The 144,179-nt window shown below is 37.1% G+C and overlaps 2 protein-coding genes across 4 annotated transcripts; both read left to right on the forward strand.

Annotated features, from left to right (window-relative positions):
* The first annotated feature begins 4,375 nt into the window (after positions 1-4,375).
* Positions 4,376-102,355, forward strand: LOC131167895 (uncharacterized). 2 transcript variants are annotated; one of them, XM_058126955.1, is made up of 31 exons: positions 4,376-4,744; positions 4,850-4,972; positions 13,731-13,891; positions 23,415-23,459; positions 54,256-54,334; positions 54,430-54,503; positions 58,191-58,297; positions 58,905-59,087; positions 66,358-66,561; positions 66,690-66,903; positions 66,993-67,067; positions 67,183-67,526; positions 67,911-68,103; positions 68,225-68,477; positions 68,579-68,918; positions 69,225-69,405; positions 69,532-69,672; positions 69,833-70,094; positions 70,225-70,683; positions 71,025-71,485; positions 80,514-80,650; positions 80,737-80,918; positions 81,042-81,434; positions 81,734-81,856; positions 83,135-83,200; positions 83,281-85,100; positions 85,170-85,449; positions 88,856-89,089; positions 100,097-100,615; positions 100,752-100,884; positions 101,548-102,355. In XM_058126955.1, the coding sequence occupies exons 1-31, from the start codon at positions 4,676-4,678 to the stop codon at positions 101,802-101,804; spliced, it is 8,112 nt and encodes a 2,703-aa protein (XP_057982938.1). In that variant the 5' UTR covers positions 4,376-4,675; the 3' UTR covers positions 101,805-102,355. The 2 variants fall into 2 exon arrangements, with proteins under 2 accessions (XP_057982938.1, XP_057982940.1); XM_058126957.1 differs by having other exon boundaries at positions 4,395-4,744; positions 67,923-68,103.
* A 1,846-nt stretch (positions 102,356-104,201) lies between these two features.
* LOC131167896 (protein transport protein SEC13 homolog B) lies at positions 104,202-106,229 on the forward strand. 2 transcript variants are annotated; one of them, XM_058126959.1, is made up of 2 exons: positions 104,202-104,556; positions 104,985-106,229. In XM_058126959.1, the coding sequence occupies exon 2, from the start codon at positions 105,115-105,117 to the stop codon at positions 106,021-106,023; it is 909 nt and encodes a 302-aa protein (XP_057982942.1). In that variant the 5' UTR covers positions 104,202-104,556; positions 104,985-105,114; the 3' UTR covers positions 106,024-106,229. The 2 variants fall into 2 exon arrangements, with proteins under 2 accessions (XP_057982942.1, XP_057982941.1); XM_058126958.1 differs by having other exon boundaries at positions 104,341-104,556; positions 105,087-106,229.
* Positions 106,230-144,179: the final 37,950 nt, after the last annotated feature.

The raw sequence follows: 144,179 nt of genomic DNA on the forward strand, positions 1-144,179 counted from the left end.
ACTTTTATGGGAAAATGTCCAATTTACAGGCGGCATGCTGCTGAAATTTTGAAAAAATTTTCCAAAATAAAACCCTGTACATAGATAATTATAATAAAATTAAGATTGAAATCTTTTTGAAAGGATGAGTGAAAACTAAAAAATTTGAATTTCATCCTTACATACTCAACGGATTTAGATAAGCTAAGCACTGTCCCTATAGAAAGAACATAAATGACTTACATGCATCATTTCACTTTTTGAAATATTGAGGCTCTTCTAAAAAATCTTGAACATTATATCCAGTACTTAAAGCTTAATGATCTGATATGAATTGTTCTTGGTTTATGAACACTAAATCATACCTTAATATATACTTTCCAATGCATGTGTGAGCTATATGAATGGTTATACTGGTTGCATAATAGAGTAAATTAATCTTTATCCAGTATATTCATTTTAAGATAATTAAAGTGATTGCTTATACTACTAAGCATAGTGAAGTTAGTCGTTAACTAGTATAAGCAGTTTATTTCATCTAAGTTAAGATTCTAAACGATAGGGGGAGCACACAAAATTAAAAGTCCTTCATATCATGTTCACCTACACTTTTAGCTTAGATTTGTTTTGAGATCACTGTGACATGTGCTTAATTGTATTTTTATTGAATATTTTTAAATGAAAATATATTGCTTTGCCACAAGTTGTTTGTTTTAGCCATATGATTTGGCTTTTGATTGTTAATTTTTTTTGGATTCGTATGGCTGCATTCTTCTGGTCATGACTTGTTTTGTGCTTAAATTTTCACCAGAAAAATTCTACTTGCATGTGCTTTAAATTAAAGTTTCTTTTTTAGCAAGCACCCCCCAGCACTTTGTGAAAATATCATAAGGGGAATATATATTTATTTACATATATCTTATTATTTAGCAAAAAATTATTTTATATGTGACATATTTTTTTCTTGCTTATATGCCTAAATGCTATAACTTTAAAATGATTTTTATGCCCAAAATACTATATGATAAAAGGAGGAGATTTTTTCTATGCTTAAATGATAAAAAGGGGGGAAGGTTTTTCAAAAAAGGGAGTTCTCTTTTGCTAAGTTTGTTTTAAATGACCAGTTTTTTATACTTAGCCCTTTTTGCTGATGCCAAAAGGGGAAGAACTTTTATGAGCAAAATATTTGACCAAAAGGGGAAATTTTTTTAAGGACACGGGATAATTATCATAGCTGCATGCATGTTTGTATTTTTGCCTTATTGCTAAAACTGAATGCAAATATTTTGAGTTGTCTTCTTTCGTTAATATGTGTATGCTATATTGTTTAAATTTAATTTATGCATATCCTTAGGGGGAGCTTCTTCAGGCTCATCCCATTTTACTCTGATGTGTTTGTCATCATAAAAAAGTGAGAGATTGTTGACTTTTTGAGTCTGATCCCTAGTTTTGATAATGACAAACCGCAAGTTACTAATGTATGTGCTTAAGTACTTGTACATGTTAATCATTCAGAATACACACATGAAAGTAAAGTGGATGCCAAAAAAAACTTAAGGAGCATATACTCCTAGCATATTCCATGAGAAAATGAAGAGTAAAAGAAGAAGACATGTTTTGTTTCATTGTATCACATTTTGGTTTTATATTTTGATCTGTAATAATGTATGACATGCATGATATGGATGATAAGCCCAGGATGGCCGTAGACTAACCCTTGGAACCAACACTTTTCATAGAAACTCTTTTCTTAAATAACTAATTCGTTAGGGTAAAAAATTAGGGCTAAAACGAAGTTTACAAAAACTTCGGTCGATCGACGCTAGATTTTTTGGCTTAGTTCAAAAGCTTCGACTGTAGGGAACCGAACAAGGACCATAGCTGGCCTTAACGACAAAATTAGAATTTCACGTGCCTCGGTCGATCGACCATCATAAGGTCATTTGACCTCGGTCGATCAAACTAAGAAAGTTAACTAAAGTCAAAGCTTCGGTCGACCAAACCCTAAGCAGTACAGAAGCCTCGGTCGACTGAACTAACCAGAAGTCAACATGTTGACTTCACTCGGTCGACGAACCCTAAGAAGTTTCGGTTGACGAAAGTCAAAGTTTCCTAAGAAGTACAAAAGCCTCGGTCGACCGAACTGACCAGAGGTCAACATGTTGACTTCACTCAGTTGACGTTTTGAAATGAACGTGTCTTCCACGGTCGACCGAACTCACACGTGTCTGACCTCCAACAACTTGGTCGACTGAACTCATAGTTCAAAATGGCCATGGTAGATCGAACCTTTGAATTTGGTCAACCGAACATGCCATGGTCAGCCGAACCTTGAAGGGTTCAAAATCGCCCTGAGATAGTTGATTGAACCAACAGTTCAAAATTGTCACGGTCGACTGAACCTCTCGGATTGGTTAGATTTTTACCATGGTTAAACATGGTTATTTTTCATTAAACATGATTAAACATTTTTAAAAATACCCAACATGTCCCTAACAGTCATATTTTCACCAAACTCTATATATACCCCCTCATTACTTATTATTAGTAACAAGATTAGCCTAAAAATTCTCTCAAAGTTTATACTAAATTTTTTACTCTCTTTTATCATTCTTTTGATAAATCTTACAAGAGAGCATTGTTTTTGAGCATTCAATTGAACATTTATTTTTTACAAATCATTTAACTCTCTTTTCATTCTTCATTTGAAAAATCTATTTTTGAAGAATAAGTGTTATTTAGGACATTTTTATTCAAAGCATTAACTCTCAATTTTCATACCTTGAATATCATTCTTTTTGAGAGTAAGCTTCTTGAATCTCTCATATATTTTATTGATAAATATTATTGTGAGAAAATTTATATTTGTTACGTTGAAAGACTTGAGCACACATATTTTATGTTGGGAAAGTCTTCTTGCATTTGTGCTCACACTGATGTACATTATTTTGCAAAATCATTAGAAAACAAAAATCCTAACTTCCTTTGAACAAGTTTTTGAAAATCTTTTGGGAAGAGAATCACCATATTCACACTGAGCTTATTTTCACATCTTACATGAGTGTATTTTAAGTTGTAATTGTTGTACATATCTGCTTGTATTAGAAGCATTTCTTTGTACACAATATTTGATTATCTGTTGTATTCCCGACGTATGGTCAGAAGAAGAAGACTAGCCTTGTGAATAGTCCCAGACTAGTTCAGATCCAATTCAGTGTACCATCCTGGTAAGGTGTTGTATTAGGTGCCGCTTCACCCGTTAAGCGAGTCATAGTGGAATCCTCTTACTTGTGAGTTTGAGGCGGGGACGTAGACAGTATTGGTCGAACCCCGATAATATATCGTGTGCACACTTTTTAAGTTCCACATTTTACATTCCTGCACATGTATGATATATTTGATATATTGTGAATATTGCGTATGACTTAATTTCCACATATTATTTTTATTTGTGCAATTGGTATGTACTTAGAAATACCCTAAGTTGTGTATTACTGATATCTAATTTAACTTAAGAAAAAATTTTAAAATTCTAATTCAACCCCCCTATTGGGAATACATCAATTCAAACAAGCCATAAATGGAAAATAATTATAAAATCAAATCAAAAGTAGTATTTCTTTTTCTGAAAAATGTGACATTTTGAAAAATGGAAAGGAATTTCATGTTCATCCTTCATGTCTTGAATATGTGATGCAAGCACATATTCTCATTCATCCATATAGACTTAAGGGAGAGTATCCGTCGTGTGACTCGAGAGAGAACTCTCCCATCCCATCATAAGTCGAGATGAATTCACTTTTGTTAAACACAAAAATACCTAATTTTAGGATAAGCCCAAACAATACATCTAAAGTCAATTAATTTGCTAAAAATATAATACTAATTAACATAAGAGCAAATCAAGATAACAATCAAGAGAGATACTCATTCTCATTCCCAAATTCAATCAAGGACTTCTCTTTTTTTTTGACCGCTATCAATTTGTATTTATATTTTGAAATTTTCAAATATGATTTTTTTTTTCTAAAAAAGGAATATTTTATACTAACAAAAATGCTGATATTAAGTAGTAATAAAAATAATTTGAACAAATAAATAATACTAAAAAGCTTGCAGATAGTACTAATAATAATACTATATATCTTTGAAGTTAATATATATATATATATATATATATATATCATAACGAAGATACACACACAAATACACCTTTGAATTTTTCTTAAAAAATTATTTTATTTTATTTTATTTTTCCATGTACATATTTTTTGGTATTTTCAACCTTAGGATTGTACATTTTTGTACACGTATAAAGGGAATAAAACCAAAAAGAAATGCAAAAAAAAAGAAAAGAAAAAGAAAAATAAAACAAAACTCAGACCGGTCAGCCTTCGCTTAACAGGTCACTGTGGGAAGGTATGCCCTCCTACTGTTCATCTCCTTAAACCTCTGACGCTGGGGTTCCCTGCGAAACCGTAGCCGACGCCCTACAGCTGAGGCCCTTTTTGCCGCGAAAACCTACTGCCGTGAGCCCCTGAGCACACCGCCACCGTCGCCAACCTCTGGCGACACTCCTGCAGTCACTATCGGCAAAAAAAACGAACTTCCTCTTTGCACACGTCTCTCTTTCTCTCCCTCTCTCTCGGTATAGAGAAAAAAAGTTATACCTAGAAGACTTTGAGTGTGCTCTCCAATGGCGACGCTGTCACAGGCTCACGCTGTCAAATCTCTCAACAAATCCCCCGGCCGCAGGCGCTTTGTCGTAATTTTCGCTCGAAACAGCTACTCTTTCCCTCCGGTTTCCTGGTATAATTTATTTGTATTTGTTTTATGGATTTTTTTTGGGATTGCTTTGTTGTGTACGCAGTTCAAGACATTGTCTCAGAGACTAGAAGAAGTTGAGGTCGAAGTGTTTCGAAGCCTTGATCCTCTTAAGTGTGAGCCGTCAGAGGGATCTTCATTTTTTTGGGGTTGTCTTGTACAATGGCGGGTATGCTTTATTTTTATCTTTGACAGCTTTTTATTGCATACTATGCAGCCTTAACAATAATGGGCCTGTTTACTTTTTGTGTAATTATAATTGGTTCCTAACAAGCCAAGGAAACTTCAGGGTGGCGGTTGGAAACATGAAATGTGTATGCAATTGAAATTCAAGAATTTGGAATTCATTTATTAGAAATGTGTTTCTTGGCAAGGACAAAATAATTTTTGGATGTCTGTTGACATAAAATTGGAACCTTGATCTCTACGTCCACAAATTGTGGTGATTTCTTGGGAGACCCAATGGCCTTTCAGAGGCATTCTTGGATGCTCAAGTTAGCAATGAGATAGCATAAAGTTAAGGTAATCACAGTCCTTATTAGAAATATGTATCTTCGCATGGGCGAATATATATTTGGGTGTTTGTTGACATAAAAATGGAACCACGGTCTCTATGTCCACAAAAATTGTGGTGATTTCTCAATGGCCTTTCAGAGGTCTTCTTCGATGCTTAAGTTGGCATTGAGATAGCATAAAGGTAAGGTAATCATAGTCTTTTGTCCTAGAGTCCCCTCTTATAAGTGAGCATCTCTCACCTTAAATGCTCATATAGTTGAATTTATCCCAATTTTGGGGTTATAACATAGGGTTACAACCCTTTATAACCTTATAACTCCCCTTTTGGGCCACACACTCTATTAACTCCTGGAAAACTACTGATTTTCCATTGAATTACCCTTGTCTTTGGACCATGTTTGGGTGTATTTTTGCCCCCCATCTATTACCCTCCACTCTTGAACCTTGAAAGACACTTTTTAGGTTTTTCTTGTAGCTTAAATTGTGGAAGAAGTTTGTTGTTGTTGTTGTTTTTTTTTTTTCCACTCTTCCATAGTATATTTTTTTTTGTTCATTGAATGCTTGGACCAAGGTGGCTTCGGCCATTGTTTTGTATCAAATGCTTGGAAGTGTATTTCTGAAAGTTATCCCCTCCCGCGTTGACCTTATCAAGGGCATTTTCTAAGGTTATCACTTTGGACTAAGGTGGCCTTGTTTTTTTTGGGCATTTATTAGGTCGTCACTTCCTATCTTAGTCATGGTGGTGACTTGTTCATCAAGGCCTTTTGCCAAGGTTATTACTTTCTTTGGTCAAGGTAGCATTCTCTGTAACGAGTATTTCCTAGGGTTATCATCAGGAGGTGGCTTGCTCTTCAAGGCTATTTGCGAAGGTTAATTTTGGCCTTTGATACTTGTAGCATTTTGTCAAGTGGGCCTATTAGGCCTTTGTACTCAAACTTTCTCTAAAGTGGGCCTATTTGGTTTTTGGTACTTTGGCCACTCTACCAAGTGGACCTATTTGGCTTTTCTTCCATGTGGGCCTATTTGGCCTATTGGGCTTTGGCTAATTTGCAAATTTTCTTTAGGTTTCCTTTTTTGACCTTTGTATTTGGCTATTGTGCTAGGTTTCTTCATGTGTCCTATTTGGCTTTGAACCCTATCATTTTGGCCTATTTGGTGTTTTTGTCATCTTGCTAGCCTACTCGGCCTCTACTTTCCCCCTGGGGCTATTCTCTGAAAAATATTTTGTTCACCAAAGGAAGAACACTTTTTCCCATTGTGCATTTATTAGTAATTTTCCTTCTCTTTGTTTGTTCTATTCAACCTTTCTCTCCTCCTTGTTCTGTTTTGTCATACTGCCTCTTCTTCTTCTTTTTCTTCTTCTTCTAATTCTCTCCCTTAAGCCTCTCAGTTCTCTTCATCATATTGGTATCAAAGTAAGTCACATTCACCACATAGTCATTTAAAATTTAGAAATTTCAGGGGTCGAAGCGCCGTTCACCTACAATTATCTCCAGAAATTATAATCGTGCCACTAGTGCGAAAACCTAATTTCCGTATCATCTTACAACACCTCTCTCATCATCATAAATAGAACCCTCAAAAAACCTATCCCTACAATTTCACCTCCACCTGACAAGGGGTGTGGGCCCACTTGCCACTTAAAGGTGATCCGATCGTCCCTCTTTTGAAATCTTAGTTCTGCCAATATTTTCTTGACACGCTGCCACCATCACTGAAACCACCGCCCAATATTTTGCCACTAGCTGGAGAACCATTGGCGGAGACACCCTGCTGGCGGCACATGTGCCCCACGTGCCATCAACCCATGGGTGAGAAATTTCTAGAACCCTCTCTTGCGTCCATATTCATGAGAAATTGCCTCAAAAGCTGCGATAAATTGGGTTTTGGCTTGAGATTTTGATTTTGAAGCATGATTGAGGAAAATTCAAGTTTGGAGGATAATTTCAGCACCAACAGTGGATTCAGACTTCATTTGCATCTTCTCTATCTGCATCTTATTTAAGAAAATAAAATGAAACATTGTCAATCATTTTGGAATGTGGGCCAAATGCACATTTGCTTGAGCTGCCAAAAAATTTGGATATTAAATTGATTTCTTGTTTGGAGGACTTGTTACTTTATCAGAGACCATTGCAGCCTTCTATGGTGCTTGTGGTTGGAGGATCTTATAGCTATTATTCAATGGTGATGGATGATGCGATGCAAATCATGTCTCCTTTTGATTTGCCTACATGTTCAATTTTGTTCCCATTCATGAAGTTAAAGCTACTATGCCATTTTAGAACTCTTGGTTGAGTTTTCCTTAACAAAGGGAGTTTGCTGGAAGAATACCAGTGGAGAACTTTATGTGTTTATATTTTATTTAAGTTTTTATATTTTAGTTGGGAAAACTCCTTTTAGTTTAGAAGTTTAGTTAATTTAGGTTTATTTGTGTATTTTAAGTACTTTTAGGTTTTTTTTTTTGAAATTATGTGTTTAGTTAGGGTTATTTTGTAAATATATGTTAGTAGTGGGCACAAGTGGTGGACATGTAATTTGTTATTGTACAGTTATCATTTTGAAATCAGGTTGCTGCAGTTTCTCTCTCTCTCTCTCTCTCTCTCTCTCTCTCTCTCTCTCTCTCCCACAGGATTCCCGCATCTCTTCTTCTTACTTCTTCCTCTATCATCTCTGTTATGTTCTGCCTCTTTTTCTTCCTCTCCTTCCTGTTCTGTCCTACTGCCTCTTATATTCTTCTTCTTCTTCCTTCTTCTTCCTCCTCTCTGTTCTGCCCCTAAATCGGTCTCTTTCACCTGTTCAATTTCTGAATCCTTTGTTCTGTACTTCTTGTTCTTGTTCTTCTTCACTTCGCTTCTCTACTACTAATTCTCTCCCTTAATTCTCTCTCTATTTCTGAATCCTAATTCTTGTCCTACATCACACAGCCAAACAATAAATGAATAAAACAATTATTCTACTCAGGCAATCCACTTCTCATATGTAGTATTACTATTAGCTAGGTTCTAACGGATAATGAAAATGGCACGGGGGGCACAGAGCATTGGAGCGCTTCCGTATGATTCCCATAAAGCCCATTTTACCAACTTTCTATTTAAAGATTAATTACGTGGGCAATAATGGGAAGTTAGTGGATATAATTTGTTTTTGTTGGCCTTTGTACTTGAAGCTGAGCCAACATTCAATGTGGGCAACATGTAATTCCCAAATGTTAAAAGGGCTATTGCCATTATTATTTCTCTCTTGTGCGAAAACCTTTCCATCTTTGATTTAGCTATCACACTTTGTCATGGTGCTCTTAGATCTTGATGGTGGGGTTTGTTCAGTCTATATTGAAGGGAAATCTGTCGATCTGAGAGATCGGATAAAGTGGGGAAATGTTGTAACTTTGTTCGTTCTTGAGAAGAATTGGCAACGTAATTGGGGGGGGGGGGTTAGACTTTCATTAGTTGTTGCAACATGGTTCTTGCAGGGATCTTTGTCTCTTGTTGGAAGGTTAAGCAAGGGTTTTCAAAGCTTTCGGGCGGGTTTCATCAACTATTGGATGGTGATTCATGCGATGAGGGTAGGTAGGTTCTTGGAATTAGGGCATGGATGGAGAGGCAAAAGGTACTCTATCTTTGTTCTTGAAGGGTCCAAGGTGATAGGTTGCTTTGATTTGAGGAAGAATTTAGTGCTCTGTTGAGCTCTCTTCTTGATACTGATGGCGTAGATAGCAAAAAGATCATTGTGAATCATTCTTCGAGTTAGGTAGTTTTGTGAGTACAAGGTGTTCGTTCGACTTCTAAAGGTGTGTTAGAGGTGGTGTGTGTCAGTTATCGGGGGAAGATGTAAGAGTAAGTCCTTTGGCTTGCTTCTTTTGACTGATCAAAGTTTCTAAGGGCAAGGATTATGACAGGGGGATTGAATCTTGAAGTGGTGAGGATTTCTTGCATTGATGAAGGCTTAGATGGAATTAGGATTTTTGAGGATGATGTTTCTAACAAAGAGCAAAAGAAAAAAATATGGAATTTTGCCCACTCCAGCTCAAGAAATTTTTGAGAAAGACCTTCAAAATTCAAACTCAGGGTTTGTTGGATAACTTGGACCTCATTTGTTTGATCATGGAGGAAATGAAGTTGGGCTTGATGGTGGTTAATTTAAGGGGTGAAGAAGGGTTGAATGAAATTAGCTAATTTGAAGTGTTTGATGACTTATGATGGGAAGGGTTTAGAGAGGTGTTTTCTTGGCTGATTCTAGTCTTTGATTTTTTCAGTTTTATCCTTTTTATCTTTTCTCTTTGATTGTATATTTTCTCGCATAACATATTTTCTTTTTTATCAAACAAATTATTTATTTAAATTTCATAATTATTTCTAAAAGCATGCAAATAAATTTCATAATATTTATTGAAATCATTGTTACAAAGTTACAATAATTATTATTACCATCGTTGTTATTAGTCCACACAAGCACACAAGTAGGCCATGGTACACTTAGGATTTGAGCTAACACTTAGTTTGCTAACAAAAATTATGTGTGTGTGAAGCATTTTAGCAAACACATGGTGGGCCAAGGTACCTATCTCTTCCCTTTTATATTTTTCATATTTTCATAGATTTTTTGTAACAACCCATACCAATGCCACTTATAGCCGGCAGCACACAAGCATAATGTTGCTTGGTAGGCACTTGATTTTAAAAGGTGCAAATATATGCAAATTTAATGTTTCCATTAATAAATTTTCAACAAACTCTCGGAAAACTGTTACATGAGAGAGTGTAACTTTCCATAAGCGTGTGTTTTTAGTCTCTAGAGGTGTGATGATTAAGTTTAAATGAATAAAGGTATACCTTTCCTTGATGATCAGAAGTCTGGAGAGATGAGACAACTGAAATCATCAAAGTCCCTTATCAAAGATATATCCATCATATATGTTTGTGCATTACCAATATATCAGCATGGTCCATTTGACGTAATGAGCCTTGATCTTGGTCCCATTGTGGTCATAGCTGATTGCCAAACAATATGTCATGCACAAGAACTAACATCCATGCAATAATGATTATTGTGTATGGTAATCCATTGAAGGACACCATGGATGTGAGTTCTATCATTTATCTGACTCCTACTTCTCAATTATAGGGAATGTGTGATGCTGCCACTGCACACCATATGGCTCACACAATTACAAGTTGCTATTGCATTAGTTGTATTTTATACTTGTCTTGGTATCTCGTTGAGTGGGGCTTCAATTTTTTTTTTCTTTTCCCTTTTGGATCACCGAGCCTTAGGGCCAAGGTATTCCTTGGCTTTTGGGGGGGGGGGGGGGATCCGGGGGTGTCCATCACTTCCTCTCTCTCTCTCTCTCTTTTCCAGCTACAAGGATCATTTATAGTTCTCTAATAGATTATGTTAGAGCATGTCCTCGAGAATCCTTGAGTCTCCTTTTATTAGTGAGGATCTCTTACCTAAAATGCCCTATTGGTTTGGGTGTTATAACCTTTATGTGAGGTTTACACCCGCTTATTACCCTCCTTAATTCTATTTTGGGCTGCACAAATACTCTATTAATTCCTGGGCAACTAATTGTCTTCCCTTTGAATACCTTGACCTTGGACCATCCTTGGGTGTATATTTGGCCCTATGACTTTTAAAATTTTAAGAGCCTTTAAATTGACCCCAACCAGGATTGTATTTGGGGCTTCAAGTCCTCTTCAGGCTCAATTCTGTCGTTCTCTCTCTTGCATTTAATTTTGAAATTTAGAAAGGAAAAGAAGAAAAGATTTATTAATAGAGGGGGAATATGTGGAGAATAGGACATCTTCCTAGAAAAGCAGAAAGGAGGGTCAAATGCTTTCCAAGAAGAGAAAAATTACATCAAAGTCCAGCTCCAAATCTTCCAAATAAATTTTACCAAAACTTAAAAGATATAGTCTAAAAAGAAGCTAGAAACACAACGCTATCCCAAAGCAAAGGCAAAGGAGTGATTTTATCTTGTGAGATCCTCATCTTTCTCTTTAACCACAAAACTAAGATAAGCACACCTCCACAAGAACCTTCTCTTTTTGTGTCTGTGCTTTTTCTTTATAAGAAGTTCCACATTAGATGGCAGTATGGCACATCCACTCCTCACCAAGAATACCAAACAAATGACTCCACAGCTGCTCTGCAACCTCATGAGTAAGAGATGGGAATTGTTCTTTTGAGAAGATGCTCATAGAATACACACGTGGACTACAAACATTGTAGGGTGCATTTGTTTCGATGGTTAAGGTTTGCTGTATAGAACTGGACCGGACTGGGCTGGACTAGCTATGATTATTATTCTTCTCATGTTTGTATTGCAACACCCCATTGGATGGGCTTATTATCCAAAGACCAGAATATCTACCTCTTCACTTGGTTGGTGAAGTGGTTCCTATTTTCTAAGCCCACCTGCGAAAACACACATTTCTTTGCATATTGGGAAAGCCTGCAGCTGTTGGAGTTGGATCTTTTATTGTTAATGAAGTTGTTGTGGTGGCTATTGCCCTCTAGCCATACTGGATGAGATATGGCAGAGATTGAGGTCCAGCGGCTCCACAGTCTCACACTTCTTCTCCTTGCTCAAAAGCTTCCAGTTTTGAGCTATATTGCCCTTGTTTGATTGATTGAACCTTTTGGGTTTAGATTAAAATTGGATAAGGAATTTTGCATTGCTTCTTCTTGCAAACAGGTAAGAAAAGTTTCCTATTATGCACACTTGTGTTTTCTCACTGTTATGGTGATCTTCTCAATCTCTCTCTTCCCCCTCCTCTCCTAAATTCTAATTAACCTCGGAAACTGGTCTTCTTCCGAATCACATATTTGACTATACTTTGATCCCTCCTCATGAGTCCCTCCTGAACCCTTTGTGCAGCAAGAGCAATGTGATCCACACTGCACAGAGATCCATTTGTGCAGTGAGAATGATGTGATCTTTCTCTTCTGGTATGTTCACCGGCAGAGATCATGCTGCTGCTGTTGCTGAAGCTGCGTGGCTCCAGAATTGCCTCCTTTTGCTGAAAGCTTCTTCATTGACTGGGCACTTGGCACCAGCTTCCACGTCTCTGGTAACGATGAGCATTTTGCATTCTAGATGTCCTATTTGACCACATAAATGGCATCTTTGTCTTATTATTAATAAATTTTTTTTTTTTTTTTTTGGGGGGGGGGGGGGGGAGCTCTATACCACGCAGATGGGCTAAGCCCCCCCGTTCTTGGGAAGTCATATCCTATTATGCCTTAGCTGGGGCTGGCCGGTTTGGTTCTTTTTTTTCTTTTTATTACTTTTTTTGGGGGGGCGGGGGTGCACCAGCCCTATACCATGCAAATAGGCTAAGCCCCTTGTTCTTGGCAAGTGATATCTCATTGGTGTGGTGTGCCAAACATGGACTAAGGATCTATAGCCTAGCCTAACCACCAAATCAAATGCACTGGGTCTGGCCAGTTCAGTTTTTTTTTTTTTTTTTGAGGGGGAGGGGTGCAACCAGCCCTATACCATGCAAATAGGCTGAGCCACCCATTCTAAGCAAGTCATTCCATTTGTGTGGTTCACCAAACATGGACTAAGGATCTATAGCCTAGCCTAACCACCGAATCAAATGCACCCATAAGGAATCTTCATCTTGAACAAGCCACCATTATTAAATTCGTTTAGAGCTAAAGTCCACGTGAGGCTTTAGCTTTAGAAGGAACCTTTTCTAGCCAAATAATTCTTTCTGTGGGGAAAAACGTATGAGATGGAGAGGCTCTCAACAAGTTCATCATTAAAAATTTTTAGGGAAAAAGGCTTGAATTATTTGCTGACCAAATCATCATTCTTTGAAAAAGAGATGATGCAAGCAAGGACCTCCAAGAACATCTCCACTTCCCTATCATTGTGATCTCTAAACAAATGAAGATCTCAAAACAAAATTTCACTCCAAATAATAGAAATAAAAAATTGAGGCATCATGAAGGTATGTTACAAAGCTGAGGACAGAAAGAGGTAAAGGAGCATTCCCAATCCAATGTCCTCCCAAAAATGCACAGAGAGTATAGTCTATAGACGGTAAGGGGAAAAATAAATGGAAACATGATAGAGAAACTTCCAAGTACTTGTTTGTGTAGCACGGATAGTATATGTGCTAAAAGTTGTAACAACCATTTCTTAATAGGAGACGTTGCCTGTACATTAATGTGTTCGCCTATCCATATGTGCTTTTTGGCTTTTTTGTTTCTTTCTTCAGACTCTTTGGCTATTCCTTGCATTGGGAAGAACTTCTTTTGTTTAATTAAATTTTATAGCTTCTAAATGCATTTTTATTTCGTTGGCATTCGTTGTTTTATTTCCTCTTATTCTCAATGTGATTGTAGTTTGAAATTTCTAATGTTTACTTGTGTTTTCTTCTTGAACTTTCAAAATTCAGGAACTGAATACTGCAGAGGATTTCATTTCATTTTATGGCATTGTAGTGTCTAGAAAAATACAAACCCTACCCCTGGTGATGTTGCATAAAGAGTTAATAGTCTCAGAACTTCTCTCTAGATTAACAATGAAAGCAAGATTATCTCTTGAGCCCATTCTCAGGTACGTTTGCTTTTTGGTTGCTTCTAGTAGAGTCTAGTGTTTTATTTATTCAAGCAGTGAGAAATTGGATGAAATATTTCCTTTATTTTTATTTTCTGTTTTTCAAAAGTTTTGTTCTTTAAGCTTTTAGCTCTCTTTTGGTTTCAACTACTAAAACTACTCATATATCTTGCCTTTTGTTTTTGGGCTGGCTTTTCTGTCTTGTATTCATGCAAGTAGTTATACCAAGCAATGTGATAGAGCTCTTATATAAAATGGGATTTTTTATGAAAAATTTTGACATTTTTTTTATGATTGATTTTGGGAGTTTTGTTCTTGTATTGTCCATTTAATATTATCAATCTTGCTCAATTTTGGCTTTTGGTGAATAGTGGAACTAGTTCAAGCCTATATAAACTATATTTGGTACAAGTTTTATCCTAGGATGCATTTTATACTCATTGCAATTTGACCATTGACTTGTAAAACCTAGTAGTCATTTCAACTCCCTGATGTGGTTTCGTCAAACTGGCAATGATGTCATAAATTTTGGCATAGTTTTTGGGATGGAGAGGGATAAGGCCCCAGGCCCGGATGGTTTTAATTTGGATTTCTTTCAAGACTAATGGGATATTATGGAGGATGACTTGCTTAAAGGTTTTGTTGAATTCTATGGGAATGGGATTGAAACAAGAGCATTAATTCCACTTTTATTACTGTACTGCCTAAGAAATATAGATCCAATAAGGCTATTAGTCTTTCTTGTGTCTATAAGATCATAACCAAAGTTCTAGCTAATAGGTTGGGGTGCTTTGCTTAATAAGACTATTTCTACAGCCAAAAGTGCTTTTGTGGGAGGTAGACAAATAGTGGATTCTATTTTGGTGGCCAACGAGGGGGTGGATGATATTTGTAGGAGGAAGATGGGTTTCAATTTTAAATTGGATTTGCGAAGGCCTATGATAGAGTTAGTTGATGTTTTTTAGACAAAATTTTTGTGAGAAAGGATTTTGGTGAACATCGACACAGGTGATTAGGGGTTTGTTTGTCTAATTTGTGGTTCTTGGTAGAAGTGATTGGGGAACCTAAGTCATGGTTTACAGCTTCGAGAGGTGTTGTGAAAATTCGCAAGTGCACGAAATCGTAACAAGTAATACAATGATAAAGAAGGATGTCGAACCCACAAGGACTATTTACCTATTAACTATTGAAATTGTTCTAATTCTAAATTATTTGAAAATCAAGAAAAGTGGTGGATTTTGAATCTGGAAAAAAAAACCAAATAAAATTAAATCAACTAAATACTTAAAAAGAAGAAGATTTCGCCTAAGAAGAAAACACTAAGGCATCGACTCACCTAACCAAGCCTATCCCAAATCCTAATCATGCAATCAATCAATTAGCATCCTATTTGACAGCAAAATATTCTAACTTATCTAAGACCCTCTCGAGAAGAATTAGAATTACCCAAAATATGATAACCCGCGATATGTCTATGCGAATTTAAAAGCATTTGTGTACATTAAGATTAATAATATTTCACATAAAAGCCACGCAAATCATGTTGGCACATTCCTATCTTTCATTCAATTCATGGCATACATCATACAAAGCTAAACTGCATGCATCATCTCTCGAATTAACATGCACAACAAATCACGCAACTACTGGCCAGATAATTGAAAGCATTAGACTCAATGATGTATACTCAAAAGGAATGATAAAATTATGATCACATAGAAATAAGATTTGGAATTGTCATGGAAAGGTTACATCGTAGCCTTAGCAATAGCAATTAGCTCATAATAGAATCAAAACAAACCATAATAATTCTAGATTTCATAATGCAAATTGTACAAAGAGAAGATGAAAGAATTAAAAAGGAGACTGTATGTAGATCGAGAATCTCAATCATCAGCAGCTCCAATTTGGCCTCTCTCTTCTTCTTCTTTTTCCAAGTTTCGAATTCCTCTATAATGGTGAAGAAAATCCTTTTTTTTTTTCGAGCTTTGAATCCGCTCCTTTTATAAAGCTTTGGTCGTCCTCCCATCTTATCTCCCCAAAACAAGATCATCCAAATCCCCTCCTTTTCTGCTGCTGCCTTGATGTACGATTTTCTCTATCAAGATCTTCCCATCTTCAAAAATTTTTGACACAAAAGCTGTGGGATTTTTTCTTAGCTTTCCGTAGATACCCAAATCGTCCTTTTTGGAGTTCTCTAGCAAAAGTTATGCTCCAAATACTGAAGGGTGTTTCAGGAAATTCGAGAGAGGAATTTGAGTTTGGAAAGGACTCTTGATGAAGGGAGTTTGAATTTGAAAAGGAAAGTTTCCTTCTTAATTCCCATGACTCCTTTAATTTATTTATTCCTAAACAAAAAATAAACAAAATAAATCAAAACTCAAATAAATAAGAAAATAAAACACAAACTAGCATAAAAATAAGAGTGAAAGTATGACAAAACTTGTATAGAAATTAAACACATCATGAGGTATTAGACAAGGTGTTCCACTTTCCCCCTTTTTGTTTGCTATAGTAGCTGATGTGTTGAGTAGAATGGTGGATAGGGGGTTGGAAGTGGGGAGAGAGGGTGTGGTCGTCGCTCATCTTCAGTTTGTGGTTGATACTATTTTCTTTTTAGAGGACCATAACCCTTCTTTCAGCTATATTTTGGTATTCTCAAAGTCTTTGAGGGTGGATAGGGGCTTAAAAATATATGGGGAAATGTGGTTTAGCACATATCAATGGTGCTGTTGAATGAGTTAGGGAGCGGTCTTCTGTTGTGGGTGTGGCCTTTTGAAGTGGCATTTGTCTTATTTAGGGGTCCCTTTGGGGGCCAATCCTACGTTTTGGAATCAGTAATAGAGAGAGTGGCCAAGAAGCTTGATGGATGGAAGGGTACACTTTTTTTCTTGGGGTTAGAAGAACTGCCCTTATCCAAGCCTGTCTATCGAGTATCTTGTTATACTTGTCTATTTTAGGATTCTAGTGGGGATTGCTAACAATATTGAGAAAATTATGAGAGATTTCTTGTAGTCTGGAGTCAGAGGTTTTAAGGATCATTTAGTAAGGTGGGAAGAGGGTTGCAGGCTTAATTTGGAGGGAGGTCTGGGTCTTGGAAAATTGGTGTCTAAAACATCACACTTTTAGCTAAATGGTTGTGGTGTTTTCCCCTAGAAGATCATTCCATTTGGCATAGAGTGATTAGAAGTAAGTATGGGTTGGGTGAGAATGGGTGAGATATTAATGTTAGTTTGCTAAGTTCATCGGAGAGCCCATGGAGATCTATTTATCAGATTTATCCCTTCTCACATTAAATATGTGGTGGGGACAGGTTTTCCGGATCCGCTTTTGGAATGATCCATGGTTATGGAATGGTATTTTGGTCACATTTTTCCTTGCCTCTTTTGTTTGAGCTCAGGGCATAATAGTATGATTCCAGTATGATTCCCTTCTTTGTGGTTGATAGAGAGCTGTTGGAATTTTCAGTATGATTCCACATGTAGCCCTCTGGTTTCTTGGAATTTTCATTTCAGAAGATCTCTTAATGATAGAGAGCTGTTGGAATTTTCCTCATTGTTGTCAATATTGAACAGTCGTCATCGTTCTTCAGTGTACTGGGTCTTGGGCTTTGGATCATGCGGTGGTATATTCCTGTAAATCCTTTTTTCAGTTTTTGACCTGTTCCAATTTTTGTTTCCTCTATATTCATTTATTTGGAAGGCCAAAGTCCTCTGCCCCCCCCCCCCCCCCCCCCCCCCCCCCCCCCCAAAAAAAAGAAAAGAAAAAGGCTTTCATTTGGCTGCACTTCAGAATTGCGGCATTTTTTGCAGTGTTGTGGGGATTATGGTTGGAGTGTAATGCATGGACTTTTTGAGGGAAAATTGCATTTCAACTAGCTATGGAGAAGGATAATTACCTGGCCTCTTTATGGTGTGTTGGATTTGGTTGCTTTAAGGGAGTTAGTTCTTTGGAGGTTCAGTGAAAATGGTGGAATTGTTTTGCTCTGATTTTGGCTTTTCCACTTTTTTTGTTTTATTAGTGTATTTTTTTCTGAATTATTCCAGAATTTATAAGGGAGCAGTGTTTTTCTCCTTTGTGAAAATTCTTCTTTTATCAATGAATTTTTTTTTTTTGAAATGACAACTCCATGAAACTCCTACAATCTCCGCAATCATTAGGCAGCTAGCATCATTGCATCTAGGTCTCCATCCAATGTGTGTGTGTGTGTGTTTTTTTTTTGTAAAATAAAATAAAATAAAAGCATGGTCGGGATCTGCACTCCAAACCTTATCAGCGTCCAAGCAAATAGTGCCCTCTACTTCAATTTCACCAACAGCAACCTGCCTTGACTGGCATTTTATGAGAGGTGAGGAGAATGGATGTTTTGCCAAAATTAAGTTTGCTGTGCCAGCTAACAGCTTTGGCAGAGTGTCCAAGACTACCTCCAGTTCACTGGGAATCTTGGTGGTCATGAGACCAAGGTTGGGTTGGGTTGGGTTTTGATATGGGTGGGATAAGTTACAATAAAATTTTGGTTGGGGCTTATTTGGGTATAAGCTTGGGATTTGTTGCCTTGTTGGGCCCATGTTAGAAGGAATGAGGTTAAAAGAGTAAAAAAATGATTGGGTTCACCTTCAATGGAAGGGATAGGGTTTAGGGATTAGGGATTAGGGATTAGGGAGCTCTCACACCCAGTTTATGCAGAGGGAGAGATGGAAGAGCTGCAAATTTAAGATGTATCCACTGAGGGTGTGCTTGCGTCTACCATCTTCATCCACCTATTCCTAGGCTTGGATTGGTCTCTTTGCTCAGCTACTGTTGGAACGGTGTATCCATCTTGAATAACGCCCTGTATTTCAAAATAAAGAGATTCATGATATATTCTCATTCTAGTCTAGTCAGTGAAATTTTTACAGTTGAACAATGGTGCTCTTGTGGTGGATTGCCCTTTGATGTCTGGTGGTTGTGGTGGTTGCCATGGATTACTCTAAGATGGTTAAGTCAGTGAAAAGTGTCTTAGCTTTGATACCAATTGTTATCCTAAAAGGTAACCGAGGTGGAGGTGGTGAATTTGGTTATAATTCAAACAAATAAACAAACAATTGCACAAGTATAAATAAAAGGAGAGTAAGGGAGGAGATGCGAACTCTTTAAAGTAGTTCAGGTATCCAAAGTTTACATCCATCAAGGCATCAATCACCTTGAGGTTTCACCATCACCAAATTCTTTATAATTTGAAAGCAAGGCAACCAAAATATTTACAATTTAGAAGATACACGAGATGGAAATCCTCACTTAGGATGAGATAACAAGTTTCAGTGCAGGATGTTTAAATTCCCAAGCAAAATGACTAAGATATGGACAAGACTTCTGTAGAATCTCTCTCTTGTAAGGAAATGAGCAAATGGTGGGAATATGGAGAGATTGCGAGTAAGATAGCTTGTAAATTAGGAGTTAAAGAGTGTAAGTTTTGTTGTTTTAGGCTTTGGGAGCTTATGAATCATTTTTGTTGGTCAAAAGAGTACAATTTTGACATAGCTGTCAATTGCGTGACCAGTCAACCATGTTACCTGGAGTACAATGTGTTTTGGGTTGCGGTAAGGTACAGGAACAGTGCATGCTACTTAAGAGGTAAATGTGTCTTGTTTTTTTCTTTTTTTTGGGGGAGAGGGGGGAGAGGGGAGTCTTAGTCGAGATGCCATTTCAGATCGTGATACACATGAACTACTATTTATTTGGGTTGATCAGTACATTTTAATTATTTACTTAGGTTGGAATATAGAGTATAGAAAAATATAATTGCATAAATAAGCATCGTTATGAGAATAACTGTAGTACCCCACTTTATATTTTTTTCAAAAGATCACCTTATTGTTTTGATAGTCTGAGAAGTAGTTGAAGAGGATGATATACATCCAAAATTGAACCATTTTTTAAATATCAACACTGTAAAATATAAAAAAAAAATTATTAATAGTTTTCTTATCTATAATTAGAATCTAACTAACAATTACCTAAATATTTATTTATTTTGTTTCCACAAAAGTTAATTTTTTCTACAAAATTTCAAGGAGAGAAATACAACTACATGCCATTATTCTTAATTAAATTATATAGATTATAAAATGAAAAAACAATTAATTAGAGAGAGGGAGAGGATAATTCTCGGTCACTGAAAGTTCTCTCTCTCTCTCTATGCCTGCTTGAATCCATCCACCATTGCAGAAGCAGGAAGTCCTCCTGTCCTTTCTCTGTTGCAGGCTTCACAGCAACAGGAAGCCCTCTTTTCTCTCTCATCACAGGCTTCGAGGCAGCAGGATCAACTCTTTTCTCTTCCATTGCAGACTTCACAATCACAGCAGTAGAAACCCCTATTCTTTCTCCCTCCTTCCGGGCTTCACGGCCAAGTGAGCCCTCGTTTCTCTCTCCATGGCAGGCTTTGCAGCAGGAGTGAATATTTTCATATGAATTTGAAGTTCCTGAATATTTTCATATGATTTTTGAATTGAAAATGGTTAACAAATCTGAGTTTCCACTTTTACGGCTTGTTTGGGTCAGTGAAATAGCTATTCATTGGAATAAGATGGAATATAATTTAAATTTTGGGAATCAAGGGAATAGTTATTCCTCATATTTTCATTCAACATGTAATAAAAAAGGAATAGACATCTCCATGATGACATTTGGGAATAGTTATTCCTTGTCTATTCCTTATTGAGGACTCATAAAATGTTTCACATTGTTATTTGCTTTATAGTAACAACATAATTTTTTGTATAACTATTTGTACCTAACCTAATAAAACTAATTTATTACTGGGAATAGGCATTCTCCAAACCAACGTAACCTCAGGGAATTGGATCTTGACAACCACTGATCAAAGACACTATTGACCCATGAATTAGTACGGGCAGACTGGATTGCAGTTCGCGTGGTGCCCCTGGGGGGGGGGGGGGGTTAAGGCTTTGACCTAGTTAACGATAGGGTTGACCTTGAATTAGCTGTTAATGCTTGAAAGTGATAAATTTCTACGAAGAAGTGGGGACTGGTCAACTTTGCAGCAAGGGCGATTGACCGCTCCTTGCTTTTGCCTAAGGAAGTTGACTGCCCTTTTGAGGAGGTTGACTGCTCCGTAAGAATTGCACATGGCTGACTTTTTAAAGCCAAAACAGTCTCATTTGCTTCTTTTAAATTCTTGTTCCATATAATGATATGATTACGCAAAAAGTTTTAAACAATCACAAAGAAATATAAGAGCAAAAGTATTTAAGAAAACAATGTCCTCATCTTCAAGCTCATTCAACTCCGTCTGCTATATATCCCTGTGAAATCACATCTCAAACTCAACAGGCATTCGTCTGAATAGTTTTTTATTGTCAAAATTGGGTTATCGAAACCTTGGGAATGACATATGTGTGCATGCTTGTATATTTGTTGCATGTTAGAGATGTTTGTGTGTACATTTCTCTAATTTTATATGGTCTTAATTTGGAACCTTTTTTTTTTGTGGAAAAAGAAACTTTATTGAAAAGATAAATAAAAAGGATACGAAAAAGGAGAGGCAGCAATCAAACAAAACAAAAAAAAAGAAAAAAGCAAAAAGCATCAACTTAATAAAGCATTCCAGTACTTGACAACAATCTTGAAAACAGCAACCCTTAAAAGCTCAAAGAGAATCCAGGTATTGGATCCTGTCCCAAATAAACCTTCATTGATAATCTCTTCCAAGTAAAAGCTTTAGCATGTATTTCCAACCAAATACCCCACAACGCAGCTCCAGAGACTTTTTACTTCTCCCAAAACCTTGTCATATTTTCCTTCATTGCTGAGCAGCGAGGTATATGTGGATTGTGGAATAACTTGTTTTCTTATTTTGGTGAGGAATGGGTGGCCCCAGAAACTTTTTGATGGCAAAGCTTGGGGTTTTGGGAAGAATGTAAGAAGCAGGATCTTCTGGAACCATGCAGTGTATATAATTCAGTGGATGCTTTGGCTCAGAAGGAGTGCTAGAATTTTCAAAAATTTGAAGACTAATCTGAATTTGCCTTCTTTTTTGGAGGATTTATCATCCTCCTTCCACTGCAATTATTTCTTCTCAATTAATAGATTTGTTTTGTTGTTAAAAAAAATATTTCTCCCAAAACAAGCAAAAGAAATAGACAAAAAGGCTTTCATTGAATTTGGACTAACCATGATTGTCCAAACACCTCAGAGGGAATTCCACGAATTTCAAGCAAAAGAACAGAGAATAAACAAGTGAGACGCATCCTCTGAACTATTGCCACACATAACAAACATGATCAGAAACTTTAGAAGGTCTCTTATTCTGTAGCAAATTGTTGGAGTTGACTTTATTAAAGACCACTAGCCAAACAAAAGCCTTAATTTTAGAATAAAATTTAGCCTCCCAAACACCCTGATAGAGAGGGAAAATTAAATTTATCTTATTAAGATGAGAGAAGAAAGATTTACGAGAATATTCCCTGAATAATCCAGAGACCAATCTTTGGCATTACTTCTGGAAATAATGCAATACTCCAATAAAATGAGTAAAGAAGGCGACTCCTCTACCTTTCTGTCATTCAAATCCTTTCGAATGTAAAAATACCAAGGAAAAAATCCCTCTCGGAAATAAGAGAAGAGGAAATCACTTCATTGTGGGGAGAGAGACGATATAACCAAGCAAAAGAAGAAGATAAAGCAGACCCCCCAACCAAGGATCTTCCCAAAGCCTAATACAGTTACCTCTTCCCAATTGAAATTTAGTGGATGGAAGAAAAGAAGGATAAATCTGTGAAAGAAACCTCTCAAGGACTCTCACAAGAATTTCCAACACCCCAATTTGCATCTCCCCCATTTATATGTAAACTATAATTAACTTTTTATTAGTTATTACTATGTTTCAAAGAGAATTCACCTCCAAAGGAAACCTCCACTACCATTTAGCCAAAAGATAGGTGTTTTTAGACGCCACATTACCAAGACCCGGTTTTCTACTTTAGATTTACAGACCACCTACCACCTAACCAAATGATTTCTCCCCTCCCCAACAACTGACCAAGTAAATCCCACATAATCATGTCTAACTTATGAGCTACCCCTTATGGAATCCTAAAAAGAGATACGAAATGCAACAGGATCATGGAAAAGCTACTCTGAATAAGATTATTTCTACTACCTAAGGAAAACAAAGCTCCTTTCCACCAATCCAACTGCTTAGCAACCTTAGAACTCCGGATCCCAAAAGGCTTGTTATGTGAATGTGTGAGTTTCTTCAGTTTAGCGCGCTCTTAGATTTGTTGATTGAAAAAAATGTACCCACCCACCTCCAATAATTAAAAGCTTCACTTATGTGCTGTCCATTTAATAATTTGCTCCATGTGGTCATTTGGTGGTGAAAAATAAACTTCAGCCTTTGTGTTCTAGTTTATGCTCATTCTTTCTCATGCTTCTTAGTTTATTTGCTTTCAGTTTTCATTATGCGCCTTTTTGTTTTTACAGTTATAGTTCCTTAAGGCTAAAGTTGCAGCTTTTGTCACAGGTTGATTGCAGCTTTATCTAGGGATCTTTTGGAGGACTTTTTTCCGTGAGTCAATCTTTCATCTATTTTCATTCCGCTTCATATTTGCCGCTGTATGGTGCTTATTTTGTCAAAATTTGAAATTCACTTATTTATACTTCTTAACACAATTTTGCTCTGCAGTGAATATGTATGTGCTGCCCTCTAGCTATTGTTTTATATTTTTGTATACTTAGCCATGTATTTGGATGCCCCCCCATTGAGAGATTTTGTAGCAGATTCATAGTTAAGCAGCTGTTGGTATCACTGTTAAAAATTCTGAAAAAGGAAAACTAGAAAAGAAAACTAAAAACGAGAGAACTAGCAACCTGTTTCAATGTATGTACATTTTTGCCCATGGATTAAATTACAATTAATTATCATGCTTGTCTTCAACCACCACAAAATGTGCATCATCAATACATGGCGATTTAATGGTATTGCTATTAAACCTTGATAAAATAGCACAATAGTATGAAATATATTATAATAAAAATGGGAATGAATTAATAATTATTTTACACGAACATAATGTGTTTAAAAGTTTGAAAATGGAAAAATTACTTTTTGAATATTTTTTATTATTATTATTTTTAATAGAAATTTTAGAAAAACTATACAAGGATTTAATTTGCAAAATTTAATTCAATATATTAAAGTAACTTGACAAGTGGTTGCAACAACATGTGCAAAACTAGAAATCTATTTTTGACAAGGGGATGCTAGCCGTTGTGCATGCAGTTACAAAGTGGAGACCATATTTAATTGGCTGACATTTCCAAATCCGAATTGATTACAAAAGCTCGAAGTATTTTTTTAGAGCAACAAACCTCTTCCATGGAATAACCACATGAGTGGTTCACTAAGTTGTTGGGATATGACTATGAGATTATTTACAAGAAAGGGCTGAGAATGTGGTGGCAAATGCATTCAGGGCTTCCTAAGCAAGTTGAATTTGAGCTATTTCTGTACGTGCATGTACTACTCTTGGCCAAATCAAGAAGGAATGTTGGCAAAATCTGGAGACTAGAGATATCATCCAAAGGCTACAATAAGAACCAACTTTTGTCCCTCCTTACTTTTGGGACTCTTTAAACTTACTGTATTAAGGGGAGGATTTTATTAGGTGCCTAATTCAGCTCACAAGCAAATGGTACACAAGAATTACACGCATCAGATTTCTTAGAACCTACAAGCATATTTCTCAGGAGTTTTATTGGAAGGGAATGAAGGGTGAAATTAAAAATTTTGTGGTAGAATGTAATTTTTGTCAACAATAGAAGGGTGAAATAGTGGCAAGTCCAGGCCTTTAACTTCTTCTTCCTATACCAGAAGAAGTTTGGACTGCTATCTCCATGGATTTAATTGAGGGACTGCCATATTCTCATGATAAATCTACTATTTTTCTGTTGTTGTGGACCGTTTACAATCTATGCTCATTTTTGTGCTATAACTCACCCTTATATTGCTACTAGTGTTGCTGGTATTTTTGTTGGGAACATTGTCAAGCTGCATGGAATTTACTCAATTTATTGTTAGTGATAGAGTCTTTGATAACAACTTTGGAAGGAGCTTTTCTGTTTTTTAAGGAACACAATTGAATGTGAGCATTCATATCAGAATTTGATCCACATCTTTTCTTGCATTGTATTGTAATTTCGCATGGAATGTTTGGAACTAGTTATTCAGTTATTTTGGAGAAAGTTGGGTTTGTCTAGGGACAGTGGAGGAGTTTTTGACAATATATTTTGTTGGGTTTGTGGGGAAGAAGGAAGGAAAAGCACTATGGATTAGTGCTTTATTTGTAGTATTGTGGGGTTTATGGAAAGAACATAACTTGAGTTTATTTTTAGGGAAGAAATTAGCATTTTTGTTGGTGTGGGAGAGCATTCATTTTCTGGATTCTCTATGGTGCGTGGGTAATGCTTATTTCAAGGGAATATGTTTCTCAAATATTAAGTGGGATTGGCTTGCTCAGTTGACTTCTTAGGATGTGCTGATTTTTTGGGCTCTTTTTTTTTACATCTTTTTATTTTCTTTTTTTGTTTTCCTTTAGGTTTCCCCGACTTTGTTAATGAATTTCTTTTGCTATAAAAATATCATCCATAATCAGATGGGCAGACTAAAAAGTTGTTAATAGGTGCTTGGAGACTTTTCTTTGTTGCTTTGCTAGTGACAAACTGAAGGATTTGGTGCGATGGCTTCCATGGGCCAAATGGTGGTACAATACCACTTATTATTCCTGCACTAAGTCGACTCCATTTGAGGCTATTTATGGTCGAGCTCCTCACGTCTTTGCTAGATATGCAATTGGATCCTCCAGAATTGATCAAGTCGACAAGGAGTAACATGATCGAGACAAAGTGCTTTAGGTCCTTATGGACAATCTAGTTGCAAATCAAGCTTGTATCAAACAAGCTAATAATCATTGTAGTAAAATTAAATTCTCATTGGGAGATTGGGTTTTTCTCAGGCTTCAATCCTACAGATAGATATTTGTGATTGTTCTTTGATCTTTCTTTAATGAAGTTGTCTCCTAGGTTTTATGGGCCTTATAAGATCCTGGAATGTATAGGACATGTTGCTTATCATCTTGACTTACCAACAAGTTCCAAGGTACATCCAAATTTTCATGTCTCTTGCTTCAAGAAGAACTTAGGGGAGCAAGTTATTGTGTTGTGCCACTTGCTTCAGATTGCTCCTAGTGGTGAGGTTCAAGTGCAACCACAAGCAATTCTGATTGCCGAGTGATCAATCGTAGAAATTGAGACACCACAGAAGTTTTAGTTCACTGGTCTCACTTACCAACTAAAGATGCAACTTGAGAAACTTCTCAACTTGGAGTAGAGATTCCTAGAGTTTATTGTTGCTTAGCCTTAAGGATTTGAAGGAGGCAAGAATGCTAGAATACCCAAATCAATTGAGATTCTATTTAATGTTATGATTCCAAACCAATTGGGATTTCTAATTGATATACCCCAAATATATCACACACCCTAAAGAGAAGGCATGTGCCCAACATTAATTGGAGAAATCACCTACCAAGTCAATCGCTCGACCAGAGCCATTGACGCCGGCCATATATTGACCGGAGTGATCCATGTACGCGCTATAATGATCAGAGTGATCCACGCCAAGTGCTATAAATGACAGATCTACCAGGGTCAAACCTCGCTAGTATAAAAGGGGTACTATGGAGAGGTTAAGGTATCTCATTCTAAACTATACTTTACTGTTGCTTCATACCTCTCAAAGCCAATCCCTGACTTAGGCATCGGAGAGATCCCTCAAAGTACACCCCGGGTCCTCCAACCCAATCTTCTCTTCATCCTTTTTAGGTGATTGAGATCGGAAAGTTGTCGGATGTCATCGACATTTTTATTCAGCAACAGTTGGTGCCGCCTGTGGGAATGCTTCTGAGAGGGGCTCATCATACCTCCAATCTCGATTCTTGAACCATGGCAGCAACCACCAATTCCAGGTTCGATCTTGCTGCGGGTGACCAATCACCCCAATCCGTTCACTCCACGCCTGGAGACCATCGGGAGTGTCAAGGGAAGAATTCCTTATCTTACAAAGGAGAATGGAAGCCTCACAAATGAAGATGGAGGACATGTTCAACATGCTCTTGCAGCAAAAGAGTCATAGAGAACCTGCCCCCCGCCAGCGGTTGGCTGATCCTGATGCACAAGAGAAAGCGGAAGACCTGAAGAAGAGCAATGGAAAAACCAACCCCAAAAAGAAGGTGGAGGATGCGAATAGTGTAGGAGTCAATGAGCAACGGTCAAATGAGCTAGAGGAGAGAATAAAAAAGATAGATCAAATAGAAAAAATGATGAAAGAGGGCCGAACCAACCCCTCTTATGGAAAGAATTTGTTAAAGTCGTCAGATCCACCATTCACCAAAGAAGTGATAGAGGTCCCGCTGCCCTGCAAGTTCAAATGCCAACTTTTGAAAGGTATGAAAGCTCGACTGACCCAGTTGATCACTTGGCTACCTTCAAGGTATTGATGCAATTGCAGGGCACACCTGATGCCATAATGTGCCGTGCGTTTGTTGCTACCCTTAAAGGTAACGCCAGAGCGTGGTACTGAACCCTTGAGCCTGGATCGATAAGCCCTTTCTTTAAGATGGAGCAGCAGTTCATTGACCATTTCATTAGTAGTCGAAGGATCGCCAAGACCACAACCCATTTGATGAGTTTGGTTCTGGGAGAATGGGTGACGCTGAAGAAGTTTATACACCGCTTCGTCACAGCAACCGTAGAGATCTGCAACTTGGATCATAGGGTGGCGCTGGCAGCCCTAACCACGACCCTCCAACTCGGAGCCTTCCTGTACTCATTAAGGAAGAAGCCACCAACCGACATGGGAGAACTGATGGCTAGGGCCAAAAATACATCAGCTTGGAAGAGGTAATGGATACGAGGAGAGATCGGGCCGAATTGAAAAGAAAGGGGGCTAGAGATATTGACGAATCCTCTAGAGTCGGGAAAAGAGAGGAGAGCAGCAAACCACAAAGCAGCTCTAGGGGATCGGTACATACTAGTAAGTTTCAATCTTATACTCCCCTAAACGCGCCTCACACCAATGTGTTAATGCACATACGAGAAAAGGGATACATTTCATGGCTTGAGCCTATGCGAACACCCTCGTATAAGCGAAATATGTCAAAGTATTGTGAGTTCCACGGGGATCACGGGCACGATACCGAGGAGTGCATTCACCTCAAAAATGAAATAGAGGCCTTAATAAAAAGGGGGCACTTGTCAGGATTCTTGAAAAAAGGGGATCACCGAAGGGAAGTTCATGAACAGAAAAAGCCTTATGTAGAAGAGAAGGAAGAACAGGTTGTCGGAGAGATAACCGTGATCTTTGGCGGACCCCCCAACGGAGACAACGGGGGTGCTCGGAAGAGATATGCCAAACAGGTGCTCTTAATAGAGGAAAGGAAGCCGGACGATAAGAAACAAAAGTAAGAAGACACTATCACCTTCAACAAGGAAAATGAGGAGGGAATACAACCCCATGACAATGCCCTGGTGGTGTTGCTATTGGTGGCCAACTACAAGGTGAGATGGGTGCTGATAGACAATGGGAGCTCGGCCAATATAATATTCTGGTTGGTGCTCAAAGAGATGAAAATAGGTAAAGAACGCCTAAAAGCCATCTCCACCCCCTTGGTTGGATTCAGAGGAGACATAGTACATCCAATGGGTACGATAACGCTCCCAGTGATAATGGGGATATCCCCACAACAAATCATCTTGATGACGGACTTCCTAGTGGTTGATCGGCCATCAGTTTACAACATCATAATGGATCGCCCATCACTCAACGTAGCCCGAGCCGTGACATCCACTTAACACTTAAAGGTAAAATTCCCTACTCCGCACGGGACGGGAATGATTAAAGGAGATCAGACAGCAACCCGAAATTGTTATGTGATGACACTGAAAGGCAAGAATGAGGCACAGGAGGCCCTGACCGTTGAAGACATGGAGGTAAGGGGAGAATATCCGCAAATCAGCACGCTTGACGAAGAATTTATGGATATCCCCATAAACAGTGATCAGGAGAAGTGTGTCCAGATTGGAAGTCGCTTATCAGACACTTTGAAAACGAAGTTGAGGAAATTACTAAGTGAGTTTGTGGACGTCTTTGCTTGGTCAGCTGATGATATGTCGGGGATTGACCATGCGATCATGGAACACAGGTTGCGGGTAGACCTTAACCATAAGCCTGTTAGACAGAAGAAGAGAAGCTTCGTGTTGGAGCGGGTCAATGTAATAGATGAAGAGGTGACAAAACTAGTAAAGGCCGGGTTCATCAGGGAAGTCTACTATCCCGAATGGCTCAGTAATGTGGTCTTGGTAAAGAAGTCAAATGGAAAGTGGCGGACATGCATTGACTTCACGGATTTGAACAAGGCGTGCCCGAAAGATAGCTGACTCACTCGAAAAATGAGCAGCTCGAGAGCTATCCCAAGTATAGGAGTTCTGTCGTGTAATATTAAGTCCAAGGGTTAGATCGTTTCCTCAGGGAATGTGTTTTAATCTCAGATTTTATGTTTTTCCAATCGAAAACAAAAATGTACTGAACTTAGTTCAGATTTGGAATTTTCAAAGTTGTTTGAATTTTACTTTTGACAAATTAAATAACACGCGAATTAAAACTCTAAACTTAGCATGCACTGAAATTGAGAGCAAAAACGGAAACTCTAATCTACTCAAGGAAATACTAAACCACGCGTTAATCAAATATGGCAACCTAGAACATGGAATCAAAGATGCGCAATGGAAACTCAATTAAACACTCACGAGCGCAATAAAAACCGAACCTTTAACAAAACTACGAAATTTAGGCAAGCACCATAATTTAAATGCAAACACGAACTCAATGAGAATTTAAAATATGCAAACAATAATGGAACACTATAAAAACACAAACTTAAATAAAATAGACCCTAACTAAATCGAATTTTGACAAAAAGATTATATATTTTTTTCTTTTCGAGAAACCGAACCAAACTCTAAAAAAAATAACCAAACTAATATCAACTTTAATGTTACTAAAATAAGACAAGGATGAATGCAATTTAATTTAAACAATAACAACCAATAGAGGGAATTAAAAATTGATGCTTTAATTAAAATTCACAAAACAAAGTTTAACAATTATTCAATGCTAAAAAAAAAAATTGGAAATAAAAGAAAACTAAACAAATCAAAGGAAGGAAATAAGAGAGAGAGAGAGAGAGAGAGAGAGAGAGAGAGAAGCAGTGCAGGGTGGCCGTGATGCTCTGGTTCTGGTCTGTGCTGGAGTGGGCTTCGGCTGGAGTAGAGGAGGCCGTAGAGAGTTGCAAAAGGCCGCTGGATATGTTTTGCTGAAGATGGCCTCTCGGCTGGAAGAAGCTGGTGCTACAGTGGCTGGATCCTCTCGGGCGGCTGCTTGTGTTCGGTTGCAGAGAGGTGGAGCAGGAGAGCAGCAAGGTAGCAGAGACAGGGAGACTAAGAGAAAAACTGAGGGGGGAAGGAAGAGAGTTCGAGGGAGAGAAAAAAAGAAGAGAAAGTATAGGGAAGAAGGAAGGAGAGCAAAACAAAAGAGAGAGAGCAAGGAGAGAAACAAAAAAAGAAAGAAAGAAAACAAAAACAGAGCAAGAGAGGGTGCGGGGGCACACTGTGCACAGGGAGAAGAGGGGATTAAATAGGAGGAGCTTTGCTGCCCTAAACCCACGAGACCAACCCGACCCAGAATGGATTTGACCCGGCCCGTTTGAAAGGACTTGAATTATTATATTTTTTCATTTTTTTCGTTCTCTGTTCATCACAAATCTGACTCTTCTGGAACTCGTTTCTCACAAAACTCAAAACACGAAAGTTGTAGATAATCTTTTCCTCTTTCTCTAGAAATTTGAATTGTCTCGATCGGAGCTCGGACGGAAAAGTTATGCACGAAATACGAACAGGTGTCGGTTTTGGTTTCCGAGATTTTTCCTGCAACAAAAAATTATCAAAACTTCATAAATAGTGCAATAAAGTTCAAGAATGATGATTTTGACACTTTGTTAAAATATTAGACATAATTGGACATTTAATTAAAAATATACGTCGTAAAAGTCGGATTAAAGTGTCCAATTACGCAGTTTTGACGCGTAATCAATAGCTTTCTCCTTCCCCGTATCGACCAGCTGGTAGACTCGACATCTGGACACGAGATCCTCAGTTTCATGGATACGTATTTGGGATACAACCAAATCCCAATGCACCCAGAAGATGAGGAGAAAACGTCATTCATCACGGAAAGGGGACTCTACTGTTACAGGGTGATGCCCTTCTGGTTGAAAAATGCAGGGGCAACGTATGAGAGGCTGGTAAACAGGATGTTTAAAGATCTACTAGGAAAAACGATGGAGGCATACGTTGACGACATGCTTGTGAAAAGCTTGAAAGCAGAGGAGCATTGCAATGATTTAAAGGGGGGTGTTTGAGCTACTGCGTAGGTATGAAATGAACTTAAACCCTTCCAAATGTGTGTTTGGCATCTTTGCAGGAAAATTTCTAGGTTTCATGGTAACACATAGAGGAATAGAAGCTAACCCTGAGAAGATATGGGCACTGCTGGAAATGAAGGCTCCTCGAACCAAGAAGGAGATTCAAGTCTTAACTGGAAGAATTGCCTCGCTCAGTAGGTTCATCTCTTGCTCAAGAGATAGAAGCATACTGTTCTTCAAGGCGTTGCAAAAAAAGGGAGGATTCTCATGGGAGGCGATGGACGAGACGGAAGAGCTTGGGGAAGAAGAAGTTGGAGAAGGAAGTAAAGCTGATGACTAGAAAGTTTAGCTTATTATTTTATTACCTTTGATATTGTACTCTGGCTGTTGAAGTCTCTTAAACTCAATTGTAAAACTTTTTGAGTAATGGAATTTTAAGAGTAGTATTTCTTTAACATATCAGAATTCCACGTGTTTTTTATTTCCCTTCCCTCTAAGTCTTTTAAAGTGTATGTCCCTGGCTTGATTTTTGACGCGGTTTAGCATGGTCCCTCCCAATTGGGCTTTACCTTGCTTGAAGCGGGTTCTGCGGGGTTGTTTCGCACCTTCCTGAGGACCAAATCTCTTGGGTTAAATGTTCGTGCCTTAACCCGAGTATTGTAATACCTAGCCACTTTTTGTTGGTATGCCGTGATTCTCATTTGTGCTTGGTCCTGTTTTTCCTCCAAGAGATCTAATTTCGCTCTTAATTCTTAGTATTTGCTCTCCTCGTCAAAATGTTGCCTCCGCCAGCAGGGGATTTTGACTTCTGTAGGGATGACCGCCTCTGCTCCAAAGGCGAGCATGAAAGGGGTTTCACATGTAGCTGCTCGTCGGGTTGTGTGGTACGCCTAGATAATTGACGGGAGTTCTTCTACCCATTTGCTGTGTGAAGCCTTGAGCCGCATCCTTAGACCATGCGATATTGTTCGGTTCATGTTCTCCACTTGCCCCTTACTTTGCGAGTGCGCAACAAATGCGAATAGAAGTTTTATGCCCAAGTCACACAAAATTTTTTGAAGCGGTCATTATCGAACTGTCTCCCATGGTCTGTGACTATAGCCGTGGGGATACCGAACCTGTAGACCACCGAAGTCCATATGAACTTGGTGATGTTGCGCTCTGTTATGTGGGCCAGGGCTTACACTTCTACCCACTTAGTGAAATAATCAATAGTCACCAACAGAAATTTTCTTTGTCTTGTCGCTTGGGGCAATGGTCTGAGGATATCTAGTCCCCATTGGGTGAAGGGACAATGACTCGTCAGGGGGGAGAGAATACTGGCTGGCAGGTGTGGTATTCCAGCGCACCTCTGGCATTTGTCGCACCACTTAACTACTTCGATTGCATTTTTCCTCATTGTGGATCAATAGAAACCTTGCCGCAGGGCATTGTGGGCTAAGGCCCTGCTGGCCAAGTGGTTTCTACATATCCCTTCGTGAATCTCCTTTAGCACGTATTCGCCTTCTTCCTTTCTTAAGCACTGTAGATACGACAACGTCAAGGATCGCCTGTACAGCTATTAGTTGATAAGGGTGTACCTGGCTACCTTCTTTCTTAGCTTCATAGATTGCTTATTATCGTCTACTAAGGATCCGTCTCGGAGGTATTGTATGAAGGGGGTCCTCCATTCTTCTTCTTTAACTTGCCCCACTTCCAAATTAATTCCGATCTCCTCATATGAAGGCTTTCCAACTCTTTCCAAGTAAATGACGCTCTTTCGATCCGGCTTTGAGGCTGAAGCCAATCGTGAAAGCATGTCAGCTTTTGCGTTCCTGCTCATGGTACGTGCTCTATATCAAACTGAGCGAATGTTTTGATGTACTATTGTGCTCTTGTTAGGTATTTTTTCATCTTCTGATCCTTAGCCCCAAATTCCCCCTTGACTTGTTCAACCATTGATTGAGAGTCGCTCGAACCATGAACCGAGCTACCTCGAGTGACTCTGTTAGGCGCAGCCCTGCTAGCAGGGCTTCATATTTTGCATCATTGTTGGTTGTGGCGAACTCTAACCTAAATGCATACAAAGTTTTTGATCCGTCTGGCGCAGTAAGGATTAAGCCTGCTCCCCCTCCGATCCCATTCAACGACTCCGTCCACGTTTAGTGTCCAAGCCTTTGGCTCCTCTGTTCTTTCGTAGGACCGTTCTACCATAAAATCAACCAGTACTTGAGCTTTGATAGCAAGCTTCAGCTTGTAATCTATATCGCACTCCTTTTGCTCGACTGACCACCTCATCTTTCTCCCTGAGGTCTCTGGTCGTTGGAGGATCTGTCTCAGCGGTAAGTTGGTCAGGACCACTATCTTGTGCGCCTGAAAGTATGGTTTGAACTTCCGTGCTCACAGATAATGGTGAAGGCTGCCTTTTCCGCTGTTGTGTAATTGACCTCAGCCCCGCTTAACACTTTGCTGGTGTAGTAGATGTGCTTGTGTTGCCTTCCCACCTCTTTAGCCACGACCGAGCTAACCGCGTGTGGAGTTGAGGCCACATACAGGTAGAGGTCCTCTCCTGCTTCCGCCTTTGTTAACAGCGCCGGGGGGGGGGGGAGCCGAGGTATTGTTTGAGTTGTTCAAAGGCCTTACCTTATTCTTCTCCCCATTCGAATACTCTCTTTTTTCACAACGCCTTGAAGAAAGGTAGACTTCTATCTCCCGAGCAGGAGAGGAACCTACTGAGCGAGGCAATTATTCTGGTTAAGACTTGAATCTCCTTCTTGGTTTGAGGAGCCTTCATCTCCAACAGTGCCCGTATCTTGTCAGGGTTAGCTTCTATTCATCTGTGTGTTACTATGAAACCTAGAAACTTTCCTGCAAAAACACCAAACCCGCATTTGGAAGGGTTTAACTTCATTTGATACCTACGCAGTAGCTCGAACGTCCCCTTTAAATCTTTGCAATGCTCCTTTGCTTTCAAGCTTTTCACAAGCATGTCGTCAACGTATGCCCCCATCGTTTTCTTGAGTAGATCTTTAAACATCCTGTTTACCAGCCTCTCATACGTTGCCCCCATATTTTTCAGCTCGAAGGGCATCACCTTGTAACAGTAGAGTCCCCTTTCTGTGATGACTGACGTTTTCTCCTCGTCTCCTGGGTGCATTGGGATTTGGTTGTATTTCGAATACGCACCCATGAAACTGAGGAGCTCGTGTCCAGATGTCGAGTCTACCAGCTAGTCGATATGGGGAAGGGGAAAGCTATCTTTTGGGCACGCCTTGTTCAAATCTTTGAAGTCAATGCACGTCCGCCACTTTCCATTTGACTTCTTTACTAAGACCACATTACTGAGCCATTCGGGATAGTTGACTTCCTTGATGAACTTGACCTTTACTAGTTTTGTCACCTCTTCATCTATTACCTTAACCCGCCCTAGCGCGAAGTTCCTCTTCTTCTGTTTAATAGGCTTATGATTAGGGTCTGCCCGCAACCTGTGTTCCATGATCGCATGGTCAATCCCCTACATGTCATCAGCTGACTAGGCAAAGACGTCCACAAACTCACTTAGTAATTTCCTCAACTCCGTTTTCAAAGTGTTTGATAAGCGACTTCCGATCTGGACACACTTCTCGTGATCGCCGTTTATGGGGATATCCATAAGTTCTTCGTCAAGCGTGCCGATTTGTAGATATTCTCCCCTTACCTCCGGGTCTTTGATGGTCAGGCCTTCCTGTGCCTCATTCTTGCCTTTCATTGCCATCACATAACAATTTCGGGCTGCTGACTGATCTCCTTTAATCATTCTTGTCCAGTGCGGAGTAGGGAATTTTACCTTTAAATGTTTAGTGGATGTCACGGCTCGGGCTGCGTTGAGTGATGGGTGGCCCATTATAATGTTGTAAACTGATGGCCGATCAATCACCAGGGAGTCCGTCGTCATGTTGATTTGTTGTGGGGATGTCCCCATTGTCACTAGAAGTGTTATCGTACCCATTGGATGTATCACGTCTCCTCCAAATCCAACCAACGGGGTGGAGATGGCTTTTAGGCATTCTTTACCTATTTTCATCTCTTGGAGCACCGACCAAAATATTATGTTGGTCGAGCTCTTGTTGTCTATCAGCACCCGTATCACCTTCTTGTTGGCTATCAGTAGCGACACCACCAGGGCATCGTCATGGGGTTGTTGTGTTCCCTCTTCATTTTTCCTATTGAAGGTGATAGTGTCTTCTTGCTTTTGTTTCTTACCATCTGGCTTCCTTTCCTCTATGAAGAGCACCTATTTGGCATATCTCTTCCAGGAACCCCCGCTGATGGGTCCACTGAAGATCACGACTATCTCTCCAACGACATGTTTTTCCTTCTCTTCTACATCAAACTTTTTCTCTTCATGAACTTCCCTTGGGCGATCCCTTTTTTTCATGAATCCTGACAAGTGCCCCCTTTTTATCAAGGCCTCGATTTCATTTTTGAGATGAATGCACTCCTCGTATCGTGTCCGTGATCCCTGTGTAACTCACAATACTTTGACATATTTCGCTTATACGAGGGTGTTTGCATAAGCTCAGGCCATGAAACGTATCCCTTTTCTCGTATGTGCATTAACTCATTGGTGTGAGGCGCGTTTAGGGGAGTATAAGATTGAAACTTATTAGTATGTCTCGATCCCCTGGAGCTGCTTTGTGGTTTGTTGCTCTCCTATCTTTTCCTAGCTCTAGAGGATTCGCCGATATCTCTAGCCTCCTTTATTTTCAATTCGGCTTGGTCTCTCCTCGTATCCATAACCTCTTCCAAGTTGATGTATTTTTGTGCCTTGGCCATCAGCTCTCCCATGTCGACTGGTGGCTTTTTCCCTAATGAGTATAGGAAGGCTCCGGGTTGGAGGGCCGTGGTTAGGGCTGCCAGTGCCACTAGGGGTGAGCATAATTCGGTGAAAACCGAATTAACTGGCCGAAATTGGCCGGGTCGGTTCAGGTAAAAATCCCTGTTCGGTTGGTTTGGTTATAATTTTACAAAATTTCGGTTAATCGGTTTCGGTTCGGTTAAGGGTAAAAAAAATTTCGATTAACCGATTAACCGAATTACTAATTAATTAGATTTTAAATATAATTTATAAATATAAATTTTGCTTATGCAAGTGCATTAAGGAGTTTAATTAACCTATTTGGATTCTTTGTTCTATGGTAAAATATTATTTTCATTAATAAAATTAATAAATAAGGTATTTAATTAAGTTGGATTTGGTTTTAAAAAAAAATTATAATTGTATTATATTTCTAGCAATTAATTTTAAATTATTTCGGTTAAAATCAGTTAACCGAATTACCCGAATGGGCAATTCGGTTGGGGTCGGTTCAGTGTCCTTTGTCAATTTGGTCGGTTCGGTTAATGGTATTATTTAACCAAATTTTTCGGTTAATTCGGTTAATTACCCGAATTTAACCGAACCGACCGTTTGCTCACCCCTAAGTGCCACCTCGTGATCCAGGTTTGTGAATCTCTAGGGTTGCTGTGACGAAACAGTGTATGAACTTCTTCAGCGTCTCCTGTTCTCCTTGAACCAGACTCATCAAATGGGCTGTGGTCTTGGCGATCCTTCGACTACTAATGAAATGGCCAGTGAGCTGCTGCTCCTTCTCAGAGAAAGAGCTGATTGATCCAGGCTTAAGGGTTCTGTACCACGCTCTAGCGTTACCTTTAAGGGTAGCAATAAACGCACGACACATTATGGCATCTGGTGCGCCCTGCAATTGCATCAATACCTTGAAGGTATCCAAGTGATCAATTGGGTCAGTCAAGCCTTCATACCTTTGAAAAGTTGGTATTTTGAACTTGCTGGGCAGCGGGACCTCCATCACTTCTTTTATGAATGGTGGATTCGACGACTTTAACGAAGTCTCTCCATAAGAGGGGTTGGTTCTACCTTTTTTCATCATTTTTTCTATTTGATCTATCCTTTTTATTCTCTCCTCTAGCTCATTTGATCGTTGCTCGTTGACTCCTACGCTATTCGCATCCTCCACCTTCTTTGTGGGGTTGGTTTTTTCATTGCTCTCCTTCAGGTCTTCCGCTTTCTTTTGTGCGTCAGGATCAGCAAGCTGCTAGCGAGGGGCAGGTTCTCCATGACTCTTTTGCTGCAAGAGCATGTTGAACATGTCCTTCATCTTCTTTTGTGAGGCTTCCATTCTCCTTTAGAAGATAAGGAATTCTTCCCTTGTCACTCCCAACCGGTCTCCAGGCGTGGAGTGAACGGATTGGGGTGATTGGTCACCTGTAGTAGGGTCGGACTTGGAATTGGTGGTTGTTGCCGTGATTCAAGAATCGAGATCGGAGGTTTGATGAGCACCTTTCAGAAAGCATTCCCACAGACGGCGCCAACTATTGCTAAATAAAAATGTCGATGACCGACGAACTTTCCGATCTCAATCACCTGAAAAGGATGAAGAGAAGATTGACTTAGAGGACCTGGGTTGTACTCCGGGGGATCTCTCTGATGCCTAAGTCAGGGATTGACTTTGAGAGGTATGAAGCAACAGTAAAGTATGGTTTAGAATGAGATACCTTAGCCTCTCCGTAGTACTCCTTTTGTATTGGCGAGGTTTGACCCTGGTAGATCTGTCATTTATAGCACTTGGCATGGATCACTATGATCATTATAGCGTGGGCGTGGATTACTCCGATCAATATATGACCGACGTCAATGGCTCTGGTCAAGCAATTGACTTGGTAGGTGATTTCCCCCATTAATGCTGGTCACTTGCCTTCTCTTTAGGGTAGGTGATATATTTGGGGTATATCAAAATCTCTCGTTAAGAAACCACGCATCATTACTTTGGACCGGGTGATGATTGGGTCATCACCCGGATCAAACCGAACTAGGCTCCACAAAAGCCCAACATGAACAACTTTCGAACTTTAAGAACATGGTTCAAAACTTCGAAACTAAGGAGGGTGGGGCAACTGATATACCACAAATATATCACCTACCCTAAAGAGAAGGCATGTGGCCAACATTAATGGGGGAAATCACCTACCAAGTCAATCGCTCGACTAGAGCCATTGATGCTGGCCATATATTTACTGGAGTGATTCACGTACGTGCTAAAATGATCAGACTGATCCACGCCAAGCTCTATAAATGACAGATCTACCAGGGTCAAACCTCACTAGTATAAAAGAGGTACTACAGAGAGGCTAAGGTGTCTCATTCTACACCATACTTTACTGTTGCTTCATACCTGTCAAAGGCAATCCCTGACTTAGGCATCAGAGAGACCTCGGAGTACACCCTGGGTCCTCCAAGCCAATCTTCTCTTTATCCTTTTTAGGTGATCAAGATCGGAAAGTTCGTCGGAGGTCATCGACATTTTTATTCAGAAACACTAATTAATGTATTAGGGTTTCCGAATCAATTGGGATTTCTATTTAATGCTGTGATTCCTAAATCAGTTAAAATTTTTGTTTAATGTGTTATGATTCTCAAATCAATTAGGATTGAGTCCATTAAGGACTTTGATTAGGATTTTTGACTTTTCGCATTCCTAATAGGAGTAGGATTCATATATTTGTAACACGATGGGGCTTTTTTAGTTCAAGCAATAACACAATTTAGAGCTTTTGGTTAATTTGGAGGCATATCTGCTCAAAGAGATCAACCCTATTTTCCTTTTTTATTTTCCATCCTTTCAATTTCCTTACAATAAAACCCTAGGGTCTTACCACGTTTTCTTAGGAGTTTCAATGAGAAAGATAGAAGAGCTTACTTGTTTGTTGAGTGTTTGAATTCATTCATTTCCAATACCAGGGGGGATGGTAGGCTTTGGATAGGGCACTCTTCGAGTTCATTCTCTCATCAAAGTCTTTTTTTGTTCATCTAACCAAACCTGTTATTCCAAGTCCTTTTTCATCTAGATACAATAGCGTGGAAGGTTGTTGTTCCTTTTAAGATTCAAGCTTTCATACGGGCTTCAGCTCTCAACAGGGTTATTACAAATGGCTTGCTTCAGATTAGGAGGCCTTATAAGGCTCTCAGTCCTGGCATTTATTTGATGTGTGGCAAGGAAAATTGTCATTTATTCCTATATTATGAGGTAACAAGGGCACTGTGGAATAATTGGTTTTCCTATAGGGGAAAGGATTGGGTCGCTCTGAAGATTATTTATGATTTCATATTGGTATTGTTTTTGGGGCTTTAGAAGTATGAGAAAAAGGAAAAGGTTTTGGATTTATGTTGTTTTTGCTATATTTTTGACTCGGGGGCTTGAAAGGAACACCGAGATATTTAGAGATTAGAAGACTCCAATGCATTTGATTTGGGAGAAAGCTTCGTATTTTTGACTTCATTTTGAGCATTTTTTTTAGGGTTTTAAGGGTATGTTTCTGTCCAATGTCAAGGGGGATTTGAAGGCAGCAATGATGCAAATTCTTTGTTTCTTTTTTCCTTTTGTTTTTGCTGCAAAGGAAGATGGCTCGTTCTCTTTTTTATGTAATTTTTTTGTTATTTCTAGCAAAAATGAATTATTTGTTATCTAAATTTTTTTTCCAAACTAGTCATGCCCAATTAATAGACAATCACATTTCTATTTTGCTACTATACCTAAGAGTGCATCCTTCCCCTTGTCCACTATAAGCACCGACACAGAATAGATAGAAATATTTCTGTTTGATCTGAATGGATTGGGGTGGATCCTTTGTCATACCTTTGTGAGCAATCTATATGCCAGGAGATGGAGAAAAAGTGGGAGAAAGAGGCAGGGAGAACTTCAGAGTGAATCACAACATCTTTTGGTTGGTAACCCCCAACTTGGCCTTCTATGCCTAATTAAGTGGTTGAAAGTCAAATGATTGTTGATTTCTTTACAAAATGCATTTGTAGTTGGATGCAGAAGGTGAACCGCTTCACAACTTACACTATGAAAAGGAGAATTTTACTATTACATGTTTGGAAAAAAAATGAACTTACCCTGATTAGCAATGGTTCAGGAGGCCTTTCCTTGCTGGCCTTTTGAGTTGCAAGATAGGAACTTTCCCCATCAATTACCTTGGGCTCCCTTTTGGAGCCAAGTTCAAAGATAGCGGAGTGTGGGACCCTATTGTTAACAAGTTTGAAAAAAAGATTGTTAGGATGGAAGAGGAACTTATTGTCAAAAGGTGGAAGACTTACTCTTATTAGAAGTACCTTGACAAACCTTCCCGTCTATTTCATGTCCCTCCTTCCATTACAGGCTTCAGTTGCCAAGAGGCTTGAAGGAATTCAAAGAAGGTTCCTTTGGGGTTGCTTTTTTTTTTTTTTGGGGTGGGGGGCATGGTGAAACAACTCTTTGTTTGGGAGGTTTGGGGTTGAAGTCCCTTCTCACTTCCAATTAAGCCTTTCTTGGGAAATGGTTTTCGAGGTTCATGATAGAGAAAGACCACCTTTGGTGGGGAATCATTGCTTCTAAATATGGGCTTGAGCAGAGTGAATGGACCACCCCTGCTGGTAGAGGACCATATGGTGTAGGGATGTGGAAATTCATTAGGGAAGGATGTAGAGTTTTCTTTCTGTTTGTCAGATTTCAAGTGTGGAATCGCGACAACATTTACTTTTGGCATGACGTGTTGCACAAAAAAGAGGGTCTCAATGTCTTATTTCCAGCCATTTACGAGTTAGCCTGTGATAAAGAAGCTCTCATTGGTCATCACTTGCAAATTCCAGATCATGCGGTCTTTTAGAGACTGGAACATTCCCTTTTTTAGAAACGCAGCAGATTGAGAACTCCATCAGCTCACTGATTTTTACAGCAATCTGTAAAACGTCTGACACCGAAACATTTCCAATCATCCGTACGGGACTTTAGATAGGAATGAGTTCTTCAACATCAGATCCTTTTACAGGAAACTCTCTCCATTGGAATCAAACCGCAGTACCCCTCCATGTACTCACATTTGGAAAACAGCCGCCCCTACAAAGGTTGCTCTCTTGCTTGGGAGGCAACATGTGGAAAGATCTTAACCCTGGACAACTTGCAGAGAAGGGGGCTGACCGTTGCCAATAGTTGTTTTCTATGCATGGCTGATGCAGAATTAGTTGAGCACATCCTCCTTCATTGCCCTTGGAACAGGAACCTTTGGCATATGACTCTGACCTTGATTGGTCAACGGTGGGTTACTGCCAGCTCTGTGGGAAGGAAGCTCTGGGTTTGGAAAGGGATTTGGGCAACCAAGAAGAAGAGAGGCTTTGTCTATCAGCCCTCTTGTAATTTTATGGTGCGCTTGGAAAGAAATGAACAGGAGAGTGTTTAAAATTCAAACACACTTCTTCAGATTAGTAAAGATTAGTGGATAACTGCGGTTGCCAGCTGGTATAGGGGGCTTGTAGTGAATGAACACAATGTAATTCTGGATTTCTGTGACACCTTGCTGGGTGGTTGACTGTGTGTACTCTGGGTTGGCATCCCCTTGATGTCCTTTCAATGAATTTCTTCTACTGAGGACCAGAAAATTGCATGCTGTCAACATCATAAAAGAGGAACATATTACCTAGCCTTCATTATCCTCTTCTCTGTCTGATTCTACTTCTGGAGATTCTCGCATGACGGATTTAGATATTATGATTTATGATAGCTTATCAGAAAGGAACTTGGCTTCTCTTTGGGCTTATATTGCTGGCTGTGTAAGGGGTTCTGTTTTCTAGATACCACCAGAGATTGGATTGCGTTACTAAGATGTTGTTTTATCTTCTATTTACTTTTGTTAGTGGATTTCTTGTTTTCCCTTTTCCTTTTTCGTATCTTTTTATTCAGCTTTTTACTAAAGTTTCTCCTTCTATAGAAAAACCCGATCAGATAGGCACTCACTCTACTAGTCAGACATCTTCTAATGCTTATCCAATTGAAAACTTTGTTTCTGTTGTCCATCTCTCTGCTGTTTGATCAGTTGGTTAACCTCTGTTCTCTATTTTTGTTCCTTCTACTTATCTGGAAGCATGAGCTTATCCTGGTTGCAAACAGGCTATGGATTTAGAAATGTTTGTGCTGTAGAGCCATGGGGCATGTAAGTGACTACTCTTTCATCTGGTGAGGAGTTGGTGAGGTGCTGTTGGGCATTTACCATCAAATATCTGCTGGCAGTATTTATCAGATTCAGAGATAAGGGAGGGGTGACTTGGTTTGGGCATTTGAAATGAAGGCCTACTACAACATCTGTGAGGAGGAGTGAGTTAGTTATTGTTTCTGGTATGAAATGGGGTAGGAGCAGGCTTAAAATAACTTGAAATGAGATAGTGAGTAAGGATTTAATAGCCCTTAATCTAGTAGAGGAAAATGCTCTCGATCGGGTGAATTGGAAAAAAAAGAATTCATGTAGCCAAGCCTACCTAGTGGGACTTGAGGCTTCTTGTTTTTGTTGATTCATTGTTAAGGGTATAAACACATTTATGTTAAGGAATGCTTTCTCATATGCTGAATTGTTGGACGAAATTTTAATGGAGACACCTCAATATATTGTCTAAAGCAGACCCCTGTGCTTAGCTTGATGAGTTTCCTAAGGTAGTTGAATGTGAATGTAAGCAATCTTAATATGATCATATGGCATTGTCATAAATTCACAGTGGACATTCGTATTGTTGTGTTACTGATATATATGTTGATACTATCATCACGTATGATTACCAGGTATTGAAGCGAAGTTACATTTATATTTGCATTTTCAGATGAAAGATATGGGTTGCTTCAGATATTTATTTGTTGTTGAGGTAGTTGCTAGCAAAAAGGGGTTAGCTTGTCCCAGCATAAGTATAGATTTGTTTACTGAGATGGGGATGCTTGGAGCTAAATGAGCTGACACACCTATGGATTGTTTTTTAAAAGTTAAAAAGTATCAGCTGTCAATGGAAAATATTTTGGTGACAAGCATCAATATTGGGGATTGGTTGGCAGGCTTATTTATTAGAATAATACCCGGGCTCCTATATATATATTTTTTATGCTGGTGTGATAAGCCAATTTATGGAAAGAAAGCAGTATCTCAAGGAGGTTGATGTAGGACAAGAAGCAAGACCTAGGGAAGATCCTTGCTGGAGAATAATTAAGAAGAGTAGGATTAAGGAATTGTGGGTTTAAGTTAGTAGTTTATTATTTGTGTTTAGCATTAATTAGTATAGGATTATGTGTATGTAGGGGTTGTTTGTAATGTTTGTGTAAAGTAGGGGTATGTTTGTAACGTAATGTAGTTTTAGGGGTTCATGTGTAATTTATATAAAGAGGTCTTCTTATAAGTACTGTGAAAGCCATTTTGTAGGCTGTTGTTGATGAATTTGAATTGAATTGAAGTGAGTTTCTCCCCATGGTATCTCCTCGCTTCCCCTTCCTTCGTCTCTTCTAATTTCTCCATGGCTGCAGAATCTTGATGTTGCCTCTGCATCATTTGGTATCAGAGCCCAACCATGATCTCCATTCTTCCATTTCAGTCCGCCCATTCTCCCTCACTCTTCTCCTCCTCTGCCTCTTCTTCCTTCTGATCTTCTTTCTTCTCTGTTTCTGATCTCCTGTTCTGTCCATAATTCCCCGCTGCTCAGCAGCATTCTGCCCTTTTCTTCTTGTCTATTTCTCTTCTCCTTCTCTTCTTCTTTCCTTCTCCTCTGTTCTGTAAACTCTCCCTCCCTCTCTGCTGCTGCTGCTGCTTCTTCTTCTTCTTCTTCTCTGTTCTGTAACGTCTCCCTCCCTCTCTGCTGCTGCTTCTTCTTTCCTCTTTTCTTGTTCTCTGGTATTCTTTTTCTTCTTCTTCGTTCATTATCTCCAGTAATCTCACCTTCTCTGTTACTCTCTCATCTCTTAGTTTCTATTCTAAAATTTCAGTATTTAAAAAAAAAAAAACGAAAAGCATTTCTGCAGTTTCAAAAGTTTTCGGAAAATTCCAGCTGTGTCCCCATTTCTTCATACACCACCTTCCAGCCACCATCCTGCAACACCCACCCATGCCACCAAAAACAGAACCCCCTGAAACCCTTCCCCTCAAAATTTCATCTCCGTCTGACCACCAGAGGACCCCCACGTGCCGGCCAAACTTCTCCAGCCGCCAACCCCTTCAAAATCCACCATTGGAGTTCTTCTGACATACAGTCACTAGTCATCACTAGAGCACCATTTCCGGCGGCCCACGCTCCCCATGCGCCGGCAAATGCGAGTGAGAGTGTCTGCCTGCTTCTCCTGTTTCCAGTCTCATGAGAAATTGCCCAGCCACGGTATTTTGGATTTTCTCTGTGATATTTTGAGCTGCAAGAAGATATTTCGATTGTGGACATAATATTGCAAGCATATGCAATAATGTTTGGCACGGAACCGTAGAAATTGTTACTCCAGCACTAAAAACCAGGTTTTGTTGCTGTAATTTGTGAGTTTTCTTTGTGAATTTGTTTCATTTCAGCAAGACACAATCAATATCAAGGTGAATTGAAGATAATTTTTGAGAAATTGGGAGTAAGGCTTGTGGAAAATTGTGTTGGAGGATTGTTGGTGATATCTATGTTGCAGCATATATATCCATAAATTCAGCCACATGGTGACAGATTATAGGAAAAGGGAATGTCATTTATCATACCCTGGGCACAATTTCAGGCTTTTTAACGCCTTTCTCAAGTTTGGAGAAAAGGTTTGCAAAATCATCATTGATGGGAGATGTCCAATGAATGTGATTTCCATAAATGGAGTCATTCGTATGCAACTTTGTCCGGAACCCCTTTCAAAGCCATATGACATATCTTGGATTGATGACACTACCTTACATGTTTGTGAAAGATGTTTGGTTCCTATCCAAATGAGTGCCTATTTTGATAATGTTTGGTGTGCTATCCTATAAAGATTGGCTATGTACTCCTTCGTTCTCCTTGGTTAAATTATTTGGGTGCAACTCAAGGACATGGGAACACATATGCCTTCCACTACAATGGGATGAATATTATTTTGAAACCTACTCTGCCAACCAACCAGGACAAAGAATCTGAGGTTAGTGATCGTGTCAAAGTTACTCAAATTGAAGACACTACAAGCAAGGCAATGGAAGTGTTTAAAGCCATCCAAAATCTTTCTATTGTAGAGTTTGCCATCTCTGGTGAGTTCATTCATGCTAATTCTCAAGTCAACTCTATGGCGCTGCCAATGGAATGTGGTTTCTTGTCTCATTCAAGTACTGGCTTTCGAAGAGTCGAGGTTTTCTTTTCCCTTTTGATCTCCAACATTTCAAAAATTAGAGTTGATGTAGGACAAGAAGCAAGACCTTGGGAAGATCTTCACTTGACATTTGGTTAAAAAGTGAAAATGCTTTAAACTAAACTCACATAAACAAATATGTATCTAAATGAATATATGAAACAAATCAAGACAAGGATAAAATGTGAAAGTGTACTCACCAGTTGTTACAACACCAGGCAACAATGTGAAAGTGCTGGTGATTGCGTTGACAAGGCGTGAAGATTTCAAATCTGGTCTTAATTCCAGTGCCAAAAAAAAAAAAAACCTTGAGAGCATATATCGAAGCGTTAAGACAAAACAAAAACATTAACAGTGAAAAAATACATAATTTCTTCCAAAGAATATGTAATTGCTTCTATACATAAGACCTGGAATAAAGTATGAACTAAATAAATAAAGTTGTAATCTAACAGTTCACATTTGTTCTTCCAACAAATTAGGGAATAATAATATTTGTTGGGTACAACATTTCCGTATGAAGAATGCATTATTTTGATGAAAATGCGTTCTTATATTTTGTTTAGAATTAATATAAATTGCCCAAAAGACCAAGAAAAATAATGGCAAATCAGACATCTTGATTTTGTAACTTGGGGCACATCATCCAATTGCTAAAACAATTGTAGTCATTAAAAGATATAATAAGAAATGACAGAAGAATAACAAATAAACCTGCTATGATTCAAACTGTCTGAAACCCTTGTATTTTGTAGTGCACTTTAGGGTACCATGGAGGCTTGCCAAATAAAATGGTGAATGCCTGAATGGATAATGGGAACCTGTACTAAGCAAATTAAGCAATAGAGTGACCATCCTGTAGCCACTATCTCAAGCATGGATTACAAACTAAACTAGTTACGATTTCAGATTTTAGCTATGCTGCCCCTCAGGCACTGTTTCAGGACAGCTGAAGCAGCATGGTCACCCTCAACAAATCAGAGATGCTCCATTGCTGCACACAGATTGTAATCTGATAGCCAATGTCAGGTCCAGATGCTCAAGTTTTTCCTTGAGAAAAGGGCAGTAATACCATGACATGCCATCTACAAGCAGGGCACAGAGTTCCTAAACCCCAGTTGCAATCCGAACATTGTTCTTGAATTAGGTTTGCCACACCCTAGCACCCCACTAAACAAATGGTTCAATGTTTTTGGCTGCCAAAATTGACCACTAACTAACAAACAAAAAGAAACAAATCAGAGTCTATAAAACAAATGAAGACACAAAATTATTTCAATTTCATCTGATGCCAAAGCAAATGCATTGATGACTATATCCATACATTGAGTGTATATGTGGCAGTGTTAGTGAAAACATAGTTAAGACCAGACTAGTAAAATATAATTAAATCTATAAACATTTTAGATAGCTTAACCAAGACATGAAATGAATCATTTTTTGTAAGCATACCAGATTTCCGTTGGAGACTTGGAGCTGAATCGCAGGAGACTTGGAGCTGAACTGACGGAGAAGATGTACATCGATCACTAACTCACTGCCGGAGCAGATGGACCTTGAAGCTTCTTTGTTGACTTGTTGAAGCTGAACTAGAAAATGGTGAGCAGAGATTCAGAGAAGATGGAATCTTTGAAGACCTTCAATCAATGGCTATTGACGATGGACCCTCTGCTTGACTGCCTCTGTTCCCTCTCTTTCAGTGGCTCAATCCCTCACTGATTCAAGAAGATTAGAACTTAGAAGAAGATGCAGGTAGAGCCGCAGAGCTAGGAAGGTTGTGGCTGCGGGCTGCGACTAGGATATTGAAAAGAAAAGGGTTTGGAGTTTGGGATTTTGAGATTTTAGGGTTTGAGGTAGCAATGGGAATTTGAGAAATAAAATAATAAAATAAAATAATTTTGAAAGAAAATATATTTTTAATGATAAACTAGTAGATTGATATCAGTAAAAAGATTAAAGAATCCACCGAATTGTTATATATATATATAATACCTTAAGTTTTGGTGTGTGTGTGTTTTTTTTTAAGCTATTTTTTAATTTTAAATTTATCAATTAATATAATTTGAAATTGAGCCATAAATAAAATTATTAATATTTTGACATTGTAAATTAAATTAATAATTTAACTTTTGTAATAAATAATGAATTGGATTAAAATTTTCTATAATAGTTAATTAAATTGAATATTATTTTTTTATAATTCAATAAGATGATTAATATTTGAAACTAGCACGTAATGAAATTGTTAATATTTTGAAATTATAAATTTTTAGTTTAATTTTTGTAACAATTATTGATGATTAAATTAAAATTTTCAATATACACTAATCATGATTAAATTAAAATTCTTTATAAGAACTTAAATGAGTGGATGTCTACAATTTAAATTAGCTTCTTTTGTGAGAGTAACACTTTATTTATAATTATTATTTTGAAATCGTCTCACAAATAAAATTAATAGGTTGAAATCATCTCATAAATTTGTAATTTAATTTATCTACCATCTATCAAAATTGATTCAAATTTTTGTAATTGCTTATATAAGTAGATGTCTACAATTCTGATTAGTTTCTTTTTATTGAATTTTAGGGCAAAAAACACTTATCTCCCTTGAGGTTTGCCAAAAAGACAAGGACTTGCCCTGAGATTTGAAAAATGCCACATACCTCCCCCACATTTGAATCCTTGGACATTCACACCCCCTTATAATGATAGATGCCTAACATTGTCAAAAGATAATTTAATAGGACAAATTTGTCCTTCGAAAATCGAGGTTGCTCTTTTAACCTCTCTCTCTCTCTCTCTCTCTCTCTCTCTCAATCCTCCCCTACTGTTGATCATCCCTTCGAATATCCCCTCTCTTAATCGCCACTCATATGCTGCCGCCACTCACAACTTGTTCTTGGGAGTGGCTTGACCGGAAGTACTAGGTCGACTGCTAGTATTAGAGAGGATGTTGGTTGAGCTGAGCCATGATTTTGACTTGCATCTCTAGAGCTGCTATATAATCAGTGGATACTTATAGAATTCTGGAGAAAATGAGTATGCAACAATCGCAAACTAGCCGGCCGAGGACTCGAATGCGCCTCTGCGGTAACCTCCTCTTCTTCATCAATATCGTTCGTTTCCATGTCTTCCTTAACCACCCATCGCCGCTCACCGTTGCATTTGCCTTCTTGTGCTTGTTTCTGAATCTCATACTGAGTCGACTCACGAGAATCACCCGACTCCACTAGGTTTTGTACTTGGCAGTGAACAAGATGTTTGAAGAAGTTTAAGCACGTGATGGGTGCATAGAGAGGCTCTTTCATATGCAGAAAAGAATGATCCACAAATCTGAGCCTAAGGAAGCTTGATTCTAGAAATTAAAAGTTCACAATTTATAACAACTCTTAAACAATACAATAAGGGCGGACAATTTTTCTCAGCATTTTATCATTTGGTCCATACTTATTCCATACTTTAATTCACCACCCATCAAATGGCATTCTAAGATTTCTCACTAGCAGGAATGTGGAGTTGCAACTGCAAGAATAGGAAACTTTCGATGGACAATAAGATCAAAACTCTCCGTCATTTCCAAATCATCCCCTCTCGCACAATTGGGCAATGCCCAATCAAATGAGCGAACAAGATTTGCTAACACAAGCTTGTTGGTGGCCATGGCAAACAAAGCCCTAAGACGGGAGAGGGAGGAGCGACAACACAATAATTCGATTTCCGTGAGTGCCAACATAATGATCGTGGAACCATGAGCTGTGAGCAGCGGGGTAACGAGCAGCGGTCGGGAGACAGGAGGTTTCTAGGGATGATGAGGATTGAGGGGAGGATTGATAGTTTTAGGGGAAAAGGTAACCAATTGCATGCCATTGAACGAGAGCCACCCCCGAGAACGAGCGGCGGCGGCGTACGAGCGGTGATTAGGAGAGGTGAGGTTCGAGGGGATGATCAATGAGAGGGGAGGATTGAGAGAGAGATGTTGAACGAGCAGCCACAATTTTCGAAGGGCGAATTTTTCTTATTAATAATAATAATAATAGTAATAATTATTATTATTTATTTTTTTATTTTTTATTTTTTTTAATGGTGTTAAGCATCTTTCATTGGAAGGGAGTGAGCAACAAGAATCCAAATGTGAGGGGATGCCTGTGGCATTTTTCAAACCTCATGGGAGGTTCTTTATCTTTTTGGCAAACCTTAGGGGAGGTGAGTGTCTTTTGCCCTTAATTTTATTAATGGGAGTAACACTTTTTACCTATAATTATTATTTTGAAATCGCCTCACAAATAAAATTAATATGTTGAAATCATCTCATAAATTTGTAATTTGATTTATCTAGTTAAGAAGAAGAATATATTAAATCATATAAAATTAAATAAAAAAGTCAAGGTTAAAATGTGTAAAATTGAGCAAAAAACCATTAATTATCAAAAAATAGAATAAAAATTATTGGAAGCGGTTTGTATGAAGTAAAGATATATATATATATATATATATATATTTATGATACAAGTCAAGTATTTATTAGTAATTCGAAGATGAGATGAAGAGAGATCGAGAGAGTCAAATTTGTGAGTTTTGACTTTTGATTACTCTTAAGTCTTAAATTGGCATAAGAGAGATTGAAAATTTTGATTTGGATTTTGTCTAGTAGAGAGGGCAAGTCATAAGAAGGAAAGAGTGAGGAAGAAAAAAAATAAAGTAGACCAATAGCAATGAAAAAGAGTAGCCAATTATAAATTAGACTGATATTTTAGAAATTCAAAATTATGAGAATTTAGGATTTGTGGTTTGGGAAATTTTGAGGTAAGGGTCACTCATTTAATATATTTAGCGAGCCTACTATCGAGCTTGTTCTTGAGTGACTCAACGAGTCACTTCACGAGTTGCTAATCGAGCTAATTAAATGAGACAGATTGCGAGCTTGTAAATAAGCGAATTCATGAGCTCGTGAACGAGCTAGCTCGCGAGCCTTTTGAGCTAAGTATGCCTTAGCTTGAGCTCGGCTCATTTAATTGGTGAGCTCGAAATATGAGCTCAAGCTCGGCCTGTTTAGCTTAATGAATGAGTTTGAGTGAGCCTGTCTTGAGCTGAGTACGGAGTAGCTCATGAACAACTTGGCTTGTTTGCACTCTTGTTTGAGAGGAGTTGTGGAGTTGTTTTAGAGAATTCAATTAAGGAGTTAAGTAAAGGAGGTTTTAGAGAATTCAATTAAGGAGTTAAGTAAAGGAGTTTATACTAATATCCCTTGGAAGACTCTTGAGCATTCTTGAGCAACTTCTAAGGTCCATCCAAGGTCTTAAATTTCGATTTTGACTCAAATTTCGAAGTTCCAAAAGTACGGAAATTTCGATTTTGATGTCAATTTCGATTTCGATTTGAAAAAATAACAGAAATTAGTAGTAAAGCATGGAATTCTTTGTGAAACTTTAGAAATGGTTAACAAAACATATTAATATAAGTTTTGGGACTAATATATTGCAAATTAAATACATCTATGTTTTGTATGAGGTGGAAAAGTTGTAAAATAGTATGTGTATCAAACTTATTTGTAAGATAGTGTACATTAAACATATTTAGTTAATACAAATGAAATTCATAAATTATTTAAATATGATTTATTATACAAATAATGGTAATTTAGACATGAATGGTTAAATAAAATGTTACTGTAAGTTTTTTTTTTTTTTCATATAATTTCAAAAGCACTTGTAATAATTTTTTCTTTCGATAAAATAAATTAAGATAGAAATTTCACTTCACTCCTAAATTTCTCATTTGAATTCTGACGAAATTTCATCGTATAGTTAAAATTTCGACAAGTTTCGCTAAAATTTCGAGAATTCGATAAATTTCAAATGATTCGTTGAGATTTTGACGGAAATTATGCAAGACGGAAATTGACTGCCATTTCGATTTCAAGGGTGATGGAAATCGGAAATTTCAACGGAGATTTTGACAATTTTGTGGAAATTTAAGACCATAGGTCCAACCATCAATCAAGTGCTTCCAATGTCAAGGTTTTTGGCATTGAGCTGCACATGTCCTAATCAAGTCATTGGTGTTGCAGAGAAAGAAGATGATGATTGCATTCAAGTAGTTGAAGCTAAAATAGCAGTCCCAAGTAACTTAAATGATGATGGCAATGTGAAAATCTGTTTAGTGCTTTGACATATGCTTTCTTTTCTAAATGGTTGAAGAAAAAAGAAGATTGCAGGCAGAGCGACATCTTTCTAACCCAGGTTATTTGTCTAAAGAAGCTTTGTACTTTGGTTATTGATTCTAATAGTTGTACGTAGTTTTTGGAAGTTGTCAAGAAGTTGAATTGTGATCCATACAAAATTGCCAAGGTAAACAATACCAACCTGAAGGTCCATGATCGTTGCTTGCTTTATTCAAGATTGGTTCAACTGGGGAGACAATGCAATGTGATATTTCCTCTAAAAAAATTTCATATCCTTTAGGGCTGCCCATGTTTATTTAGTAGGAAGGTTAAGCATGGTAGATATGCGAAGGTTTAGCATGATGGATATGCAAATACTTATTCCCTCTCCATTGACAATAATTAAATATAAGTTGGTGCCATCTCGAGCCCTTGCACTCACCAAGTTGAAGCATACTTCTGGTTCATTTCTTATGAAGGGAGATGATTCTATTCATGGTGATGGATTCCTTGGTACTTTTCCCAGTTTGATGGAGTCTAGTTCTTTTTGGAAGGAGAAAATTGATGTAGGACTAGAAGTAGATACTTGGACGAATAATTTTGACCCGGTTTGGATGACTATGTCAATGAATAGGGTCTATGGATTATTGGGTCCTAAACCCCAACGTGCTTAGTTAATTAGTTGTTTATGTGTGTTTTGTTTTCTTGTAGTAGGATTATGTGTTTTGGGTGCTTATTTGTAATATTTGGTAGTTTAGGGTTGTGTTTGTAATTTCATGTAGTTTAGAGGTATATGTGTGACTTCTTGTGTTATTTTCCTTCTTACAGATAGTGTGTGAAGCCATGTAGGGTTTTATTATTAATGAATTTGAATTGAGAAGTGAGTGAATGTCCTCCCTCCCCCCCCCCCCCCCCCCCCCCCCCCGCGTATCTCCATTCTTCCCTTTCTTCTTCCTTCTGCCCTCTCGTCCCCTCTATCTCTTCCTGTCTCTCTCATTCTATTATGGCTGCAAATCCATAACGCTGCCCTGCATCAATAAGCTTATTTTGGTTTATTGGGAGAAAGTTGGGTTTGTCCGGATACTGTGGAGAGCTTCTTGGTAATTTCCTTTTCTGGTTTCAGTGGGAAAAAGGATATTGTAGCATTCTGGATATGTGCTTTTTTTGTAGTGCTGTGGGGTTTATGTTGGGATGTAGCTGCGCATTTTTCTTGAAAGTAGCAGAAAATTTTGTGTTTATGCAGAAAGATTTATTACTTGGTTTCATTACGTGTGTTGGTTCTGGGAGCTTTAAAGGAGTCAGCTTCTCAGATATCAATGAGACTGGCTTTCTTTGTTGGTTTGGTTGGTGTTTCTCCCTTATTATTTCTACTTTTTCTTTTTTCTATTTTGATTAGGAGGATTTCTTATTCTCCTCTTTTTTCCTTCTTTCTTCTTTTATGAAATCTTCTTCTTTTGCTGTCAAAAAGAAAGAAAAAAAATTATAGAGTATTACTCTTTTTGGAAATTTATTCTTGTGGAATTTTAATTTAAGGCTATTGGCTTAATTTTCACTTCTTTGCACTGGCTGTTTTTTTTTTTCAAAAAATCTTCAAAGAGAAATTATATAAAACGAGGCATCAAGGGATGCCACCCAAGTAGAAAGAAACAACGAGAAAGGCACCCCTTACTGAAAAGTATCAAGAAAATCAAGGGCTACAAAGGGATCCCTTTCAACTAGCGCAGAATGTCAGCTAGAGATCCAATGGTCTATGACAGCCTGAATAGGAGAGATAATTCCTTGAAAGGCTCTTCTGTTCCTTTACCTCCACACAGCCCAGAAAATAGCAAGGGGAATGAGGGAGAGAGATCCTCTCCTTATTAGATCTGATCCCTTTCCAAGACCACAGTTCACCTCCCACTGTAGCTGCAGCAACCCATTTTCTGATTTACAATGAATATGGCTGAATTCCACAATTTCTTGGTCCATGAACAATGCAGGAGTATGTGATGAATCAATTCCTCCTGCTCCAAACATAAAAATCATCTATTGACAATAGGAAAACCTTACTTCTGAAGATTGTCTACAGTAAGGATTTGTTTTCAAGAGTAGCTTCCATGTGGAGAAAAGGCAATCTTTGAAGGGGCTGCTGTTTTCCAAATTAGACCAACCTTTGTTGCTCTGATGATCACTTTGGTGATTTTCAACCTTTTTCTGGGTCCTTTTGCTCTTCTTGTACGTTTGTTCACTTTTCTTTTACCATTTAGTTTATATATGTTCCAAATACAATAGCCATACTTGGTTAGAGCTTATTGTTCTTGTTGTTGTTGTTGTTTCTGTATGCCCTGTAGGACTTTGACTTTTGGTTTGTTTAACTATAATTTTCTTTTACAAAATTGCTCATAAAATTGCTCCTTTTTCATTTTTCTTTTCACATAATATTATTTTCATGCAACTTATTTTTGCTTCTGAACTTGCTATGTAATTCTATGCATATTTAAGCTGTGCTCTCTGTGTGTGAATCTTCGGCAGCTTTTTACAGAAGGTTGCTGACTCTTTAGTCTGCCTCCTCAAGAGTGGTGCTGATAGGGAACCTGAAATTATTGAGCAGGTTAAGTTATTATAAATTTCTTATGCTTTCATATTTTATTTTTGTTCTGGCTAACAATTGATGTAAAATCTAAGAGTTCCTCTTTCCTTATGCAGATTTTTACATCTTGGTCATGTATTGTGATGTATTTGCAGAAATATTTGGTGCAAGACATAGCTTTTATACTTAAGTAAGTAAATGGAAATTTTAGCTGGTAATTTATTTGCGTTAAACATTGCTGAGTGTGTTTGTATGTGGTGGTTGGATTATCGATTAGCGAGGTACTATTCCTTCGAAAGAAAAGAATTTGTGATGCAGGCCAAATTTTAAAAATATTTGATCAAGTATTAAAGATAATACCCAACAAAATTCTTTTCCCTTCTAAGCTAGGTTTGTATATGTGAACCTTCAAAATATGCAAAATGACTGAGGTATGAGCTGCCTTAGATATTTCCTTATGAATTTATAGTTGGAAACAAAAATTTTACAAGGAAATAATTATATTGGATTAACAGAACAAATTATCAAAATTTTTATATACAATTTAATGTTCTGTACTCATTGAAGTAGCCTTGGTTATTTCAGATGATTTTATAGGAAGCCCTGATTTGTAGAATGCATATAACTGTATCTTAATAAAACAGCTTCCCCAGGCCACAAGGCTCTTTGCTTTGCAACGGCAGGGGGAGGATTGTTACAGCGTATGCAGCCTTACCCTGCTTTTATGCAGAGAGGCTGTTTCCTTGGACTTGAACAGACTTATTGTTCACCCAAAGCCCGCCCTTGTAATTAGAAATAATATTGCATTAATTTTTGGCAATGATTTATGGTAGTGCACTAAGTTTTGGTTACTTCTGCCATGGTATGTTTGGGGGGGGGGGGGGATGGATTTTTGAAAAATCATACAGATATATAATGAGCAGGCTTTTTGAGTAAACAAAACAATGTAGTTCAAGAGCAAGAGGAAAAATATACATTCAAGCGTACGGTGTACTTGAAGATGCTTAGTTTTCTTCTTGTATGAGAGAGCGTGTAAAAAATATGTGTGACTGCCGTGACAATGACAACATTAATAATGCAAAAGCCAAGCCTTGAGCCAGCCCACACTGGGTCTGGGCTACATGATAGTAGATGGTCCATCTCCTACCCCATACCCCTTCCCACCCCTCTAGGATTCGAACTTGGGGGCTCCAACGTAGAAGCCCTAAGCAAGATTTAACTGGATGTCCCCTAGGGGACTTCCTATAATTCAAACGCATCTGGCATAAAATTGCGAAACTAAATTATGTTTCAACTTCTATGATTGTATTTTTTTGGTTAGTCAATTTGCTTATGACGTAGTACCAATGGACAAGACTAGAGATTAGTCTGAGTTTGAACTATTGAGAGAAAATTTAGAATCTAAAGGCTGCCAGTTAAGCTGAGTGAAGGATTGTAAATTTGTAGTTATAGGAGAGGAAAAGTTATTAATTTCATTATATAGCTTCAATTACTTGCTAAAATGGGTGGATTGGAGCTTTCATTTGGATAAAGTTGTGTGGAAGGCTAAAGTTATTTTTAAGATTCTAGCTTTCATTTGGACTTCGGTTCTTAACAGGGTTAATATGAATGACTTGCTCCATGCTAGGAGACCTCATAAGGTTCTTAGGCCAGATGCATGCATGATGTGCCGTGAGGAGAATGAGGCTAAGTGTCATTTATTTCTGCACTGTGGGGTGGTGAGATTTTTCTGGAACAACATGTTCTCCTGTTTTGGCGAGGTTTTGGATGGCTTCTCCGACTATTCATGAGTTCTTACTGGTGAACTTTTGGGGCTACAGAGAGGACAGGAGAAGAAATTTCTGGATTTGAGCAGTTTTGCTACTTTGTGGACACTTAGTCTTGAAAGGAAAGCTAGAGTTTTTGAAGTCCAGAAGACGACTCCTAACTTGATGTGGGAGAAAGTTACTTTTCCTGCTTCCTTTTGAGATTCTATCTTTTGGGCTCGTTGAGGGTCTCTTGTTGTTTCCTATAGGGATTGGAAGGCAGCATTGATGCAACTCCTTGGATTTCTTTGTTTCTGGTTTCTGTTTTTATGTTGTTTTCGGGAGTATGCTTCATCCTCTTTTCTCTGTAATCTTTTCTGTTTTTTGGTTTAATAAATTTTTTGTTATCTGAAAAAACAATATGGGTGCATTGGAGTTTGGAGAGGATCTTACACTAGAATAAATGTAATTAATTGATTAGCGAGTTTATGTCTGTAATTGTATTGATAAGTGTACAGAGTCACAGACCAAGTGTAATTCCACGACATTAGTGAACACATTAAAGTACCGTAATGACTTATGATTTTTATCAATATTATCGACATTTGTGAAGTACCAGGATAACTTATGATTTTTTTTAATATAATATTAAACACGAGCAAAATATTTTTATTTAGTGTTATTTTCCAATTACCATAGGTGTACATCAAGGATCTGCTTTGAGTCCTTATCCTTTTGCTTTAGTGATGGACCAATTGACTAAGAGTATTCAAAAGGAGGTTCCATGGTGTATGTTGTTTGCAGATGATATTGTATTAATTGACGAAACTAGGGATGGAGTAGAGGTTGAGTTAGAATTATGAAGAGAAGCTTTGGAATCTAGAGGCTTTAAGATAAGTAGAAATAAAACAGAATATATGAAATGTAATTTTAGTAATGATAGGAGGAATATTTGAGACAAAGTTAAACTTGATGATGAAGAAATAAATAGCACTTGTAGATTTCGATACCTTGGATCTATTATGCAAGTTGAAGGAGAGATTGAAGATGATGTAATGCATAGAGTTAAAGCAGGTTGGGTAAAATGGAGAAGTTCTTCAAGTGTTCTATGTGATCGTAGAATACCCTTAAAATTGAAAGGGAAGTTTTATAGGACAGCTATAAGACCAGCTATGCTATATGGATCAGAATGTTGGGCGGCAAAAAAACATAATATCCAAAAAGTAAAAGTTGCCGAGATGAGGATGCTTAGATGGATGAGTAGTATAACATTGAAAGATAAATTAAAGAATGAACATATTCGTGGTAAGTTAGGTGTAGCTCCTATAGAAGATAAGATAAGGGAAGGACGACTCAGATGGTATGGACACTTGCAACGTAGGCCTTATAGTGCACCTGTGAGGAAGAGTGACTTAGTTACTGTGGGGGGCAGTAGAAGGGGTAGGGGTAGACCTAAAATAACTTGGGAGGAGATAGTGAGTAAGGATTTAATATCTTTGAATCTATCAAAAGAAATGGTCCATGATCGCATAAATTGGCGGAAAAGGATTCATATAGCCGACCCCACTTAGTGGGACTAAGGCTTGGTTTTGTTGTTGTTGTTGTTGTTGTTATTTTCCAATTGTAAAAAGCACCGTAAGAGGTTAAAAATTTTATTTTTAGCAATTTTAATTCATATAGTTGCATTAGAGTCAACATTATAAATGTAAAAATGTATCTCTTTTTATTTAATTAATGTTCTTAATGTTTTCCAAATTGAAGTTTAACTGGGATTGAGATTGCCATTTTTAGATTGCTTGCAGTTTTCATTGAAATATATGTTTGATTTTTCACACTTACAACCCACTTGATATTCCTAAAGAAAACTCTAATTATATTTTTTTCTGAATTTTGTTCCTGTCATTTGAGTTGATTGTTTTTTATATGTCATTCGATCCATCTGTTTTTCATGAAGAATTTATTATTTAGATAGAAGATTTATGATGGTTGAACCTTATATATCAAGACTTCTAAAATCAATAAAATGGTATTTAATATCTCTATATTTTGTTTCTAACGTGATTTATTTAGGTGTGCATTTGACTAGTGCATTTGTAAGTTTTGTAAATGTTAGTTTTCTTTCTTCTCTGAAGGGTTACTGTCAAATTAAGATTTTACCCCAAGGATTACATCCAAGGATTTATGGCTGAGTCAATGTCTTTTTTGTTGAGGAATGCACCTGTTGAGCAGCTTATAAAAGGTATGCTTCGCTGCTTTCATAAACTTTAATCATAAATCACAATTATCCCCTTGTTTATGTTGGATTTATATGCCATAAAGACATATTTAACTGATAAGTTAAGTTGGCTTTTTGAATAGACTGATGCGTGTTTGCTATATTGATACTTGATGGTTGCATAGTTTTAGTTTTGGTATCTTTGCTATTTTTTGCTGTTATAATTGTAGTTGTTTCTATAATTGCCGGTGGATGTATTTATAGAAGTTAGCAAATAATCTCTAATATGCTGGACGGATGTATCTGTTCAATGATAAACGATTTTCTTTTCAAAGATTTCTTGTACTTAACCTTTTTTTTTTTTTAATATATACGTCTAAAATTCTGTAGTTGTAGTTGTAGTCATAGTAGATGTAATAGTTGTTGTGGCATTCACTGACTTTGCAAATGTACTTCTACCTGATATTCTAGGCACTGTATATGCACTGTATTGGTGTCATGCACTCACTTTGCACATGATGTCAGCACTGTAAGTCCATTTTCCATGGCTTCATTGAGTAGTTGTCATGTGGCATCATTGAATTCAATTTCTGTAGAAGTGGCTGACAAACTGATTATTGGACTGCAATAGGTATTCGAAAGATCATGTTTGAAGTTGTAAGGAAACCATTGCTTAATCGTAGGTTTGGAGTCAGTGCTTTGCTACAGCATACCATGCAAGGAACATCATTGAGGTTTCATTCAAGAGCAGAGCAAGTGCTCCGTTTATTGATGGACACATCTACATTTGCCATTGGTGACAAATTATCTCAAGGTGAGCTTTTTTCTGTGAACTTGACCTTGCTTTAGCCATTCACCCATTTATCTCAGTTGTATGTTTACTGCAAATGCGTACTTTGACATTTGTATTTTACCTTTTTTTCTTGAGATTCATCAATGCAATTCTTCTGATTTCTTTATCATATTCATCAAGTCATCTTTGTCAGTTTTTCCTTAATGCTTGTAGTAATTGCAATCAGCCTCATAAGGCCCAACCTTAGGGTTTATTTATGCATATTCCACAACTGAAGTTATTGGAAAAGATTCAGCCCTTTTCACCTGGTTTTATTTATTTTTTTAAAATAGTGACATAAAAAATTTCAATAGACCTTAATCTAACATTCTGCTGTGTGAAAATGCTTTAAGACTGCTGAAAGTGTGACAAAAATTTATTTATTTGTTTTACATATTCCGATGATATCTGGGGAATTGTAGAAACCATACCTGTAGCTTTTTCAATGGCAAAAGCTTATATAACCTTGAAACCATCGAATAAATCTTCAGCAGTGAAAGCACTTTCCAACTCTAACCTCACTAAGATCCTGTAAACTCAGCAATCAATGATTGCACGTCACCACTTGTTTAACACATCAGCTACCAAAGCAAACAAACGAGGAGAAAGCAAATCACCTTGCCTAGACTCCTTGGACGTAGTAAATCAAGCTTTGGGATCCCCATTTCCATTAGCATTCCCAATCCATTCAGTCATAAGCCTTCTCAAAGCCCGTCTTATCACAATACCATCATTGGCCCTGCACCAAACATCTTCAGCCACTTCATTAGCAACTAGAACACCATCCAAAATAAATCTACCTCTAGCAAAAGCTTTCTGCAATATTTATTTTCCAAAATAAAGCGCTCTGCAATATGACGGCAGTTTCACTTGCTCTGGCAATATCCAAGTCAACGCCCAAGTTAAAATCTTTTAAAGACAATTAACCAAGCTAACCATCAATGATCTTTGATCCTAAGTGTGAGCCCTTTTGTTGTGACAAGTGCTGTAAAAGTGGAATTCACATTCTTCCCACTACCTCATTGCTATAGAATTGACGAGAAACCCTCATAATATCATCCTTAAGAACTTAGTGCCATAATAAACCATCTTGCCTAGTCGTGTCTTTATCCTTCAAAAAATTTCATCCTTAACTTTTTCTTATCAAAAGGCTGCTCTAATTGGTAAGATTTCTTGTTTGGAAGAGCACTAATTGACCGCTGTAATCATTGGTCTAAATAGATTATCATTGGTATATAATCTCCCAAAGAACTAAATTATCTTTTGGCTTTTATTGATCATTGATCACGTATCACTTCTCCATAATCTAACTCCAACTCCTTGATAAAAATTTTCCTCCTACCTGGGGCTACTATGTGAAATCATAGTCGCCCAATTGAGATTTGAATTGCGACTTAAAATCCCAATTTCATGAATCGGGAATTGAGAATTGAATCATAAGATTTGATACAAAATTTGGGAAATTGATTCCAAATGACATGTATATGTGCATGACGAACAAGGTGGTAAATCGACAAATATGGGTTGATACACTGAAAGCTTAAGAGTCAAAACTAAAGCGCTCCCGTTTGGGAGCACTTAAAGAAAAAGTGCGTATAGCACATATCACTTAAAATATGCACTTTTATTTTTTTTAAAAAAAAAAGTGGCATTTGACTTGCACTACAATAAACACTTGTTGCAATATGTACTTTTCCGGAACCACTGTTTTAAGAACTATTTAAGTGAATTTTGATAAGCAATTTAAGATAACTTTTTGGTCACTTATAAGTGATATTGTTCATAGGCAGAGTCAATTTTGTAAATATTAGAAATTTTGTGGCTAGTTTATAATTTAAAAAATATATTAAAAGATAATCATATAATATTTTATTATGTATTATAATATATATTAATTATTAATGAAAAATAATTCAATTCCAAAATGAAGAAGAAAAACATCTACTAGTTTAAACTAATATTAAAATTAAAAATAATAATTTAAATTAATAATATTATTTTAACACAAAATTAATATGATAATCATATGTTATAAATATAAATTAAGAACAAGATTGTTGTTAATCAAAAAATAATAATGTATTATTTTTTGTAAAAATGTTTGAATTTTTAATTAAAAATAACAGTTAACATAATTATTAACTAAATTATTAACTAAAACTAATCATATATTATTTTTATTATGCATTATAGCTTATTAATTATTAATAAAATATAATTAAATTCTGGAATGAATAAAAGAACCACATATAAATTTAAATTAACAATAAATAAACTAAAAAAATTAATTTAGTTATTAATGTTATTTTTAACATAAATTAATGTGATAATCATATGTTATAAATATACATTCATAACAAGATTATAGTTAATTAATCAATAATATTATATTATTTTAATTATATAAAACATTTTAATTTTAATTATAAAATTAATGTAATATTATCATATAAAATTTTAATTATATAAATATAAATATTTTATTTAAAAACACATATTAGTTATTACAATTCAATTTTGGATTGAACAAGAACTACTTATTGATTGAAATTAACATTCAATAAATTAATATTTTGAAAATTACTAATAATCTTATTTTTATCATAATTTCATTTGATAGTAATGTGTTAAAAAATACATTAATAATAGTGATAATTAAAAATAATAATATTTTATATTTTTTTAATAGTAAATATTTAAATTATAAATAATTAAAATAGTTATTAGTGAAATTGTTAATTGAAAAATATTAATAATTGTAATTTAATCTATGTTTAAAAATAATTGTATAGTACCCTAAACTAAAAGTAAGTATCCAAATACCACTTATTTTAAATACAACTAAACACCACTTAATACTTTCGACACTTTTCGAGTTTTAAAAAAAAAAATGAGGGGAGGAGGATTGGACTTTATGGTCAGCACTTTTTCTGAAAAGCACTTCTGCATAAGTAGTTCCAAACGATCCCACATCTAAGAGTTTAAGATTACACTGAAAAAATAAGATAGGGAAGAAAAATTATGAAAAAAATTAAATTTTATGTTTATAGGGAAAGTGTAACATGTTTTAACATTAAAAAATTATGTGTATGATTATTTTATAAAAAAAAAAAAATAAGGGGAGGAGGATTGAACTTTATGGTTTTTTAAGGAAACAAATCAACAAAAAATAGTAAAAATTTGAATTTCATGGTGATTAATAGAAAGCCATTTTTAATGCATGGGATTTCTCTAACAACTAAAACAAGAAAAAAAGGTAAATAAAAAACATAAACAAAACTCAAAAGAAAAATTTTAAATCTAGAGAAGGCAACTAGAAGCTCAACCACCCTGGTCAGCCAGCTTTATTGGCAAATGGCAGAAGGGTAGGCTGGTTTTCTTCTCCTGACTTGAGTTTTCTTCTCAATGGCAGCAGAAAACCAAGGTGGAAAATGAGAAGGTCAACAGATGCTTTTCTTGTCTACCAAACTTTTTTAAAACAACAAATGAAGCATCATTGTGCAAAAAGAAGTTTTGAAGCAGTCAGATCCGACTCGATCAAGGACAAACTGATTGTACTACTTGTACGATTTGATTCAATACTACAATTTATCAAGTGAATCTTATGATTCATCTGCGATTCACTCATTCTGCAATTCACTCATAATATTTGTCTCAATTTAGGCCTTAATCCATGCGAATCGTTCGAATGCAAAATTGTATGATTCTAAGAATTATGTGCAAAATAGATGCTTATTCATGGTTTTAAATTTCCATGAAATTTTCAAAATTTCTGCTTTCCATCACCCTCTGAATCGAAGTGGCAGTTGCTTTCTATTTTGGAAAATCTCTGTAGACATTTCAATGGATCATCTGAAATTTATTGAAATATTGAAACTTGAGCATAAATTTGTTGAAATTTTAATTTCTTAGAATTCACGTGTGAAATTTAAATATGCAGCGAAATTCCTCTCTTAGTTTTTCCTTTTTTTTTTTTTTCAATTGAAATGAAAATTATTACCAAATTATTACAATGGCTTTTTTGAAAATTATATAAAAAAACAATTCAACATTGATATTGGCAACAACATTGTATTTAACCACTTATGTGTAAATTATCTTTATTTGTAAAATAAATAATATTTAATTGATTTATGAATTTTTAGCATAATATGTTTAATATGAATGTTTTATTACAGCTACTGCACCTCATACATGACATACCTGTATTGATGTAATTAACTTATAATATATTAGTTCCAAAGCTTGCATTATTATGTCTATTAACTAGTTCCATAAAAGAATTCCACACTTAGCTAATAGTTTCCATATTTTTTAAAAATTGAAATCAAAATTGACATCAACATCGATTTCCATTGAAATTTCTGTACTTTTGAAGCTTCAAAAAATTTTAATTGAAATCGAAATTTAAAACCTTATGCATATTGCAATCACCTTCATTAGCCCATCTCACCCAAGATTTATCCTTTTGATTCATACTCTATTTTGTCAAAACTTCTTCCCCTAAAAATGCCTGTCTAGCCTTAATATCATCATTCAGTTTTCCACCTTCGATCCTATCAATTTTAGTGATCATTGGCAAAATTCCATTCTTATCTGTTGTATTGCAAAAAACGAATTAATTCACCATTCCTCAACACACCCTCTCAAAGGTTATGGCTATTCCATAAACACCCAACACGCCCACCCCTTCCCATGTTTTAACATTTAATACTGATTTTAGAATATTTTCCATATCTAATATCATCCTGTTTTTAGTTGGAGAATTACTGAACCAAGAGTCAGAAACAACCCTTCTAGTGGCCACAACTCATTCAGACTCAGTACCAGAAGTTCTCTTTTTCTCCAAAATCAAAAAACCCTTTTCGCTTCACAAATTTTCAAATCCTCAATTAGTATATTGGAATCAGCATCCGAAAATGACGAATAAACATTGTTTTCCTCTTCCTCATCTTCCTAAACATTTTGAACTTGTTTCTGCAAACAGCCTCCTTTGCTTGGGACAACATTGACCTCTGTTTTGCCTCATTGAAAACTTTGAAAGTCTCTGTAGAGTCATCATCTTCAAATCACCTTTCTGCTTTGCAACTCAGCTACCCCCCTCGAAGAAGAGGATCCAGCTGATACTAACCTGGATGAACCTACTGAGTCACTATTTTTTCAGGTTTTGATCTGACCTAGAAGGCCCAGGCTGGGGACCTTGAGGGCCCAATTTATTTTTTTCCACCTTGCAGATTGTTTTGTCTGTTGAGCCAGCCCCTTAGAAGATCTTTTAATCCTTCCCAGCTGTGTTTTTATTAATTCTGATTTTAAAAGCAGTAGCCTGATTGCTGCTTACTGCATGGCTTAAATTTGAATTGCTGCTATTGGGAAGAGAATCTTGCCTCAAACCAAAATTAATCTCACCTCTATTGGCCTTTCCCCTGTACATTATTATGCAAACGTCTATATCTGGCCATCCTGATTCATGAAGCAAGAAAAATCAGAGAGTTTATTCCCACTCTCATCTTGAAAGCATTCTGCCGTTCTCAAATAGGTACTTCATTCTTTGATATTCCACTACTTTCATTTTCCATTAGCTCATCTGCATGCATGGAATTCTTGGAGCTACTGCCTCTTCACCGTAAGACAAGTTCTGCAACTCCATTTTGGAATCAAAACAAATGAATCTAGCCTCAAAAGACAAAGACTCCACTGTCCTAAAGACCACCACCTAATCCTTCCACTCTATCTGGAATAAAGATTTATTTGGAAATGTTTTGAAAGAAAAGTTTAAAACATAAGATATACAATTCTCGTTGGCTTAGAAGCGTAACATAAGCAAATATTTTGAAGCTTTGTATATTGTTGCCCAGGAATATTCTCCCTCTTTGAAAAAAATTAGTCAACTGCTGAACCAGCCACTAGAGTTCTTTATTTATCTGGCCAATCACAAAGGTTTCGAATCATGAATCTCTGAAATACAAAGACTACTATCCATTGGAGTGGAAGAAAATGCTTTTCTGTCTATGTGTGTGATCCTTTTTCTGATAGCAGCATAACTGAACACCGGGGAATAAACAAAATCCTCAGAGTCGACTGATGCATCTATATTATTGAGTTGAGAGAAAGAGAAGATGGGACTAGTTTGTCTTTTCTTCCTAATTTGTCTTTTCTTCCTAGATGCTTTTCATAGCTATCCGATGATTCTGTAACTGCCGCTGCCAATAATTGATTGCTGTCTCAATATAATCATAAGTCGAGTTCGTGGATGACGAAATTCAGTCTGATGCTTCATTGAGAAGTGTCTTTTTTTGGAAAGTAGAATAATTTGTTGTGTACAAGATGGAAACTGGAAAATATGTTTGGATTGAATTCTTCTAAAAAATTCTCTAAGTAGCCTTACTGGATGATGACTCATGAAAACTTCTTTTCCATATGTTTTGAAATAGAGTGGTCTTCTTTGCTCCACTTTGGTTTTCAGTGGCTGGTTCTTTTGCAGCAGTTCCATTGAGGCATTCTTATATTCATTGCTTTTGGAGAGCTATGTTTTACTGATTTCCATTTTGTTGTCTTGGTCTTCTACCCCAACCCCTCCAGGTGGTGGAAATTTCTTGTTCTAGATTTTTTTTTTATTATTCTTTCTCCTCTTTTAATAATATTCTTCTGTTTCCACATATAAGAAAAATTTAATATAACAACCTGAGATGATTTGGACATGTTGGCTAGAATCTGTGGTCATGGGTCCTGATGGAATTGTCAAAATAGGTTTTGGAGTACTGGCTGCTTAAGGGGAAGGTGTAAATGAGATGAATTGTTGGTTAGAATGGATATATTATCTGATCTGCTGGAACCAATGTATGAGTTTCTTGTGCTGTCACATTCAGATGCTTTAGCATTTTGAGATGACCATTGAGAGATCCTAAAACAGATAATCTATGAATCGGGAAAATTTTGTTTTCCATAGTAATAAATTAGTAATCAGCAGTATACTTACCTGTCTTCTCTCCCTCCCTCCTCCTCCCCCCCACCCACCCACCCAGCACATGCCTGCGCACACAAATACACACAAAACAAATAATGTATATGTATGTGCTCATGTATTTGTTCTCTTACTTGATACTCAGTTGCACGAGTTCGCATGCCTGTGGCGTTCTGCATTTGTGCTATTGGTTTCCCTCTGTTGATAATTCCATGAGATCTCTTAAAGATACTTTTGTGGTCTTGAGATCTCTCTTTCTCTGGCTTTCACATACCTTTTTTTTTTTTACAGGTTCAGACATTGTTGGTGAAGTTGTAATTGCTACATTCCAAAGATTATGTGAACAGTTTGAGACTAAGGAGTTGGATTTGATGTGGGATTGCTTATGTGAGGAAATAACTGATTGTGTAAATAATGGCTGCTTGTTGCATGCAAGCCGCTTATTATCCCTGCTTATTTCAACTGTTCAGATAGATAAGGGGCGCAAGATTTCTGGTGAGATGTAAAATTGTTTCAATTTCTGTTTGTCTTTAATTGCAAGTCTTTTAATTGTTTTTACTTTTGTGCGTATTGACTTGCATAGTTCTTGCGCTGACAGCTTAAACTGTTATATTTTTGTGCAGATTACAAAAAAATATGTGGACTTGTGGAGTTGCTTGTGCAAACATATATCATTCCTTCTGGCCTTTTGGAGGCAGAGTATTCACATGAAATTGTTGATAAGGTTCTGCAGCTAATGCTCTGTATTCTTGATGGGCTTCACAGTTATAATGATACGTCTTCCATTTCTGCCGTTGCATTACAATGGGCTCCCATATTTAAGTTCAGGAACTCAAGGTATTACCTTCAATGAAATATTTTGGTGCTATTCTCTTTTCAGTTTATCAACCCTTTTGGTTATGACCAAGATGTTTTTTGAATTTCAGTTTGCTGACATTTATTAGAGAATTACTTCTGAAGGACCCTTGCATACCATATGCCTTCAGAGCCAATATTTTAAGGTAACGTCTAATGTTGCTTTTGTAATTGGAATTTTGTTGTCTTATTGTCTGTTTATATATTCATTAACTTTTTTTTTTCTTTTTTCTTTTTTTTTTTTTTAAATTTTGTTTTCAGTGTGTTAAATGATTTAATAGAAACTTCACAGGAAGAAGTTATATATCTGACACTAATGTTCTGTGAGAGGATGCAAATGCAAGGGTTTAATTTCATAGATGGGACATCTAATGAAGGGTTTTCAAGGATAGACAGTTTCTTGCGAGAGGCTCTGAGCCAATGGATTGCGATAATACATGACATTATACGAGGGGATCAATCATCTACTCATTTTCATGAGGCCAAGCTAGCTCTTCTGTGGGGAATTACAAGATGCTGTTCTTATACCCGAGATATCAAAGGAAACCGGCTGTTATTAATGGATTTGTTAGACCTACTTGATCAGCTTCTAATGCTTGATGCTGGTAAGGCATACTGTTGTTTCACTTTGTCAAAATTCTTTGTTGTAATTGCTTTTTGATTTTGGTGAATTTCATCATCTGTCTGTATGGTGTCTTTATTGGCAATATGATGTGGATATGATTTTCTTTTTTCTATGCATGCATTTGTGGGACCTACTGGTCTGTTACTGTATGCCTCCAGATCATCTACCTGAATTGATTCACATTTTCTGAGTTCTCTTGCTGGCTTTTTACTATTTTCTCAAGGTTATAATTGGAAAATATATTTTCATCCAATTTATTATTTATTTATTTCATACAAAACACTGGAATTGGATTGGTAAATTTCGCTTGCTAGCTTCTGTTTGCTTTTAGCATATGTTAACTGATTTTGTGAATTTAGTTCAGACAATATTGCAGGTCTTCCTAGATATGCTTGGCAAGGCCTAGTTGGTGCAGTGTTGAGTTCTTATCGCAAGTTGCTGATTTGTGAATATTCTGAACTAGAAGAAACTAGCAAATTTCTTCATCTTGCCAAAAGATACAAATCATCTTCACAAATACTGCTTGCTGTGGCTGATCTTTTGGATTCAATGCACAAGTAAGTTTGTATGTTGAAAATGGATGTACTTTATTCTTGTTTGTTCTGTACTAATCGTTGATGTTGTACTATGTTTGAGCTATTTCTATTGTTAACCTATTTATGACAACAAATATTGCAGGCCTACTTTCCAAGCAGACACCAGCAATAAAATAGTTCATCCAGAGCTTACTGCAGAGAAGGCAAGGGAGGCAATGGAAGTTTTTTCTGAGAATTTATGCAATTCTGACAAAGAGATTCGTGTTTCGACTCTTAGAATATTGCGTCATTATGAACTGCTGGATTGTGACTTTTTAATGGAGGCGCGGTCTTTTCAGAAAAAAATGGAAACTGGTGTTTCTGAAAATTGTCCTTTGGATACCAAATATAATAATGTACACATCTATTTTTATCTTATTCTGCACTTGTTGCTTCACAGTTGTTTATCATATTATAATCATTTGATTTTACACTGACCTTCCCTCTATTTTTTCAGGCTTTTGAGCTTCTTCATTTGATTGAGGGAACCCCTCTTTCCATTGCTACGAGCAGGAAAGTTACGTTATTCATCTCTAAAATACAGATGGATCTCACCGCTGCTAGGATATCTGAAGGTTATATACCTGCTATTTTGAACGGGATTGTGGGCATTTTTCATAACCGGTTTAGCTACTTGTGGAATCCAGCAGTAGAATGCCTTGCTGTTCTTATTAACAATCATGTTGGGGTTGTATGGGACATATTTGTTTGTGTTATTGAACAATACCAGTTTAAATTTCTAACATGTGAAGATGTACTTAACATCGTCGAGTCTGATTCTTCGGACAGATTAAGTGGTATGTGCCAACTTCTTTCTTGCCTTTGTTATGGTGTCTCTTTAAATTGAATGGAAACTCGACTTATTTGGATGCTCGTCTGAAATTTTTTGGTTCTGTATGGTTCATATTCTTGGGATGTTTAGCCAACTTATTGTCTGGTGTAACACTAAAATATTCTATATTACCAGCTGAAAGAAGAAAAGGAAAAAGAAAGTTTAAAAGGGTTTTACGTTATTCAGTCTAAGCGATTTTCAAATCTCATCTTCATATTTTTTAATTGATGGACAATATTAGGATTATAATGCAGTCTCTGCCTAATTTCAGGCCTTGTTGATTGTTTCAATCAGTTCACTAATCGTTCGCATGATAGCACTCCATGTGCAACAGTGTTATCTCTGTTGCTGCAGTCCTTGCAAAAGATCCCTAATGTTGTTGAGTCTCGGTCTCGGCAAATTATACCTTTGTTCTTGAAGTTTTTAGGTTACAATATTGATGATCTTGTCAGGTAATTATTCTTGTTCTTGTGCATTTGGTTGAATATTTTGTTTCTGCTTGTGTGAACTTTTTGTGTATGTAGGATCTCATGTTTTCTTATTCATTTTTGATTTATTGTTCTATTTTGAGTTTGTAGTGTGGGATCATTTAAATCACATGCTTGTAAAGGTAAAGAATGGACGAGTGTCCTTAAAGAATGGCTGAACTTGTTGAAACTGATGGGGAACCTGAAGTCTTCGTATTGCAGTCGATTTCTCAAAGAAGTTCTCGAAATTAGGTTGGTATACTTGTGTGTGTGGCATTGTAACAGTTCTTGTGCTGGTGTATGTATGTTGTTTGTTCTCATCAGAAGTTAAATCTTTGACTCACTGGATCCCTGGAGAAGTATTAAAAAATTCAATAGGAAGATTGAAAGATTTTTTTTTTTGTTTTATCAGGCTTCTTGATCAAAATGATGCTGAAACACAGATGAAAGTTCTTGATTGTCTATTAATTTGGAAAGATGATTTCTTGCTCCCTTATGCTCAACATCTGAAAAACCTGATCAATTCAAGGAGTTTGCGAGAAGAACTCACAACATGGAGTTTATCAAAAGAGTCTAATTTTATTGAACAACACCATAGAAATCATCTTGTACCTTTAATTATCCAACTTCTAATGCCAAAAGTCAGAACACCAAAGATGCTTGCATCTCGAAAGGTATTTTTGATTTTTGATTTTTGATTTCTTGTTTTAAATGAAACTTTATACAAAGGCTCTACTATTCTCCACATTATTCTTTCTTTGAGCACCAGATTTACTGTTTTGATGTTTGTACTTTTATTGCCAGCACACTAGTTCACATCATCGAAAGGCAGTCCTTGGTTTCATAGCTCAACTTGATGTGGACGAGCTTCCTCTTTTCCTTGCCATGTTAATAAAGTCTTTGCGAATTATTTCAGAGGCAACTGATATTTCTGCTAATAGGTTGTGGAGCTCACCTGATAACTTCAGTGGTGATTTTCAACTAGTCAGTTTCTTGAAGTATTTTACAAGGGATAATATAGTGGCCCTTTCTTGGAAGAAGAGGTTTGGATTTATGCATCTAATTGAAGATATTCTTGTGGTTTTTGATGAATCGCGTGTTAGACCATTTCTTGATCTATTAATGGGTTGTGTTGTCCGAGTACTGGAAAGCTGCACATCAAGTCTTAATAGTGCAAAATGCAATGGAAATTTTCCTATGTACAATGATGCTATGAACACCACAGTGGATGACGAGGATGTTGCATCTGAAATTCATGTTATGGTATATTTATGTTGTGTTGAATATTCTGTATCATGAATACAGCTAATATATTTGTTCTAGAAGTATTTTTTTCCAACTCATTCCAGGCATGTTCGGTTGGGTTTTGCAAATGGGTCGTGAATGTGCTTCATTCTAGTGCTTGAAAATAATACTTAAATGTTTCTTATATTTTTGTAGACAGGGATAATGTTAGTTGGGAATTTATTCCCTTTTTTTTTTTTTTTGGAAAATTAGGAGGCAATTTAATTCCTGTATTTTTTTGTGTATGTATGTGTATATTTTCTGTTGCACGAGTAGCAGGAATGAATTGGAAACTAACCAAAATATGGGTGTTTGTGCAGACTGGCACCTCTGTGAAGCAGTTCAAGGAGTTAAGGTCCTTGTGTCTGAAAATAACTTCTCATGTTCTCAATAAGTATGATGATCATTTTTTTGGCTGTGGATTCTGGGACCTATTCTTTATGTCAGTAAAGCCTCTGATTCACAGTTTTAAGCAGGAGGCTTCTAGCAGTGAGAAACCTAGCTCTTTGTTTTCTTGCTTTGTTGGTATGAGTAAAAGCCACAACCTTGTATCACTATTGTGTCGGGAAGAGAATCTTGTTTGTGACATTTTTTCGATTTTATCCATCACTACTGCATCAGAGGCCATTTTATCTTGCGTTCTTAAGTTCATTGAGAACCTATTGATTCTTGATACTGAGTTGGGTGATGAAGACAATTCAATCAAACAGATTTTGGTTCCCAACCTAGACTCACTCATCTGCAACCTGCATTGTCTTTTTCTGAAGAAGGCAACCAAAAGGTATGAGTGGTGCCTTTTCAATAATCTGTTTTTATCTTGCATTTCTCGCTTATGGGGATTTCTCTTCAAGTAAAACTTCAGTTAAAGGTACACCTTGTTTCTTCTCTGCTGATTGCAGGGATCTTCCCAAATGTTTCAAAATATAACATCGACTTTGTTTGAGGATTGTTTGTTAGTATTCCTTGCCATGCGTGGGCTCTGATATCAAACCTAACCAACAAAGAAGTTTATTAATTACAGGGCCATTTCTCAACCCAAAAAAAAGTTGACTATGTTTGTGTTAAACCACATGATCAATTATGAGCTACCAAAATTCATTTAGTCTTAATTTCTTGAACATTGCACACATGATTCAAACTTAGAAAAATTCAATTTCATTTTTATATAATTCAGACTAACATCCATCTACAAAGAACAGTGTTTAAAATGCTTTTATTTGTTTCCAAAAATTAAAAATGAGCAAATATGAAATGCAAATAAGTAATGTGTGAAAAGTTGTGGGCCTCATCCTTTTTAAATTATAATAAAATACATGCTTCTGTGTCTTTCCAAAAAACATCTTATGAACTCAAAATAATGAGTGATTCACAGAAGTTTGAGTCCTTTACATTCAAAGAATATTTTTTAAAACATAAAGTCGGTTATTGGTTGATCAACATTAATTAATTTATTTTGTAGTTAATATTATTAGAAATTAGGGTTGGTGTTTGGAGGCAAGAGAAGATCTATTCCTCTACTAGTACTTGTATGTATATATCAATATATAGATTACTTTCTTATTTGTCCTGTTTGTTATATATATATATATATAGATTACCTTCTTATGTGTCCTGTTTGTTGACTGAAAAACTGTGATAGAAATTGATTGTTTTAGCAAAACATTACTGTTTAAAAGCAAAATTTTCTCCCAATTTCATTTTAAAGGACAAATGGACAATTTTGGATGAACTTGCAATTTACAAGGACAATTATGGGGAAGAAACTTCTTAATTGAAGTAAATAATGATGCAAAAATGTATTGATTTTAACTGCAATATTCTCAACATCATCACTGTTGCCCCTAGAGTTGAGTCTAGAGGGGGGAGTGAATAGACTCTTTTGCGTATTTGTGATTTTCTCTACAAAATAAAATCTTGGCAAGATACAAATGATTATATCACAATATATATATATATATATATATATAAAAAATAATATACCATGCACGAAATGTAAATAAAAGAGTATAGAGAAGAGAAGTTTAAGAAATGATATTAACGTGGTTCGGCCCCTTGTCTATGGGTGTACACGGCTCGGTTCGGTTTGGTTATTGCCAAAACCGTCAATCGAATTGAACTCCTCGGTTTTTAAAACTACTGAACCGAAACCAAACCGTATACTGTCGGTTTATGAAAAAACTAAACCGTCAATTTTGCAGTTGAGTTCAGTTATTTTCAGTTTCTAACTGAGCCAAGGCTTTGAATGCAAAGCCCAGCACATGAGACATAATGTAAGGAGGAGCCAACTAGAATATATAAGGTGGGGAAACTTGTTTTCTTCCCCTAGCATTAAGCGGTTCCTGTACAAGAAGGCAGGAACTGGCAAATTATCTCAAATTCTTCTCTCTTGTCAGGCGGTTTCTGCACAAGAAGGTCGCCGGGAAGGGCTGCAGGCTGTTCGATCAAATCGGCAAACCAAGGAGTTCAAATTTGAATTGGTGGAGAGGCTTCACTTCAGGAGTAACACAGATCTAAAAGAACAGCTCTGCTGATTTTTAATTACCTGCGTTTCTCTTCCCTAATAGCAGAGCTCTCTCTCTCTCTCTCTCTCTCTCCCGTTGGGCATGCCTTCGCTGTTAATTAATAGATAATCTCAAGTCTGAAACACCTCGAGATCGGATGTTTTAAATATGGAATGGAGTTCTGTGAAGTTCAGAGTAAAGAGAGAGAAATATGGGTTCACGCTTCATCGTGGAGCGTAAGTAGCCATAGTCTATGGAATCTAATGAGGCTCGTCTGTGATGAAAGTTCCTTTAACCATTCAAGTGATTCGTTGGAGAAGACGTGAAGAAGAGGAAATTGCTGGTGGAGGTGGTTTCTCGCCGGCGATTGGCGATCCAACAGGCAACAACTTTAAATATCAGTATTATATAAAATTATAATTTATTAATTTGGTTTTCGGTTTTTTCGGTTTGGTTATGATCCAAAATCGAAACCGAAACCGAAACCACAAACCAAAAAAACGAACCAAATTGTGTTTCGGTCCGGTTTTCGGTTTTTCAGCAATTTTTGTACACCCCTACCCTTGCTTATGTCCATGCCTTGAGACACACTCAAGGATTCTAAGTCCACTATATGTGCTCCTTAAGGACGGAGAAGCCTTTACATCACCAAGGGAACAAATCCCTTCTCGTTCACAAAGAGCCTTAGCAAGGGAACAAATCCCTTATCGCTCAAAAAGAGCCTTCAAGCAAGGTTCACCAAGAACACTTTAAGCTATTTTCACCAAGAACCCTTTACAACTTGAACAAGATATGAAGGTGTTGTTGTAGTAGATGATGCTCCTTGAATGAGCTGATTACAACATAAAGAAATCCTCACACTAATCTCTCAAGTAATGAGTCACATACAAGTATAGAGAGCAAGACAGATAGTGAGCACTAAAATGATGAACTAAAATGTAAAGTGCTTGTAAATGATATTCACTAATTATGAAGTACTTGGATTGATACTAGAACAAGTTAGAAGCCTTGTATTTATAGGAAAAATTGAGTTCTAGCCATTTTATGGCCGTTGGGCATAAAAAATGATTTATTTTTTTGAAAACTAGCCATTTATAGCCGTTGGGTTTTGAATCTTGACACAAATTGTCGACGGATTCACAAAACCTTGGATGGTTTTCTCCAAACCATTGACGCTTTACTCAAATGGACGGTTTGCTTCAGGTCATTTTCCTAATTAGTTTTTGCTTGAACCTGTCGATGTACCTATGGAAAACCGTCGACAATTTTCCCTGTTTCTTTAAATCCTTGATTTTATTGTATTTTAGGTACATAAGAATGATCTTAACCCAATCGGGACCAAGTATATTAAAGTGTACAACACTTAGACTATTTAACCCTTGTCCCATAATAAATAAAATTTGAGTATAGGATATTATCATGGTTTTGTATTTGAAAAAATATTAAGTATGAAACTATGAAAAACTTATTTTTCATTTGAATGATTGATTGATATCCTATATACTCTATGGACTAGTATGCATATGCATATAACTCTTGCTCAATAAGCTTGCGTGAAACAGTAATACAAGAGTTACGACATATCTACCTCAAACACTCCCCATTACATATGAATTCACACTTGATCCGTTGGATGTGCTTGAGATCTTTCCATGTGAGTGTTCCACTTGATTTTTGCCCATGTGAGTGTCCACTTGATCTTTGCTTTTTATCTTGTATCTTCATGATTTCGCCACTTGTACCTATCATAGCTTGATTTGCAAAGTTTAGTGACTTAGAACCACTAATGGGTTGTGATCATCAAAATACGATAATTAGGCCACTAAGTCTAACAATCACTATTATCACTGTATTTGACAATCAATAGGTGGGTGCTTACTGATCAAATTGGCAAACTTACTGGGAAGTTTATGTTATTTTTGAAATGTTAGAAGCTCCTGTTTTTACAACGGAACTCATGGAAGTAACTGTAATTTACCTTGAAAGTTTTTTTATCTATTAGTTCTTGGATTTTTGATTAGTTTGTGTCTTTTGGGACTGATACGATGTATGCTTGTTGCTGACTGGAGCTCTCCAGTGAACCAGATATTGCAATATGATTGGCCATCAGTGGAAAACAATGTGTAAAATATAATAACATTTGCGCATATTTGGGTTTTGCATCTTGCTATAAATTTGCAAGAAAATTGAAGTGTTAGTGAAAATAATGGAATGAATTTTTTATTAAGGAAGCTACATGTTGTAAATAGAAATTAGAAGACTCTGATTGATATGTTAAATCAGATAGAATAAGAGAAGGTGTAAGTTTCACTATGCTAATGTTCTTGTGTGGATAAATTTATAATATTTTAAATCCATGATTGAAACTGCCTTTGGTATTGTCCTCTATCCTCTTTGCGTTTTGGTGATGGAAGTGCTATGCAAAATCTTGGCTATGGCAACAGGGAATGGGTTGCTTCTTGAAGGGAACTTAATTTCCCATCATTTATGGAGACAAGGCCATGATTTTTTGTGTCATATTTAAAAGAAATTGTGAATTCAAGATGTATCTTATTGTGTTTTTTGACAGCATTGGGTTTAAGGTGAATTTGGGGAAGAGTGAAATGCCATTGAGGAATTGAAAGGGAGCTTTTGGCTTGTGCCTTGGGTTGTAAGGTCGGAAGTCATCATAGAGATATTTCAAGGACAGTGGAGTACGGGATCCAGGGCAGGAAAGATTTGAAAATAAGCTTCTGGGATGGGTTTTTTTTTACTAAGAGCCAAGCCATTCATATGATGGTTCAGAGTTTCAAACCTACCTATCCTTTTTTTTGGAGGCTATTAGAGGCAATATAGTTTGTTGCAAATCGCATGACTCCCATGTGCACAATATCCCCTTCATAGGGCTCCCTCACCTGACCAAGTAATTTCTTTAATAAACAAGAAGTATATTAATAGAGAAAGAATGTACAAAACAGGAGAATATGTAATCCTCCAGAAAAACAAAAACTAAAACAAAAAAATAAAATACAAAACAGCAAACTAATCACGCCGAACTTCAAAACACATTCTTTTGAAGCAACCAGCAACCACAACCCATAAAGATGGTATTGAATCTTATCCCAAATCAGGACCAAGAAGTCTTCTTCTCCTTAAAAAATGTGAGTGTTTCTTTCCATCTAAATACCCCATGACATGGCATACAAGCAACATCTCCATAGGGCAGACCTGTCTTTGTTCCATCCGAAGCCCAAAAAAAGTGGCCGGCATATCCTCCACCTACTTAAGACAAACCTAACGCGTACCAATAAAACCAAAAAGCTTGTTCGAAATTCTTCAAGAGAAAAACAATGGGTAAACAAATGAGAGGCAGATTCAAAACTATGAAAACAAAGAACACATGCATCCGGAGGTAATCCCATAGAAGGCCTCCTACTTTTCTGTAATAGATTGTTTTGTAAACTCAATTGAGGACAACCATCCAATTTATTTTAGAGGGAACTTTAGCCTTCCAATTCTGTGACAGAATGAAACTATGAACATTCACCCGGATAAAATAATTCAAAGATTGAATTTCAAGAAAAAATTCCCGAAGAATCCAGCACCCACTTCCTCACATACTTCCGACACAAGCTCCTCCATCTCTCTATCATTCAGAGATCTACGGAAATTGCAAATCCCATGAGAAATTCTCCCCAGAAAAGAAGAAAAAACGGCTCCATTTTGTAGCCGAATTCCACACCCAAGGGTCTTCCCAGAAATGAATGAGCCACTGATTATCCACCTTGAATTTGGTATTGGTGATGGAATGTGGATAAGGCTGTAATATACATCTCCAATGACTCAAAAAACAGATCTAAAACCTTCATTAATATCCGACCCATTTTCCTGTAAGCCAAATTAATTTTTTATTAACTTTTTGCCAAAGTAGTTCTCCTCTAAAGCAAACCTCCCTAACCAATTACTCATCAAGGCAGTGATTTTAGACACCAAATTCCCAAGACCCTAACCCCTTTCCTTCTTTGACCTACATGCTGCCTCCAGCCTCCCAACTAACGAAATGATCTTTCTTCTTCCCATTCCCAGAAGAAAGAAAGTCTCTCGTGGACTTTCGTTGACCTGAATGCCACCTCCCAACTAACCAAATGATCTTTCTTCTTCCCATTTCTAAAAGAAAGAAAATCTCTCATGAACATTCTTTGACCTACACACCGCCTCCTAACTAACCAAATGATCCTTCTCCTCAATCCCAGACGAAAGAAAGTCTTTCATGATTTCTCAATAGTTCTTGCCACCCTAGAAACTTCAAAACTGCACAAAAAAAATAAAAATAAAAGGGTACACTAGAAAGACAAGACTAAATAAGAGTAATTTGATCACCTTAAGAAAACAGAGCAACCTTTCATCCATCTGCTTAGCCACTTTCTCAACCACATCCACAGGAACCTAAAAACCCCACAGATCTAGGATTACCACCCAAAGGAACCCCCAGATATGTCAAATGTGAATCAAGAATAGCACACCTTGCTGAAGAAGCCAACTCCAAAGATCTATCATTTCCCAATTTGTACCTTGTATGCAACTTTTTCCTAAATTAATTTTTAACCCCATACCAGAAGTTGTAAAATGTTAAGCACATTGGGAAAGACTCCCCTGGATTCCCTAAAAGGAAGATAGTGTCATTGGGAAAACTGATGGTGAGACACTATGACCGTCTCACTGCCCCCATTGGCTACCTCACAAACCCTGTCAATCTACTCAAGAAATGAACTACCGATGGAAAACAAGAAATGGGGACACTCCTTGTCTAACAGTTCTTTGATTCAGGCTCTCAGCGTTAGATAGACAACCCCTCTCTTGATGAAGTAATTACCCATGGTTATATATAGAATTAGTTATCTTTCCTCCATTGCCAGATCAAATTACTTTTGGTGTACAAGAATTTTTTTATTTGCAAATATCAGGGTGCACAATAGAAACTAAGTCTTGGTATAGTGCCTCGAGGTGCACTAGACAAGGGGAATTCTGCCTTATCTTGCTAGTATCCTTTTGTATTATTTCTCAATTTTTAGGATTCATGCAGGGATTGCTACTAAGCTCGAGAAAATTATGAGGGGCAGCAGGGAAGAGGGATCATTTAGTTGGCTGGGATCTTATGTGTCTAAATGGAAGGTGGTATGGGTCTTGGAAATTTGGTGTCTAAAAACATTACTCTCTTGGTAAATGGCTTTGGTGGTTCCCTTTAGTGGATTCATCCCTTTGGCATAGAGTCATTAAAAGTAAGCTTGGATTGCATGTGAATGTTGGGATATTATCTTGGGATCTAGATGTTCTTCGGAAAGTCTGTGAATGACTATTTCTCAAATTGATTGCTCTTCATTGCGCATGCTAAGTTTGTTCTAGGTGAGGGTTCTCTTATACGTTTTTGGGCAGATATATGCGTTGGGAATGTGGTTTTGTCCGTTTCTTTTCCTTGTATTTTTATTTTGAATTCAGGGAATAAAACTGCTATTACCCCCCTTTTTTTTGGGTGTTTCAGATAGTCTTATGCCTTATTAGGATTTTCATTTTTGTGGATTTATTATTGACAAGGAGCCAGATGAGCTTCCTTATTTGTTGCTGACATTGAATAACTGTTCTCTTCTTTGGAGCGGATAGTTTTTGTGATCTTTTGACCAGTTCTAATTTTTTTTTTTTTTTCCATTCATTAAAAAATTCGGGAAGGCCAAAGTTGCCCCAAAAGTTAAGGCTTTCTCTAGACATATGCCTTATGCTTTAAAAGTCCAGAAACAGCTTCTCATTTGTTTTAGCTCTGTGATTTTGCTTAGAAAGTGTGGACTAAGCTTTTACCTGTTCGGAGAAAGTTTGGTTTTCTTGGATATGGTGGAGAACTACTTGGATATTTCTTTTTCTAGTTTTGGTAAGGAAAAAGGATGCTATAGCATTATGGAGATTTTCTTTTTTTTGCACTGCTGTGGGGTTTGGGTTGGAATACAGCTTGCGTGTTTTTTTGGGTGAGGCTGAATATTTGTTAGGGGAAAAGATTTTTTACTTGGCCTTGTTCTGGTGTGAGCGACCTTCGATATCCAAACAGAATTGGATTTCTTAATTAGTTTGATTTGTTTTTTTCTACTTTCTGTTTTTTCTTTTCTGACTAGGATGATTTCTTATTCTCCTTTTTGTACGTTCTTCCTTCTTCACTGGAATCTTCCTTTGGTATTAAAAGGAAAAAAAGGTGAAATAATTGAGTGGTAAAATAGAATAACATGATTAAATGTGTCTAGGAGGGGGGACACATTTTCTATGCTGCTCCTGCTATTGGGAGAATGGTTGCTGAATACAGTCCAATGGCTCTGCGTGCAATTCCTGTGAAAGTGGGGAGGGAGGGAGACAACCATGGTGCTTGAAGAATTAAGTCACCAATTGAGAGCGAGAAGCTTGCTGCTGGCAATTTTTTGGAAGGAGTAAGAAAATCAGATATGCTTAGTTGAGGGTTTCTGACATGGATCTTTTAATGGCGATTGCCTGATCAAACCTCTGGTGGTTTGTTTACTTTGGGTGGGTGGGGGGGGGGGGGGGTGGGGTGCTTTAGTGTTTCCGTCTCTTCTCAAATTTGAAAAGAAGGAAAAGACCCCCAATTTTTAACTATTGTAGATTTGCGATGAGAAAAAATAGAGGACAGTTCTATGGTCCCTGACTCCATTATTGTAGCTGCAGGCCAGCAATTGAAAAGAAATTTAATGTTTTCTTCAGAACTTTTAGCTTTTCTTCCATAAAATCTGAGATTCGATATTGAATTTTTTGAAAACTTGACCCAAAATTCTTGAAATCCCAATATAATTGTCTGAACAAATGCAAAGTCAAATCTAATCTTTAATTTCCATCTGACACCCCCTCCAAAACTTGAAGATAAGGATGTATCATTGGTTTTCTAGTATTCAGTTTTTATTATTCTTATATAATAATTATTGTTATAAAATAATAACATATTTATTATTATTATTATTATTATTATTGATATTCTAACCATAATTATTTCTGTTGGTGTTGTTGCCCTTTGACATCTGTATCTGAATTTTACAGTACCTTTGATTGGATGATTTTAAGCTTCATCATATACTATGTGATTCTAGTTTGCAAAATTATTTTTGAAATCCCTATAGTGGGCTGAAGCAACTTTTCTTTTCTTGCTTCTTTTACTTGGTTTGCTGGTGCATTTGCATCTATTTTTGAGCAGGCAAAGAGAGTTTCTGCTTAGCAGAGACCTTCTTATGACTAATCAATATCTCTGCTAAGCCTTCTTATGACTAATCAATATTCTTTTACCAGGAAATTGTTTAAATGCCCAGGAGAATCAGAACTTCAAATATTTAAACTATTGTCAAAGTATTTAAAAGGGCCTGTTCTGGCGAGGAAATTTGTTGAGATATTGCTTCCACTCATCAGGATGAGAGCTCAAAATTCCGGTAAGAATAGTTTATTGGTTCTGATATTAACATGTATTATATTGCTATTTGTTTGATCTATGGATGTCCAATTGTTTTTCTTGCAGATGTTTTTGTAGAAATTTTGCAAGTTATTCGAGATATTGTACAATTAGTGGGAGGTGAAATCACTTCAAAAATTCTTAGTGAAGTTTCCCCTCTCCTTACATTTGCTGGGCTGGATGTGCGGATGTCTATTTGTGATCTCTTTGTTAGTCTTTCTCAAAAAGACCCTACTCTAGTCACAGTGGTACTGATAGACATCATTTTTAACCGTTCAATTTATTTTCTTGAAGATTTTTTTTGGAAGATTTCTTTAAAGATCTGAATAACTTATTGTTTCTATCCTTTTATTTCTTGTTTTGGGTAACAGGCAGAACTTCTCCGTGAACTGAATGCAACATCTGCTGTGGAAATGGGCGAGCTTAATTATGATAATATATTGAATGCTTATGACCAGATCAATATAGAGTTCTTTTATCGTGCTCAACAGGATCATGCTTTAATGATTTTGTCACACTGTATATATGATGTGTCATCTGAGGAATTAATTTTGAGGCAAAGTGCATTTAGGTCATTGCTCTCGTTTGTTGAATTCTCTGCCCAAATTCTCGCACACGAGTTAAGAAATCACTCGGAAATGCCTGAAGTGATGATATCATCTGCTGATGAAGGTTGGACTGGAGTCTGTATTTTGCGCATAATAAATAAATTTCTTCTGAAACATATGCGTGAAGCAATGAACAAAGAAACTTCTGTCCATAAGGTATTTTATTTCTTCTCACTATCTTGTAGGACATAAAATTTTCAAGATAAAATAAACTTCTTGCATATTTATAAAATTTGCGCGCGTGTGGATATGTATGTGTTTGTTTATCTGTTTACTGATAGATGATTTGAATGCGTTCAGTTCTTTTGATTTGGTGTGTCCAAAGAGTTCATGCTGATAAATGATTGTGGGAAGTTGTAATATCAGTACAGTTTTGATATTTTTAGTCTTAAACAAATTTCAACCATGATAATTTATTGTTGGCATGGTGTAAATGATGAATTGTTGTGATATAGGAATGGATCGACTTACTACGTGAAATAGTGTCAAAGCTTCCAGAGTCGAGCTTTAAGTCATTCAAAGATTTGTGCAATGATGACCCGGAAGTAGATTTTTTCAACAATATCGTTCACTTACAGGTCAGTTTCTTTTTGTTGCACTGGTAAAGGCTCCGTATATTGACATGGACATTCTTTCCTTATGGTGACCTTTACATGCAATATCATGGTATCTTGATATTTTAACCTTTAATATTTTTATGCTTCTTATAGTATCCCAAATGTTCCATTGCTGAATGTTCTTGTAGAAGAGCTGTATTTATCTTGCTTTTTTTTTTTTTTGGTTTAGATGTTTTCTTCAATGCGGAGAGAAGCAAGCTGACCACTAGGCATCCTGCTTCTTTATATTTGTAACTTAAATTGCTGATATCATGTTAGCAGAGTAACTGAAAAAAAAATAAATCTATCATAGTTTTACCTAGTGGCAGCAACTGTCACCTAATGCCATTAACCAACTGGTTTTTGGGTATCCATGGCAACCCTATGGACTGGTACTGCTGCCTAATATCCATTATGGGACTACTACAGCCATGGCAAAACTGTTATTGGATTTAAAAAAAAATTTTAATACATTTCTTCTAATTTCTCACAATTTTATTTCCATAAATTGTTCTGGATTAGCTATGTGAAGATAAGAAGATAATAGTGATAATGATAATTGCAATATCCAGAACCACAAGATTTGCATAAATTAGCAATTTGATATGAGCAATATATTGTTAAATAAAAATTGTATTTAATTTGTTAATATCAATAACTTGGTATTATTTTTTTCAACTTCAACCCCATTTTCTTCTCTAGTTTTTATCTTTTTCATTTTGTTAATAATTCACTTTTGATGATAAATGTTCTGATTATAGTGTTGTAATTTCTGAAGCTTTGGTTTTATAGCACAACTTGTTGGTTTAAGATATGTATGTTTTCTGTGTTGAATTTCTTTAACATATGTATGTTTTCTGTGTTGAATAGATTAGTAGTGTATATCATATTACAAGCTAATGTATTTTCGTTGTTAATTTTTTTTTATCTCATATACGATTAATAAAATATGGAAAATAATTTTTTCCCTTGTTGATAGCAATATAAAACTAATATAAATTTATTGCCCTACTATAAATGTTACCAAAATTGAATTATAAGATCCAAAATACATACAAATTAGCTAATGTACACAAGGTTGCAAATGTGCTTGTGCATACAAATTAGCTAATGTACACCTCTTACCTGCACAGTATGCTACTGGCCACTGCAATGTAAAATGATGATATCTGTCATCTGTGCCCTATAACATGAATAAAATGGAAGGAATATTCATGCAAGGAATTTTCTACCTCTCACATATTATATTTGTTCTTTCAGAAGCATAGGAGAGCAAGGGCATTGTTACGTTTCAAGGATCTTGTCAGTAAAGGCGGTTTGCCAGAGGTAACATTTTTCTCCTATTGGTATGATAGGTACCATTTCCAAAATTTCCTGATTTCTAAAGTACGGTTCTCATCTTTCAGGTCATTACAAATAAAGTGTTTGTCCCACTTTTTTTGAATGTGTTGTTTGATGTACAAGATGGTAAGGGAGAGCATGTTAGAAATGCATGCTTGGAGACTCTTGCTTCTATTTCTGGTCACATGGACTGGAATTCATACTATGCATTATTAGTTAGATGCTTCAGGGAGATGACCTCAAAACCAGATAAACAGAAGATGTTGCTGCGGCTTATTTGCTCTATTCTGGATCACTTCCATTTTTCAGCTAGTTTGGATCAAGAAGCTGGAGATGGTATGGAATATGTTTCAAGTCATGACACCACGGGAAGTGGCTTGTCAGCGGTCCTGCACAAGGGCAACAAGTCTGTTATGTTTACTGAGATACAGAAATGTCTACGTAAAACTGTGCTACCCAAGCTACAAAAGATACTGAATTCTGATTCTGAGAAGGTCAATGTTAATGTTAGTCTCGCTACATTGAAAGTACTGAAGTTGCTTCCAAGAGACATTATGGAATCACATACACCAAGTATTATTCGTCGTATTTCTAACTTCCTAAAAGGTCGTCTGGAAAGCACCCGTGATGAAGCTAGGTCTGCTTTGGCTGCTTGTTTGAAGGTGCTTGGGCTGGGGTACTTGCAGGATGTCATCTCCACATTGCGGACTACTTTGAAGCGAGGATATGAGCGGCATGTATTGGGATATACTTTAAATTTTATTTTGTCAAGTCACCTGAATCCCATTAGCGGGAATTTGGATTATTGTTTGGTAGATCTACTTTCTATTGTAGAGAATGATATATTTGGAGATGTTGCTGAGGAAAAAGAGGTTGAAAAGATTGCTTCAAAAATGAAAGAGACTAGGAAGAACAAGTCTTTTGAATCTCTCAAATTGATTGCCCAACACGTAACCTTTAAAAGTCATGCGTTCAAACTACTTTCTCCTGTTACCACTCATCTGCAGAAGCATTTGACAGCAAAAATGAAATCAAGATTGGAAACCATGTTAAGTCATATAGCCGCTGGCATTGAAGGCAATCCATCAGTTGATCAGACAGACTTATTTATCTTTATATATGACCTCGTTGAAGATGGGATGACTAAGGAAAATCATGTAGGTGAAAATTCTTCAATTTCGTGCACAGATAAGCAATTTAGGAGTGATGTGAGAAGGAAAGGAATTTATTCAGGCACTAACATTGGTGCTGAGGCACAATTTTCACACCTCATTACGGTTTTTGCACTTGGGTTGTTGCATAATCATTTAAAGAAAGGAAAAGTAGACAGTAAGAGTGAACAGCTATTATCAATGTTGGATCCTTTCATTAAACTTCTTGGCAACTGCTTGAATTCTAAGTTCGAAGATATCTTGTCTGCAACTCTTAGATGCCTCATTCAATTGATAAGGCTGCCTTTGCCAGCACTTGAATCTCAATCCGATAAGATAAAGGCAGCACTTCTGGATATTGCTCAAAGCTCGTTTAAAGCAAGCAGTCCTCTAATGCAGTCTTGTTTGAGGTTATTAACAGTTCTTTTGCGGAGCACCAAAGTTACTCTTTCAACAGATCAGTTACATCTGTTGATCCAGTGTCCACTGTTTGTTGATCTTGAAACTAATCCCTCTTTTGTTGCACTCTCACTTTTGAAGGCAATTGTCTACCGCAAGTTGGTTGTACATGAGATTTATGATCTTGTCACTCGAGTTTCAGAATTGATGGTAACAAGCCAATCAGAGCCAATCCGCAAGAAATGCAGTAAAATATTGTTGCAATTCTTACTTGATTATCACTTGTCTGGGAAGCGCTTGCAGCAGCATCTCGATCTCCTACTTGTGAATCTAAGGTAAGGAATCTATTTACATCTGAGTTTACATCCTTAATTGGTTCCAATACAATTCAATATTTCTTTCAGATATGAGCATTCGACTGGAAAGGAAGCTGTGCTTGAAATGCTTCATACCATCATAATTAAATTTCCAAAAAGCATTGTGGATGAGCAGTCCCAGACATTTTTTGTTCATTTGGTAATCTGCTTGGCCAATGATCATGATAATAAGATCCGTTCCATGACAGCTGCAGCCATGAAACATTTAATTGAGCGTATGAGCCTGCATTCACTTCAGCTAGTTCTTGATTATTGTCTCTCTTGGTATTTGGGCGAAAAGCAGCAACTTTGGAGTGCTGCAGCACAGGTAGAATCACCTTTTGGACATTTGTTGTAATTGCAGGAATTCTGCATAGCTATTCATGATACATTAAAGTAATGGTTTCTTAATTAATTGATACAAGAAGTTTCTCAATTAACTGATTAAACAAGGAACTAAATATTCACTACTTTTTGAATGTTTTCAAGATAACGAAAAAAATTATAAATGGAAGAATTGAAATTGTAGAAATGGGGCACTGCAATCATAACAATAAGGGCTAAGGAGATAATAAAATAGACTCTTTGAAAAATGATAATTTTTTCTTGCTGACAGTGGAAAATTGAAAATGTTTTTCTAGAGTTTGAATCCTACTCTTTTCTGCTTTATATTTGTTGTATAATTTGATGAAAAGAATTCTTTTCTTTTGCTTTGCTATAATTGGGTTGGTGAAGTCTATGGTCTTAGAACCACCTCAGAGTTTTATCTTGTTCAATCACTGATGAGCCAAAGATAGACCTGATGGATATGATGAGTAGATAAAGAGTTACCATAGTTTGTTCTTTGACAAGGATTATCAATAATATTTTGTCAGTAGGATTATTAATAATTGTTGCATTGTATGATTGTCCTGCTGAGATTAGATAAACTCATTATCACTCTTTAGCTAATGCAATAGATTTTAGTAGATCTGAAATTGTTGTGGGGAAGATTAAATGGGATTCTGGAGGAGATAAGATGTTACATTACTGTGGTGTATGGATTTTGTCAAAGGGGACTGGTTGGGATATCGGTAGGGATTTTGATATTTTCTAACAGCAAAACACATGCTTTAAAAAATGGAGAAGCACTTAGTGGCATTAAGTTTTTTGAGTTAATGACATTCAAATAGATTTGCTTTCTTTCCCTAGTTATAGTCATAGGAAATAAAAAAAATATAAATGATGGCAATCTGTGTAATGGCAATGATCCTGTGGTAACATGTGGTCACCATGGACATTCTGTAACTGTCATCAAATGCCTTTTTTTTTTTCCTTCCCTATTGGAGATCTAATGGGCTTGGGCTACACAAATGGAAGTAGGAAGTAGCCCATCTCCCATCCATACCCTTTTTGTGGAAATCAATTTTGGAAAAATAAATTCCATTGACTTGGTTTAGAAACATAGACCTTACAAGTCTCTATTACCTGATGTGTGTGGTCTTTTCTTTAAGAGTGGAGAGATTTGTTCTCACTTGTTCTTACATTGTTACTTCTTTTGGTCTTTTCGGAGCACATTTTTTGGTATTTTTGGAGAGAATTGGGTTCGGGAGGTGTTTTTCTGTTTGACGTTTAAGGGTTTTGGAAAGGGGAAGGTGAAGCTTTGTGCTAGCATTTGGGTATACCTATCTTTTGGTGTATTTGGTTGGAGAGAAATGACAGAATTTTTAACAATTTGGATACCCCTCTTAACTTGCTAGGGATAAGAGTTGTGTTTCTTGCGTCGCTGTGGGTTTTGGCGAATGCTGTTTTTTGGCATCTTCCTCAGGTAGATTTACAGCAGACTGGGTGGCTTTGCTCAAGTAGAGCTGAGCTGCAATCCTTTTATTCCAGATTTCTTATTTTGGTCAATTTCATTTGTTTAGGAAAGATATCTTATCATCCCTGTTTTTCTTGTACTATTTTCCTTTCTAATAACTTATTCGTATGCCAAAAAAAAAAAAAGCATGTAGATACGGTACAGATTCACATGTTTTGACCCAAAATCTTTCATAGTGATGTTTTAAAAGTGCTTCTGCTTTTTTTTTTCCTCTTCACTATGTATAAATTTAAATGAAAAAGCATAAATTTGATGAAGGGCTTCACATAACATGACATGCTCATAATCCACATTATCATCAGAAAATGCATAGAACGTTTACCAAGGAAGAAACAGTAAGGAGTAAAGAATAGAGATTGCTTGACATCAGATTAAGTACTTTAAGCCCAATTTTTAGCATGAAAAGGTGTAGATTTTTTAGTAAATACTGAGATTTCTGTTTCACTTAACTGAGAAATGAAGAAAAACTTTATGAAAATGTACTTCCTCTTCGTACGAGCATCAATTGTTTTATCCTTTGATCACTTCATTCTCAATATAGTTTTGAATTACAATTATGATATATTTTTCTGAAAGTGATTAGAATTTTGTTTAGAAATTTTATTTTTAAGTTTTAAAACCTTGATATATATATATATATAAGCAAGGTTTAAACACACTTTAAGCAATTAACAGCCAGCTTGGAGGCACAGTGATTGTAAACAGACTGTATAGTTGTAAATTGGAGCACTCCTGATACAACATTGTGTATCCAATATTGTTGCTAATGGCATCTTGCAATGTTGAATGCGTATTTTGAAAACCATGATTGCATCTTAATGTCATAATTTATAAAATTCACCTTTTGGGAAAATAATTAAATAAAGAAACGAAGTGCTCCAAAAGTGATAAAAAAGCTGCAAATTGAATACTAATACTTAATATCTAATTGTCTTATCCTACTATTGATTTCAAAACTTTATGGGTATCCTTGTTCCTTGATTGTTTGTGATAACTTATCAGGTTTATATATTTTGCTACGGTGTATGATCATATCCACTTTCCTAGTGACATTTGCTGCTTGTAATGTATATTGGGTTTTTGTTTCATTGTTAAATTTATGATTTTGTTCCTTGTCTGGCTGGTGTTATGCATGGATTGACGCACATACTTGTATGTGATTCTAATGTGTGCACGCATCATAGCACAGGTGGTACTATTTAATTTGAAACCACTTTAAAGACTCATGTCAACCCCATTCTTTCAAGGAGATAAACCAAATTTGAATCTCATTACCCTCCATGCCTTACATGTATAGATAACATGTATTGATACTTTTTTGTGTCATAATATGTTGTGCGCTTTTGTGTATACACATTGCTTATTGGCTCTATGCAGACTCCGATTTGTTAATTTGAGACTCCTAAAAAAATTCCCTATCTTTTCTTGCTATTTTATGACTCACCATTGAATAACTATCTTCTTTTTTACCTGTTATGCTTCCTCAGGATTCCATGATTAGACAATATAGGTATAATGCTTCTAACCATGAAGAAAAAAGAATATAGTATCAGATGCTTTTAATTTTTACGATAGTAGGGTTCCATAAGACATTTATCATGGAGCAATTGTTCATATTGGGACCTAGAAAATATTTATCTCGTGCACTGTTTATTTATATGGGTCATTTATACTTGCGCCTTATGGAAGTAATCTTCCTCCTCTCTGTGTATCATGCTGTGCTGGTATGCTCCCTCAAGTTTTCCAAATGTGTTAAATCTGTTATTGTTTGACATGTATTCTTCAAGGTTGTAGGCCATTGGTTCGAATTCCTTGATTTAAACTGTATTGGATGTGTTTTTTCATTGTGTAATGGCCTATGTGATAATTTGTGCAGGTTTTAGGATTACTGGTTGAAGTTATGGACAAGGAGTTTCGAAAACGTGTCAGTAGTGTACTGCCAGTGACCAGAACAATTTTACAGGCTGCTGTTACTGTTTTCAAGGATGGACAACTAGATCTTTCTAATGAAACCAAAGTTCCTCTTTGGAAAGAAGCATATTATTCGCTAGTTATGTTGGAGAAAATGCTAGATCAGTTTCATGAATTGTGCTTTGAAAGCGATCTTGAGGTATGCACCATTGCTTTCTATCATGAACTTGATGAATTTTCAATTCATCTTTTATCTGTGGCGTAGCAATAGTGTAATGATCTTGGCCCAATTTGGGTGAGTTATCATCTACTTTGGCCCATTTGGGTCTCGTGCTTTTGCCCCATAAAAGGCATTTTACAAGGTTGAAATCTCCTTCGTTCTTATATGGCCAACTACATGCTTGATGTGGAATAGTGACAGCCCCCCTTTTTTGAATGACTTCATTACACCTTATGTCAGACCCACCCGTATGGTAGTTATTCCCAAGGCAGTTCTAAATACCAAATGCATCGCCCTAACTTCAGCAAGATATTATCTACTTTGGACTTGGTTCTCATGGTTTTGCGCCATAAAAGACGCTTTATAGGGTTGAAATGTAGTACCTTCTTATATGACCAATGTCTCCTTAGTACACACCTGATGTAGGATTGTGTCACTTAGCAGTTATCTATCCCATTGGAACATTGACATTGATCTCCTAGGACTTGGATTAGGCTCTAGGTAGGTGGGTGGGGCTAGGGATACTCTTGTTTGTTATACTGTGATTTTTGTTTGGTGATTTACATTGAAAAACACCTGGAGTTTTTGTGGGTTATGTGTTTTTATGGATTTGTGCTGTTTCTTTAAGCCTATTTTCCCATTTCTTCACTTGACCAACTTTAACCATTTGCTATAATTATTGAAATCCTCCAGTAAAAAAAAAAAAAAAAAAACTTCAGGAGTTTGCATGTGTGTTTCATGTATTGGCTAGTATAATGAATGATTTTTATATGTTGTTTTGAGTAATCTTTGTGCAATATATTTGTGCAACATATTTTAACAAAATTAATGCATACTTTTGGGAACAAAATTGTCCTTCTCTTTCCCTTTTTGCATTTTTTTCAAGAAGGATTTGACCTAGGAAGCACCAATTGCCAACACAAGACATGGGACATGATATGATATTGACACTGCAATATGGAAACGTTGAGAAAAATGAGGAGACGACATGTGGAATTTTGATTTAAAATGAAATATATTCGTCATTTATGAAAAATTATTGATACACATTCTATATACTAATACTATTGTTAGATTATCACTTTACCTAAAAGCTTAAGCTATTAGGTTGTGTGCCAACAATGTATATCAAGCTTTAACACTACCCCGCACGCGCAGCCTGACAGCACTTGAAGATATACACACACGATAGATTACACCCATTAAAGGGAATACAATAATTTTAAACACCACATAATAAACACGGGCCATGAGATTAGAACCTAGGACCTCCTAGAAACCAACTCTGATGCCATGTTAGATTATCACTTTACCTAAAATTTTAAGCTATTAGGTTGTGGCCAACAATGTATATCGAGCTTTAACAATGTTAATGGTTATTTAGTCATAGGATTACTATTATGTGTTAAGAGTTATGTTAATAAGTGTGTGTTAGGCTATTATGGTCAGGTATTGTTCTTCACATATATTATAAATAGAGGGAATGACCTATCATTGAAGTTAGGTCCTCCATTTTATCCAATTATTCAACATGGTATCAGGGCAAGATTTGACCTAGACCCTATTGCATGGCCACTGCAAAATCAAACCCTAAACATCATAATACCATGAAACCTGCTGAGAAGGGTCATCAGCATCACCAAAGTCCAGTTGCAGGTTCAGCAATTGCTGGAAAAAGCTGTAGTCGACGGAATAATCCTGGACGCTGCTGCCCTTTTCAAAACCTCAAGAAATACCTCATATTTTGCAAAACTAACCACATAGCAAGCCACAGAGCCTGCTGATCTACCAGCCCTCAAAATTTCACAGCCAGAGGAGCCTCCACGTGCCGCCACACACCGGTGGAAAGCCGTCAGTGCTGACCCCACGCACCGGTGCCTGAGACACTTTTTAGTATCCATTTTGCCCCGATTTCCTCCCAAATGTCTTGAATCCTTCCTCACACCATGATACCAAGTTTGTCATCTTTTTTGTCCAAAGGTATCATCTTTTTTAGTTGCTCATGTGCAGCATTATGGGAATGATTGCTTGCTAGTGCCTGAAGCTGTTGGTCAATAATTATAGAGTTCATTGAGGCCTGAAATAGTGGTATTGCTGTGTTCTTGATTCGTTTTTGTCTTTCTTGTTAGTTGTGTGCCTGTGGTTTGCTCTGGTTGTCGAATGTTGTGTGTTGGGATGGCATCCATGAATTCCAGGAGGATGTGTTCATTGTGTCCTTCAGATTTTCTACTATATAGAGGCTGTTTGGTACTGTTAGAGCTGTATGTTGGTTTCTTGGGGCTGCGCCTAAGTCTCTTGAAGCAGTGGCAGCATTTATACATTGAATTTTTAGGGTTGTGGCAGTGTTATTTCCAGTTGTTGGTGACTCGTTCATGGTTGAATTAGGGGTTGACTCGTTTATGTTTGGTTCGGTTGGTCTGGAAGTTCACTTGTGATTGTTTCGGTTGGTCCAGAAGTTCACTTTTGGAATTCCAAGAGCATTTGTTTGCTGCTGTATCGAGGTTGTGTGTGTTGGGATGGCATCCTCAAATTCCAAAAGTGTGTTTCCATTGTCAAGCATTTGTTAAAGTGAACAATATACTATAACTATCTCAAAGGAAGATTGTTCAAGGTTTGTATAGTATCAAACATCCCAACAAGCATCTCATCACATTGCATCTTTTGCTTAGAAGGGTAATCCTATAGTTTTTATGTCATCTGGTATCTCCCCACTAGTCCTTGGATTATTGACTTTGCTGCTAATGACCATGTGACCAGCGTAACCAACTTCTTTTCTGCCCTCTAGTATTGTGAAAATCTACCTCAAATTACCCTTGCTAATGGGTCGACAACTATAGTTAAAATGATAGGAACATTAAATCTCATTCCCTCCATGTCTCTTTCTTCTGTTTTTCACATTCGTAAGTCCCCTTTCAATCTCATGTCAGTAAGCTTACAAAGGCATTAAATTGTTTTATAACCTTATTTCGTGATTATGTGATTATTCAAGATCTGAAGACAAGGAAGACAATTGGCACATGAAATGAGGCTTGTGGACTCTACTACTTTGAGTAGCTCTCTTATCCTAGTGCCTGCGCATCTGCTGCTGCACTGCTTCAAATCCATTGTCCCATTGGTCATCCATCCTTGGACGAATTAAAATAGCTAGTTCCTACCATGAGTTTTGTGTCTAGTCTTGAGTGCGAGTCTTGTTGGAAAAATATCGTTGTGTTCCCTTTGCTTCCTGAGTCAACAAATGGGCAGATAGTTCTTCATGCTTGTCCATTCTGATGTTTGGGGTCCAAGTCATGTCATATCAAAACTGGGGTTTCAATACTTTGTTACATTTTTCGATGACTAGTCTAGAATGACTTGATTGTATTTAATGAAAGATCGTTCTGAATTGTTTAATATCTTTTGCGCTTTTTGTTCTCAAATAAAGACTCATATTGATATGCCAGCCAAGACACTTCATAGTGATGATGCTAAGGAGTACTTTAGTACCCAATTCTGCACCTGTATGACTAATTCTAGTGTGATCCATCTGTCATTTTGTGCCCACACTTCACAACAAAATGGAGTTGCAAAACAGAAAAACAAACATATTCTTGAAATTAGTCGTACCCTATTGCATCAAATGAATGTCCCCAAAGTTTTTTGGAGTGATGTTGTGCTCACTGCTTGCTCTCTAATTAATAAAATGCTATCCTCTATCCTTGGTGGTAAAATCCCATATTCAATTATCTTCCCTAAAGCTTCTATGTTCTCCCTTTCTCGTATATTTGGTTATGTCTTTTGTCCATCAGTTAACTCTAGAAACAAATAAGTTGGATCCTCGCGCTATCAAATGTATTTTTCTAAGGTATTCCTATGCTCAAAAGGGATATCAGTGTTATAGTCCTCCCTTACATTGATTCTGTCTATACTGATGTCACTTTTTTTGAGTCTACACCATACTACTCTGATTCTTGTTCTGCTGACCTTAATGATTCCCTTCCTCTACCACGTCTTTCAAATTCTAAGCTAATATTTGTGCCCAATCCTCCAACATCTTCATCCAATTTGAGCCCTTCTCGTTGCTTGGATCATCCCAATTTGCATGTATACACATGGGGACACAAGGGAGGAGAGTCTCCTCAAGTTTCCACTTCTACGCCTCTAGTTCCCTCGTTAGATGATCCTATTTCCCAAGATGTTGATCCACCCATTTCTGTTCGAAAAGGTAAACATAGTTGTACCCAACATCCAATCTCTAATTTTATTTGTTATGATTTCTTGTCACCCTCATATTACTATTTTGTTAGTACTTTTGCTCTTCCAAAATCTATTTTTGAAGCCCTGTCCCATTCTAGATGGAGGAATGCAATGATAGAAGAGATGCATACTCTATAGGTTGATATTTGGTACTTGGTATGTCTTCCTCCTGATAAGTATGTGGTTGGTTCTTGTTGCCTGTACACTGTGAACGTTAATCCAAACGGTTCCCTGGCTCAATCGATGGCCTGCCTTGTTTCTAAGGGGATATATTTAGGTGTATGGCCTGGACTATTCGGACTGTAGCCAAACTCGCCTCATTACATTTGTTCATCTCCTTAGCGATGACCTATCACTGGCCTCTACATCAGTAAGATGTGAAGAATGCTTTCCTACATGATGATCTTTAGGAGGAGGTCTATATGGAGCAACCACCTAGGCTTGTTGCTCAGGGAGATTCATGCTTAGTGTGTCGGCTCAGGAAGTCACTATATGGTTAAAACAATCTTCGAGGGCATGTTTTGGTCGCTTTAGTGTTGTAGACTTGAGTTTGACCTTCAACAATGTTTAATAGATCATTCTATATTTTATTGTCATAATCTATCCCCAAGGATCCGAAAGGATTTTGCTTATATTGTATATGGACAGTATTGTGATTACTAGTGATGATAATCAAGGTATTCAAACCCAAAACATTTCTTGCAAACTAAGTTTTGGATGAAGGACTTGGGAGCATTGAAGTACTTCTTGGGTATAGAAGTATCGAGATCTTGTACACAAATTGTTTTTTCATAGAGGAAGTATGTTATGATTTTTTAGATGAGACAAGGCTGTTGGGATCCAAACCTTTTGATACACCCATGAATCCCAATAGTAAGTTAATGCTAGATATGGGTAATTTGTTGTCTAACGCAGGACCGTGTCAGAGACTTGTTGAAAAGTTGAATTATTTCACACACACTCAACTATATATATCCTTCACAATAAGTGTTGTGAGTTAGTTTCTCAATTCCCCAAGAACAAGTCATTGGGATGTAGTGGTTCACATTTTAAGGTATCTCAAAGGTGCACCAGGGAAAGGTCTCTTATATCAAGATGGGGTCCACACTCATATTCAGGGATGTACAAATGTAGATTGGGTTGGGTCACCTTTTGATGAAGATCCACAATTGGGTACTGTATCTTTGTTGGGGTTAATTTGGTATCTTGGAAAAGTAAGAAACAAACTGTGGTAGTCAGGTCAAGTGCTAAGTTAGAGTATAGGGCCATGACGCACATTACAAGTGAACTTGTTTGGTTGAAGAACATGTTGAAAGAACTAGGTTTGCCACATTCTCAGCCTACGGAGTTTATGTTTGATAATCGAGTTGCTATTCATATTGCCTACAACCCGGTCTTCCATGAGCGGACAAAGCACGTTGAAGTTGATTGCCACTTTATTCGGGAGAAACTTGTACCGAACCTCATTACAATCACTCATGTGAAATTTCAGTTTCAGCTCGCTGATTTGTTCACTAAAGCCTTGGGAGGTGCTCATGTGAAATTCATTTGCAACAAGCTAGGGGCATATGATATATATACTCCAGCTTAAGGGGGAGTATTAATGGTTATTTAGATATTTAGCATTATTATTATTATTATGTGTTAGAGTTATATTAATAAGTGTGAGTTAGTAAGGGTATTATGGTCATTGGAATTGTACTTGACGTATATTATAAATAGAAGAGATCTATCGTTGAAGTTAGGTCTTTCATTTTACCCAATTATTCAACAACTATCATCACTTAGTTTGGTACAGAAAAAAAAAAAAAAACAACTCAAGGACATTGTTGATGGTGCTCGACAAGGCTGGGACAGTGGTGCAGTGCTCCAATGTCCAATAACTCCAATGTCAAAAACCTATTGACTCTTAGTCTTTTGACTTCTCCTGATTTTGTTCGATTTTGTTAATATAATTAAAAGGACAACAAAAGTGTGGCATTTCGATGCAGGAAGTTTCTAGAGGTGTCATTGTTGTGTCAGGAAGTGCCAAGAAGTGTATCAATCATGTCCAAAATTAAAATAAATTGATTAATTTCCGACAGGTTTCAGGGAGTGTTGGGGATTTGACTCAATGATAATCATGTCCCATGTTTGGGCTGTTATCTATGAAGGACAGACTGATTATTCACAGGACCAAAATTCTCTTAACCAAAAGAACAATGTGACAAAAGAAAGGAAAAAAGGGCACCAGTGTCCTTTTGGTTACCATGATAGCTTATCCAGCATTATTTATTTATTTAACGTTTTTGTTTTGGTTTTTATTTATTGGGGTTTTTTTGCGGGCGCCGGGGGGGGGGGGGGGGGGGGGGTGATGCATGCCTTATGCCATCTAGTGGGCTAAAACCCTCCCTCTTCGCGAGGCCTATTCCATGTCTATGTTGCACCAAACATCACCAAAGGGTGCTTAGCCCAGCTTAGCCAAGCCAAGCCACGCCACCAAAACTCACAACCCCGTAGTGTATTATAATCTATTTTTGTAAATATATTATCTAATTAAAAAAATCAACATTGAATGAACATATTCATTCATGAATTGGACAAGGTTGGCCAAGTAAAGGCGAGAAGCTTCACAAAATTTTCTCAGGAATGACTTTTGTTCAGGAATTAACTTGCTGGAGAGCTGGAAAGTGAGATTACTTTTTTGTAAAGCTTCTGGACTTTTTTTTTTTTAATATTTTTTTATCAGAACATATATGCACTTCCAAGTCTTCAAGTAGTTTCTTATTTGATTCATCTCCTGCAATCTAATGAATTCTTTATTTTATATTATTTTTATAATATGCCTTGTGTTGGATTTAAGTATGAGTTTATTCTGATATACTTTTTATCTGATTCTTATCTAATTGAAATGCTTATCTAATTGCTACTCTCAACATACCTAAATTTATTGGTCCTTTAGGGAGCATTTGGTTCACATTTTTCAACTTCCCATTCTAATATTTGTTTTGGGCTTAGAATCTGATGTGGCTGTAATCTCACATTCCCATGCTCCCCATGTGTAAGGGCCAACTGCTTTGGCATGTTGGACATTGAGGACCTCATGATATAATATTATTACATGCTAATAATAATAATAATAACAATTGAAATCAATAAAAAATGTTAGTAGTCTTATTATCATGATGTAGTAATATAACAATAGTTGAAATTTTGAGACCATACTGCTCCCCAATTATGGCTTGAATTATTTATTTATTTATTTATGATGGTTGAGCTTTTTAGGACATTTATTTAATCTAGTACATGCTCTTAGTAGGTTTTTGTGCTAAAAATTTGATTATTCTTCATATATTATTCATACGCAAGTCAAGGGTATAGTGGTAATCTTATGGAAATGTTTGTCTAGATTCCTTTGTTAAATTAAACAATGCGATGGCCATTTTGTGTACATTCCTAGGATTTTACAACGTGAATCAAACAAAAATATTCTCATTAGATAGGCATGACAATCCTGGGAATTAGATTCCTTGTGCTTTTGTTTCATGGGGATGTTTTTTTATTCTGCAAGCTAAATGCCATCTCAAGGCAAATACTTTGTGACCTAACTTCAGATGATATCATTCGTTGATGTAAAAGGGAAGCCTGGTGCACAGAGCTCCCGCAATTTGGGGTCTAGGAAAGGGTGGACCACAACGGGTCTATAGTACACAGCCTTATCTAATGTTGTTGTATGAGGCTGTTTCCATGCCTCAAACCCATGACCTCCACATGGCGCTAGCTCTACGTTGCACCAACTCGATTGTTCCTTGTAAAACCTAAAAATTTTAATAAAGTTGATCCATTTTGCTCTTGTGACTTATTTGAGTAGCAGAAATATTAATTAGCTATGTTGCAGAAAAAACATTTTAGATCAGAAACCTTGAAGTTTAAATGTAAAATGCTTGGTTTTAGTCATTAATTGTCATAATGGGTCTTTTTAGGCCGTACATTTCCAATAGCAGGTCAGTTTGCTAATCCTGGAATTGGAGTTTATAACCAGCTTTTATAGTATGACACTGTTGTCGTCTGTAGGGCAGAAGATATCAACTTCGCTATCTCAGCTTGAAGGTACTTCCCAGAAAATTTTTGAATTGGTTGGGCAGTATTTCATCACTAACCTTTTGTTCTTTAATTGAAATATCATCCTCAAAAATACTAATTCCATCTGAACTTTCTAGTGGAGGTGGCGGTACATAAGATAGGACCCCAAGGTGATCAGGAGAAGAGTCGGAAGAATAACCCTGCAGATCTGAAATTTCATCCAAAAGTAGGCCCCTATAACTTTCAAAATCTCTACTGCCTATCATCATCCAAGACATCTCCCCACCTCTTTTCATCCTTCACTATACTTCAAACACCTATTGCTTCTCTTAAGATTTTCTTTTCCCACCAAAAATATCTGAATTTTATTCAAGATGATTTCTCATTTCAAAACCCACTTGCACTTCCTTACGGCAAGCATAAATTTTTTGACGACTCAAATTATCTAAACGCCCTTTTCATCTGAATTTTCCTTTAAACCAGCGTAAAATCCTGAATATCATCCTTGCAAGAGTTACGGAACTCCCCCTATTTCATCCCAAATGACCTGCCTACGTACGATCTTCTCCTCTACGAGGGACTTCCAGAATACTAGTTGAATTTTAGAAACCAACCTTTCTAATTCCACCTCTTTCTCTCTCCTGTTTTTGGGGACACCTACTTCTCTCCTCTTGACCACTGTGATGATAGCATCTAGCTTCTGCTCTGAAGGTTGAAGTCCTGCCCCTCCCATATTTTTAAAGAAAGACTATGGGTTTCATTTCAATTGGGAATTGACACTCAACTGGAATGCTTGTTATCAGTAGTGATAAATTTTTGGACATGTCCATGAAGGTGGCCTTGAGACTAGCCGGAGGGTCTTCCTTTTCATTAAACTAGCCCAAATTGGAATCATAAGTATAATTATGGGCCTTTTTATCTGACTGCCCATTAGAGGTTTTAAGAGGCCTCTGATGTTGTCTAACAAACAGCCCAGGTCTAAAATAATCATCAAAGATCCAAGCCCAACCTACCAGGCCTTAATCATTCATTTTCCACAGAGGAAACTTTAGTCAGCTCTGGAACAACTCAGCTAGAATTCTTGCCCTTAGCAACTTTGATTGATAGTGAACCGCTTCATGCAAAGGTCGTTGTACTTGCGTGTCGAAGCGTGCGACCCATCAACCAATTAGTAATGGGGGAGAAAACATGGCATGTCGCACAAAAGCTTGATTTGAGGCGTCAGCAAAACATTGCCATTTTTCAAAAAACAAAAGCCCCTTAGCACGACAGAACGGGAGTGGGGGATGGCCCTACACGCAGGCAACAGCATTATCCCCCCCCCCCCCTCTAAGGGGACCCACACAATTGCTTAGTCTACTAAAGCTCCAACCTCTTACACACCCTTTGAAACAATCACCAGCAACTTCAATTCTTCCTGAAAGCACCCGACTCCAAGAATGATTCTCAGTGATCTTTTTGCTACCTTCAACATAAGTGCTGAGAAGAATAGTTCTCACCATAGCACTACATTCATATCTGAATTGAAGTCGGCCATCACCCTTGGACCCTTCAGGGGCAAAGATAGAATACCTCTTACCCCTCGATCCATGCCCTAATTCCAAAAACTTACCTGCCCTCATCACATGAATCGTTATCCAATAGTTCATGTATCCTCCCCAAAAGCTTCAAAACCCTTACCCAACCTTCCAACAAGGGACAAAAGTTAATGCAAGAACCATGTTTCTGCAACTGATGAAAGCCTTACCCACTGATTGCGTTGCCATTTTTTCTCAATAATGAACAAAGCTATAATCTCCATCACTACAGTCTCCCTTCAATCTGGACTGAACTAACCTCTACCATCAAAAAATAACAGCGCCATAACAAAGAGTGATAGTGAGATGAAAGGTGAAGAAGAGAAAGAGGACTCATCTTAGAACTTCTAAGATGTATGGCATCAAGTGAGCTATGTGGTGATGAAGCAAAACAAGAAAGATTTTCTGAGCATAGCAAAGTTTAAATACCTATTTTTCAATTTATTGAGCTTTCCGCCTTGCCTTCTTAGTTTCTCCCACACTTGAGTCCACTACCTGCATGCTATTAGCAGTCCAATATACCAAACTGCTAATCAAATCCTAGTCTCTCAAACTAGGTTCTTTACCCACACACATCTAGAATGATGTGGCCACTGCCGCAAACTTAATCAGAAAATTCATACTTAATACAGACACCTAACAGCCTTGATTCTCCATTCAAATTTAGATTTTAGTCCCATTGTTTGACGTATGATTCATGAATTTGACTAAATTCGGATATTTTGGATTGGAAATTCATGTGGTCCATAATGTAATAGTGCGCCTATCAGAATGAATACTGGGCAATCAGTGTAATTGAAAGGAGAACTGTCTTTAAACAGAGTGAAAACACCATCATTATAATTTCATAGTTATTCTTTTTCAGCATACCAACATAGCTGGAAATCTTGGACAAGGATTTGTTGGCTTTCAAGTTTATGTGGTTTGTTGCACATCCGTTTACCTGTTTGGATTGTATGGAAACATTTCTCTTGAAATTTGATTACTTATTTTGTAGATCAAGATTTTTTTTTTTGGTTCTTGGTCATCTCTTGGTTTTAGGTAATGGTAGCCTTCTGTCCTATTTATTTATTTATTCCATTCACATTAATTTATTTCTTCCTAATATCTTTAGGATCTATGGGAAACAATAGTTGAACTTCTGCTGCACCCGCACATTTGGTTGCGTAACATATCAAGCCGTCTTGTGAGCTTGTACTTCTCCAGGGTAAAAAAGGCTGACAATTATGTTAGTCCACAAGGGACATTTTTTCTCATGAGACCCAGTAGACTTTTTGGGATAGCTGTTTCCTTCTGTTGCCAACTAAGTGGACAACTCACTGATGGTGCTATGAGCAACATGATTACTGAAAATATTGTCTTTTCAATTTATCACATGCATTCCTTGATGCGGCAGAAGGAATGTCTGGATGCTCACAGATTTTGGTCTGCCCTTGAACCACAAGACCAAGGCCGTTTCCTTGATGCTTTGCAGTTGCTTGATTCAAGAAAAGGAAGAGGCTTGTTTACATCTCTTACTTCTGGTGTGTATTTTAATGATTATCGAGAAAACAGTGAGGATATTCGCTTTTGTCTTGTTTCTAATTTGCTGAAGAAAATGGGAAGGATTGCCCTTCAGATGGAGGCCATTCAGGTTGGTTTTCTTCTGGCACTTCTTTTTGATCGGTACCTCTTCAATAAGTATTTTATTTTATTTTATTTTATTTTTGTTCCTACCATTTATATTTACTGTTTGTGTATGATACTAATGATATTTTACATATTTCCAGATGAAAATTGTCTTCAATAGTTTTAAAGTAATTGCATCAGAACTTGGTCAGGATGGTTGCAAACATTATGCAAGTGAAATGCTGGTACCCTTGTACAAAGTTTGTGAAGGGTTTTCTGGAAAAGTTATTCCAGGTGAGCTTGGTTGTTCATATACTAGTTTAACATGAGAAATGGCTGTGCTGCCTTGCATCTGCTTTTTGCATGAGGTGGTTTATGTTGAGTATGCATGCAGATGAACTGTTTTAGTTCTATGATTATAAAAAATTCTATTTCTTTATTTCATTACCATTATGAATTATCCTGATATGAATACTAGATTTTTTTTGTCGTCTTTTTTACTTTACCTTTTTCCCCCTAACTTTCATCTAAAATTATCCCGTTGGTGCCATTGTCTGTGTCATCTTCTACTCTGTTTTAATGGACTTTGCTTTCTTTTCTTAGGCTCAGAGTGATGGACTAGAATCAGTTTCCAAGCCCTAGTTATGTTCCTAAGTTTTCTGCTATCCTATCCTTGGATCAGTTTGTGAGCTGATGTTTTCAATTTTTTTGTGTCTTTATATAGGGAAATAAAGTTAAACTTGAATGTTGAATCCTTTTCAGTTCCAGCACTACACTCTTGTTTTTCAGCTTTTTAAATATTTAACCATTAGAAAAAATTCATCATCTTCTATCCTTATTGATGAATTAGAAATTGATGTCTGATGTTTCATCCTCCTGGCCTGACTTTTTTTTTTTTTTTACCCCAGTTTCTTAGTGTAAACTGAAAATTTCTTCTCTTGGACCCAACTTTTTCAGATGACGTGAAGCTACTAGCACAAGAAGCTTGTGAAGGCATACGCAGTGCAGTAGGCATCCAGAATTTTCTACATGTTTACAGCCAGATCCAGAAAAATCTCAAGGCAAAGAGAGAGAAACGGAGACAAGAGGAAAAGATAATGGCTGTTACCAATCCCATGCGAAATGCCAAGCGGAAGTTGAGGATTTCAGCCAAGCATGCAGCCCACAAGAAAAGGAAGATAATGACGATGAAAATGGGGAGGTGGATGCGCTAAAAATGGCTCTTATATATGGGTGCTGCTCCACATTTTACACTGGTTTGGCTTAGTGTGTCCTGGCCTATTGAGAGTGACAAAGGGCTATAATTATTCATTGCACGCGCTCCTCTCCTTGTGCCTCTTCTTTTGGTGAATTTAGTACTCAGAAGAATGCCATTCTGGACAGCTTATAGTTCCCAATTCAGGAAGCAGCAATTGTCAAGGGATAGACCTGGCAGCTATTGAAATCCCAACTGATATAATGCTTTTCCATGGTTAGAGGTTTTGGGGATGTCCTTTGAAATTTTGCTACTCGCGGTTGAATCTTTTATTTTATTTTTCATTTTTTTGCCTTTTGCCCCAACATATGTGCTCTGCAAAGGCGGAATTTAATGCAGATGCTTGTGTGTGCAAGCTCAATGGAATTATTTAAGCTTGAATCCATGTATAGGAATCTTGAAACAATGTAAATTTCAAGGTTAAAAGAAAGGATTATTTGAGATAGAAATCTTGAAACAATGTATATTTCAAGTTTAGAAGAAAAGCTAAGAATAGTTTCATTTCTTGAACTGATACCTACTTTTGTCATTGGGAGTTTTTGGAGCCTATATCTGTAGTGACTCTTCTTTCTTTGAGCGGACTTCTCAACTACACTATCGCCGGTGACTTATCTTTTTCTTGGTAAGGTTGGGTATATATATATATATATATAAGGCTAGTCTCAGTATCAAAAAATGTGTTTAGGTTTTTATAGTTAATTTTATCAATGAGAAAAATGACGTTTATTCAGTTATTATGTTGAGGTGAGGTCTTTGTTAGCGAAGAAATATAAAAAAGTAAGAAAACGAAATTAAATCTAGTGAGAAAATAGATTCTATGATATGGATTAGTGTTTATTTCTTCTTGTTATATTCTGATTATTAGTAGAAATTAGAAATTTTGTATATTAAAATTAAAATTTGATTAATTGCCAGTATGCGAGGCGCCCGGCGGCAATGAAATTCGTCGACACTTGCTTCTATGTGGCTCATTGCACAAATGTAGAATTGTTGAACTATTTCTTAAAGATCATATACTTACGAGCTAGTTGTGTGTATTCCCCCAAACTCATTGTCCTTTTGGGTATATGGAAGAGGCAGATGGTTTTTGTTGCTCTGTTGTAGGTTATACAGAATCAAATACAGAGTCAACAAAATTTTATAAGCTCTCTCTTTCTTTGTGATTTGCAGCTTTTTATTTATTTATTCCTTGTGAGTCCTAAAATCATCAATCAAAACTCCTTAAATTGAAGAAATAAATTTTCAACACTTCAAAACTAAGTTCTACGGATTTTCAGGGACACCAGAGGGAGAGTACTATGAAGATGAATCCTTGGAATATGGGAACTTCCTAGGATTCTATAAAATAAAGAAGTAAATCCAAATTTTTAAAAATAATAAAAATTCGCCTAACATTATGGCTTGAATTTAACATTGTGGATAGTTGGAGTTGGGCTCCAATTGAACAAAGATGACTTTAGCCTGACAGGTTTAATTTAAGTGACTAACAAATTTTTATTTCATTTTTTTATACTATTTGAATAATAGTTGGAGTTGAATTCGAATTTGAATAGAATTCAAGTTGTGTTTGGATTATGGAGTAAGTCAAGTTTATGTGTTACCTAAAGTGACTTAAACTTGGGGAGGCTTAGAAGCTATATTAAGTGTTGTAGGCCGTGATAATTATTTTATTTTTTATTTCTATCGTAGCAATTTTCCGTATGCTGCCGTAATCTTTAGGCCAGTGGTGAAAATTATTGGGTGATCTTGGGTCTTCTCAATTTTAAAAACTAGTTCAAGGGGTGAGACTTTTCCTCACACTTATAACTGACCATCAGCCCCTTCCACAACTGATGTGGGATAACTCAACAATCTCCCCCTCATACATCGGGGTCTCTCTCAACACGGCACACTAGGGAAAATGTTAGTGAATCAGACTCTGATACCAGTGTTGGTGGTCTTAGGCCTTCTCAACCCCAAAAGTTAGTTCAAGAGGTGAGACTTTCGTTCACAGTTAATAACTAACCACCGGCCTCTTCCACAACCAATGTGGGATAACTCAACAAAAATATGTAGTCATATACAATTAACAATAACAATAACAATAAACCTTAAGTCCTACTAGTTGGGGTCGATTATATAAATCATTTTCTGTCCATTCATCCGATCAATAGTGTAATCATATACAAAAATCTATATTCAACCATGAAAACTATTTACTGATGTAATTTTTTTTTTTTTTTTTGGCGTACAATTTCGTGAAAAGGCAAAAGATGTTGTTTTCTAAGACATAACTACGAAAAATTATGATTTAACTTCAATGCTAAAAAATTCTTAAAATAATTATAAATATAAATTAAAATGAAACAAAATTTCAAAATGAAAAGAAAATTAGGAAGAGCAATAGTTTAGAGAGCACACTGGAAAGAACATTCATTTGTGATTTTTTTAAAAAAAGAAAAAGCTAAAATCTTAAATTAAAGTTAAGAAAATTAGGAGAGAGAAGTATACTTTATAAGGGGAAATAAAAGAATTTAAATTTTTCATTCAGTCTATTCGCGGACCTGTCCGGAAGCTAGACAGCCTTAAAGCGGCAACCAAACAGCCCCTATTAAATAGAGCGAGCGTTGGAATCGCCCGGAACACAGAAGCTGCCTCGCCCTATCCTTAAATCCGACCACTCTCCGCAGGTGTTCTGTGCTCCGGTCCGCGAAGATCTCAGATCTGAACAGGTACAATCTTCTACGTTTATATTTTCTTTTGCATTAATCAACCGCTGATTTTTGACTTTCATTTTTCTGATTCTTTGTATTAATCCATTCTTTTTGTTTTTTCTTTTCGGTAAAAATCTGCTTGACAAAATTTCTAGGTTTTGTCTATGCCTCTGAATTTGTTCGAATTCCCAGTAGATCCATTGTCAAATAATCTGTAATTTGACCTTGTTTTTCGTTTCTGCATTTCTAGATAATTTCACTTAAATTTCTTTTTAAATTCGAGAAAGCACACAAGCACTCGCACGCACGCTCAGATTTTCTTTGAATTAGAAAAACCCTGCCACGTTCTTCTTATGGTGTCCGATGAGAATCATGAGAGAAATTTTTTGGAAGAATTGTTGGATATTTGGTAATGGAATGTTTTGATTTTGATTAACAAACCAAAGGAATACTGGAGATATGATTTAAGAAGCAAAATTCACTGTTTGAGAAGAGAAGGAAACCCGGATCGAAGGAAGCTGATAAACTGAATTTTTATAATTATTAAGGAGACGAAGAAGCATCAGATCAGGAAAGATGCCAGCGCAGAAGATTGAAACTGGTCACCAGGACACAGTCCATGATGTCGCCATGGATTACTATGGAAAGCGCGTGGCCACAGCTTCATCCGACAGCACCATTAAGATTACTGGTGTAAGCAACAACTCTGGTTCGCAGCATCTTGCTACACTTACAGGCCATCAAGGCCCTGTTTGGCAGGTTGCTTGGGCACACCCAAAATTTGGATCAATGCTTGCTTCCTGTTCCTATGATGGCCGAGTGATAATTTGGAAAGAAGGCAATCAAAATGAATGGGCACAGGCTCATGTTTTTAACGACCATAAATCATCTGTCAACTCTATTTGCTGGGCTCCCCATGATCTTGGCCTCTGCTTGGCTTGTGGGTCATCAGATGGGAACATTTCTGTCTTCACTGCACGATCTGATGGTGGTTGGGACTCTACAAGGATAGACCAAGCTCACCCTGTTGGAGTTACTTCGGTTTCCTGGGCTCCGTCAATGGCCCCTGGTGCTCTAGTTGGATCTGGCTCACTGGATCCTGTTCAGAAGTTGGCTTCGGGTGGTTGTGACAATACTGTGAAGGTATGGAAGCTATACAATGGAACTTGGAAGATGGATTGCTTCCCTGCTCTTCAGAAACACAGTGATTGGGTGAGGGATGTGGCTTGGGCTCCCAACTTGGGGCTTCCAAAGTCCACAATTGCAAGTGCTTCACAGGATGGGACTGTTGTTATATGGACTGTGGCAAAGGATGGGGATCAATGGGATGGGAAGATTTTGAAAGACTTCAAGACTCCAGTTTGGAGGGTCTCATGGTCGCTGACTGGAAACTTATTAGCTGTGGCTGATGGCAACAATAATGTAACTTTGTGGAAAGAAGCAGTTGATGGGGAGTGGCAACAGGTGACTACAGTCGAGCCATAGATTTCAGGTTTTGTGTGTTTGCATTTTTTGAGAGCATCGTCATGGTTTTTGGGTCTTTTCAGAAATTAGTTGTTTCTACTTTTATTACTATAGCCTTTTTGTTCAAACACTTGTTCATTGTATTGCTTAGTTTGATAAAGATTCTTACCAACTTATTTTGGGAGGGGAGGGGGGTTGATGATTAATTAACTTTTTTTTCTGTTAAATGCATCTTGCCCTTGTTGCTGCTTCATTTTGCTATCCAAGTGCATAAAGGATTGATTCAATTTTTCATCTTGTTTGTTTTGCTATTTATCAGTACCTTTTTTGCTTAATTCCATCTCTCATGTTTGACCAGGTTTTGTAGAATTTGAGGTTAGCAATTTCTTAGAAGTCTGTCAATTTCATTATGCTTTTGATAGCTCTTTGTATTGAATTATGCTGTTGGCCACCAGTGTGGTCGTTTGCAGTGATAATTTTTAAGGCAGACAAAGTTCTGACCCACCATAAGGACTTGTTATAAAACCGATCTAGGAATAGGGGGTTGTTATTCTAAGAAAATTGGGTTTGGATTTCTTTTTTCTGCCTTTAGTTTTGTATTTTGATATCCTGTGTTTCAAAAGAGAATTTGTAATTCTGCATCCGTTGAGATGGAGATGACATCCTTAGAGAGATGGAAGACAAAGTTTAATTGAGAAGCGCTATTCATGTTCCACCTTTCTAATTCATATGTCCTTGTGTTCTTGTGCAAACGCGTACGTAAGTGTTGATAGGTGTGGTTAAGGTTCCTATTTTAGTTCCATCATGACACCTTCAAATTAGGGGCCTTGTTCCACAACACTACCCTATCACGCCCTTTTTTGTTTGCTTGATTACCCTACCTGTCATGTCCTTGACATAAAAGGTATTTGTACTGCTATGCAATAATGAATTGCTACCACCAATCAATAGAACTATGCTCTTCCTTCCTCACACACTCCCCCTCCCCTTCCCCTTCCCCCTTTTGCCCTCCTTTCTTACTGCTGGACTGCATTCCTACTTGATTTGTTATTACTTATAGATGCTCCTAACATGAAGGCGATGCAATGGCCAGTGCCTTCCTGCTTCCTAGGTATTCCTCACATCAAGCAAAGGCCTATTTTTTCTTGCACCTAGTCTCTCAAAAACTGTCAGTACTATGTTGGCTTTTTCATTTAAGCTTTGAGGTATACCATACGCTCCCCCTTTCCACAAATACTGCAACTGATTTGAGTACATTTGGATTGGTTTGTAACTTGACAGCTACAAAGAGGGCGAAATGAGTCCTTTTAGAGGATCAGAACACATCAGAGAAGCCATATATTTGCTGTAGTTTGTTACTCAATTTTTTTTCGGTCTGATTCATTTGAGCTGGGAAGCAAAGCTAGTGCTGCATCTCGCATCCCTCATTACAGCATTCCAAAAAATAACTCGGAGGGGATTCTTGTTTAAATCGTTGTTGTACCTACCTGCTGGACTCTTTATTTTTCCCCTTTTCTTCGGACACTATTCCCCAGTTCGCATCCTGCTCTTTCTCTGCCTTTTAGGCTTGTGTCAATGGCAGCGTCATTTACTCAGTTTAGGCCTGGGCGATTTACTGAACTTTCTCGCCAGTTTATTTTGTTTTTTATGCTTGTTCATCTATCTTCAAAATTTGCATGTGGGCTTATAAGATTTGATATATCTATGAATAGATCCTACCTTTTATGGATGATTTTAGCAGTGATAACAGATCTAATTAGGACTGCCTTTCGTTTTGGTGGATCTTGAATAAAGGTGATTTGTATGAATTAGTCCTCAACCTCAGTAAGGAATGAAGGAAAACAATTAACTATTTTGACCTCGGTTTATTGGTGTTGTGCCATGTACATATATTTATTTAGTCATGAGCAAAAGACACTAGCCTCTTGGATTTTTTGTTTTAAAAAAATTTAGGCTTCTTGGACTTCTCTTTAAACTTATTGAAAAGACTAGGGAGTCATTTGGTATCATTGTCAAAAATTATGTAAATGAAAATCCAACAAAAAAAAATCAAAAATCGGAAATATTAAACACTAAAAATCAGCAACCTATTGAGTTAATATTTGTAAAGTTAAATAAATTAAAAACTTAATCAAAATGTGCTCCTTTTTCATTTTTAAATAAAATAATTTTATAAAATATAATTAAAATTAAAAACTTGAGAAATAATATAAATAAAAATTATTATAATTATTTTCTTTTATTATTATATATTCTTAAATTTTACTTTACAAAAATAATTTTATTGTACAACAACAAAAAAATTAAGTCGTAAGTCTCATTAGGTGTGGTCGACAACATGAATTTTATTGTACAACAACATGAATGTACAACAACAACAACATAAGTCCCCTTTTCACTCATTTATGCGATCGTAGACAATTTTTTTTGATAAATTTAAGACACTATTAAAGCTTTACTGACAATCTCATTCCAAGTTATTTTAGTCTAACCTTACCCTTTTACTATCCCTTACAATAACTAACTCACTCTTCCTTATTGGAGCACTATGTGGCATACGATACAAGTGTCCAAACCATTTGAGTCGTGTTTCCCTTATCTTATCATTTATAGGAGTTATGCCTAACTAATTGCAAATATGTTTATTTTTTAATCTATCTTTCAATGTTATATCATTCATCCATCTAAGCATTTTCATCTCGGTAGCTTTCACTTTTTGGATATGTTGTTTCTCAGTTGTCTAACATTATGATCCATATAGCATAGTTATCCTAAAAAGTTTTCCTTTTAATTTTAAGGGCATTCTACAATCACAAAGCGTACTTGAAGCACTTCTCCATTTTACTAAACCTGCTTTAACTATATGTATTACATCCTCTTCAATTTCTCATTCAACTTGCATAATAGATCCAAGGTATCGAAATCTACAAGTACTATTTATTTCTACACCATCAAGTTTAATTTTGTCTCCAATATTCCTTTTACTATTATTGAAATTACATTTCATTTATTCTGTCTTATTTATACTTATCCTAAAGTCTTTAGATTCTAAAGTTTATCTCCATAATTCTAACTTAGTCTCTACTCCACTCCAAGTTTAATCAATCAATACAATATCACCATGGAATCTCTTTTTGGATGCTCTCATTCGGTTGATCCGTCACTAAAGCAAAAAAGATAATGGCTCAAAACAGATCCTTGATATACATCTATTGTGATTGGAAATTATCTAGTGTTTCCACATATAGTCCTAACACTAGTCATTACTTCATCGTACATATCCTTGATGATATCAATATACCTACTAATATACATCTTTTTTTTTTGGTTAAATCCACCATAGAACTTTTTAGATACCCTATCATATGCTTTCTCTAAATCAATAAATATTATATGCAAATCTCTCCTTTTTTTTTTTCCCCTAAAATTTTCTATTAATCTTTTTAAAAAATATATAACTTCTATAGTAGATCTTCCAAACATAAAAAAAATTTATTTTTTAAGACTTTTGTTTTTCTAATTTTAATCTTTGTTCAACTATCATTTCTCACAGTTTTATCATATGACTCATAAGTTTAATTTCACTATAATTATTACAATTTTGAATATCTCCTTTATTTTCACATATAGATTTTAAAGTATTTTTCCTCCATTCATTTGGGGTTTTCTTAGTTTTTATAATTGTGTCAAATAAATTAGTTAGACATATAATTTCATTATCATCTAAGCATTTCCAAACTTCAATTCAAATGTTATCCAATCTTATAACTTTTTCATTTTTCATTTTTTTTTTAGTGCAAACTTAACTTTGCTAACTCTAATCTTGCGAATAAATCTCATATTTTTAGTTTTTTTCTCATTTGTCAATTCTAAATTTAAGTTTTCTATTTATTTTCATTAAATAGCTTATTAAAGTAACTTTGTCATTTTTTTTATGTTTTCTTTCTTAACCAAGACAATATTATCCTCACTTTTTTTTCATTTTACATTATCTAAGTCTTTACTTTTTCTTTTTTTAGCTCTAGCAAATTTAAATATATCTCTTTCATATTATTTTGTATCTAATATATCATTCAAATTATTAAATGATCTATGTTTAGCTTCACTAACATATTTTTTTACATCTTTTCTCGTCTCGTTATATTTTTTGAAGTTATTCATATTTCTACTTTTTTGTCATATTTTATACCAAATTCTTTTTGTCTTTACGGTTTTTTGAACATCTTGATCCCACCACAAAATTTCTTTGTTATTTAAGAATCTTCCTCTTAACTTACCTAAAATCTCTTTTTGTATTTTTTTTTTAACAGAACTAGCTATCCTACTCCAAAGAGTATTTGCGTCTATACCATCCTCTATAGTTCAATAACCATTTTTGATAATTTTATCTTTAAATTTTATTATATCTTCTCCCTTTAGGGTTCACCATCTAATTCTCTTACACTGATTTATTTTATCTTTTCTCTTCTTATTTTTTAATACATATATCCAACACTAAAAATCAATCTTGTGTGGTTAAACTTTCACCTATGATATTTTACAATCCTTACATGATAAATAATCTACTCTCCTAGTTAATATATATTTGACTTTTGTTTTGTCCACTTTTGAAAGTTTTCACTTTTACTTTGCAACAGACTTGGCGTTTGTTTGAAAATCTAGGCATGTTTTGTAACAACCTACTTATTTAACAATATATTATTTTTTTTCCATAACAATAATATCCAAATAATAGTCCTGACAAATCATAATCCACCTAGACCCAAGGTGTAACGACCTGCTTAATAAACTGATTTTTTTTTTTTACCACAATCTACATGCTCTGATATCATATTGGGGTAAACTCAACCATAAACCTAAGCAGCAAGAAGTAGAAATTGAATAAACATATCCATATGTGAGTATATACACAATACAAAAACCAATACCACACAATACCAGAGTAATACATGTTTTCCAAAATATATACATACGTCTGTTCCCCAAAATACTCTTAACTAATTAGGGTATACAAAAACACCCCCAAAATGTACTCACTCTCCACTAGCAGGGCAGTACAGAAGCCCCTCTATCTGCGAGCCTGATCTGTTCGTCTACTTGGATCACCTGAAAAATGTTTCAACACTGAGATGAGTCAATGCTCAGTAAGAAGAAATATGTTATTACTAATGTGTGGCAAATGAGCTACTATATCATGAAAATTTGTTTTCAAATAAACATGTATAACTGAATATATAAATAAAGTATAAATGATAAAATCCACCACCCCTGTTCCTATTGATTAACATGTCAGTATCGGAGAATATTATTCAAAATACTTCTAGTATAAGTAAGTATGTCCCCTGTTTCTGCAAATCTATACATACGTAATAATAACTAAAATTGTTCCCTGTGGATATCTGTGTGTCATGAGTTACCCCCTCATGACACAGTTGTGCAGTCCGTAGGCGGGATTTACCCTGACTGACCAACCAGGAATAAATCACTATACTCCATCGGTCAATCTGCCCACCTCAACCCATAGCTGGATGGGGAGCCTAACCTCTTCAAGGGCTTAGGTGATCGACCTTACCACGTATTATCTAAATAGGTTGTTGCACTCAAAAAGTAACGTAATATCTGTAACAACGGTACCGTGCTCTGTAACTGCATAATCCAATAGGGTCTGATGTTATATAATATATTTCTATATACAACTATCTGATTTATCATGATTTTGAAATAATCGTAATAACCATGATGCTGCATAAATTGTACTGTAATTCATACGTCGTATTATTGAGAACTGTATAATTATAACACTAAAACTGCATAATCATAATACTGATATTCGTATAATCATGGTATTGAGATTTATAAAATCATGGTATTGAAACATCGTAAAATCAGAATACTGAAATATCGTAAAACATATCTTCATACTATATTCATATTCACATGCCACATGATACTTTAATACATAATTTTCATCATTTAATAAACTGTGTAATATTTGAAAAATACCTAGCATAGCATATTTCCCTTACCTGACTACTAGAAAGCCCCTAAAATATTCTGGCCTAACCCCCGTAGGATTTCCTGACCAATACTCTGAAACTGAAAATCACAGTACTAAACTTCAGTATTTCTACGTGTACATCATTTCTTCTAACTACCATAAGATCAAATTTGATTTAAAAAGTCTTAACTCAACTTAGGGATGATTTTCAATTTCGTTTTCCCAACGATCCGCTCCGGCAGACTCGTAGAGAACTTCTCCAGGAGCGTCGTGGTAGCCTCAAATCTTCGATCGGGGCGAGAAACAGGCCCAGAAACGAAGAGAGAAGTGAGAGAGAGACGTAGGGGAGAGAAAGGAGCGTTAAAAGTGAATAAAAATCGGATTTTTAGCTATTTATAGGGCCAGATTCGTCGACGAGACACGTCACCTCGTCGACGAGTCCTTCATTAAATTCGTTGACGAAACCCTATATTCGTCCACGAAATTCAGAGCAATCAAAAACCTCGCTCGGTATTTTCTCGTCGACGAAACCTTGTATTCGTCGATGAATTTCCTTATCCACTCATCGACGAAGCCCTGTATTCGTCGACGAGTCCTGACAATTCCTGGAAATTATTATATTCTCCAAAATGCAATTTCGTCGACGAAGTCTACGGCCTCCTTCTGTTTCTATTTCTATTTCTCTCCCTTTTATTATTTAAATAATTTTATTCTTCAGTCACTACATTCTCCCCTTCTTATAAAATTTCGTCCTCGAAATTTACTATCTACATCTCTAGCTATACTCTCCATCATCTAGTAAAAGAAAATGGTCTACTTATTTTATTACCTACCCTCACTTATGGCGGAGGAATACCGTGGTTACATGAGTAGTTCTAGGAGATTACAATCATAAAAGAAAATTTCTCCCAAAATCAAAATACTATCTAACCTATACTCTACATTACAATTACACTGGATTCAACAAAATAAAATTACCATCTTAGCATATACATCAATACTATATTCCATCAAATAAAGACGGATATTTCCGTCTGATTTCATCTTCAAGCTCCCATGAGACTTCTTCAATCGCGTGGTTTCTCTATAGAACTTTCACTAGTGTATCTTCTTGTTGCGCAATTCTTGTTCTTTCCTATCTAGGATTTGTACTGGAGCTTCTTCATACGCTAAAGCCTCACTGACTTCCAGTTCTGCATGGCTAATGATATAGGAAGGATCTGGGACGTATTTTCTTAACATAAAAACATCAAATACATCATGAATTCGAAATAAAGATGGCGGTAAAGCTAGCCAATAAGCTACTTACCCAATCTTCTCACGTATCTCAAATGGGCCAATAAACCTAGGACTCAACTTACCCTTCTTCCCAAATCTCAAGATCCCCTTCAGTGGAGTTATTCTCAGTAATACATGATCACCCACTTCAAATTCTAGTTCTTGGCGGCGAGTATCCATGTAGCTTTTCTGCCAACTCTGCGCTGCACTGATCATATCTCGAATAAGTCGGACTTTATCACATGCTTGCTGAATTATCTCTGGACCCAAAACTTGCCTTTCACCTACTTCATCCTAGAAAAAAGGATATCTACATCTCCTACCATATAATGCCTCGTAGGGTGTCATGCCGATACTAGTCTAATAACTGTTATTATAAGCAAATTCAACTAGCGGCAAAAACTGAATCCAGCTACCTCTAAAGTCTAGCACACAGGTACGAAACATATCTTCCAATATCTGGATGGTTCTCTCAGTCTAACCATCGATCTGAGGGTGGAAAGCTGTGCTGAATGCTAGCTGAGTCCTTAGTGTCTTTTGTAAACTCCTCCAGAACGATGATGTAAAATGTGGATTACGATCCGAGACTATGGATACTGGCACTCCATGGGATCGAACAATCTCCTGTGTGTAAATCTTTACTAACCTGTTCATAGGGTAACTGATCTTAATAGGCAGAAAATGCGCGGTCTTCGTCAATCTATCAACTATCACCCATATAGCATTGTGACCATGAAACGCTGGCAGTAGCCCAGTAACAAAATCCATGGATACGTGGTCTCACTTCCACTTGGAAATGAAAAGTGGCTGCAACTGACCAGCTGGCCTCTGGTGCTCAGCCTTAACCTGCTGGCACGTCAAACACTGCCGCACAAATTCTGTTATCTCCCTCTTCATACCACTCCACAATAAATAATCTCGCAAATCCTTATACATTTTCGTATTGTCAGGATGAACAGTGTATAGAGACCTGTGTGCCTCCTCTAGGATTGTCCTCCTGATGCTATCATCTGCTGGCACACACAATCTGGTGCGAAATCTCATAGCCCCATCATGAGAAATGTTGAACTCCTCTCGCTGACCATCATATACTCTAGAAAACACCTCCACTAACTTTGGATCATTTTTCTGAGTAACTTTAATCTTTTCATATAGGGTGGGCTGTACAACTAAACTGACAATAAGCGCCTGAGGATCATCCTCCACTAATTCCACACCGAGTCTTTCTAGGTCCATCTGAATCAGAAGTTGAACTACCACTGCTAGCTGTGCTGTGTCTCTTGATTTACGGCTCAGTGCATCAGCTACCACATTTGCTTTACCTGGGTGGTAACTGATGGTGCAGTCGTAATCCTTGATAAGTTCCAACCACCTCTTCTGCTACATATTCAATTCTTTCTGTGTAAAGAAGTATTTTAGGCTCTTATGATAAGAAAATATCTCACACCTCTCATCATAAAGGTAATGCCTCTAGATCTTCAGTGTATGTACAACCGCAGCCAATTCCAGATCATGAGTAGGGTAATTCTTCTCGTATTCTTTCAATTGCCTGGACGCATACGCCACTACCCTACCATGCTGCATCAGCATATAACCGAGCCATTTCAAGGACGCGTCACTGTAGATAACATAACCATCGCCTCTAGATGGAATCGTCAGTACTGGTGCAGTGACGAGCCGCTGCTTTAATTCTTGGAAGCTCTGCTCTCATTTTTCATCCCACACAAATTTGGCATTTTTCCTAGTTAATTGCGTGAGAGGACCTGACAAAGTTAAAAATCCCTCAACGAAACGACGGTAATAACCTGCCAGCCCTAAGAAGCTCCTGACTTCCTACACATTTTTTGGCCTAAACCAATTTACCATCGCATTAATCTTGCTGGGATCCACTGAAATAACGTCCCCCGAGATCACGTGACCTAAAAATGCCACATTCTCAAGCCAAAACTCACACTTGCTAAACTTAGCATAAAGCTTCTCCTCCCTGAGAGTCTGCAACACTTGTCTCAAATGCATCTCGTGCTCTTAAAAAAACCTCAAGTACACCAATATATCATCAATAAAAACTACTACAAATTGATCTAGATACTGGTGAAAAACTCTGTTCATCAAGTCCATGAACACAGCTGGGGCATTCGTCAGACCAAACGGCATAACAAGAAATTCATAGTGCCCGTACCTAGTCCTAAAGGCTGTCTTCGCGACATCCTCCGCTTTTACTCTCACTTGATGATACCCGGATCTGAGGTCAATCTTGGAATATACTCGTGTACCTTGGAGCTGATCAAACAAATCGTCTATACGGGGTAGAGGATATTTATTCTTGATAGTGACCTTGTTTATCTCTCTGTAATCAATGCACATCCTCATGGACTCGTCTTTCTTCCTTATGAACAATACTGGAGCTCCCCATGACGATACACTGGGTCGTATAAATCCTTTGTTCAACAAATCCTACAACTGATTTTTTAACTTTTTCAACTCGGCTAGAGCCATACGATACGGGACCTTAGAGATCGGCGCAGTCCCTGGAGGTAAATCTATAGGAAAATCTATCTCGGGCACAGGAGGCAACCCTGGTAGCTCCTCTGGAAAAACATCTTGGAATTCTCGTACTACTAGAGTGTTGTCAATCTTCAATTCATTTTCAAATGCTTCTTTCACAAATGCTATAAACCCCTGACCTCCATCCAAGAGTAATCTACTCGCCTGCACGGTTGTCACCAGCTGGGTTGGAGCACGTACCCGTGAACCAACGAATCTGAATTCCTACTCTCTAGGAGGTCTGAAAATTACTTCTTTCTGGAAACAATCGATGCTAGCGTAATTGACAGCCAACCAATCCATACCCAGTATTATATCGAACCCACACATATCAAACACAATAAGATCTGCTGGTAATACTTTTCTCTGAATTTCTATCGAATAGCCTCTAAGTACCCTCTAACATCTGATCACTGATCCTGATGGTGTAGCTACCGACAGTGCTATATCTAATGACTGGGTCTCACTCTCAGATAGTTTAACATAAGATGCAGAAATGAAAGAATGAGTAACACCCGTGTCAAAAAGAACGATAATTGGGTATGATGAAACAGTAAATGTATCTGTCACCACATCCGTAGCAGCCTCTGCATCACCTGGCGTCAGGGCATATACTCGTGCTGGGGCCACATTCCTCCGATGGCTACCCCAAGGCGCCTGGTATCCTCCTCGAGCTGCCTGATGTCCTCCTTGATAAGGCCTGGGTGCTGGGACATGGTCCTGCTAACCTGGGCACTCACACATCACATGATCGGGTCTCCCACAACGATAACATACACCCTTGCTTACCCGGCACTCTCCTAAATGATGTCTCCCGCATATCTGACACACTAGGTATGTAGGTACACCCTGGTTCCCACGAGGTCATGCCATCTGCCTCTGGTCTCCCCTATCACGACCACCTCTCCATGGACCCCTACTAGAGCCAGCCTGAAAATCCTAAGGCGCAGGCTTTTTCCTCTGACTCTGAGCTGCTACACCCCTCTGAATATCACTCTCAATAATCGCAGCTCTGTCTACAACCTCTATGAATGTCTGAGCCTTGAAACCAAACATCTGCTCAAACAAGTTCTGCCTCAGTCTCTCTTCAAACTTTCTCGCATTTTTCTCTTCATCAGGTGTTAGATGTGGAGCAAAACGCGATAACTGGACAAACCGAGCCACGTACTGGGATACAGTCATTTGCCCCTGTACCAAATGCAGAAACTTTGCTGTCTTCACACTCCAAACGATAGTAGGGAAATACCGCTTGAAGAACAGATCCTTGAATTGTTCACACGTCACTAGAACTGGAACCGGCCTCTGCTCCTCTATCGGACGCGCTGCTCTCCACCAGCGCTTCGCCTCCCTTGTCAACTTAAATGTGGCAAATGCTACCTTCTGCTCGTTCATACATGGAAGCACTACCAACGTCTTTTCAATATCCTGGACCCAATTTTCAACTACAATCGGATCATCTCCTCCAACAAAGGATTGGGGCTTCATACGCGTAAATTGCTCAATCGAATAGCCATGCTCTCTTGAGCTCCTGGCCATCTCAGTCATCACCTGCTGAGTGAAACTGCGCAGTACAATATCTATATCTCCTCCACCTATGCTGGAAGGTCCTGGCCTATCCTCCCCAGCATTCGTGCCACTACTTCTTGGGTCCATCCTGAAAACAAGAAACACACTTAAGCACTTTATCTCCTATTCGGACCTATCCTGTACCAACTCAAAATTAATTACCTTCCCTGACCTTAACCCAATATCCAGTTCTGTCACCTAAACACACGACCCGACAATAGTTTACTATGGTTTTTCTGAAATCGTCACGCCAGGAAAAACACAGAAATCACTACGGAAATCTTGTACCCAGACACAAAACAAACCCTATATCCTTTTCCTATACTCTGGTATTGCTTCTGCTTCACTCTAAAGTCTACAGAACCTTGCAACCTAAGCTCTGATACCAAACTATAACGACCTGCTTAATAAATTGATTTTTTTTTTTACCACAATCTACATGCTCTAATACCATACTCGGGTAAACCCAACCATAAACCTAAGCAGCAAGAAGCAGAAACTGAATAAACATATCCATATGTGAATATATACACAATGCAAAAACCAATACCACACAATGCCAAAGTACTACATGTTTTCCAAAATATATACATACGTCTGTTCCCCAAAATACCCTTAACTAATTAGGGTATACAAAAACACCCCCAAAATGTACTCACTTTTCACTGGCAGGGCAGTACAGAAGCCCCTCTATCTGCGAGTCTAGTCTGCTCGCCTACCTGGATCACTTGAAAAATGTTTCACTAGGATGAGCCAACGCTTAGTAAGAAGAAATATGCTATTACTAGTGTGTGGCAAATGAGTTACTATATCATGAAAATTTGTTTTCAAATAAATATGTATAACTAAATATATAAATAAAGTATAAATGATAAAATCCACCACCCCTGTCCCTATTGCTTAACATGTCAGTATCGGAGAATATTATTCAAAAAACTTCTAGTATAAGTAAGTATGTCCCCTGTTTCTGCAAATCTATACATACGTAATAATAACTGAAATTGTTCCTTGTGGATCTCTGTGTGTCATGACTTACCCCCTCATGACACGGTTGTGCGGCCCGTAGGTGGGATTTACTCTGACTGACCAACCAGGAATAAATCACTATACTCCATCGGTCCATCTGCCCACCTCAACCCATATCTAGATGGGGAGTCTAACCTCTTCAAGGGCCTAGGTGATCAACTTTACCACGTATTATCTAAATAGGTAGTTGCACTCAAAAAGTAACATAATATCTATAGCAACGGTACCGTGCTCTGTAACTGCATAGTCCAACAGGATCTGATACTATATAATGTATTTCTATATACAACTATCTGATTTACCATGATTCTGAAATAATCGTAATAATCATGATGCTGCATAAACTGTACTGTAATTCATACGTTGTATTACTGAGAATTGTATAATCATAACACTAAAACTGCATAATCATAATACTGATATTCGTATAATCATAGTACTGAGATTTATAAAATCATAGTACTAAAACATCGTAATATCAGAATACTGAAATATTGTAAAACATATCTTCGTACTATATTCATATTCACAAGCCACACGATACTTTAATACATAATTTTCATCATTTAATAAACTATGTAATATTTGAAAAATATCTAGCATAGCATATTTCCCTTACTTGACTACTGGAAAGTCCCTAAAATATTCTGGCCTAACCCTCGTCGGATTTTCTAACCAATACCCTGAAACTGAAAACTCACAGTACTAAACTTCAGTAATTCTACGTGTACATCATTTCTTATAACTACCATAAGATCAAATTTGATTTAAAAAGTCTTACCTCAACTTAGGGATGATTTCCAATTTCGTTTCCCTAATGATTCGCTCCGACAGACTCGTAGAGAACTTCGCCAAGAGCGTCGTGGTAGTCTCAAATCTTCGATCCGGTAAGAAACAGACCCGGAAACGAAGAGAGAAGTGAGAGAGAGACGTATGAGAGAGAGAGGAGCGTTAAAAGTGAATAAAAATCGGATTTTTAGCTATTTATAGGGCCAGATTCGTCAACGAGACACGTCTCCTTGTCGACAAGTCCTTCATTAAATTCGTCGATGAAACCCTGTATTCGTCAATGAAATTCAGAGCAGCCAAAAACCTCGCTCGGTATTTTCTCGACGACGAAAGCCTGTATTCGTCGACGAATTTCCTTATCCACTCGTTGACGAAGCCCTGTATTCGTCGACAAGTCCTGGCAATTCTTGGAAATTATTATATTCTCCAAAATGTAATGTCCTCGACGAAGTCTACGGCCTTCTTCTGTTTCTGTTTCTATTTCTCTCCCTCTTATTATTTAAATGATTTTATTCTTGGGTCACTACACAAGGGTACTAGGGATATACCTGAAATACAGTACTGATACCCAAGCAGCAGGAAACGTAATAACATATACATAACAAATTACCGAGTTTACTACATTCCTCATATGATTACATGTAACCCAAAATATCCAAAAACAAGTCCTAGGATCGTCGTTCAAAAAAAATCCTCTAACCCTAGCAAAGACTTACCCTTCAGATAGGGTAGAACAATTGAATCCTAACGCTACGGAGCTTTATCCGCTCTTCTATCTAAAACTCCTGAAATGTTCATATAATTTGGGGTGAGACACTTCTCAGTAATGGAAATAAACTAATATCAGTGTGTGGTAACATGAGTATTTCTGTGTTATACATATAACAATATGAAAACCTTACTTAATAAATCCATTTGTATCATATCTATGGAAAATATATTTGTTAGACCAAGTTGTTAAGGGTCTTTCATTCCAATCGTGTTTTGATGACAACAACCCATTAGCTGTTCTTAAGGCTACTAACGTTTCTCTCTAAGTCATGTTTCAGCTATACAGTACGACATCTAAACCAACAAACAGTCAAAGCAACTCATACCATGACCAAAAGCACAAGCCTCTCAACACATTCATGGACGATACACAATATACAAAGTCATCTGAAGGATGAATGTGAGAATGAGAGAGAGACCATCTTGTAAATATCTTGTATATAGAGTAAAACTCAAAACTAAGAGCAAGAAATGGGCGAATCACACACACACACAAAAATACAAGTAAAGTTATTTAAAAGTGTGAAAAGAAACCCCCAAATGGACAAGTACCTTCTTTGTACTTAAAAGAACAAATCGTAAGAAGAAGGAACTCGTCGACAAACATAGGGCTTCGTTGACAAGTGTAACACAAACTTCGTCGACGAACACAGGGTTTTCGTCAACAAAAATATATCGAGAGCCATCTGAATTCAGAGCCACAACTCGTCGACGAACATAGGGCGCTGTCGACGAATGTAATGAAGAACTCGTCGATGAACACAGGATTCTTGTCAACGAAAATATACCGAGACGTACTTGAATTCAGAACCAGCAACTCGTCGGCGAACACAGGGCTTCGTCGATGAATTTACTGAAGAGCTCGTCAACGAAGTTCAGGCTTCGTCGACGAACGTCGAGTAGCAGCGAACATTAAATGCTGCAGAACGGTTAGTTTGACCCTTGTCTCATATTCATAAATGCCCAACAGTTCTCCAGTATTAGCATTCCCCTCACCCATTTGGTGTTTAAATAGGAGTAAATAGCATTTATTCCTCACCTAAGAGAGTTGATATTGTAAGAAAATCATTCATTGGTGTTTTTTTTTTTTTTAGGGTTTGCTCATACATTCACTTGACCTCTTCTTGCTGCTCTTAGTCTTGCTTCTACTCTATTGACAAGAGGACATTGAGTGAGGATTTTATTGTTGTAATCAGCTCAAAGGGAGTATTCAAGTTTACATTTATTTCTCATCTACTTCTTGTAAAGAAAGGCTCTTTGTGAGCTATTATTGGGTGTCTCTAAGTGAGCACCTTGTTGAAAGCTCTTTGTGAGCTGCTGTGCATTGGCTTCTCCACCCGAAGGAGGATTATAGTGGATTTTGGGAATCCTTGAGTTGGTCTCAAGGCGTGGACGTAGGTGGGGTGCCGAACCACGTAAATATCTTTGTGTTCAGCTTCTCTTCTCTCATATCTCATTTATTATTATTGTGATTTCCTGCATCTTTACATTGCAACTTTATACACTTGCCCTTGGTAAGATTTTTGTGGTTTTAGAAAGTTAGCACATCCATAAAGAAAGTCTATTCACCCCCCCCCCTTTAGACATTCAACCGGGCCGACAAGTGGTCTCAAAGCACCAGTCGCTGAAATTCAGAGTAACATCTAGGCGAAAAGATCAACATGGTAGACATGTTTGCCCAAGGTCAATCCGTGGACTGCCCTCCCAAGCTTTGTGGAACTAACTACCCAGCATGGAATAATCGAATGTCTATCTTAACCGGGCCTATGACTACCGTATGTGGAATGTCATCACCGAAGGAGACTACACCTTCAAAAATGAAGACGGCGATGACATACACATTGGAAAACTTCCCCAGGAAGATGCAAGACTGGCACAGCTCAACTTTAAAACCAAGAATCTCCTATATTGTGCCGTAAGTGATGAAGAGTACAACCGGATATGCGGCTGCAACATGGCTAAGGAAATGTGTGAAAAACTTTAGGTAACGTATGAAGGCACTACCCAGGTAAAGAGATCTAAAATTTATATGCTTGTAAAAGAATATGAAATGTTTAAAATGGAAGAAGGTGAAACAATTACAACTATGTTCACACGGTTCACACACATCACTAATGGACTAAAAACTCTCGGTAGAGAGTACTCTATGGAAGATAATGTGCAGAAAGTTCTTCGGTCTCTACCGACATCTTGGCACGCAAAGTCCACAGCAATTGAGGAAGCAAAGGACCTCTCAAAGGTCACACTTGACGAACTAATTGGATCTCTCATGACCTACGAGATCAAGAAGAAAAATGCTGCTGCTGAAGCTGAAGCTCCCAAGAAGGCTACCAGAATTGCTCTGAAAACCGGGAAGCAAAGAGAGATCATAGAAGAAGAGGAGAATGATGATGACGATGACGTTGCCCTACTAACTAGAAGATTCAAAAACTTTCTGATGAACAAACGAAATGGCAAACAAAAGGAGAAAGGAGAATCGAGCATCAGATGCTACAATTGCAAAAAGATCGGGCACCGCATGGCCGATTGCCCTCTCTTCAAAAACAAAAGCAACAATCAACAAGGAGACAAGAAGAGATTCAAAGCAATGAACGCAACTGAATGGGATGAACTAGATGGAACCTCAACCGACGAAGAAGTCGAAGAAGAAGTCGCTCATTTCTACCTTATGACAGACAAACAAAATGAGGTAAGTTCTAATGGCGAATATCTCCCTTCATATGAAGAATTAGAAGAAAATTGTAGAAAACTCTATGTTGAGCTAAGAGCATCTAAAAAGAAACTTAAAATTTTAGAAGAAAATTATTCAAAATGCAAACAAAAACAAATTTGCTTGTGTGACACCTTGAAAGCTGAAAATGCATCTTCTCGTCTTGAAAAGAAAAAGCTTTCTAAAGAATACTTAAACTACAAAGAGTCATCTCAAAACGAAATTGAAAGCTTAAAAATTCAAGTAATTGAATTCCTTCAAGAAAACTCTTCATTGAAAAAGAAAGTGGAGGATCAAAGCAATACTATATATAAATTTACAAATGGTAAGGAAAATTTCGATAGATTACTTGGAGCTCAAAGATTTGGAATTTTCAAAAAAGGTTTAGGATACGGCCTATCATCTTCAGAATCAATAGGATTTGCAAACCTCTATGCTAAAAGGAGTTCTGCATCAAAGAAAAATCATGCACATAAACTAAACCCCTCACACACAAATAAAGTCTGCCTATATTGTGAGAAAAGGAGTCACGTGCGATTTACTTGCCCCTTCAGGGGAAATAGAGGAAAAAATATGAACTACAGATGGGTGATTAAGAACACTAACCCAGTAGGACCCAAGAAAATATGGGTACCAAAACAAATCACTGATGTTGTGTGCAGGTATGCTTGAAGAGCGACTCCGTAGAGAATAAATGGTTTCTAGACAGTGGATGCTCAAGGCACATGACGGGAGATGCAAGCAAATTCCTCTCCCTCGCCTACAAAAAGGAAGGGCTTGTCACGTTTGGAGATAATGCCAAGGGAAGAATCATTGGTAAAAGTAAAATAGGTAATTCATCCTTGGCTATTGAGAATGTTGCTCTAGTTGATATTCTCAAACATAATTTATTAAGTGTTAGTCAACTATGTGATAAAGGGTTAAACATTATTTTCCAATCCACAAAATGCCTAATAAATGACTTAAATGGAAATACCATTCTCATAGGAAAACGTGAATCCAATATATACACAATTGAGTTTGATGACATCACAAATTGTAACATTAAGTGTTTAGTTGTCACCAATGAAAATTGTTGGCTATGGCATAGGAGACTAGGTCATGCAAGCATGAATCTTCTTCATAAACTTTCATCCAAGGAACTAGTAAACGGCCTACCAAAAGATAATTATGTGAAAGACAAAATATGTGATGCATGTCAATATGGAAAAATTATATTTGCTAGAACAATGCTTAACAAATATAATTTGTCAAAATACCTTTGGGCAGAAGCCGTTAGCATAGCATGCTATGTTAGCAACCGAGTCATCATTAGATCCAAGATAGGAAAAACCCCATATGAAATATGGAAGGGTAGAAAACCTAACATCTCGCATTTTAAGGTTTTTGGATGTAAGTGTTTTATATTAAACGAGAAGGATCATTTAGCTAAGTTTGATTCAAAGTCCGATGAGGGGATTTTCATAGGATATGCCATGAATAGTAAAGCATATAGGGTATTTGACTCGTTCTGAGTTGTGCTTCCAAGTGCAGAAGTGTCAAGTTGTATCAAGGATGAGTCCATGATCGTATTCCACAGGGACTACTGAGTATCAAAGTATTTATGCAAGTTTAGTGAAATCCTGTTGCTGAAAAATAGGGTTTGAAAATCTTTTTGGTATTTTACGATTTTGAAAACAGTAAACAAAGTGAGAGAAGCTTGAGTAAACTATCAAAAAAACTGAAATTTTATCAATTCTCCAAAAATGTAAATCTAATAACGCAACCAAAACTAAACAGATTAACTGAAACAATTTTACCAAACACTCGGGTTACGGGTTCAACGTCTGTTTGCTTCCACTGTTTACTAATTTCCTAGGCCTTACTCCTTTTCTTGTTAATCCAATCAAGGCATTAATAAGATAAAATTTTATTACTAACGATCGAGTAAATTGGCCACATCCAAACGGAAGAAAATAAAAACTCTTATTACGCATCAACCAAATTTTATGTAAAAATAAGTTGATTAAAATCCTAGATTAAATCAAGGTTTTGATGTGCCTAACGTCAACAAAAAAACGAGAAGCAAGAGCTAGCGATTTATCAACGATTCCTTCAATTTTCGGTTTTAACCAAATAAAAGTTTAACAATGATATCATAGGATAACTAATAAACCATGGAACGCAAACGACATCGACCCACAACCCAAGTTACCGAACTTAGCCACTCATGCTTGCAATAGAAAAAAAACAAGTATGGAAATCCTAGTCTACTTAGGCAAGTATCAAAACACGCATTGACTAAAAACGATAACTTTAAACACATAACTAAAATATGCACGAATGAAAACTCAAACAAACACATATGTAGATAATAAAAACCAAACCTATAACAAAATTACGAATAGAAATAATTAAATGAAAAGAACAACTATTCTAATTTCTTAAAAACGAAAACACTTTTTTTTCTTTTATTTTATTTTAGAACCAAACCAAACTTAATTTAATTAAAGAAATAACTTCAATAAAAATTATATATAAAAAAAAAAACTAAACTTGTATCCAAATCCAATGAAATAACAAAATAAGAAAACAAGATAGAAGAAAAGAGAGAGAGAGAGAGAGAGAGAGAGAGAGAGAGAGAGAGAGATAATGGAGAGAGATAGAGAGAGAGCGAGAGGGAAAGGGAAAGAGGTAGTGGGAGAGAGAGAGAGAGAGAGAGAGAGAGAGAGAGAGAGAGAGAGAGAGGGACTGCTAGAAATTGCAGCAGTGATAGGGGCTGTGTAGCAGGGTGTTCTCAGGTGGAGCTGCTCATGGAGTTGCAGAGGAGTGGCTGTGCTGGAGGAGAATCTGCAGCTGGTGTTGCCGGCTGCTCTGGAGTACTCGGGTTGCAGCAGGGCTGCTGTGGTGAGGCAGCTGTGTTGGTGTGGCCGGAGGTTGCTGAAGCTTGGGTTGCTCCGCTGTTGGAGACTGGAAGGAGTTGCAGAGGACCTCTCGAATGGCTGCTGCAACTGGTGTTGATGCTGGCAGCCTCGGCTTGAAGATGGAATGGTGAGGGAGGAGTTGCAGCACTGCTATGTGCTAGTGTGGAATAGAGGAGAATCTGGAAGATGGGCTGGAGAGTGGCAGCTGGGGGCCATGAGGATTTGCTACCGACTGGAGAACCTTCTAGCAGAGAAAGGGGCTGGTGGTTTTAATAGAGACCCAAGGGGAAAGATAGAAGAGAATAGAGGGCAGAGAAGAGAGGCAAGAATAAAAGAAAACTGAAGTAGGAGAAGGAGAAGAGAATGAAGAAGAAGAAGAAGAAGAAGAAGAAGAAGAAGAAGAGGAAGATGGAGAGCAGCCCGAAGGGCTGTCTGGGAAAGAAGGGAAAGAAGAAGAAGAATTTAAAAGATATTGGGGGAAGCCCTAGACCCGATTTAGCCAACCCGACCCGACCCGGCTTGCTTGGCCGGGTCACATTTTTGCTCTCTGTTCACCGCAATATTTGACCCTTTTGAAGCTAGTTTCTCACAAAATTCAAAACACAAAAGTTGTAGATAATCATTTCCTCTTTCTCTAAAAATTTGAATCGCCTTAATCGGAGTTCGGACGGAAAAGTTATGCATGAAATACGAACAGTGTCAGTTTTGGTTCCCGGGACTTTCCCTGCGATAAAAAAATTTATCAAAAACTCGTAAATTGCACAATAAAATTCAAGAATGATAATTTCAGAACTTTATTAAAATATTGGACAAATTTGGACACTTAATTAAAAATATAAGCCGTAAAGATCGGATTAAAGTGCCCAATTACGCAGTTTTGACGCATAATCAGTATTCAACAAAAGGATTCAAACTGTTCAAGAATCAACCCATGTTGTATTTGGTGAAACAAATCCTCACGCATCCAAAACACCTGTTGAGATAGATGAAGAAAACTAAGTCACTACCTTTAAAATTGAAAGAGAATTAGAACAACTCAAGTTAAATAATGATCAAGACACAAATTGTCAAGATACAAATGTCGATCATCTAGGATCTTCTCCTCAAGAGTCTAACCAACTAGAAGAAAAGGAAGATCATGAATTACCTAAAGCTTGGAAGTTTGTAAAAAATCATCCAACTGATCTCATCATAGGTAGTCCCTCTCAAGGAGTCAGCACCCGATCTCAACTTAGAAGTGGATGTAATCACATTGCTTTCGTATCTCACCTAGAACCTAAAAACTTTGAAGAAGCTGAAAATGATGAAAATTGGATAAATGTCATGCAAGAAGAATTAGATCAATTTGAAAGAAACAAAGTATGGAACTTAATCCCTAAGCCTAAAAATACTATAATAATTGGCACTAAATGGGTATTTAGGAATAAGAAAGATAAAGATGGAAACATTATTAGAAATAAGGTTAGACTAGTAGCTCAAGGATATAACCAGCAAGAGGGTATTGACTACGATGAAATTTGTGCTCCTGTAGCTAGATTAGAAGCCATTAGAATGCTTATTGCCTTTACTTGTTACAAAAACTTCAAATTATTTCAAATGGATGTTAAAAGTGCCTTTTTGAATGAACACATAAATGAAGAAGTATTTGTCAAGCAACCTCTTGGTTTTGAGAGTCACACTCTTCCCGATCACATATATAAACTCTCAAAAGCCCTTTACGGACTTAAGCAAGTCCCAAGAGCTTGGTATGAGCGCTTAAGCAAATTTCTTCTAAAAAATGGGTTCACAAAAGGAAAATTCGATACCACTCTTTTCTTAAAACATAAAGATAATGATATGCTAATTATACAAATTTATGTGAATGATATTATCTTCGGGGCCACAAATGAGACCTTGTGTCAAGATTTTGCTCAAACTATGCAGGAAACATTTGATATGAGCATGATGGGTGAGCTAACCTTTTTCCTAGGATTACAAATCAAACAAATGAAACATGGATCCTTCATAAATCAAGCCAAATACGTTAGGGACATGCTAAAGAAATTCAACCTTGAAATGTAAAAAATCTAAGGTAACTCCTATGAGCATCACAACAAAGCTTGACGCTGATGCAAAAGGGAAAAACATTGACCAAAAACTCTACCGTGGGATGATAGGTAGCTTATTGTATCTCACTTCCAGCAGGCTTGATATAATGTTCAGCGTTTGTCTATGCGCTAGATTTCAAGCTTGTCCTAAAGAATCTCATCTTCATGCGGTCAAACGAATATTTAGATACTTAGCAAGCACTCATGAGCTAGGACTCTTCTATCCTAAAAATGCTCCTTTTAACCTCACATGCTATTCTGATGCTGAATGCGGTGGTTTTAAAACCGATAGAAAAAGCACTAGTGGAACATGTCATTTCCTTGGACACTCTCTTGTTTCCTAGTTTTGCAAAAAACAAACCTCCGTAGCTCTTTCCACCACTGAGGCTGAGTATATCGCAGCTAGCAGCTGTTGTGCTCAAGCATTATACATGAAACAACAACTTGAGGATTTCCGAATCTTAGTTAAAGGTACTCCAATTCATTGTGACAATACTAGTACCATTAACATATCAAAGAATCCGTGTCTCCATTCTAGAACCAAGCATATTGAAATTAGGCACCACTTCATTCGAGATCATGGCCAAAAAGGAGATGTTGAGTTAGTTTATGTTCCCACCGAAAACCAACTTGCCGACATTCTAACTAAGCCTCTCAATGAAGAAAGATTCCACAAAATTCGACATGCCTTAGGAATGTGCACTCCTACAGACGTACTATAGGATCCTCATGTCAGCTCCTACCCCGGACTCACTCGCCATTCTCTTACGCTTAGTTTTTCTTTTCCCTTCCTCCAGTTCTCGTCGACAAACACAGGGTATTCGTCGCCGAGAAGTCCACATAATTCGTCGACGAACACAGGGGTCTCATCACCAAATTTTCCATAATTTCATCGACGAACACAGGGCTTCGTCGACGAAAACCGTTGGGCTACTTATTTCTTCCTAGTTAAAACAATCCAACCCTAGCCCTCTTCACGCACCTCTCCTTTCTCTCGGCTCTGTGTCCTTCCTCCGCCCACCCTGCGCCACCACCTACCTCTCTCGCCACCACCACGTTACCAGCTCCTCCTCTCGGCCACCCTCGTTTGTCCCATTCCCTCAAGCTCCCTCCTCCTCTCGGCCATACCAGTTCTCTCTGCCCCTCCATGGCTCCCCGCCCCAAACGCCAGAATCTTCAAACCGAAGTCGGCGAAGGATCATCTCGCCCTGCCTCCGATCCCCCTACACTTGCTCCAGCCAACCCCAACCCCCGCTTCGTCTCCTCTGAAGCCGCCTCCCGTTACCAAAACGACATCCTCAAGCGGCATATCGTCTATAGCAAAATCATACCCTCCGATTTTCTCCAGCTTCATTTCTCCACCCTTCTCACCAAGATTAAAGCCGTCGGGTGGGATGCCCTTTTCAATCTTGATGAGCTCGTTTATGAAGACCTTGTTCGCGAGTTCTACGCGAATTTTGTTCCCTCATATCACGGCATTGCCGCTTACTCCACTGTTCAAGGCACCGTTATTCAACTTTCTGATGATACGTTCTCCGCAGTACTCGGCTGCACCTTTTATCCTCTTCGCGGCATCCCCAAGTCATCTTGGCCGACACAACTCAACTGGTTCGACTCACACACCACCCTCAAGCTGATTACTGGTAATCCTCGTATTCCCGCAGTGGCTCGCCCGAAATCCAAGGACCTCACTCTAGAATTTCGGGTCCTCCACCATATAATAACATATAACTTGTGGCCTCGCACTGGTGGCAGGGATTAGGTCACCCTCGGAGACATATTCTGCATGTACTGTCTATGGGTTGGCCGTGGTATCTATCTTCCCTCTATTATTATTTAGAACATGGAACAAGACCTCAAACGGCAACGCGGTTGTCTCTCGTATGGTTGTCTCCTCACGACCTTCTTTGATCACTACGAGCTCATTCGCGCCGGCCTGCCTTGCATTCGTCCCGCGCCGAAAGATGTTTACACTGAGGCGACTCTTCGTCACATGCACTTTGAAAAGGACGAAGCCACCAACACGTGGTTCAAGGCCCACGAGTAGGGCAATATTCCCGTCGATGAGGTTGAGGCCGCCCTGGAGGCCAAAGAAGAAGCAGAAGAAGGCAAGCATGCAGACACCGTGTATGGCCACATACTAGAGCGCCTAGATGGGCTTCAGCACGCTATGACACAATCAGAGCTTCGACACCACCATTGTTTTGACTCCATCGATGCATCTCTTGCTAGGCAAGAGGACGCTAATTGCGCTCGTTTTGACTCTCTCGACGCGTCTTTTGCTGCACTCTTTGATCGACTAGGTCACCCGCGCGAGTAGCGCACTCTCTCCGCTATCCCCCAATTTTGATTATGCCAAAGGGGGAGAGATTATATAGGTCTCTTTTCAGTTGTATTCGAATATAGTTAGAATAGAATATATTAGTCTTAAACATTGTTTGTAAATACGACACATGTTCAGTAATGAAACATTAGCAAGCATTGCATCTTTTAAATATAAATGCTCTATCTATGTACTTGAATGATTGATATACTGTACTATCATGGTTTATGCAGGGATAAATGGAAAATATCTTACTTATAAACAACATGCTGCCAAAATTTAATAAAATACTCTTTCATAAAATGCAAACATTAAGGGGGAGAATTTTATTCAAACTCTAAACCATTCCTTTTAGTAAGGAGGAGTGTTTATCTTTCAAAGAAAACACTAATGGATTGCCATCATAAAAAAAGGGGAGAATGTTAGACCAAGTTGTTAAGGGTCTTTCATTCCTACCGTGTTTTGATGACAACAACCCATTAGCAGTTCTTAAGGCTACTAATGTTTCTCTCTAAGTCATGTTTCAGCTATACAAAATGGCATCTGAACCAACAAACAGTCAAAGCAACTCATACCATGACCAAAAGCACAAGCCTCTCGACGCATTCATAGATGATACACAATATACAAAGTCATCTGAAGGATGAATGTGAGAATGAGAGAGAGACCATCTTGTAAATATCTTGTATATAGAGTAAAACTCAAAACTAAGAGCAAGAAATGGGCGTATCACACACACACAACAAAATATAAGTAAAGTTATTTAAAAGTGTGAAAAGAAACCCCCAAATGGACAAGGACCTTCTTTGTACTTAAAAGAACAAATCGTAAGAAGAAGGAACTCGTCGATGAACACAGGGCTTCGTCGACGAATGTAACATAAACTTTGTCGACGAACACAGGGTTCTCGTCAACGAAAATATACCGAGAGCCATATGAATTCAGAGCCACAACTTGTCGACGAACATAGGGCGTCGTCGACGAATGTAATGAAGAACTCATCGACGAACACAGGGTTCTCGTCGACGAAAATATACTGAGAGGTACCTGAATTCAGAACCAGCAACTCGTCGAGGAACACAGGGCTTCGTCAACGAATTTACTGAAGAGCTCGTCGATGAAGTTCAGGCTTCGTCGACGAATGTCGGGCAGCAGCGAACATTAAATGCTGCAGAACGACTAGTTTGACCCTTGTCTCATATTCATAAATGCCCAATGGCTCTCCAGCATTCCCCTCGCCCATTTGGTGTTTAAATAGGAGTAAATAACATTTATTCCTCACCTAAGAGAATTGATATTGTAAGAAAATCATTCATTGGTGTTTTTTTTTTAGGGTTTGCTCATACACTCACTTGCCCTCTTCTTGCTGCTCTTAGTCTTGCTTCTACTCTATTGATAAGAGGACATTAAGTAAGGATTTTATTGTTGTAATCAGCTCAAAGGGAGTATTCAAGTTTACATTAATTTCTCATCTACTTCTTGTAAAGAAAGGCTCTTTGTGAGCTATTATTGGGTGTCTCTAAGTGAGCACCTTGTTGAAAGCTCTTTGTGAGCTGCTGTGTATTGGCTTCTCTGCTCGAAAGAGGATTATAGTGGATTTTGGGAATGCTTGAGTTGGTCTTAAGGCGTGGACGTAGGTAGGGTGCCGAACCACGTAAATATCTTTGTGTTCAGCTTCTCTTCTCTCATATCTCATTTATTATTATTGACTTCCTGCATCTTTACACTGCAACTTTATACACTTGCTTTTGGTAAGATTTTTGTGGTTGTAGAAAGTTAGCACATGCGTGAAGAAAGTTTATTCGCCCCCCCTCTAGACATTCAACCGGGCCAACAATATTTTATCATATCATGGTACAACATATTAATTTTTTATACACATAATCATCTCATATAACAATACATAGAAAACATCCTGAATGGTTAGCTGGCTGGTGTTATGTCTTACTCCAACATGACTAGGTTGTGCGGCCCAAAGGCGGGATCCGACAATGGCTGACCATCTGTAAGTACGATGGGTCTACCCCTCCTGGTCTGTACACCAGAGGGACGCCTGCACTACAATAAATCACATCGGCTGTCATTCTCTCACTGCCCCGTACGACAAGCGGTATCACTAACATAAACATGATCGTGATCATATTGCTACGGTACCATGCTTCGTGAAAGCCTAAATCACGTCAATCAGGTTCTGATAACATATAACATATTTCCAAATAATGATACATGACTATTTCATTATCATATCTGTCATGTTAATATTTTCATATCATATCATATAAAATTCACGGCCTATACGCCGGTATTTTGTATTTTTATAATTCACCGCTCATACGCTGGTATTGCATATTATAAATCCTTCGACCCGTACGCCGGTATTTCATATGAAGCCCTCGGCCCGTATGCCGACATATCATATAAAATCCTCGGCCCGTATGCCGATATATCATATAAAATTCTCAGTTTGAAAATTCCCTATATCATTTTAACATTTTTCTGAAAGCAGTAAAATCATACTTATTTTGTAAACATCATATTCCATCATCATAAATTTTCCATGGTAAATTTTACTCATACCACACAATAAAGGTATTAATCATATTCCTGATCATAAGCATTATTTCCAACATAATTCTACAACAAACATATTTATCTGAAATTAAATGTTATAAAATAATAAATACATTTTCACTAAATCCTGACTTAGTTTATCCCCTTACCTGATTCCTGAAAGGCCCCTACAGTGTCTAGTCCTACACCTGCAGGGTTCTCCAATCAACACTTTGAAAATAATATCTCCCTGAACAAAACTTCAGTATTTATTCGAGTACTACATTTCTTACAATTATAGGAAAGTCAAATATTGAATAAAAAACTTTACCTTGAATTTGGGATGAAATCCAAGTTAATCTCACCAACGATCCACTCCAACAGACTTGAAGAGAACTTTCCCAGGAGTGTCGTGGTGGCATCGAATCGTCGAACTGGTAAGAATCCGGCCCAGAATCTTAGAGAGAAGGGGGAAGGAATGAACAGGGGAGAGAGAGAGAGAGAGAGAGAGAGAGAGAGAGAGAGAGTGTGTGTGTGTGTGTGTGTGTGTGTGTGTTCTTCGCGTGATTTCTGATGAAAAATTCAAGTTTAGGTTATTTATACACCTGCACTAGTCAACGAGTCACGTCACTTCGTCGACGAGGCCACGAAAGAAGTTCGTCAACGAATGCTTACTCCTTGTCGACGAAATTCAGAACTGAAATATAGCCTCTCGGTATCTTTTCTTCGACGAGACACTCGTCCCTGTCGACGATCCCCTTAAGTGTGTTTTCGTCGACGAGGCCCTTGTTACGTTTCAAATTCAATTTCCTTTTTCTCTCTCTTTATTTTTTAAATATCATAATTCTTTGGGTCACTACATTATCCTCTCCTTATAAAAATTTCGTCCTCGAAATTTGCTATCCATACGATTCATCTTTCCCTAAAGAAAACAGTCTACTTATTTTATTACTTACCCTCACTTATGGCAAAGGAATACCGTGGTTACATTCAGAGTTCTGGGAGATTACATATATATAAAATAAAATTCCCCCAAAACTAAAATATTACCTACTAACTAAACTAATACATACATTGACTAACCTGCAAAAGAAACATTGCATAACTATTTACACTTTACCTGATTATAACTGAACCTCTTGGAACAATTGTGGGTATTTCTGCCTTATCTGTTCCTCGAACTCCGAAGATGCTTTTTTTATTACATGATTTCTCCATAGGACATTTACTAGAAGAATCTTCTTATTACGTAATTCTTGTTCTTTCCAGTCCAAAATCTGCACCGGTACTTCCTCATAAACTAGTGAATCACTGAACTCTAATTCACCATAATTGATCACATGAGAAGGGTCTGGGACGTATTTCCTCAACATGGAAATGTGGAATATGTCATGTATCCTGGACAACATAGGTGGTAAAGGTAACATGTAGGCAACTGATCCCACTTTCTCTAGAATCTTGAACAAGTCAATGAACCTAGGTTTAAGTTTACCTTTCTTCCCAAATCTCATAACCCCTTTTAAAGGATCTATTTTAAAAAACACATGAGCGTCGATATCAAACTCCAATTTCTTGCGACAGTTATCGGCATAACTTTTTTGTCAGCTTTGAGCTGCACTGATTCTATTTTTAATGAATCGAACCTTATCATACGCTTGTTGTACCAACTCCAGCGCCACAACTCACCGCTTACCAATCTCATCCCAATATAAAAGAGAATGACATCTCCTACCATAGAGCACCTCAAACGGTGTCATGTCAATGCTGGCCTGGTAACTGTTATTGTACGCGAACTCCGCCAGTGGCATAAACTGAGTCCAACTACCCCCAAAGTCCAACACGCATGCTCGAAGCATATCTTCTAATATTTGAATCGTCCTCTCAGTCTGCCCGTCTAACTGAGGATGGAATGTCGTGCTAAAAGATAACTGAGACCCCAGAGCTTCCTACAAGCTTCTCCAAAATCGTGACGTGAAACATGGGTCCCGATCTGACACTATAGACACTGGTACACCATGAGAACGGACTATCTCCTGAATATAAATCTCTTCTAGTTTATTAATGGAGTAGCTGATTTTGATGGGAAGGAAATGGGCAGTTTTAGTCAAATGGTCCACAATTACCTAGATTGCATTCTGGTCATGCAATGCCGATAGCAGCCCTGAAACAAAATCTATAGATATGTGATCCCATTTCCACTCTGAGATAAAAAGTGGCTGCAACTGACCTGCCGGCCTCTGGTGCTCAGCTTTTACCTGCTGGCATGTCAAACATTACATATTCAACAATCTCTTTCTTCATACCACTCCACCAATAAGACTCTCGCAGATCCCTATACATTTTCGTGCTGTCGGGATGTACTGTGTATAAAGATCTATGAGCCTCTTTTAAGATGGTCTTTTTGATATCAGCATCAGTAGGAACACATAATCTAGAACGGAACCGCAAAGCCTCATCATGTGTGATACTAAACTCTTCTCCCTGACCATCCTGTACTCTGACCATTACCTCTGCCAATTCTGGATCCTCTTTTTGAGCAGTTTTAATCATTTCCTGCAGAGTAGGTTGAACCACAAAACTGGCAATAAATACCCTGAGGACCACTCTCGACCAACTCTTTGTCAAGTCTCTCTAGATCCATCATGATCGGAGACCGAATCTCCAGAGCTGCCAGTGCTGGTCCCACAGACTTCCTGCTCAGTGCATCAGCTACCACGTTGGCTTTTCCTAGGTGATGACTGATAGTACAATCAAAATCTTTAATAAGCTCCAACCACCTTCTCTGCCTCATATTTAGTTCCTTTTAAGTAAAAAAATACTTTAAACTCTTATGGTCGGAGAAGATTTCACACCGTTCGCCATACAGGTAATGCCTCCAAATCTTCAAAACATGTACTACTACAGCCAATTCAAGATCATGGATAGGGTAGTTCTTTTCATACTCTTTCAACTACCTGAAAGCATACGCTACCACTTTACCATACTGCATCAATACACATCCAAGTCCCTTTAAGAACGCATCACTGTAGATAACATAACCCTCACCCCTTGACAGGATGATTAACACTGGTGTCGTGATAAGTCTTTGCTTCAATTCCTGAAAGTTCTACTCACAGCTGTCGTCCCATTCAAACCTGATGTTCTTTCTAGTCAGTTCTGTCAGAGGCCCTGATAACGCTGAGAATCTCTCAACAAAACGACGGTAATACCCAACTAACCCAAAGAAACTCCTGATCTCCTGAACGTTTCTTGGTCTAGTCCAATTCACTACAGGCTCAATTTTACTGGGATCCATAGAAATTTCATCCCCTGAGATAACATGCCCCAAAAATACAACATTCTCGAGCCAGAATTCACATTTGTTGAACTTGACGTATAACTTATTTTCTTCAAGCATCTGTAATACCTACCTCAAATGCGTCTCATGCTCCTCATAGCTCCTCGAATAGACCAGTACATCATCTATGAAAATAACCACAAATTGGTCTAAATATTGGTGGAAGATTCTATTCATCAAATCCATGAATATCGTAGGAGCATTCGTCAGATCAAACGGCATAACGAGAAATTCGTAATGCCCATGTTTGGTCCGAAAAGCCGTCTTCGATACATCTTCTACCCTTACCTTTACTTGATAGTAGCCTGATCTAAGATCAATCTTAGAATACACCCATGTACCATGGAGCTAGTCAAATAAATCATCTATACGGGGTAGAGGATACTTGTTCTTGATTGTCACCTTATTAATTTCTCTATAATCTATACACATCCTCATGGTTTAGTCTTACTTCTTTACAAATAACACTGGAGCTCCCCACGGAGATACACTGAGTCATATAAAACTCTTATCAAGCAAATCTTGCAACTGATTCTTTAATTCTTCTAATTCTGCTGGTGCCATTCCGTAGGGTGCTTTAAAGATCGGCGATGTACCTAGAAGAAGATCAATAGAAAAATCTACCTCCCGATCAGGTGGCAAGCCTAGTAACTCATCTGGAAAAACATCTGTAAACTCCTTCACTACTGACGTACTAGTGAGCTTCAGTTCATTCCCTGACATTTCCTTCACAAAGGTCATAAATCCCTAACAACCACTCAAGAGCAGTCTCCTCGCCTGAATTACTGAAACTAACTAAGGCGGAGATTGCACTCGCGACCCTATAAACCTGAATTTCGGTCTTCCTGGAGGTCTGAATATTACTTCTTTCAGACGATAATCTATGCTGACATAATTGGTTGCCAACCAGTCCATACCAAAAATCACATCGAACCCTTGCATATCCAATACTATCAAATCAGTTGGCAAGACTTTCCCCTGAATATCAACTGGACAGCCTCGGAGTACTCTGCTACACCTTACTATAGACCCTATCAATGTAGTGACTAACAGTTCGGTATCTAACAATTGTGTTTTCGGCCCACATAATCTAATACACTTCATAGACACCAACGAATGTGTGGATCATGAATCAAACAATACAATAACTTTAAACAAAAACATGTTAATCATACCTATCACCACATCGCCGACTGTCTTGGCATCACTCGTCGTTAAATCAAAAACTCTAGTTAGGACCATATTCCTCCTCTGGCCTGCACGTGGTGCTTGATAGCCTCCCCAATATGGTCTAGGAGCAAGAGCAATATCTAGTGGTGTAAGACAATCTCACACCAGATGTTCTTGTCTACCGCAGTGATAGCAGACAGCTCTCCCCACTCGACACTCTCCTCAGTGTCTCTTCCCACAATTCTGACAGACAGGAAAATTTTGCACCACCTGAACCTCACGACCCCCAGTCTCCTGCTTCTGTCATCTGCCATAGTTTCTTCTCCTCCACTGACTCTGCCTAGATCCCTGCTGGAAACCTAAAGGTGCAGATCTCTTCTTCTGTCCTTACTCCTCTGCGTCCATACACTCACTAACCTTAACCAAGGTTGTTCTGTCAACTAACTCAGTAAAGTCTCGTATCTTTAGCACTACCACCTACTTATATATGCCTTGCCTCAAACCTATTTCAAAATGTCTCACCTTCTTTACTTCATCAGGAACAATATACAGAGTGAAGCGAGATAGCTCTATAAACCGCGCCACATACTATTGGACCAATTGTTGTCCCTACTTCAGATTCAGGAACTCTTCCACTTTAGCTTCCTTGATAGTGGCTAAGAAATATCTATCAAAGAATAATTTTTTAAATTGATCCCATGTCATAGCTATAGGCATCGTCCTCTGCTGCTCTAGAAGTCTCACAGTAGTCCACCACCTCTCGGCCTCTCCTGCCAGTTTATAGGTGGCGAAAAGGACCCTCTGTTCCTCCATACACTGTAATACAACCAAGATTTTCTCGATTTCCTGCATCCAATTCTCAACGGCTGCATGATCAACTCCTCCTGAAAATGCTGGAGGATTCATCTTGGTAAACTTCTTTATCGTGCACCCATAGCCTACAGATGGGCCTTCTTGCTCTCTCGAGCTCCTAGCAATCTCAGCCATAACCTGCTGAGCCACGCTGTATAGTACCACATCAGAATCAGTCTCGCCTGCACTCGAGGGCCCTGCACCATCACTTCCGCTCGCATGGGCACTACCTCCTTCAAGGTCCATCCTAAAAAACAATAAACGTGATTTAGAGACCCTATCCTTATAATTTACTCGCCTAACATAGTCTCTTATCTTAACATCCTCATCTTATTTTTAGATCAAGTCCTACATTCTAGGAACACAACCCGACAATAATTTACTATGATTTTCCTGAAATCGTCACCCTAGGAAAAACACAGAAACTACCACGGAAATCCTGCCTCTAGACTGTAGAACAAAACATTAAATCTTTTTCCTATACTCTAGTATTATTTCTATTGCACTCTAAAGTCTACAGAACCTAGAAACGTAGGCCCTAATACCAAACTGTAACAACCTGCTTATTTAACTATATATTAATTTTTTTTTTTCCATAACAATAGTATCCAAATAATAGTCCTAACAAATCATAATCCACCTGGACCCAAGGGTACCAAGGATATACCTGAAATACAGTACAGATACCTAAGCAGCAGGAAACGTAATAATATATACATAACAAATTATCATTCAACATAATACCAGAGTTTACTACATTCCTCACATGATTACATGTAACCCAAAATATCCAAAAACAAGTCCTAGGGTCACCATTCAAAAAAATTCGTCTGACTCTAGCAAAGACTTACCCTTCAGATAGGGTAGAACAACTAAATCCTAATGCTGCGGAATTTTATCCGCTCTTCTATCTAGGACTCCTAAAATGTTCATATAATTTGGGGTGAGACACCTCTCAATAAGGGAAATAAACTAATATTAGTGTGTGGCAACATGAGTATTTCTGTGTTGTACATATAACAATATGAAAAACCTTACTTAATAAATCCATTCGTATCATATTTGTGGAAAATATATTTTATCATATCATGGTACAACATACTGAATTTCCATAATCATCTCATATAACAGTACATAGAAAACATCTTTGATGGTTAATTGACTAGTGTCATGTCTTACTCCCACATGATTGGGTTATGCAACCCGAAGGCGGGACCCAACAATGGCTAGCCAACCACTGCCGAGTCAAAGCAAAAGTCTATAAGTACAATGGGTCTGCCCCTCCTGGTCCGTACACCAGAGGGACGTCTGCACTACAATAAACCACATCGACTGCCATTCTCCCACTGCCCCGTATGGCAAGCGATAACACTAACATAAACATGATCGTGATCATATAGTTACGGTACCGTGCTTCGTGAAAGTCTAAACCAAGTCAATCAGGTTCTGATAACATATAACATATTTCCAAATAATGATACATGACTATTTCATAATCATATCTGTCATGTTAATTTTTTCATACCATATCATATAAAATTCACGGCCCGTACGCCGGTATTTCATATAAAGCCCTCGGCCCATATGCCGACATATCATATAAAAACCTCGGCCCGTACACCGACATATCATATAAAAACATCGGCCAATACACCGACATATCATATAAAATCTTCGGCCCATACGCCGACATATCATATAAAATCCTCGGCTCGTACGCCGATATATCATATAAAATTCTCAATTTGAAAATTCACTGTATCATTTTAACATTTTCCTGAAAGCAGTAAAATCATACTTATTCTGTAAACATCATATTCCATCATCATAAATTTTCCATGGTAAATTTTACTCATGCCACACAATAAAGGTATTAATCATATTCTTGATCATAAGCATTATTTCCAACATAATTCTACAACATACATATTTATCTGAAATTAAATACTGTAAAATAATAAATACATTTTCACGAAATCCTGACTTAGTTTATCCCCTTACCTAATTCCTGAAAAGCCCCTACAGTGTCTAGTCCTACACCTGCAGGGTTCCCCGATCAACACCCTGAAAATAATATCCCCCTAAACAAAACTTTAGTATTTCTTCGAGTACTACATTTCTTACAACTATAGGAAAGCCAAATATTGAATAAAAAGTCTTACCTTGAATTTGGGATGAAATCCAAGTTAATCCCACCAACGATCCACTCCAGCAGACTTGAAGAGAACTTTCCCAGGAGTGTCGTGGTGGCCTCGGATCGTCGAACTGGCAAGAATCCGGCCCAGAATCTTAGAGAGAAGGGGGAACAAACGCGAGAGAGAGAGAGAGAGAGAGAGAGAGAGAGAGAGAGTGTGTGTGTGTGTGTGTGTGTGTGTGTGTTCTTCACGTGATTTCTAATGAAAAATTTGAGTTTTGGCTATTTATACACTTGCACTCGTCAACGAGTCACGTCACTTTGTCAATGAGGCCATGAAGGAAGTTCGTCGACAATTGCTCACTCCTCAACAACAAATTTCAGAACTGAAATATAGTCTCTCGGTATCTTCTCGTTGACGAGACACGTGTCCCCATCGATGATTCCCTCAAGTGTGTTTGTCGACAAACGTTTTGCGTTCGTCAACGAGACCCCTGTTACGTTTCAAATTCAATTTCCTTTTTCTCTCTTTTTATTATTTAAATACCATAATTCTTTGGGTCACTACATGTTTCGCCTGAATGAGATATTCTATTGGACCTGAAAGGCAATGAGACATAGGGAGCTACCCTTTCTATAATAAGGGCCCCACCAGTTGAGAAGACTGATTGTCGCAACATCAAGAATCCCTAATTGAAGCTTCCGGTATATGAGGCATACAATTAGGTTCACGTAAGTGTTCATCTCTCTTCTTAAGTAAGTATTCATTGTAATAAAATTGTATGACATAACGAAGTTTAAGAATATCTCTCTAGGCTCATTTTTATCTCCATATCCATATCCTCGTGTATCCTTTCATAACCTTTGTTATCCCTTCCTATGTGCCCATTCAGATCTACTCCTATGACTATTTTCTCAGTTCCTAACATGCCTTGTATAATACTATCTATATCTTCCCAAAATTGTCTCTTAAGATTTTCTGATAAGTCTACTTGAGGGGCATAAGTACTAATGATTTTTATTATCTCTTGACCTAAGACCATCTTTATTTTTATAATTTTATCCCCTACTTTATTTGCATCTACAACACTATTTTTTAAGTTTTTATCTACGATAATTCTTATCTCATTCTTATGTTATTCTTTCCCAATGTACTAAAGATTAAATCCTGATTTATCAATTTCTCTAACTTTTTCCTCCACACACTTAGTTTCTTGAAGGCAAATTATATTAATTTTTCTTCTAATCATTGTGTTCACAATTTGTATGTTTTTACCCATAAGTGTCCCTATATTCCAAGCTATTAACGTAATCCAAGTTTCCTAAACTAATTTTTTTACCTGCCCACGTCTAGAATGATGCAAGAACTCTCGCGTATTTGACAACATACCCTGCCATTGACATGTCATGTCGCTTCGGGACAACGACTTAGCCCACCCTCGACCACTTTTCGCTATATTCGGGTGGTATAAGTGAAATGCGTTGGTCGTAAGAAACGCCCCTAGCAAATATTCGATAAAAATTTATATCATAGTGATCTGACAAATTTTATACTGGTTGTCAACTATCTAACGCAACCCTCCTCCTTTACTCGGGCTTAGGGAGAACTGTGTGAAAATATTAGGACATTAAGTGCATCATATGCAAAGTTATTGTACATAACAATTGAATAATACTAAAAACATTTTATAATTGGCTTTTAAAAAAAAAAATTATTTATATTTATATTTAAATTATATTTAAATTTATATAATTATTTTAAATACTTTTAGTCTAAAAGTATGTATAAATGAATGATTGATTTAATCTAAAAAATATATATTTCTGGATATAAAACTTTTTGGTAACAAGTTTTCAAAATATTTAAAAATCATAAATTATGATTTTTAGTTTTTTCGCAAACAATTGAAAACTAGCGATAGAAATAAAAAAAAACTAGCAAAATAAAAATGTTTTTCGACTGTAAAAAATAAAAATAGAACATAGTAAACAACAATCATACAATATTGGCTCTAACTTTTTTAATGAGATTTTAAGAATTTTACAGATATTTTTAGAAATATTATTTTTGGGATACTTGTATTCAATCTACTTGATGGATAGGGTTGCAAACGAATCAAGCTGCTTGGAAGTTTGGCTTGGAAAGAGCTCGTTAAGGCTTGTTCATTATATAAACAAGCAATTCCCAAATCCAATTTTGTGTCTCGTTTGATAAACAAGTCGTACATGAATATAAATATGCTCAACTCATTTCAACTCGTAAGCGGCTAGATATAGGTTTGATTTGGGTTTCTTCAATAGGTTTGAATTAGAATCATTTATGGATTAGTTTAATAATATCGAATTGGACTTGATAGATTATAGTAGGCTTAAAAGTAATGATTATTTGAGCATATGATTATTTAACTCAAACTCCATAACCTTAATACAGTGATAAGGCTAACACTAAAGACCAATGGGGTAGTTTGATGGGGCAAAAAGACTTTAAAGTGTTATTAGTAAGAACTTTCACCATTTTTCCAAACAAAACCTCTCGTCTCTCAAAATGAGAGGTTTCAAAATAATCAAATTATTAGTGAGCATCTCGGTAGTTCGACTCGCTAAGGGTTCATGAGTTTGTTCATTTACATAATAAGTAAATTTGAGCCAATACATTAAAGCTCAATCTAAGCTTGGTTAAAATTTTAATGAACAAGTTTAAGTAAGGCAGAGTTCCGCTTGACTTGGCTTGACTCGTTTGTAGTCCTATTGACAATAAATTAATGAAAGGGCATTAGTGTCCTAAAAATTAAATGTCCAAGAAGTATTTTTTTAAAAAAAATAAAATAAAAAAAAAACCTTTTTTTGGTTGCTAGATTTTAGAAGAAGTTTGCTAGGATAAATGACCATATTTTAATCAACATGGAATAATATACAAATAGATATCTGCATGATAAAATTTATGATAATTATTATTATTATTTTTTTATCAAAATCATGTTTTTGTTCTCGTTTGAAATATTATGTTCCATTTATTATTTAGGGCACAAGACACTCACCTTTCCTAAGGTTTGGAAAAAAGACAAGAACCTCCTCTACAATTTCAAAAATTTTATTGACCTCTCGTAAGATTTCAAGAATTTTAAGAGTCTTTCATGAGATTTGGTAAAAAGGCACAAATATTATTTTGTATTTTACAAAAAGACAAGTTTTTTTTTTTTAGTATCTTTTTATCAAACCTCAAGGTAGATCACTATCCTTTACCCTATTATTTAATGTTCCAATTAATTATTTTTGTCACTATTAAATCAATATTTATTTGAGAGTTATTATTGGACCTAGAATTGGAAAAATGGGTCAATGTCTGCTAGGTAAATTACCATCCTTACATTTTAAATCTTCTTTATGTTAATAAATTATTGGTTCATTCCAAATTGGGTCAGTCCAAATTTAACTCAATAAAAGGATGGATGATTTTTAAAAAAAATGATATATCACCTAAAATTGATCTTTTTAAAACATTTTTTTTAAAATGTTTAGACTTGAAAATTGAAAGTATTTTAAGAAAAAAAAATCTATGCATTGATGAGTGCGGTTTTTTCCTATTATTTTATTTAAATATATTGGAATATATGCAAAATAAACATATTAAATGTATTGTTATTTATTAATGATAGTCATTTGTAAATTGTCAATTAATTAAGTGGTTTTGGTATAGTTATCTGCTTTAGTAATTTATTTATAAATTGGTCAATCTAAATTTGAGTTTGTTTCAGTCTCACTTAATTTAAACTTTTGTTTCTATTTTATAAATCCACGTCACTTAGCAATTTCATGTCATCATGAATCATAATTTAGTATATAATTTTTTATTTCCCCCTCTTGTTCTCTTCAATTTTAATCCTTCACTTTATTTCCCCCTCTTGTTTCCGTTGCCAATTTTTAGTTGTTTGTCAAAAAAATTGAAAACTAAATTTTAAGATTTTCAATTACTTTGACAACTCTGACTAAGGAGACTATTGACGAAAATAGGCTTTGCTCTTAGTTCCGAGATGAATATGTTTTGTGACAATAAGACGACTATTAATATTCCTCACAATCCTGTCCAGCATGATGCACAAAACATGTGGAGGTGGATCGACATTTCATCAAATAAAACC

The sequence above is a fragment of the Malania oleifera genome, chromosome 11 (genome assembly GCF_029873635.1).
Source record: "Malania oleifera isolate guangnan ecotype guangnan chromosome 11, ASM2987363v1, whole genome shotgun sequence".
NCBI lineage: Eukaryota > Viridiplantae > Streptophyta > Magnoliopsida > Santalales > Ximeniaceae > Malania > Malania oleifera.

Bases quoted from the DNA above. Each gene is read 5' to 3' on its own strand.
- LOC131167895 (XM_058126955.1), top strand. From the start codon at position 4,676: ATGGCGACGCTGTCACAGGCTCACGCTGTCAAATCTCTCAACAAATCC. The intron at 66,904-66,992 runs GTATTACCTTCA...TTTGAATTTCAG, and splicing joins TTTAAGTTCAGGAACTCAAG to TTTGCTGACATTTATTAGAG. The intron at 81,435-81,733 runs GTATTTTATTTC...GTTGTGATATAG, and splicing joins AAGAAACTTCTGTCCATAAG to GAATGGATCGACTTACTACG.
- LOC131167896 (XM_058126959.1), top strand. From the start codon at position 105,115: ATGCCAGCGCAGAAGATTGAAACTGGTCACCAGGACACAGTCCATGAT.